Genomic DNA, 144,179 nt, shown 5'->3' with positions numbered 1-144,179 from the left:
CAGCACTTGGTAGTTCTGAATCCAGAATCGCTTTCATTACATTGTAGGAATTGGGATATTTTTGGCTATGTAGACGCTTTGAAGCTGGACTGTAGTCTATTGGAGGACTGGTTTACTGCAGTGCGCCTTAGCCTAGGGTCCAGTCTCTCAGGAGTCCCACCCGAAGAGCAGGGGGTTTATCAGTCCCTAACCCTTGGCAAGCTCTAGACTTCAATATGCGTTTTCTGTGCCCCCGGAGTCTGTCCAAAGCCTACAGAAGCCACAAAGCGAGCTACTCCTTCTATGATCAAAAAGCTGCTGGTTCCATTACCATACCACGACTGCCACAACTAGGAAGCCACCAAGATAAGGATAAGAAACTACTGTGACCAGGAGGTCACCACAATCAGAGGCCACAGCTGCTGCGTCTGTCTCCAGAACCACACCGTGCCTGCGACCATCCACACAAGTGGGTGCCACGGGCCCTGCTCTCCGCTCCTTAGAGCCACTGATCAGGGCCCAGGACCTCTGCTGATGCTCCTACCGACAAACCACACGTCTCCACAGCCAGGCTGGCCCGCAGGAACAGAAGCCTGGCCTCTGCTCCAACTCGGCCACATTTGACTGACAGAATCTAAATCACATCTGGGACTCTGGTCGTGAAGGACTCTGGGAAGTAGAGCTTTTGGGTTGTATGTCTCCGTGACATAGGCAGGCACACTAGGAAGAAGACGGACTGGGTGTTAGGCACTTCTTCCCCCCGTCGACCCCAGGTACGTGCAGTTATCATGTTATTTACTTATTTTTTGGTGTTGCTTAATGAGTTGAATGAGTTGTTATAAGGCAAACACCCATGTATCCACCAACCGAGTTAAGAAGCAGAATTTTGGGATGCCTGGGTGGCTCAGTTGGTTAAGTGAGTGCCTTCAGCTCAGGTCATGATCCCAGGGTCCTGGGATTGAGTCCTGCATCGGGCTCCCTGCTCAGCTGGGAGCCTGCTTCTCCCTCTGCCTTCTGATCCCCCTGCTTGTGCTCTCTCTCTGACAAAGAAATAAAATCTTAAAAAAAAAATAAAACAAAAAAAAATAAACACTTTTAAAAAAAGCAGAATTTTGCCAGCCACCCCAGCAGCTCCCCCAGTACCCCATCCTGACTTAAACTCCTCCCTTCCCCCAAAGTAATCACTTCCTTATGTTTGTGCCCAAGTGCAAACGTTCACAGGCATTATCGTTTAGAGTTGCCTATTCAAAAAAACCGTTTGTGTCCACTAAATCCTTTTCAAATCCATGAATTTCCACCTTCACCTGCTTCTCTCTTTTTTCATTCTAAAATATGATGCTGTCTGTTTAAAGTTTTAAAATATGCAAAATAATACTATGTCTTGCTTTCTGGTATATCATACATATATACGTATATGCATATCCACACATCTCTTATCTATATCGTTACATATCTACATCTATGCACACATTTCTATAAAGGCAACGAGATTAGTAGTGGTTTCAAGCATAGATTCTGGAATCAGGCTATCTAATTCAAAACCTGTGCTTGTGTGACTCCGAGCATGTAAGTTTCCTCCACCCCTCTTCCATAGCTTATTTTTCTCTTTTTGTAAAGTAGGTATAATGATAGTACCTACTTCAGGACGTTTGCTGTGGGGCTCAAATAAGACGATGTGTGTGAAAGACTTAGCATAGTGCCTGGCTCATGGTAAGTACTTAGGACATTTTAGCTCTTTTTATTATGTGGTAGCAGAGGATCTACATAATAAACCCACTCATTATATCACCTTGGCAAGTCATTTAATTTCTCTGGGTCCTGATTTTTTTTGTCTTTCGGATGAGGGAGTTGTCTTCCCTCCAAGTCCATTACCGGAGAGCGTGAGGCACCGGAAGAAGACATTTATCAGCATTTTATTAAGTAAGTGGGTGAGAGAGTCTGGCTTCTAGGCACTTTCTTTTCTTTTTCCCTTTCTTTCTTTCTTTCTTTCTTTCTTTCTTTCTTTCTTTCTTTCTTTCTTTCTTTCTTTCTTTTTCTTTCTTTCTTTCTTTCTTTCTTTCTTTCTTTCTTTCTTTCTTTCTTTCTTTCTTTCTCTCTTTCCTTTCTTTCTTTTTCTTTCTCCTTCCTTTCCTTCCTTCCTTCCTTTTTTCTTTTTCAAAGTCTTATACTTCTAATTTATCTCTAGATGCTGACTTAAGAGAAACAGTATAAAACCACCGCCATTAAGCACTTTGAAACAGGACACAGAAGCCAAAGATTTTAGTTGCTAAAATCAAGAATAACACCAGAGGGCACTTCTGTTAAAGGGTGAAGCGGAAGACAGTAAGGTTGAATGTAGCCAGTCTTCCTTTTTAGAGGGTGAGAAAAGAGTGTGAGCAGAGGCCTGGAGGTGAAAGTAGTCTTCCATGACAACCAAGTGAAAAAAATGCTCTTTAGTCCTCAGCTACCTGCATGTGCGTGGCTTGGGAAAGTGGTTGTGGATGGTTTTGTTACCCTCATCTGGACTGTTCTTACAAAGCTTAATGAGTCACATTAATAAAACAAAACAAACAAAAACGAAAAAACTTTATTTTTTTGCTGTAGATTCTCATGCAATGAGAAGTGCTTCCAGGATTCTTGTATTTGGTGAATGACAAAATGTCCTTATTTACAGTGTCTTGACAACACTATAGGCTTTCAAAATACTTAGGGGAGATGACCCCTGGAAATGAATTAACCTTGTGGCAGGATATGCACAGTGATTTCAGTCCTCAAGGAAAATTTAGTTTCAAAGAAATGCACATTTGACCATAATAAATACCAGACATGGGTAAAGATGGATGGGTGATAATTGAAATATAATTAATTAAAATTATATGATTTCATTGAATCGTTTTTAACTCTCACAGAGATGATACTTTAAAAAAATGGGAAATATAAGCAACTTCATAGAGACCAGGACCTCACGAATGTTAAATGCTCCGCAGGGCTTGCAGATTACCTTTCAATATCTGTTTCTGTGATAAGGGTTTATATACTGTCCTATACTCTTTTTCCAGTTAACATAATTTCAAGGGAACAAATAAATGTCTTTATGCAAATGACCTTTTATAATACACTAAACTGCCCTATAGTTCAGAAATAATGAAAATCTAGGCAAATGAAACATCTCATGGGTTAAAAAAAGGTTTCCATTAACTATCGCCCTCCATCTTAATCTCAGCGCTGCGAATTTAGAAAATTGGAAAGTTGGAATGTCTAAGCAACTATAACTGTAGCTTTAACATATGAAAATTGCCCAAACTGAGCAGATGCCTATCCATGCACTAGGGACTTCCATGAAAGGAATAGCTGAAGGACAATTTTAGAAATCCTTTTGGTTACTTAGAGCTATCAAAAGAAGCATGGATGCTCTTCATAAGAAGTTGACGATAGACTTGCTGGGTGCTTAGTAAGTGATGGAGTGGTGGTTTACATTTAGTCTGAAGTCCTAGTTGTTGCATGCTCTGCTGAAGATCAATGGGATACTCGTTCATTCGGCATGGGGCAGATGTGACTTTCAAGTAGAAAACTCTTTACCTGGTACCTGACTGATCCTCTCTCAGGAGATACTTGGGTCCTGGGCCAGGCTGGTGCGGGTACAAGTGGGAGGTCTGCTCATTTGGGAGCTCATATAAATCTAAAAATCATTACTTTTATTAACATATAATGTATTCTTTGTTTCAGGGGTACAGGTCTGATTCATCAGTCTTACACAGCGCTCACCATAGCACATACCCTCCCCAATGTCCATCACCTAGCCACCCCATCCCTCCCATCCCCTTCCACTCCAGCAATCCTCAGTTTTTTTCCCTGAGATTAAGAGTCTCTTATGGTTTGTCTCCCTCTCTGGTTTCATCTAGTTTCATTTTTCCCTCCCTTCCCCTATCTATGATCCTCTGTCTTGTTTCTCAAATTCCTCACATCAGTGAGATCGTATGATAATTGTCTTCCTCTGATTGACTTATTTCACTTAACATAATACACTCTAGTTCCATCCACGTCATTGCAAATGGCAAGATTTCATTTTTTGATGGCTGCATAAATTGTATATATATACATTGTATATATATACACCACATCTTCTTTATTCATCTGTTGATGGACATCTGGGCTCTTTCCATAGTTTGGCTATTGTGGACATTGCTGCTATGGACATTGGGGTGCACATGCCCCTTTGGATCACTCCATTTTTATCTTTGGGGTAAATCCCCAGTAGTGCAATTGCTGGGTCATAGGGTAGCTCTATTTTCAACTTTTTGAGGAACCTCCATACTGTTTTCCAGAGTGGCTGCACCAGCTTGCATTCCCACCAACAGTGTAGAAGGGTTCCCCTTTCTCTGCATCCTTGCCAGCATCTGTCGTTTCCTGACTTGTTAATTTTAGCCGTTCTGACTCTGGTGTGAGGTGATATCTCAGTGTGGTTTTGATTTGTATTTTCCTGATGCCAAGTGATGCTGAGCACTTTTTCATGGGTCTGTTGGCCATTTGGATGTCTTCTTTGAAGAAATGTCTGTTCATGTCTTCTGCCCATTTCTTGATTGGATTATTTGTTCTTTGGGTGTTGAGTTTAATAAGTCCTTTATAGATTTTGGATACTAGCCCTTTATCTGATATGTCATTTGCAAATATCTTCTCCCATTCTGTCGGTTGCCTTTTGGTTTTGTTGACTGTTTCCTTTGCTGTGCAAAGGCTTCTTATCTTGATGAAGTACCAATAGTTCATTTTTGCCCTTGCTTCCCTTGCCTTTGGCAATGTTTCTAGGAAGAAGTTGCTGCGGCTGAGGTCAAAGAGGTTGCCGCCTGTGTTCTCCTCAAGGATTTTGATGGATTCCTGTCTCACATTTAGGTCTTTCATCTATTTTGAGTCTATTTTTGTGTGTGGTGTAAGGAAACGGTCCAGTTTCATTCTTCTGCATATGGCTGTCCAATCTTCCCAACACCATTTGTTGAAGAGACTGTCTTTTTTCCACTGGACATTCTTTCCTGCTTTGTCAAAGATTAGTTGACCATAGAGTTGAGGGTCCATTTCTGGGCTCTCTATTCTGTTCCATTGATCTATGTGTCTGTTTTTGCGCCAGTACCATACTGTCTTGATGATGACAGCTTTGTAATAGAGCTTGAAGTCTGGAATTGTGATGCCACCAGCTTTGCTTTTCTTTTTCAACATTCCTCTGGCTATTCGGGGTCTTTTCTGGTTCCATACAAATTTTAAGATTATTTGTTCCATTTCTTTGGAAAAAGTTGATGGTATTTTGATAGGGATTGCATAAATGTGTAGATTGCTCTAGGTAGCATAGACATTTTCACAATATTTGTTCTTCCAATCCATGAGCATGGAACATTTTTCCATTTCTTTGTGTCTTCCTAGTTTCTTTCATGAGTATTTTATAGTTTTCTGAGTACAGATTCTTTGCCTCTTTGGTTAGATTTATTCCTAGGTATCTTATGGTTTTGGTTGCAATTGTAAATTGGATCGACTCCTTAATTTCTTTTTCTTCTGTCTTGTTGTTGGTGTATAGAAATGACACTGATTTCTGTGCATTGATTTTATTTTTATTTTTTGAAAGATTTTATTTATTTATTTGACAGAGAGAGACACAGCGAGAGAGGAAACACGAGCAGGGGGAGTGGAAGTGGGAGAAGCAGGCTTCCTGCTGAGCAGGACCCTGGGATCATGACCTGAGCTGAAGGCAGATGCTTAACGACTGAGCCACCCAGGCGCCCATGTGCATTGATTTTATATCCTGCCACTTTACTGAATTCTTGTATGAGTTCTAGCAGTTTTGGGGTGGAGTCTTTTGGGTTTTCCACATAAAGTATCATATCATCTGTAAAGAGTGAGAGTTTGACTTCTTCTCTGCTGATTCAGATGCCTTTTATTTCTTTTTGTTGTCTGACTGCTGAGGCTAGGACTTCTAGTACTATGTTGAATAGCAGTGGTGATAGTGGACATCCCTGCCGTGTTCCTGACCTTAGGGGAAAAGCTCTCAGTTTTTCCCCATTGAGAATGATATTTGCTGTGGGCTTTTTGTATATGGCTTTTATGATATTGAGGTATAGTCCCTCTATCCCTATGCTATGAAGAGTTTTAATCAAGAAAGGATGCTGTACTTTTTCAGATGCGTTTTCTGCATATATTGAGAGGATCATATGGTTCTTGTTCTTTCTTTTATTAATATATTGTATCACATTGATTGATTTGAGGATGTTGAACCAACCTTGCTGTCCAGGCGTAACTCTCACTTGGTTGTGGTGAATAATCCTTTTACTGTACTGTTGGATCCTATTGGCCAGTATTTTGGTGAGAATTTTTGCACCCATGTTCATCAGGGATATTGGTCTGTAATTCTTCTTTTTGATGGGGTCTTTGTCTGGTTTTGGGATCAAGGTAAAGCTGGCCTCATAAAATGAGTTTGGAAGTTTTCCTTCCATTTCTTTTTTTGGAACAGTTTCAAAAGAATAGGTATTAATTCTTCTTTAAATGTTTGGTAGAATTCCCCTGGGAAGCCATCTGGCCCTGGGCTCTTGTTTGTTGGGAGATTTTTGATGACTGCTTCAATGTCCTTACTGGTTATGGGTTTGTTCAGGTTTTCTATTTCTTCCTGGTTCAGTTTTGGTAGTTTATACATTCTAGGAATGCATCCATTTCTTCCAGATTGTCTAATTTGCTGGCATATAGTTGCTCATAATATGTTCTTATAATTGTTTGTATTTCTTTGGTGTTGGTTGTGATCCCTCCTCTTTCATTCATGATTTTATTTATTTGGGTCCTTTCTCTTTTCTTTCTGATAAGTCTAACCAGGGGTTTATCAACCTTATTAATTCTTTCAAAGAACCAGCTCCTAGTTTCATTGATCTGTTCTACTATTCTTTTGGTTTCTATTTCATTGATTTCTGCTCTAATTTTTATTATTTCTCTTCTCCTGCTGGGTTTAGGCTTTATTTGCTCTTCTTTCTCCAGCTCCTTCAGGCGTAGGGTTAGTTTGTATATTTGAGAACTTTCTTGTTTCTTGAGAAAGGCTTGTATTGCTATATACTTTCCTCTTAGGACCACCTTTGCTGCATCCCAAAGATTTTGAACAATTGTGTTTTCATTTTGATTTGTTTCCATGAATTTTTAAAATTCTTCTTTAATTTCCTGGTTGACCCATTCATTCTTTAGTAGGATGCTCTTTAGCCTCCATGTATTTGAGTTCTTTCCAACTTTCCTCTTGTGATTGAGTTCTAGTTTCAAAGCACTGTGGTCTGAAAATATGCAGGGAATGATACCAATCTTTTGGTACCAGATGAGACCTAATTTGTGACCGAGGATGTGATCTATTTTGGAGAATGTTCCATGTGCACTGGAGAAGAATGTGTATTCTGTTGCTTTGGGATGGAATGTTCTGAATATATCTGTGAAGTCCATCTGGTCCAGTGTGTCATTTAAAGCCTTTATTTCCTTGTTGATCTTTTGCTTAGATGATCTGTCCATTTCAGTGAGGGAGGTGTTAAAGTCCCCTACTATTATTGTATTATTGTCACTGTGTTTCTTTGTAAAAATCATTACTTTTATTTGTTCAGTCCTCAGTACTCATTATCAAACTTGAGTGTGATTTCACACTTTTTATTTGAAGCCCAAGGGTAGGATGATAAAATGTGGGGATGGAGATTTATAATTGCTTGCATCTCACACTGGGGTGTGTGCACCTGTTAGTACACTGCTGAGTGACAAGGAATACCAAAAGCAACAACAACAACAACAACAACAACAACAACAACAACAAAAACCACAACACAGGAAAAGGCCATGTATCATCCTGGAGAATCTATTTTAGCCAGAAATTTGTATGGGATAAGCTTCCTAATATTAAAAACAAATCCACGTATATTATGGAGCAAAATGCAGACCTGCACATGATTTTTTTTTTCAGTGAAAACACGGAATTTCAAAGAAGCTTCTATCTTGCAGAGGCCTGCTTTGGGCTGGGTTTCTTGGTCCTTAGATATAAAGCAAATGCTTGTTCATGTTTTTCTGCCATTAGTGATACTTTAGGGGAAACATTTGGAATTCTTGCTTAACAATCTCATTTGACATCCAAGGAAACTAAAGCACAAAGAGAAAACTTCTTTTTTTTTTTTTTTAAAGATTTATTTATTTATTTATTTATTTGAGAGAGAGAGAATGAGAGAGAGCAAGCACATGAGAGGGGGGAGGGTCAGAGGGAGAAGCAGACTCCCTGCCGAGCAGGGAGCCCAATGTGGGACTCGATCCAGGGACTCCAGGATCATGACCTGAGCCGAAGGCAGTCGCTTAACCAACTGAGCCACCCAGGCGCCCACAAAGAGAAAACTTCTAATTTATGAATGTGGTTTGGGCTTTATATGCCTTCCTTCTTGATTTAACCTCCCACTCCCAACCCCAGCAATAGCCAATTAAAAAGTTCAGAAAAACTGATATAGTGGGAATGAAGAACATTGTGCTGTTGGTAATTTTAGTCCCTGCTCTGCCACTAACCAACTGTGTGACTTGGACAAGGGATTTAATTTCTCAGTCCCTCAGCAATAAAGACATGCACTTAAAAATAAAGAAATCAGAATACCCATTGTATTTGCCTGGCATGATTGTTAGATCAAACCGGGTAACAGATGTGATGTTTAAAGTGCTGTAAAAAGAGACACAATCTGCTTTTCAACAAAGGGTGCTGAGAAAACTGGGTATCCATATGCAAAAGAATGAAGCTGGACCCTTACCTCACACCATACACAAAAATTAACCCAATGTCAGACCTAAAACAACAGAACTCTGGGAAGAAAACATAGGACAAATACTTCTTGACATTGGATTTGCAATGATTTTTTCGATATGACACCAAAGGCATAGGTAATGAAAGAAAAAATAGACAAATTGGACTTCATAAAAATTAAAAAATTTTGTGCACCAAAAGACAGTATCAAAAGAGTAAAAAGGCAACCCACAGAATGGGAGAAAATATTTGCATATTATATAAATGATAATTAAAATCCAGAATACATAGAAAACTCCTAAAATTCAACAATAGAAGGACAAACAACCCAATTTAAAAATGGGCAAAGGATTTTAATAGACATTTCTCCAAACAAGATACACAAATGGCCAGGAAGCACGTGAAAAGATGTTCAACATCACAAGTCAAAACTATGATGAGCTCCTACCTCACACCCATTAGAATGGTTATTATCAAAAGAACAGAAAAGGGGTGCCTGGCTGGCTTAGTTGGAAGAGCATGAGATTCTTTTTTTTTTTTTTAATTTTTAATTGTTATGTTAATCACCATACATCATATCATTAGTTTTTGATGTAGTGTTCCATGATTCATCGTTTGTGTAAGAGCATGAGATTCTTGATCTCAGGGTGAGAGTTTGAGCCCCATGCTGGGTGTAGAGATTACTTAAAAAGAAAATATTAAAAGAAGAAAACAAAAGAACCGAAATCAAGTGTTGGCGAGAGTGTGGAGAAATTCAACCCTTGTGCACTGTTGGTATGAATGTAAAAATGGTATATCTGCTGCAGAAACCAGTATGGTAGTTCCTCAAAAACTTAAAAATAGAGTTATCATATGATCTGTCAACTCCACTTCTGAATATATACCCACAAGAACTGAAAGCAGCGTCTCAAAGAGATATATATATACCATGTTCATAGCAGCATTATTCACAATAACTCAACCATGGAAGCAACTTACGTCCATCGATGGATGAAAAGATAAGCAAAATGTATGCACACACACACTGGAATATTATTCAGCCTTACAAAAGAAGGAAATGCATGAATCTTGAGGACATTATGCTAAGTGAAATAAACCAGTCACACACAATCACACACACACACAGACACAGAGAATATTATATAATTCCACTTCCGTGAGGAAGCTTAGAGTAGTCAGAATCATAAAGACAGAAAGTATAATCGCAGTTGCCAGGAGCTGGAGGGGAAGAGAATGGGGAGCTATTATTCAATAAGTATAGAATTTCAGTTTTAGGAGACAAAGAGGATGGATGGTGGTGATGATTGCACAGTAACATGAAGGTATTTAATACCACTGAACTGTATACTTAAAAATTAAGATGGCAAATTTTATGTGTACTTTACCATAATTAAACAAACAGAGACAGGTGGAGGCCAAACACTAGAATCCAGCACTTGAAGGCACTCTGTTAAGGGATGGATGTGGGCTTACCACGAACAATTCTAATTTCAAGACTGCTGCTTTGTGGGGCACCTGGATGGCTCAGCATCTGCCTTCAGCTCAGGTCATGATCTCAGGGTCCTGGGATCGAGCTCTGCGTCGGGCTCCCTGCTCAGCAGGGAGTCTGCTTCTCCCTCTGCCCCTCCCCCTGCTCGTGTTCTCTCTCTCTCTCAAATAAATAAATAAATAAAATCTTTAAAAACAAAAAAAGACTGCTGCTTTGTCTGCATGGTATATGACTTGTGATTCATCAGTTTGCTTCCACTGCTAAGCTTTGTTTTATTCCTTGGCTGCTGGCTAATGCTGAGCCACGAATGCTAGAAACACACACCCAGGCCACCAACAGGAATGGGGAAGAGCAAAGAGGAATCTCCATCAATCCACCCTGCACTGTTGGGAAGCAGGATCCTGTGGAGTGGGAGCCCTGGGAGTGCTGTGTGATTGTCAGGCATTGTGCTCTTGGATCCCCTCACGGGTGCCATTAGGTTAGGGGTGTGCCTTCCCTCACTTGATACCTAAAGACATTGAAGATTACAGAAGTTATGTGTTCTACTCATGGGTCCTTCTAGCGGCCTGCCTCCCCCCATTCTTGGCGGGCGAACGCCTGTCCCCCATTTCCCACCCAGCTCCGTGTCACCTCTCCGAGCAACCTCTCATCCGTGCTCCTGCCAGGTGGCACACACGGTTTCCTCATTTTTCTCCCCAGTGTTTGTGCCTCTGTCTCCTGAGATGGATTGAGAGCTGTGCGTGTATGATCCCGTGTCGCTGTCACTTCGCACAGTTGGGCATGGGGACTGTTGTAAAATCCATGAATAAGTGAGTAAATGGCTGCATGAGCAATAAATAAACATTTTTAAAGAGTAGGTCCCTAAACGAGAAATTCATTCTGGTTTATGATTCTCTAGAACTTCTTATCAGGTCTCCCTCTTTTCAGCTCTCAACAGTTTTGGTGCCATCCCAGCTGGTAGGAGTTCAAACATCACTGAGACAATATCTAGAAAAGGGAATTTGTCCAGATCCTGCTGGCTCCAGCCCAGTCAATCTGTTCGAAGTCGTTGCTGAGCCTGATGCTGGAAAGTTCCTTGATGGAGCAGTGTCTCGTGAAGAACACACAGTTTGAGGACGAACAAGCCAGTGCAAAGAAGCTCATCTGTTGGCAATTGTTTTCAGCCCTCCATAAGTAATTTTGTACTAATTAATTCTGTGTGCTCTTTAGAAAGACAGCAAATTCTCTGGAGATGGTGCTGGTCTCAGAGAAGATTTTGATGGCCCCCAAGAGTCCTCTCCTTGTGTGGATAAAATAACTGGGATGGGAAGGTGACTGCTTCTAGAAAGGCCAAGAAACACCCTTAGTTTGCAAGGTCACTTAGGGCAGTAACTTGACTTCTCAGCCCCTACAGTCACGCCGGGGAGAGAACAACACAGCTCTGCATCTGAGACCTTAGCTGCTGGCAATGAGTGGGAGAGGGACATGCTGGGCTTTTTAATGTTTTTGAGGTGTGGGTTCCTTCTAATCTCAAAGGTGGACCATTCAAATTGAAGGCACTGTCATATGGCTGTGTCTCTGTCAGGACCAGAGACTGATGACCTAACAGCTAAGTAACTGGGATGCGATTTCCCCTTGGCCTGCTGGAAGGTCACACAGAGCCATTTCTAAGTGTCCCCCCAAAAGCTCCCCCATGACATCTCTTTGATGTGGTTGGGATATGATGTGCTGATGTTTATCTTTCCCCGGTGACCATTGTCTACTTGTGACGCAGGGTAGGGGCCAGGGCTGGGTCACTCATTTCACATATTGGGCCCTGCCATGTGCCAGGCTCCATGGTTAGCATGTTATTGATACGTGGCCCTATCTTTGACGCACAGTTCGATTGGGTCCTTAGTCCCCAAACTCTGTGATTACTGCTATAATAGGCAAGCGCAATACAGAGAGAGTAGAAAACACTGTTTCCTCAAAGAAGCCCACTCTGATTTCCTACAAGGTTGAATCTCACTGTTATAAGCCTCTATGTCACGTTGTACTAGATATGAAATCCACAAAGTAAGAACCAAGTCCATCCTGCTCAGCACTGTATTTCCAGCACTAAGCAGTGATTAGCATATCACAGGTGCTTAGTGAATGTTTGTTGAATGAATGAGGAGTCATGGAAAGGCTTACAGAGGTGGTGACATCTGAGGTAAGTTTTGACAAATCAGAGGGGTTTGCCAGGAGAAGTGAATGGGTAATTTTATAAAAACAATCACACATGATTCAGTGAATGACCCTCCTAGTTAGCAGAGGGAAAATCCCCCATGCTTACAAGTGCTTTTGATGACAGGATGAAGAATAGGCAGATGAAGTGTTTTCAAGGTACTCCTAGGCGCAGAAAGTATTTGTGATGGTTCCTTTCAACATACTCGGGAAACCAATCTGTAATGAGAATAGGGCTTGGTGAGCAGGGGGTCCCAGTCAGGGTGGGATAGCAGAGCTTGCCTTTCCTTCATTCTTGCTCCATCCTCCTATGAAAGAGAGCTGACACTCCTTTTCTTCACCCCGTGAGACCATGAAGAATTAAGACTTGAAAGAAATCTTTGAAAAATGTCTAGTACTTTGGTGAATACTATTTATTTATTTATTTATTTATTTAAGATTTTATTTATTTGAGAGAGAGAGAGCACGCACGAGTGGGGGGAAGGGGCAGAGGCAGAGGGAGAAGCAGACTCCCCGATGAGCAGGAAGCCTGATGCAGGGCTCAATCCCAGGGCCCTGGGATCATGACCTGGGCTGAAGGCAGTCACTTAACTGACTGAGCCACCCAGGCACCCCTGGTGAGTACTTTTTAAAAGGTCTTCCTCTACTTTCTAATTGGAATGAACATACTGGTGAAGGGCATTTACTAGTTGCAGTGTAAATTAGGAGTCTTTAATTCATGATTCAATTCAATTCAACAGCTATTTAGCGAACACCCATGACATTAAAGACCATGTGCGAGCCACTACGGAAAGAACAAGGTATGTGAGCCATAGCCTCTGTCTTCAAGGAACTGATATTTAGTAAAAAAAAAAAAAAATAATAATAACATGAATAACATAAACAACTAGAATGCAATCGGAACATGAGAGCCTGGAGAAATCAGATAAGGATTAGGGGAAGGTAGAGTTGGAGTGGGAACTGGACGACAAGTCAACATGATGGGGTGGGGATTCCTGCCAAAGTAAAGAAATGATACCAGAAACGGAGCATGTTTGGGGAAGAGCTTGTAACAGCTCCTGTAGCAAAGTGATGGAAGGTGAATTTCGAAGGGAGATTGGCACCAAACCGTAGGAAACACCAAATGGCAGCCCTGTGTGCTTCCAAGTGTTCAATATCGTCCATACCTAGCACATTAGACAGTGGTAGGGCAGGGAGTTAAGCTCACGTTTGGCCTGACTCTGAAGCCTGCATATGCTGGTTTATACCGGCATACACTGCAGCGAATATAAGCTATGTAACTAAATATCCTGGAGTGAGGAGAAAAGTGGTGGAATTTTCAGGAACCTTCTTTGTCTGCTAGATTTGTAATACAAAATTTTCCTCAATTTCTAATGCACAAGGTCCACTGCCCATTCGTCTGAGCAGAAGGAGAGTTTGGGGGAGGTTCTCACCCAGCAGCAGGAGGAATCCAAATGAAAAAAATTGGTGCATGATCATTGTAGAACTGGCTCTTGCTTTGATTAGACAGTTGGAATTTCATATCTGTTTTCTGTCTTTTTTTAATTAAAAAAAATTTTTTTAGGGCGCCTGGGTGGCTCAGATGGTTAAGCGTCTGCCTTCGGCTCAGGTCATGATCCCAGGGTCCTGGGATCAGGTCCCACATCGGGCTCCCTGCTCCTTGGGAGCCTGCTTCTCCCTCTGCCTCTCTCTCTCTCTCTGTCTCTCATGAATAAATAAATAAAAAATCTTAAAAAAAAAATTTTTTTTTAAAGATTTTATTTATTTATTTGACAGAGAAGAGACAGAGCGAGAGAGGGAACACAAGCAGGGGGAGTGGGAGAGGGAGAAGCAGGCTTCCCGCTGAGCAGGGAGCCCGATGTGGGGCTCGATCCCAGGACCCCGGGATCATGACCTGAGCCGAAGGCAGACACTTAACGACCGAGACACCCAGGATCCCTAAAAAAATTTTTTTTAAGTGAGGGCTGACAGAGGGAAAGGAAGGGAATAGTATTGTTCTCCACAGGAATGAAGGCGTGGGAAAGAGAGGGCGTCCTATTCCAGGGCCCTATGTGCTCAGTGAGCTGGTGGGGCAGCTTTAGTGCAGCTGGGACTCCAGTTCCAACTTGTAGAATGGTTTCTGATACAAGGCAAGTTCCGGGTTCTAAAAATGGCGGGCTGAGGCTCCTACTAGCTCAGTCGGTAGACCATGTGACTCTTGATCTCAGGTTTGTGAGTTCAAGCCCCACGTTGGGTGCAGAGATTACTTAAAAATAAAAATCTTAAAAAAATAAAAATAAAAATGGTGGGCAAATGAACTGAATGCAACCTGTTTGTAAGTTGAGGTTATAATAATATTAACAATTTTAGGTTCAAAACAAGTTTAAGATCTTGATTGTTGAAATACTTATAAACACAAATTAGGGTTGGCCAGAACATTCAATAAATGGGTACATCTGACAATGAAAAGCTAGTGGTCTGACAGAGTTGAGAGAGAAGATGAATGCATGCATCTTTCTTGCTCCACTACAAATTAGACTAAAATCTGGCACCACCAGAAATGACTCTGTCCCAGCCAAATGTTTTCTGACCTGTCTCTCCTTATTAGGTAAGCTTCATCTGGCCTGGTACGGTGCCTTTGATGTGTCTCCCCATCCATGTAGCAAGTTGGGTGGTAATAAATTAATTCTTGCTGTATACAGGTGGGACAGTGGAAGGACACCAGTGTCAGTGGTGGGTGGGTCCCTTTTCTCCCTGGGTCACTATTGCTAGGGGACTCGTGTGACAGCAGTCTGGCTGGTCTGAAGGGTGAACTTGCTTCAAGGTAACACACTCCTTGCTTGCTGACTGAAGGCTCTTGATGGGTAACAGAACTAATTTACTTTCTTTGAGATTTGCAGACCATTGGCCTTGGGGAATAAAGGACCAGAATGTCCCCAGGCCAGAGGCCCCAAGTGTGTTTGAAGCCCCCTTAGCTTTCTGATTAGCCCAGCAATCTGTTTGCAAAATGTTTTTCTTTTTTAAGTTGACACAAATGACTTTACTGAGCCTCCTTTGCATATCTGTAGACCTTGCCCTCCTTTGCAGAAAGAACAAAGGACTCTTGCACAACCCCTGGGTACCAAGGAACCAGACCTTCTTGCATAACGCTATCCCCCCACCCCTCTTCCGGTACCAAGGCTCTAGAACTTCCTCCGAGCACGGAGGTAACTCTGTAGCTGACGTCATCATTTGCATGTAATCAAGAAATGTCAGAGACCACTGCACTCCCTTAACTGATTAAGCCCCTTTAAGTCTCTGGGCCAGAGGGAAACCTTGGAGTTGGTCTTTGGAAAAAGTCTGCCTTCTCCCCAGGTGCTGGCCTCCTCTAAAAAGCTCATATTCCTTCCCAATCAGAACTCATCTCTTGAGTGTTGGCCTTTCGAGCCACAGGGAGCCAAACATGGGTTTCGGTAACACTGGGACAAGTCGTTTGGCTGCTATAAGTCAATTTGCTCATCTGGATGTGAGGTGAGGCTTCATTCGGCTCTCAAAGTCTCTGATACTATGTATAAAGCAAAGGTTTTTGTTTGTTTGTTTGTTTGTTTTTGTTTTTTCTGGAGGACAGCAAGCAAAGTTTATTGAGCGATAGTAAAGTGATAGTACAAAGCTCCCGAAGAGGGAGGGGACCCCAGAGGGTTGCCCTAAGGCAAAATTTTATAGCAGAGCTTCTCTGAAGATGATTTATAAAATTATTGTCCAGTGAGTGATTTTTTTCCGCATGTCTCTACATATCGTCTTGTCAGAGAAAGGTCATTGTTTATTCTTAAAGTCTGGGTTTTGAAACGATCCATATTGTTGAAAATTGTGTTTTTAAAAACGCACTTGAGTGGCAATGGACACCCAGTAAACATTGCGGATCCTTTGTTTTCTATTTCCTTTCTGACATGCAGCTGCCAAGTTATTTGATTCCAGTAGACAACACAGGACAAAGTGCAAATATGAACGTTGCATCTTGGGATTCAGAATGTGGATGGGCATACAAATTATGATTATTTTTTAATTTAAAAGTTGGGCTTCTGAGAGAAAAGGTGGCCCGAGGTATCTTAAAAGGGGAAGAATATTATTTTACTCCAGTGCAATACATGCTTAGGAATAACTAAGCTGTTTCTCCATTTCAAATTTGAGCTGCCATTCATTTTTATCAAACTACTTTCCAGCTTCAGAAAGATGCAAACCTTGGTGCTGTGAGTTTTTCTTCTGTAAACATGGTTAATTCATTCCAGGATGGGGTGGGGGGCAGAAGCTCATTCTTCTTTCAAGGTGATCCCTCTATTTATCTGAGAATGGGTGAGAATATGTAAGTGGTCATTTGCGATTAAGTGCAATCTCTCTTATAGCGTGTTTGCCACATTAACTATTACACAGTGAGGCCCAGTATGATATATCCAGAGTGAAAGGAAAAGAAATAACAAAAGGATACTTTTTTTTTTTTTTAAAGCTTATGCATCAGGACCAGCCCTTGGAAGCTCTGTGGAGAGAGTGAGCCTCGTTGTAAGGAGGCAGGATTCCGCGCAGCACTGTTATGGGGAGGGAGGGGCCTGTGCATGTAGGCATGCCGGGGCACGTGCCTGCGGAATCCAATATCAGATCTGCCTTTGGCCTGAGCAGAGAAGCTTCGGTGCCTTCCACCTCTCTGCCCTTCCCTTACACAATCCTATTTCCGCCCTTGCAAAGCCAAACTCCTGTTTGGGCAGCTCCTTCCGTGGCACCCACTTGGCCCTTGTCTTGTAAGTCGGTCCGGAAAATTATTTACTCCATGTCTCCATTCACTCCACCGAAAGGTGAACTGAAAAGTCAAAGAATACGCTAGATAGTCAGAGATGGTGGGTTTGAACTCGCATTGCTCGATGTCAAATGTAATGTTCTGTCTGCATTCCTGGTTACTTCTGAAAGAAATTCTCAGGAGGCTTCCTGCACTGATTTGCTCCCTCTCTGTTATTAAACTTTTGGCAGAATGCTAATAACATCCTTTGTGACCAGTGGTTTAAAACTGTTCAGGGACCATGCGGATCTTGCATCCTGCGGCCACTCTAGCAAAGAGGGGGTGTGTGTCAAGAGGGGCTGGCTCTCTGTCGACCAGCCTGTTCTTCCCAGAGGCTGGCCGGTGGCTGGGCTGTTTGCAGGGGTCTGGTAGGGCCCGGGAGAGGAGAGGTGGGAAGGGAGTTAACGTTTATGGGACACCGGCGACCTATCCAGCTCCATAGTGGGAAGAGTGGAGACAGTGAGGACAGTATTCTCTCTTCCTGTTCTCTGGCAGCGAGGAGGCAGGCTTGTGGCCGGAGTCAGCTGACTAATGCTTCTGCCTGGGATTCTGACTTGGAAGGAGAGGCCCCTGAGTGCAAGGAGAGTCAGGGATTACTCACAGCAGCAGCGTGGGGTGAATGCCCAGTGGGGAAAGTGTGGCTTCCTAAGCAGAATATTCTGTGGGGGATCCTGGCTGGGCCTTGCCCGGTCTGGTCTCTGCGGTTGGCAGGCCTGGATTTCCAGCCCTCCCATCAGTCCCGAGGGACTCCCTTTCAACAGGCTCTTTCTGCGAGAGATGGTTTTTCTTGTTTGTGGTTGGAAACTCTACTGATGTAGCCAGGAGGAGGTAGCGCCGGAATTCAGACGGGTCTCTCAGGTACTGTAAACCATTATGTACTCTTCTATACCCAAGAAAGTGATTGGAATCTGAGTGACTGCCAAACCCTGTCTAGTTTGTACCTTTGTGAGAAAAAGGATTTCCAAGTACATCAGTGATCAGAGAGATCAATAGTGATTACACACACACACATGCACACACACATATTCATACACACACACGCACACACACACACACACGTTCAAATTGATTGGCAAGTTTTCATGAGGGAAATTGATTAAGCTTTCCCTTGCTGGCATTTCCAAGGGGAGAGAGCAGACATAACGTTTACTGAGTGGTTGTAAGTGCAAGAGGCTCTGGGTAGGCCGCGGAAGTGGGGGTATTGGTTAAGAACAGATTGGAGAGTCAGATCTGATTTCATATCTAGGTCTGTTACTTAATACGCCTTTCTGACCTTGGACAAATGATTGATCTTCTTTGAACCTCTGTTTCCTTATTTGTAGAATGGGGATAATAGCTATTTCATGGAGGTTCCCTTGCCACACATAAAGCAGCTCACACAGTGCTTGGCACATGGCAAGAGCTTTGTACATGGGAGTTATTCTTTTTATCTAAATCTATTGCCTCGTTTAGTTCTTACAGCGTTGCTGGTAGGTGGGGGGCGGTTATCCTTTCTTGAATAAGTCTAGGAATCTTACTTGCCGGCACATCCTTTCACCACCTTCTAGAAGGGGAATGTGGGTGTGGTTGAAAAGCAGGTGAGATGAGGAGGAAGACAAACAGATCTTTATAAAAGTTCTGTTTGAACTTAAAAGGTAAGCTGGGTTATCTTTTTCCAGGTTCATTATTGCGCTGTTTGTTCACAGCTACTTTGACCTCTTCATTACACCTGCCGAGACAAATTTAGATCTCAAAGAGGCCATCAGAAGCCAAGGGCCCCCTGCATGTTATGAGAAACCATGATACAATTCCCCTGAATTGAGTTACCCACATTATCCCTGGCCTCCCAACATTCGGGTGCCTGATACACCCGGGCGAGGCCCCCAGCTCCTAGCACCCCCACTGTCAGATGCGGCTTATGCCATGTAATGGGAGCCACGGGCAGGTTTTGAGCAGTCCAGTCGAGGAGCTGAGGCCGCTTCACCAGCAAAGGGATGATGAATCTGGGGGAAAGAACTGAATCCACTCAGAAAATAAGTCAATCAAGACATTCTTACTAATGAATACGTAGTAGTCATTCACGTTGTGTTCTACTACACAACGTAACCTACACGAAACGTCTTTGTCAGTAAGCTTGGCAAATAACAGACATTAAGGGAATGTTAGTTCCCTTTCTCCCTTTCGTCCACAAACTTTTTTGGTGGCTTGTCAAAAAATTTCATCTGAATTAGCCTATGTAATTCTCGTAATGATTTTTAAGAGATGTGTGTTGCTTTTCGTTTCTGTGTTAGAGAGGTGAAAATTTGGAATTTGGAAGGATTTTTCTAGGATTGCGCTGCCTGGAAAAGGTAGAGCAGGGGCTCAAACCCAAATCTTTTGCACACCCATCTTGTTTTCATTCATTCCCCATTTGTGGATCATCTTCCATGTGCCTGGAGCGGGGTCGGGCACCAGCCATGGTCCCTGCCTGCAAGGAACTCCTGCTGGTTAGGGAAAGTCTTTCCTTTTTGCCATCCTGTCTGAGACAGTGCCATTTTTTTTTTCTGGCCCTAATTAATGATCCATTCATATCCCAAGGCCCACGGATGAATAGCTATATTCAGGTATCCAATTTATGGTAATTTTCTTTGGAAGTCAACCAGTTTTGGGGCTCCATTTCAATCTGCCCACACATTTCATAGTTAAACTGTCGAAAATGATGTGGAATGTGGAAATATTTTCTACAAGGCCCCAAAGAGGGGCGTTTCAGGAGGTCATGACACCCCGACTCTCTTCAGTCGGGGAAACAGGGATGCCCTAGAATTAATGCACACCCAACTGTTGTGTTTGTGTGTGTGTGTGTGTTAAGCCTGTTTTATTTTTCTTATAAGACAAAGCTGGGTTTATTGCTTACCCTGGAAGGGAGACAGCTACTCCAACCAGGGCTTGCTAGCATCTCGGAGGGGTAAGTGTAAAGTTAGGTTATTTATTGAGACTCTGAGGTCTAGTCTCATGCAAGGCTTTTTAACGTGGTGCTTGTTTACAATTGTGTTATTTTTTTTAAAACTTGAGAATTAGCGCCTTGAGAAGAAAAGGCTGAGAAAATTCTTTAAAGATTTGGGGCTATTGTCCAGGTCAGGTCTTCCTCTCATCGCACGGTGACATAATTAGTCCCACGAAGTCCAGCCGTGGAATGTGGGGACTGAGATGCCAGGGGCCTCTATATGAGCATGTAGGGCCACTTTGATTTTTTTTCTTAAAAATATGTATTTATTGGGGCACCTGGGTGGCTCAGTAGGTTAAGTGTCTGCCTTTGGCTCAGGTCATGATCCAGGGGTCCTGGGATCGAGCCCTGCCTGGGGCCCGACCTCCAAGGACTCAGGCTTGCATCCCACCCACCCCCACCAGCCTCAGCCTTTTAGCCTACCTCGCCTGGCCTCCACCCTGCCTCTGTCAGGTGCTCAAGGGGGAGCCTGCTCTTCCTCTCCCTCTGCCCCCCCCCCTCGTGCTCTCTCTCTCTCTCTCAAATAAATAAAATCTTTAAAAAAATTATTTATTTGAGAGAGAGCAAGCGAGCGAGAGAGCTCATGGGTGTGTGTGCAAGTGCAGGGGAGGGGCAGAAGGAGAGGGGGAGAGAACCTTCAGCAGACTCTGGGCTAAATGTAGAGGCTGCTGCGGGGTTGGGTCCCAGGATCCTAAGATCCTAAGATCAAGACCTGAGCTGCAACCAAGAATTGGATGCTTAACCGACACCACCACCCGGGCACCCCTGATTTCTCTTAGTTCACTGCTACTTCCCAGCTTAGTCCAAGGACAAAACCTCCTTTTCTTTCCACCCCCCAAAGGCTGAAACTTCCAGGGAACCTCATATACGTGACAAAATCATAACCATAGCAATCACGACAATACTAACAGCCAACAGTTGTGTAGCCTGGGCTTTGTGCAGGCAACTGGGCTAAGCATTTTACATGGATTCCTGGCCTTAAAACCTCATGACAATGCTGTCAGGTGGGAGCTGTTTTATTCTTACTTATGAACTGGGATAATGAAGCTTCCTGAGGTTTCATACAGGGACGAGGTGCCAAGTAAGGCTGGAACTGGATTCAAGCCAAGGCTCTATGAACTCTTAACTGTGGTGCGCTACAGAAGCTCTCTCCCCTTTGCAAATTTCTCATTCCTACCGCGGATTTCTCTAAAGCCGTGTCCACATGTTTGCTCACAAGGGAGAAGACTGATTCTCTGGGTACAGAGCTCCTCTGTTCTTGCAGCCTGGTGGGTAGTGGAACCTTGAGTCCACGTTTGAGTGATGAGGTAGACCCTCCCCTTCCTGGGGGCAGAGTCTCCCCTCTTTTGCGCCGTTCTGCCTGATTCCCCGGGAAGCCATCCAGGCAGGAACGGCTTCCTCAGTGACTGCCAGCCCACCCCCTGGCCCCTTTGCCAGGGTGAATCCATCACTGTGTGGCTCTTGGTTTCCTGAAGGTGTTTCTGTTGGGATAGTCCCAACTGCTTTGACGTGTGTTATGACAAGTCAGCGATGGAGAAGACACCGTGTTGGGCTGGCTGGAATGGATATTCAAAGAAATAGGAGAAAACTGTCAACATAAAAGGTGCTGCTGAGAAGTAGGAGGACAGCACAACTGGTTCATTTACTTCCCTGGCTTTGGGCAGACATCTCTAATGGTTCCAGGGACATGAAATTCTACCAGGTTAAAAGGCTTCCTGGTGGGGTGCTGGTTAAGCGTCTGACTCTTGATTTCCGCTCCGGTCATGATCTCAGGGTCATGAGATGGAGCCCCTCAGCGGGCTCTGCCCTGGGTGTACAGCCTGCTTAAGATTCTCTCTCTCCCTCTGCCCCTCCCCTGCATTCCCACTCTTCCCTGTAACCGGTGTGTAACAGCTGAGTGATTATTTCTAGTAGCAACTCGAATTCCACCAGCGCCCCCATTCAAGCTCAACTGTGAATTCATTTCTAATTATTTTTCCTTAAGTAGAAATGGACAAAGGATTGCCCACTTGGTGGAGGGGGTGATGGCTGTTCCACTTTATTGTCTTTTTTTTTTTTTTTAATCCCACTTTATTGTCTTAGGAATAGGGGCTGTGGGGGAGGCAAGGGCGTGTGGGCCCTCATGGGAGAGAGGAGGGTGAGGGGAGAGGTGAGCCCTAAGCTCAAGCTCAGAAGTCGAAGGCCATGTCCCAGAGATCAGGAACCATGGCAGTAAGAACTGTTGGAATCTCTGCGGATGTTCTGTGTTTGCTTAGTTTTCTCACTGTAAAAATACTTTATAAAGAAAGGCTGTCTATCTATGCTTGCTTCCTGGGCAGCAAAAAGGATGAGGAAGAGGAGGTGGCAGGGTGATGGCTGAATCTAAGGATCCTGGGGGAAAGTAGCCCTGAGGGTAGGTGAGGAGGCTGCTCTGTCACGGGAGGAGGCAGCCTGAGTCTCGGCCACCTGAACTAATGACGAGATAGCAGCGTGCAGCGTGATTTGGGGTCTCAGAAAGGGCCCTGACATTTAGGGGTGGAAAGACCAGGGGAGAGTTGATATGAATCGCAGCGTGGTCTCCAACACACTTGTCAACTCTTAGTAAAGTTCACGGCATCTTGACATACCCTTACTAACATCCCACCTCCTCCTGAACTGTGGCTTTTTCATTCCTTCTATTTTTATCTGTTTTTGTCAAAGATTGTTGTTTTATATGGAACTAAGGTGGAGAGAAGAAGGAAACAGACTTCTTGGAACAGGTGGACTTTAAAGGCAGAGCTTTGGGAACAGAGGCTATTTTAGTTTAGAAGGAAGACAACCACAAATAAAGAAACAGAACAAATGAAGAAGGGAAGAAACAGTAAAGAGAGAACATGGATACATTATTCCAGTGTCATGTGTCTTATTAGATGCAATGAATTTGCAGTCTTCTACTTATTCAATAAGTACTTATTAAATACTCCACCATGCCTAGGAACTGCACTATTTGCTCTGGAGGAGGCCTATAGGAATTGGAGCCGAATTACCTAACAGAGGAAGGGGGTGACAAGTGAGAGATGGAGGTCAAGAGCCGGTGCCATGGGGGCTCAGAGAAGGCAGGATCCATCTCGGCTGGGATAGTAGGGGAAAGGCTTGGGGGGAAGGAAGCCTGAGAACTAGGCCTTGAAGCATGGCAGGTGGGTTTGGTCATGTCAACCTGGTGGGATGTCCTTGGTGGGGAGAACAGCAAGGACTAAGGCACAGCATGAGCCAGTGCAGGGCTCAGTGAGAGGAGAAAGCCTGGCCCAAAGGAGGCCTGATGTGGACTGGGAGAAAATTATGTTGGAATGAAGTTCTGAGCCAAGATCTGGAGGTTCTGGAATTCCTTTTTGGTCAATGAAGAGACACTGGGAGCCCTGGGCCTGTCCATAGGTGGCTGGAAGAAGTGGTGGCCAGGCTGTGGGTAACGCTCTGGGGTCAGGGTGCCTGCAGAAGCCCACCTCCCCCTGCTCATGGCAAATGATGACATTATCCAGGTAATCATCAGTGTGACCAGGTGCCACTGGGCTTCTTCGGGCTGCAGTGGCCACTGCCGATAAAAGGAGTAAGAAAGTTACAAAAGTCAGGGCCCTTGTGAGGCAACTCGGTGTGATGCTGCTCGATGGATTCTTCTGACCCCATCACCGCTTCTCAGTGGTGGTTTGCTCTGAATCCTGCTCTGGTTAGGACTTCACTTGCTTAATGTTTGGAAGCTGAACAACCCCCTTTTGTGAAGAGTCTACACGGTAAGTGTGAAGGAATTGCCGGGTGGTAGGGCATACGTGTTAAACCCACCCATCGTCACTGTCCTTGGGATGGCAGCTCCACCTACGCGCCTCCCCCCCGCCATGCCACTGACCTTCCACACTGGAATTCTGAACAACTACATGAAGTGATTCTGAGCAAATCTGTGGAAAAGTACAATCCCAGATAACCATGACCAAATCATTTGTGTTCCTAAGTGTTGGGTTTTTTCCCACAGGGTGAGCAATTCTGTAGTACCATGAAGTGTTATCTAGACGCTGAATATTTGTGTAGTCACAGGGCAGGGCAGCATGCCATCATCCATACCCATTTTGAGGAGGGGTGGATAACACATGTATTTAAAACTGTGGTCAGTCAGACTGGGTCCTGGGTTGATGGCACCAGCTGAGCTCCCATTGGGCAACCGGCTCCAACTAGTCATGTGATAAGGTATGGTTTTAAAAAGTGTTGTTATTTAGAATTTTTCATAGAAATTCCCAGAAGTCTGGTGGCATCCAGCCAGCATCTATGCATCATAAAGAAAAGATACAGTTCATCATCTTTTGATAACTCTTCAGCTATTTAGAACTGATCTTTTATGAGCCCACCCAATGTAAGGGAGCCCCTCTCTCATTATCCCCTAATCTCATTTTCCTTTCATTATCTACATTAACCTGTTTATTTGTTTGCTTCTTGATTATCTGACCCTTCATGAGAATGTAAGCCTCCAGTGAGCAGAAATTTTCCACCTGGCTCACTGCTGTGTTCACACCTGGAACAGTGGGGGACCTACATTTTGCCCATTTGTTGGGTTAGGCTTTCTGCATGACCCTCCTTGGGGTCTGACCTCCAGATGTGAACCCTCTTCATCATTCCCCTCTGTCCTTTATCTTATGTGGAGCTTTACATAACATAGAAGCTGGAAGGAGAACCTGCTTCAATAGGTCCTCATTAAGGTTTTTGTTCATAGGTAAAAGCACTCACTGGTTCATTGACACCCTTTGACATTGATTTATAATGTACTTATAGAGAAGTCTCAATCTTTAAAGAAGGATTAATCAACTTATACTGAAATATAATTTCATCTTGTTTTCTAAATTTATTATTCTTTGCAATGGCGGAAAAGGGAAGGCAGGTAGGTGATGACATTGCTCTTTAGCCAAAGACCACCAGGAACCCACCTGTGGTTGAACAGGTTGGGTTTGTTACTCATTGTGGTGGGGAGGACACACACCATGGGAATCTTGAGGTGTTTCAGTAAGAGGGCATAAGAAAGAATTATAGCATTTGGTCTTGCATTCATTGCTTTTTTGGGAGGGTTTGATGAAGGGTAGCTTTGCTTTGCATTGGATGCTGTCACTAAGTGGGAACAATTCTGTGGTTGGGTACCTTAATAATTCTCATGGAGAAGGCAAAAAGAACAGAGGAGGCTGGAGCTTTGACTGGTAAGGAAGCAACAGTCACTGACATTACCCGGGACAGGAAGATGGTGGTCATTTTTGTTTAAGCAATGTTATTATTTTTGTCTGTGTTCAGACATGATTATGAGGTGGTCCTGGTTTTGTCTTGCTCCATCCTGGTCACACAGTGGCTTTGTCTGGTATCCGTGTTCTGTGAAATTGTTTATGTCCAACAGAAGAACATCGGGGCCCAGCTGTGCATGTCAGGCCAGCTCCTGAAGGTCCAGAGCTTCTCTCTTTCCCACTAACAAATCACAGAGGGGAGGCTTCTGCCATGATTTGGACGACCTACAGGAGCCAGGTGGATGTTATTTGAGCAGCACATGGAAAAGTCTCACCTCAAAACTCTCAGTACTAAAGTGTAGGCTCCATTTTTAACACATAAATATTCTTTTATGAAGGTGAGATTTGCATTTAACATTTTAGCAGTACTGCCTGTATGGGAACACGGAATAATTTTTCCCTAATTGTGTACAAATAAACAGGTTTACTTAAATGCTGACAAGAGCGTTGCCTTCTCAAGGTCTCTGTTGCTTTCAACCCCATCAAGATCTTTGTGGTGCATCAAGAGGGATTTCTTTTCTTGGGGTCCAAACACCAGAGATCTACTAGGTGACAGTTTGTCCACAGGCTGAAGACCTGGAGCTCAACAAACAGGCTTGAGATGGGACACAGTTGTGTGCATTTAAGTAAAATTCCTTCCTGTTAAAACTTGGTAGAGGAACCAGGAGTGTCCTAATAGAGGCAGGAGCATTACTGTTTAAACTCAGACTTTGGGGGCGCCTGGGTGGCTCAGTCAGTTAAGCATCTGCCTTCGGCTCAGGTCATGATCCCAGGGTCCTGGGATCAAGCCCTGTGTCAGGCTCCCTGCTTAGTGGGGAGTTTGCTTCTCTCTCTGCACTCCCTGCCCACGCCCCACCCTTGTGTTCTCGCTCTTAAATAAATAAATAAATAAATAAATAAAATCTTAAACAAAAACAAAAAACTTCTTTATCCCGTGGGGAAAACGATTTGTTAAAAAAAAAAAAATCAAACAAACCAAAACCAAAACAAAAAACAAACAAAAAAAAACCTCCCCCCAAAAACAAAACTCAGATTTTGAAGTCAAGCAGACCTGGATTTGAATCATCCCAGGCCTCCCATTTACCTGCTGTATGACCTTGGGCAAGTTACTCAGTCTCTGTAGATCTCAGTTACTTCCATTATAAAGTGGTGATAAATATACCCATAAGTTTGTTGAGAGGAGTAAACCAGCCATGACAATGGGAAACATATTATTTGCATGGAATATGTGTGTGACCCGTGGTAGCTTTATTTACAGTGTCAACCTTAAAAATAAAATAGCCAGTTAATTTGGCAGAAAAATGCATTTATTCACGAAAAGCAGAGCAGTTTGCAAATCACCCGGGCAAAGTATGGTAACCCATAGGCAAGTCCAGAGAACAAAAGAGAGGGACTTGCTTTATAGAGGAAAGGAGATAGGTGGGAGGGGCTGTTTGGGAGGAAAGTCCATTGGAGGAGAGCAAGAGTTTGGGGTTGTGGTGACTTCTCATTGGCTGAGTTATGGCAGTTCTCATTGGCTGGGTTGTTGCTGGGTCAGCAGAAACTCTTCTTTCTTCCTGCTGAGAAATGCGAGCTAAGCTTCTTCCTGCTGGGTTCTGGGCAAGTGGTAGTGCATGAAAGCTCCCCCCTCAGGGCTTGCAGGCTCCACTTTAAATGAGGTTTCCTTTACTCATTTTCAGAGTAGTTACCAGATAATTGCCTCCCAGCAATCATTACTCACTTTAAGTAAGAGTCCAGGGAGAATCAGAGGGAGATGACAGTGAGGGTCTTCCTAGGGTCTTCCTTGCATTCTTGGGTGAAGGAGAGGTGGCTGATAGTTGTGGAAGGATTGTTTGATTTGGAGTCAGGTGACAGATGTAGTTCTGGTCGGTCATGAGGAGTCTTGTCATTTTGAACAAGCCTTTTCATCTTTCTGAGCCTGATTTTGTTTATTTATATAATCGGAATGAGAATGCCTGACTCTCTGCACCATGCAGAGTTAAGGTGAGGATGGAATGAGCCAGTAACAAGCCACGCATACTTACAGGAGGGGACCACAGACAAAGCGTGCTGCAAAGGCACGTAGCGTTATGAAGCACGAGATGCTGTTCAGGAAACTTAGGAACTGATCATATACTCGCTCCTAAAAAGTTGCCTTTAAAGTGCATTTAGAGCATATTCCTTGTGTTTTTTAATTTTTGGGGGGGTATAATATACAAAAGTACACAGTTTTATATATGTTTATCTCCATGGAACTGCTACCCAGATTAAAATCAATGTTTCCAGCACTTGGAAGGTTTCATCATGCCGCTTCAGAGCCCATACCCCTCCCCCCCACCAGAGGTTGCCACTCTGTCACCACCGATTTATTTTTGCCCATTCTGTAACTTCATGTAAATAGAATCATACAGTGGGTTCTCATTCATGTCTAGCTTGCTTTGTTTTCACAATGATTATGAGAGTCATCCTGGCTGTGGGTGCCAGTAGTTTTGTTTGTTTTTGAAATGGGTGAGGAGCATTCCTTGGTTAATCACAATTCTTCTATCTGTACCAGCCATTCTAATGTTGATGGACATTTGGGCTATTTCAGTTTTCGGCTATCATACGTAACGCTGATATGAACTTTCTTATCTTTTAATATTGGCTTCTGTTATATAATTTCAGATGAGTCTCCTGGAAGACATTTTGACCTTGACAAGTAATAGGAAACATCAAACATTTAAATGAAGGCTTCCACACTTCAAGGACAATGACCATTTCAAACGCCATCATTCTTGTAAGTAAATTGCAACTTCGTAAAGTGAGTCCCTGCATTATTTTTCCCTTTGGCACACAAGCAGAATAGTTCCCAGCAGCGTTTTGCCTACTGCAGATTGGGAACCACTAGTGTGTTGTAAAGGAAGAAAAACATTTTTTTTTTTTTAGGAAATAGAAAATAGGAAAATTCAAACTCTTTTAGCTTGGTAAGGGCAAGAATCATTATCTTCAGACTTCTGTTTCAATGATACGCAAACGTTTTCTGGGTTGTAACTAACAATAAAGAAACACTTGTCCTGGATCCCAAAGTGATGGAATCTACAACTTCTTTTTGGGAAGAAACTAGCATCCCTGATAAAACACTGACGATTTTCTGAATTTAATGGGATTAAGACTTGCTCAAGGATACTGGTCACCTATCCACTGAACTGTCAGTGAGTATCAGGAATCTAGTGACCTTTATCCAAACATTCCTTTTCTTTTACTTGTTAGTCTAAGAATAACCATTTTCTTTTTCCATAAAATGTCCCTGCCACAAATAAATCTTTGAATGGGTCACTAGAGGCCTTTACAGCAAGACTGTAAAAATACACTCTGAAATGTGTTCATAATTAGATTGATAAAAAGTTTCCTAAACACTATGTAAAATATTTTTCTTTCTGTGGGTCAGGATAAAAAAAAAAGTCTGGAAGTCACTGAATCCAGGGGACAGGATGGTCGCAGACTGGTGGAACAGAACACATGGGAGTTGGCGGTTTCACAGATAGGGACCCCAGATCTCTGCAGTGGGTTACAGAGGCTCTTGTCCCCGGACAGTACCTTCTAGAGAGGAGACCAGGTGTGGGCTCATCAAGGGATCCCCGAAAACAGGATCTGTGCCAGGACATCATTCGGGGCCAAGACCTGCTTCTGTGTGAGAGGGCTGAGTAGAAGGCAGGGGAAGAATGGGGCTGACTGCAGAAGGCAGAGGAGGAATGGAAGGCTTATTGAGGATTTTACTGGGGAGTGTGATTCCCAGGAAAGAAGGAAGGCTGTGTTACTGAGTTGCCTGCAGCAGGGGTCACTGGTCCCTGGATCATTGGGACCCCCTGAGGAGCCATATGAAATGCATCTCAAGACTGCCCATCAGGGGAAGAAAGGGGAAGGACTTTCCACCAACTTCTGTGGGTTTGCTTGTAAGATGTTAACTCTCCCATCTTCCAGTTGGAGATTTGTGGGCACCAAGTGGGTTCCTGAGGCATCCCACTTTGCATCTACAGAGAGGTGCTGGCTTGGGCGGTAAGAGACTTGAGGTGTAGGTGGAAGTGACTGGAGCTGTCAGTGGGTGCCCCAGTGGAGGCTGAAACAAAAGACAGGTGAGGTTGAGGGCGTCCAAAGTGGTAAATAAGAAATGTCCCATACAGATGGTGAAGCAGTAACACCACACAAGGTTATTCCTTGAGACAATGTTTTGGTCAGCAAGGTAGAGACTGAAAATATTTAGACATTGGCTTTAGCCTTGGGTTTTATTTCTTCCTAGTAGTAATCTTAGTACAGTAAAGTCTTCTTAATATATCTGCTCAGAGCTAGAAAAAACAACACAACGTTCCAGTTGAAGATTTACCAACAAACCTCACTTCTGAATGCCATCGCATGGCATGCAAAGTTGCAACGAAGTAAATGCCTCTGAGGGCCACAGAATGAATGAATGAGTTTGAACAAGGAAATAATAGGAATTGCAACGAAGTTGCAATTTACTTACAAGAATGATGGAATAATAGGAATTGCAACGAAGTTGCAATTTACTTACAAGAATGATGGCGTTTGAAATGGTCATTGTCCTCACAAGGCACATATTGTGCCCGAGATCCTATCCATAGCCTGGATGTCTGTATGATTCCCATCTCGAAATTTCCATCTCAGCCTGTCTTCTGAGTGGAGGGTCCATTTACTTTATTATCTTTAAGAATCTTCCCATAGGAAGGACAGCTGGGTGGCTCAGTTGGTTAGTCATCTGCCTCTTGGTTTTAGCTCAGGTCATTATCTCAGTGTCGTGGGATTGAGCCCTACATTGGGCTCAATGCTCAGTGTGGAGTCGGCTTGGGATTCTCTCACTCGCTCTCCCTCTGCCCCACCCCCCACATGCTCACTCACTCTCTCTCTTTCTCAAATAAATAAATAAATCTTAAAAAAAAAAAAAGAATCTTACTATTGGAACTTACCATATAACCTCTTGGAGACAGAAATCAACACCAACATCTTGCCCTCTTGCCTTGTCAGTCATATGATTGGAACACACAAGTCCAGAACCCCTTCGCACGGTCAACCAGCTGTGAAGTCCCAAGTCCACCGCTTCCCATCTGTAAGTCTGTCCTCTCTATTCTCTTCACTGAGGTGGCTTAGTTCATCACCTCTGCCCTGGGTTGTAGCCATAAATGGCCTCCTGACTGTTGCTCTGCTTTTAGTCTCTTCTGCCAGTCGTCTGGGAGGACGTCACTGACTACCCAGAGATCTGGGGGCAGGGGTGGTGGGGTGGAACAGGAGAAGTCACATGGTCTGGTGATCCTCATCCAACAGAAAAGAAGTTGCCTAGGTGGGACCCGAGGTTTTTTATAACAATTACCAAAATTGGCTCTTGCTCGTTCACCAAGTCTACCATAGTTGTGATGTGATTCCCACTCCTTCCTTCCCTGGCTTACCCATTTGTAACCTTCTGGGAGGTGGGTTCTTGGACACTCAGTACTGCTTTTGGTCCCCCATAAGCAAGTGTTTATGACATACTGCAATGTGACTGTGTGTATGCATTTAATGGTGGCTGGAGGTCTGGCGGTGATATTGGACCTACGACACAAAACATTCTTCACAAATACCATGGGAAGGCAACCCAAAGAAGACAGTCACTGTCCAGCAGGGCCTTCTTGGCTCTTAGCTTGGCCTTGAAATTTCCTGTTTCACTTGCTGAGTAGGGGGGAAAAAGAGATGATTTTGGTCACACTCGGCGGGGTGGGGATTTAACTGAGCGACGTTGGAAAGCATTTAACATGTAAACGATTGCCTAATGTTGCAGTAATACGGATTTCCCATGGGCCAGCTATGTTCAGACTTAAGTGGAGGCATTGAGAGATGTAAAATGTGGAAGATATATTCCCCTCAAAGCGCAGGGGTCAACCTATGTACATGGACCAAGTACAAGGTCAAAGAACCCAGGGCTGAAATATAGGGGCAGAAATAGAGGCTGTTGGAGGAGAATTTGCAGCATCCTTAAGAGCCAGTCATGGAAAAAGATCTACAAAGGAACCACCCTGGCCTTATAGTGTATTTTAGAATTATAGCTCACAACATATCCAGTGTATTTGCCTGGTTTTCCTAAAGTAGGATATTTTACTTGACCGGAGTTTCACTGAAGGTTCATGAGGCACCTTTTCTTGTAATTCTAGTTACCAGTTATTTTTCTCTGATGGCAAAACATGTGAAGGAAGGGAAAGAAATTCAGTCATCTGTCCGTTTTTTTGCTTACTTTGCATAATTGAATTTTTTAATTTTTTAATTTTTTAATTTTTATTTTTTTGGAGAATAGTTGACATAGGATATCATATTAGTTTCAGTTGTGACAATGTATTGGTTAGACAATTCTATACATTACTCATGATTGAATTTTAAACTGTTCTTTCAAGTGTGGGCAGCCTGTAGACTGAGACACGGCAAATCTCTGGTAGAGATTCCAGCCATGGGTTAACGAAAGCCGTAAGGAAATAAGCATGGACGTGTTGCCTTCTGTCAGTGTTTACTGTATGACATGGAGATTAATTTTATTTTAATTAGAATAATCATTGTGGCTTCAATTTCTTTAATGAGTGCCAGGTTAAATCCATTACTTATTTCCCAGCTGTGAATGAGTTCCATTCTTCGCTAACATGTTTATATTCCAGAGGTCAGGTTTTTCTTTCTTTATATAACAGGAATTTTTCCTTTTGTTGCATGGTTAGGATATTTAACTTGTTTGTTCTGCCAAAAACTGAACATTTATTATCACTGCTTCTTAGATTGAATGGACTCATTTGATTTAGGGCAAAACTTCCCAACATCTAACAAAAATGATTTATTCTTAAGGCAAACGGGAGATGATTGCTTCAGTAGGTCAAACTCAGCACATCTGTTATGGGCTGAATTGTGGCCCCCACCTGGATTCATTCATATGTTGCAGCCCTAACCCCTCATTTCTCAGACTATGACTATATTTGGAGATAGAACCTTTAAAGAGATGATCAAGGTACAGTGAGCCTTTAATCCAACCTGACTCCTGACTGGTGTTCCTATAGGAAGAAGAAATTTGGATGCACACAGAGACACCAGGGATAGACACAGAAGAAAGACCAAGTGAGGACACAGCAAGAAGGAGACCATCTGTAAGCCAAGGAGAGAGGTCTCAGGGGAAAACAAAGCTACTGGCACCTTGACCTTGAGCTTTGGGCCTCCACAACTGTGAGAAAATAAATTTCCATTGTTTAAACCATCCAATCTTTGGCATTTTCTTACGGCAGCCCTAGCAGACTAACACAACATCCCAAACCAAGTTTATTATTTCCTTGTTCAAACTCATTCATTCATTCTGTGGCCCTCAGAGGCATTTACTGCTCACTGAATATCCATATAATTCCCCCTGAAAGCCCTGCGGACCTGCAGTTAGGTGGGGCCATGCAGTCATTCTGGTCTGTGAGTGACACCAATCTTATCCCCTGTCACAGTGACCAGGGAGGCTACTACTATTCCAGGGGTGGAGCTCCAAGATGGTGGACGTTCAGTCTCCTTGGGAGACTGAGTGGAGCAAAATCTCCCACCAACCAGTGTAGGGGGTGTCTCCCAGGTGAGAAGTAATTCATTACTGTATTAAGCCTAGGATTTGGAAGCTTAATTTGTTTCTTCAGCTTAACTGTGTTCATCATGCATGACCAGTACGATCTTTATCCTCTTAGTTCATCTGGGAATGGAAATTTAGCCATGCATTTGGACTCCTCTCACTTCATAATTCCACATCTGATAGGTCATTCGTCCTTTCCATGCTACTCTTCCAACATTCCACGGATCTGTCCCTACTTTGCATTCACAGAACGAACGATAGTGATGATGATGATGGCTCATTGTTCCAGGCCCGGCTGTGGTGCATTACATATATGAAGTCATTGGATTGCATGACCTGTAAGGTAGGTACTATTTTCATCCCCTTCTTCAGGTGAAGAAATTGAGGTACAGAGAATTTAAGTAACTTGTTCAAGTTCACACAACTGGTAAGTGACAGAGCTGGGATTTGAATCTTGTCAATTTGGTTTCCATGGCCTTCACATAATTTCATGGCATTAATGTCCCTTCAAGTTCTAGTCCCAGTGCACACTCTCACTCTCTCATCAAGGACCACCCTCTACCCTGACTACTTCCAATCTCTTACTCTACTGACAGTCTACATTGTTTCTCCAAACCACTCCTGCATTTGCCAACCTCAGTTTCATTGTTCAAGCTCTTCCACCAGAATCACTCTATTTCCCATTCCCTCTCCCCTGTGGTCCCCCCTGTCTACATCCTGTGCATCCTGCAATGCCTCCCTCATTTGCTACCTCTTCTGGGAAGCCTTCCTTGGGTCATCTTCATTCAACACTCCCCAAATCCCTTGCCTATACTTTCCTTTGGGCACTCATGGTTTGCTTATTTGTATATGTGTTTATCTCTCTCCCTGAAGTATAACCCCCCTGAGCACTGGGACCATGTTTTCTTTTTCTCTAGATCTCCTCTATAGATAATGAGCACCAGTGCATTGCACATAATTGTTGAGTTATAGATGTCAGTTGCAATTAATTGAAACTTTCCTTGAATGCATTGCTACTTGACAGAATATAATAATTGTTACCCCTTCTCACTTTGGCCACCGTGGCTTAGAATTCCCAATCACACTGAGTGAAAGTGACTTTGTTAACATCAGAACATTTTTTCATCATTCCTCTATCTGCTTTCATTTCTCTGAGTTTGGTGCTATCGCTTCTCATCTGTGTTATGTTATCAAATTGCTTCTTTGGTTTTTATATTAGAACTGAGTTTCAATGGATTTCAATTATTCCTTACCTTTGATTTATTGATTAAGAGCAGTCTTTTATCCTGGTGGTACTTTTCAAGCATGTGGTGATATATGTTCCAGCAAATTGAAAGAAAAGAGAAGGATGGTGTTCCTGTCTTTTCCCCTGCAATCACCTTTGAGTATTTTATGAAGCCTCAGCCCTCTTGTCTCATGGGTGGGCAGGAAGCTGAAAGGAATGTAGAGTTTGGTCACTCCTGCCTCAGGTGTTTCTGGTTCAAATGCAGGATGGAATTGAAACTTGAACAAATTTTCTGAAGATTTCAGGTGATCATTTTCCCTGAAGAATGTGTTTATGTTAATTGAATTCTTACCTAGGCATGCATTTCCCATGGTATGGCAGCCATCCTCAAAGATGGCCTCCAACAGTCTTTGCGTCCTGGTATTTATGTTTCTTCTCTCACACTGAATAAGGGAGCAATCCCATGTTAAATGATAGGATATTGCAGGTGTGATGGGGTATAACTTCCAAGGCTAGATTATAAAAGACATTCTGGTTTCCACCTTGCTCTATTAGATCACTTGCTCTGGGAGAAGCCAGCCTCCAGGTTGTGAGGACCTGGAGTAATCCTTTGGAGAAGTCCATGTGGCAATGAATTGACGCCTGCTGCTAACACCCAGCACCAACTTGACAGCGACGTGAGTGAACCCTCTTGGAAGTAGATTCTCCATTCCTAGCCATGCCTTCAGATGACTGCAGCCTCAACGGACATCTTATCTTTAATTCAGGAAAGACGGGAGCTAGGTCGGCTCAGCCAAGTTGCTCCGAAATCCTGACCTACACAATCTGTGTGAGATGATAAATGCTTATATTTGTTTTCAACCACTAAATTTTGAGGTAATTTGCTGTGCAGCAATAAATAATGAATACACATGGCATGTGCAGTTTGATTTTACTGGTTCTTTGTGGATCCGTGGTCTTGTGTTTTCAGTTCTAACAATTTTTAGCAATACCTAGAGTTTGACTATTCATATGGTAGAAGTAAAAATCAATGGTATAAAGGAAAAATCACCATGCTTTGGTCAAATGCTCAGCATAGAGAGATTGCCTCAGTTTCCTGCTTCACTTGTGCCTGGACCCCCAGAACGGCCTCATGGCGTGCTCACACTACGTGCTTCACCCCAAGACTCCTTTTGCTCCCTCCCCTGAGCCACCCTCACCCCTCCCTCAGGTGCATTATTGCTGCCATCAGGACTCAGAGGCACCCACCAGCCCCAGGTCAACCTGGACCTCCATGCCTCTTATGTCTACTATCATGCCTGATTGCTCTGCTGGGGATGTCATGACTTCGAGGATCCTTGCGGAAGACATTCTTCATCGATCCCAGAAGGAGAGAAAACATGCTGAGAAACCCATACAAGGGCAAAACCACCAAAAGCAGTAAAGTCTGTGCTTCACTGAGGTGGGGGTAGGAAGTGGCGAGAACATGAGTCGTTCACAACCTCAACAGACCTAATAGCCCCAGACACACCGACCAAGAGACCAAACTAGCTCCAGACACACCTGACCCCACACCATTACGTGAATGAGCAAGTGAAACCGCCAAAGTTAACTTGCACAAGATAGCCCTTACATGCTGGAAGTGGGGAGGAGGGGGGTAGGAAGTGGGGGGAAGATGAGTCATTCACCACGTCAATAGACCGAACTAGATTCAGACACACAGACCAACAGACCAAACTAATCCTAAACACACACGACCTCATGTGTCTAGCCCCACACACACGACCCCACGTGGGGGACCTCTTTGACACCACTACTTGAATGAGCAGGTGAAACCTCCAAAGCTAACCTGCACAAGGCAGGCAGTACATGCTGACATGGCAGACTACCTCCTCGACAAGTACGCCTGGAGACGAACACAGCTAGAATGAGGTCGTGGGCTACTTCCTTCTGGCCTTGAAAGAGGTGGCCTGGCCCGCTGCCATCGGCTTCCGAAGGGGCCCCTGGCTGATGGGGGGGGGACGTCTGCATCACCTGCCTGAGACACTGAATCTTCCCCCCTCCTCTTGTTTTTCTTTTCTCTACCTTCTTCCTTCTCTACGCTCTCCCACCGCGGCACAATTATAAAATGGGTCTTTGCAATCCTAAATGGTGCATTTGAGGCACTTAGTTAATTAGTGGAGATTCTGCATTGCTTTAGAGGCAAGGAGTATGGAAAACGTTGCACACAATTCTGTAAGGATTAGTTCTACTACTTTTGAAAGATAAAAATCGAAACAAATACTTTAAGGGTATGAGCGTTTCCTTTAAAATGTTTGCTAACACAAACCATCTCTAATTCAAACATTTGCCACGGAGCTATACAATTTAGAGAGAAATGAGAGTTAAAATCTGTATGGTTAATGTAGTCAGTGTTCAAACCATACTGGATAATTTAGGCAAGAAAATATACCTCATTTACTTTGAGTGAATCTGCAAAATGCCATAGTTGCCAACTTTTCACTTGGCTCTGTATTGCTCGGATAGATTTTTGGGAAAGATATCAATAATTCCAGTATAAGGGTACATACAACACCTGTCGCTGCCCACCTCAAATCACTTAGGGCTCGATCCCAGGACGCTGGGATCATGACCTGAGCCGAAGGCAGACGCTTAACGACTGAGCCACCCAGGGGCCCCATCACTTAGGGTTTCAATCTGCTGATGCTCACTTAGAATGAGCAGGTCAAACTTGGCTATGTGTCTATTGACAGTGGCCTTAGGCAGTCTGATGACTTATCTGAGCCCTAGGGTCTAAAGGCCCTCAGAGGGTTCTAGTCCTTTCAACGCTCCTAGGAAGCTCAGATCTTCCCTGTGGCTCATGCTCAACTCCAGGCCTGCCTGGTCATGGCTCTAACATCTCTGTCCGAATGTCCTAGGCCCCACGGTCTGGGTTAGAAAGCTGCCAGCCTGAGCCTGTGGGGCAGGGTCAGCTGTTTGGCCCTCTAGCTCTTGCCCCGTCTTCCCCGGTCCCCCAGGGCTGACCTGCCCAGACTGGTTCTCAGTGACAAGCATGCTTCCAGGACAGAATGGTGCCAACTGCCTTTTCCTATTCCTGGTGTCCCTCAGGTGCCTTACAAAGTTGTCAGCCCCCAATCCACTCCACCCACACCTCCACAAGAGCTATTGTGTTGTTGAAACTGCCATGGGCACTTCCTTGGAACGTGGAATTAATCAAACAGAAACCCACAGTGAGAGTATGAGCACATTCTAAAGTGTTTGCTCCTCCTGGGGCTGCCAGGGCAGGAGAATGCTCTGTGCCTCTGACCCTGGGTAAGACACGGGGGGCCTCCAGCTCGCAGCTAGCGACGGGAGCTCACAATCAGCAGTCACGTTCTCGCTCCTGGGTAAGGGAAGTCTGCAAGGGAACACTGTTCTCCAGGCACACAATCCATCTATGGGGGGCCAAAAGCCTCTTACTGTCACCAGTTCTCTGACGTGGCCTGGACACCTGAGGACGGCCTGGGGTGAAACCCTGAAGTGGGTGGGCTTGTCCTGTTGCTCTCTCTCCCTGCCAGCACACCTGTTCCGGGTTTTCTCATCCTCTCTCTCATGCTCTTGTTCCAGGCGCCACCCCTTCTCAGCACTGGCCCCCCACTACCCAGGCCAGCAGGCTTCATCTGAGGCCAGCTTCCCCCGGGTCTGTTAGGACATCGCGGGCTTCACCTTCTCACCTTCTCCTCCAGGCTCCCCTGACTCGTGGGCTGAGCAAAGAGACCAGAGCACCCCACGGTCCCCTCTGCTTCCGAGGAAGCACCGGACATCCTAAGATGCTCCGTATGCACGGGTAACATCTGCACTTTGTGCAGCCCAGTGTGGCCGCGGGGGAAGCAAGTGCCGCCTGAAGGAGGGGTATGGGTGTGGGTAGGTGACAGGAAGCGTCTCCAAGGTGGTGCGCGTCCCCAGACGAGACGAAGTCGGCGAGTCGTAGTTTCGGGCTCACAGACATATTCTGTTCTACTTGCGGTTTTCCTAAACGTTTATGTAGTTATCAACATTTTAGAATTAGGAGATTTCACATTAAAAAAATCTGTACTTCTGGATTCTCCTGAAAACCTGAAGACGTGACCATGTGGGGCCCAAACAGATCTTGGTAGATGTGAAGAACATGCTCTGCGTTTAATGTGCAAATGTGTGGGCTGCACTCCCATCCTCGGGCCCTGAGGGCTGGGGGCTGGGGAAGGCCTTGCTGCTAGGGGTGAGGAGCCACCTGGACCCTGAGTAGCTGGTGCCTGGTGCCACTTGGGGGGAAGTCACAGTCAGGATTCTCGGCTCAGAACCTGCATGCTTGGAATCAAAAGAAAGCGACAGAAGTAAGGGATGAACTTGTACCTGACAAAACGCGGTTTCACAATGAAGCTGATGTCAACACTTGTAACCAACTCAGAAGCTGTATTGCTCGGGAAGTTCCTTAGAAGCCATAGAAAATCAGTTCTGCGGAGGTGGGGGCTGGAGCTCAGGGCAGGCCTCCAGCGCGTAGGACCCAAGCAGTCGCTCAGCACCTGTGCTTGGAAGGGCCTCATGCGGGGTTTAATGCTCTGCTGGTGTGGTCCTGAAATTATTACTAATCTTTGAACAAGGGCCCCACACCATACACCCTCCCCAAATGATAGAGCCGGTCCTGGCCGAGCTTAACCAAAGCGGGACCCCTACCTCATCAAGAGGGTATTTTTGAGACTGGATGCTTTAAAGAGATGTGAAGTGTTGATGGATGCCCTGCAGCTCTGGTGTTCTGAGCAGAGAGTGATTTTGTGTAATACTGTGTAATACTGTGCTAATCAGAGAAATTAGAGAATCCGGTCAGTTGGTGGTAGATTCCCTAGGAGAATGTGGGAACAACCATGCCAGGCCCCACGTTAATCACTCCGTAATACAGAATCTAACCCCATGCTCTCGTTTCATCCTTGTAAGAGCTCTGTGTGATACTACTGTTCTTGTACCTATTTTACCGAGGCTAAGAAAATGTAGTATCTTGCCCAGATCAACCAGCTACTAAGTGACAAAGTCCAGATTCTAAACCAATTTGCTCTGACTCCAGGGCCTAATATGGATTACTGCCATAGTTAAGATTTTTGTCAGTTTCTATTTGTCCAGAAAAGGCCAAAAAACAGAACTTTAAAGTAGTAACCAAAACTCTTCTTATAGCCTACGATGTTCAGAATGGAACATCTTTATTGCAAGTGGGAAATAAAGTTCAGGGTTTACCCATAATCTCACAGCTCTATGTGGCAAAGACCATTAGGGGCCCGTCAAAACCTGTGTACCCCTTTCTTTCCTGGAGACTTCATGGCTGAACTCTATTTCCCAGGTGTCTTTGCCTTTTGGGTTCCTGGACCCAATTCCTCTCTGTGTGTGTGTGTTTCCCACAGAACACCAAGCAATTCTCTCTCACCAGCAGGGTGTCTGAGAATTCAACTCAAGTCAATTCTTTTTTTTTTTTTAACATTTATTTATTTGAGAGACAGAGCATGAGAGAGCACACAAGCAGGGGGCAGGGGTAGAGGGAGAAGCAGACTCCTTGGGAGCAGGGAGCCTGATGTAGGACTCGATCCCAGGACCCTGGGATCATGACCTGAGCTGAAGGCAGATGCTTAACCGGCTGAGCCACCCAGGCGCCCCCAACTCAACTCAATTCTGACACTACCCAGATACGGTGTCAGACCTCACAGATCTCACAGGCTAAGGGTTCAGTCGGATACAATTGTCCCTCCTCCCTCCCCCACCCCACCTTCAGAGTGTGGGTTGTCACCTGCACTTCTGACAGACCTGCTTTAAATCAGAGGTTCCCACACCTCCTTGGGTTTGATTTATTTGCTAGACTGGCTCACAGAACTCAGAGAAATATTTTACTTACTAGATCACCGGTTTATTGGAAAAGGATGTGCCTCAGACAGTGAGAGAGAGAGAGGCATAGGGCAAGGTGTGGGGAAAGGGTATGGAGCTTCTATGCCCTCCCTGGGGCTCCACTCTCCCCAAATCTTCAAGTGTTTATCAACCTGGAAGTTCTCCGAACCCTGCTCTTTGGAGTTTTTATGGAGGCTTCATTAGCTAGGCATGGTTGGTTAAATCACTGGCCATTGGCAGTTGGTTCAACCTCCAGCCCCCCGCCTCTCCCCAGAGGTCAGGGAGTGAGACCAGAAGTTCCATCCTTGAATCACAGGGCTGACTCCACTGGCAACCAGTCCCCCATCCCCAGGTGAGCTTCCAAAGCCATCTTATTTACGTGACAAAAGATACCTTTATCAATCTCAACACTTAGGACATTGCAAGGGTTTTGGGAGCTGTGAGACAGGAACTGTAGATGAAACCCAAATATATACGAGAAATATATTTTGGCCATCTAAATGACCAAATATATATTTCTTACAAATAAAAATTTTCATACCTCGCAATTAGGAGTGGCACACGTGACTGAGTCCTACCCAATAGAACGTGGTGTGTGCCATTTCCTGGCCTGGTTTATGGAAACCTACCCCATGCTGTCTTCCAGGCTTTCCTTTTCTGAAGGCTTGATTTCCACACCTGGGACTACCTTGAAAGTAAGCTGACAGAGTTTTCATAGCCTGAGTGACTATGAAATGACTCCATGAAGAGGGGCTGCTATGGAGGAGGGCTGTTCATCCACCCAGAATTAATATGGGAGCACAGCACAGACTTCTATAGGGGTGGAACCATTACGTATTTTGGATCTTGGCCATAGCAGTTCGTTATTCTAATGAACACACACTGCAATCTGATATATAAGCAGGTGCATAAGCAGAGCGTGTGACTCAGCCAGAGGGGGACAAGTGCCACATAAAATACATGCATGGTGTTCATTTCCCAGAAAATAAATGTATTGATTACAGTATTTCTGAATAGTTTTAAGATATCATTTAATGCCAGTGAAGGCTCAGCCAACTAGCTCTAGCCTAGGAGGTGTCCTAGGGGGGCGGTTCAAGGAGTCCATAAATAAACATGATCCACATATTATCATGGCCACATCAGGTAAAACATCCCCATTAGCAAATCTCCTCAATCCCATTCTAATTTCTCATTTGCATTAAAAAAAATTTACTAGAACTTCCAGGAGATTTGGCAAAAGGAAGTCATCACTTGATCCTGCAAATAGAATCATCACTGCTGTGCCCTTGTCTGTCTGTTTAAAATTTAATTTCAATCTGGCCATTCTAACCATGTCCAGGGGAAATGTGACATCTGGGAAGATAGCTATTTAAGCAAACGAACAGTTCAGCTTTTTAAATAAATGAGATTAATTTATTTGCCAACACTAGCTTTCCCCCTGTAGGAAGACAAGTCACATCTCCAGGTCCTTCCCAATTACACCATGCTTCGCACCCTGTACATGGCGTGTTACAATGGAAAGGCTCCTCTGTACTTGCCTGACTCCATGGGGAGAGAGAATTGAGGAAGCGAAAGCTTGCTGAGTTTGAACATCAGCTTTATGAAGGGCGCTGTGGAGTGTCAGAATCTCAGTTGGCAGGAACGTGAGTGTGTTGTGACCAGGAAGAATGTTCCCTGCAGGGACTCAGTACTGTCTCAGTATGATGGCCAGACTTGCATGGAGCGGGTACTTCGCAAACATTTGCTGGAGGAATGACTCTGATCCGAGGCTGCATAGCATCCGGGGCTACACTGGCTGGCTGGCTCTTACCAGCTGTGTGATTTGGGCAAGTTACTTGACCTTTCTGTGTTTCCGTTGCCTCATCTACAAAATGATGAGTTGTAAGGATTGAATAGTTAGTAGATGTAAAAGAAGCAATCATGAGATGAGCTGGCATTTAGGAGCCTATATGAGTATTGCTGTTGTTATTACAGTGATGGTATTAATATTCTCCTTGAATCTTGACTTTCAGAATGTTGACGTGATTCTCAATGTTCCTCGCTTAATAAGCTTGAGTGGAAGAGTATAGCGAGTTACAGCTTATTAAGATGGTATTTTGATGTCCAAATAGCATTTGGTATTTAAATATATGGTTTTTTTAAAATTAACATACATAGTCATGTATTCATTATTAAATCTACTACTTGCCAAATACCACGCTAGTAGGTAGTAGGGGTACAAGTTAATACAGTAAGCCAGATCATTCTTTGTTTTTCTTCTGAGATTTTATCATCTTAACCCTCTTGGTTAGAAACCATGTTTTTCCAGCCTCACAAATTTTATGGAACCACTCTGACTTTGTATCTTATCTATTTAAACTTTTACAAGCTGGTCCTTTCTTGCCAGACTTTTCTGCAACATTCTTTAGTCTACTAAGGAGGTATTGGGTCTGGTTTCTATTAATTAAGAAATTAGCTGGCATTCAGTGCATTTGTACAAGAATGAATACTTCCACCTTTTTTTAAAGATTAGATTTGAAAAAGTTAACTTCTAATTCTTTTTTTTTTTTTAAGATTTTATTTATTTATTTGACAGAGAGAGAGACAGCGAGAGAGGGAACACAAGCAGGGGGAGTGAGAGAGGGAGAAGCAGGCTTCCCGCTGAGCAGGGAGCCTGATGCGGGGCTCGATCCCAGGACCCTGGGATCATGACCTGAGCCGAAGGCAGACGCTTAACAACTGAGCCACCCAGGCACCCCAAAAAAGTTAACTTCTAATTCTAAGTGTGTTATTTTGTACTTATTTCCGTTTTTTCCCCCTGCAAACTGAAAAACAGAAAACTTTGCAACATGGTAGGATGGTGGATGATGGTGGGAGTCACCGACCAGAAAACGTGGGCTATGAGCCGGGGAAGTGCCACCAGCAGGATGGGCGTCAGCTGTCACTCTTTCTTTGGGGACCATGGCAGACGATGCTAGTTGCCTGATGTCATTCTTCCTTGCAGAGCCTGGACATGGCCTCACAGCCCAGCTCCAAGCCTCATGCTAAGCAGCCCTGAGAAGCAACATGAGCTGCCATTTGAGAAGAAACTTATTTTCCACCTCAAGTCTGCAGGAGGCTCTAGCTCACCACCAGATACACACTTGCTTTTAAAGGCTCTGTATTAGCTCCTAGGGCTAGACTAACAAAGTACCACAAGTTGGGGCGCTTGGGTGGCTCAGTCGTTAAATGTCTGCCTTCTGCTCAGGTCGTGATGCTGGGGTCCTGGGATCGAGCCCCGCGTCAGGTTCCCTGCTCAGCACCGGGCTCCCTGCTTCTCCCTCTCTCACTCCCCTTGCTTGTGTTCCTTCTCTCGCTGTGTCTCCCTCTGTCAAATAAATAAATAAAATATTAAAAAAACAAAACAAAGTACTACAAATTGGGTGGCTTAAAACCACAGAAATGTATTATTTTCCAGTTCTGGAAGCTCAAGGTTAAAAAATCAAGTTGTTGGCAGGGCGATGATCTCTCCGAAGGCTCTGGGCAAAGATCCTTCCTTGGCTCTTCTAGCTTCTGGTGGTTCCTGGCAATCCTTGGTGTTCCTTGGCTCGGAGATGCATCTCTCCGATCTTTGCCTCTGTCATCCACGGTCTTCTCTGTGTCGCTCCAGTCTTCCTCTGTGGGGGTCTGTGTCCCTGGGTCTCTTTTCCTCTTATAAGGACACCAGGCATGTTGGATCAAGGGCCTACCCTACTTTGGTACTTCCTCCTAACTAATTACACCTGCATTTGTAGACAATGATCTATTGTCCAATAAAGTCACATTCTGAGGTTCTAGGGAAGGCATGAATTTGGGGGAGTTGGGACACTATTCAACCCAGCACAGGCTTCTTGCCTGTGTCATTATCATACGGCTGGTTTATCCCGGTCAGTAGTTACCACCTTGGTGCTGAAGGATGAGAGAGAGGGCTGGTGGAGGATGAGGGGTGGGAGATGGGCAAATGGGGGACGGGGGGCGGGGGCTGGGAAGTTGCCGGGCGGGGAAGAGGTGAGAAGTGGAAGGCATGTGGCAGGGGAGAGCCTTGTGAGAAGCTCTGCCTGTGAAGGGTTGTGGTGGCGGGACAGGGGGCTTGGAATATGCACCCGGGGGAGGTAGGGGACCCAGAAATCAGGAAGAAGGACACACATCACCCACTCACAGCTTGGCTCATGGCCTGGAAGCCAACCACTGCATGCCAGGATGAGCAACGGCAGATGGCCCAGCTGAGCTCCCCACGTGTGGGGTCTGCCCTGTGGCCCAGCCTGACTGATAGTATAGGACGGCATAGGGGATACGGCACAACAGGTGAATTAGATTCTCACCCTCTTTCCCAGGAAGACTCCACATTTCTTGGTTCACCAGAAGCATGAATTTACCAGCATTTTTATTTTCTGAAACGATGGCTGTGATTATAACCGCAGTTCTACGATATACACAGTGACAGTTTTGGAAGTACCTTGAGGCTTATCTTCATTCATTATGCTCTACAGCATTTCTGGGCTTTTCTATATAGAATCTTCAGAAGGGTTCAGACAGCCAAAGGGCATTTGTGGAATTTTTAATAATTTTCTCTCTCTGTGGGTTGGGCAGTTGGGGCAGAGGAGGTTAATGCCATTTATTACTTATTCTGCAGCTTATTGCTTTGCTGTCTACACTGAGGGCATTATGCACTCTTATTGCTTGGCTTATTTTCTGGGCTATAGCCTTATTGCTGTACCATGACATATAACATTATAATTTGGTCTGTTTTTAAACATTATATATGCAACATAGTGCGGTAGATTCTTCTGTTATCTTAAATAAGAAAGCTAGATAGAAACGCCGTTCTCCAATTTTTCAACATGTTATGATTCCTAGGATCTGCACAAGGTTCTGACAGACCATATACTGGAAGGTTTCTTTTTTTTTTTTCTAGTTAGGTAATTAGATTTTTTGGTGGTATGAGAGATTTACTTATTTATACAATCATATAACTATATCTAATCCCTTTATTATTCTATAATCAAGGTGTTTTGTCTATCAATAAATATCTACCCTTTATATTTCAAAACAGTTGCCAAATTGCTTCACCAGTTTCAGATTGTACAGTGAAATTCACACTGTGACTGAATAGTGCATTTGTTAAAGAAATTGGCATACTTGATTAAGCACTTTTGGAGGGTTGATGATGATGATTCTGAGGTTTTTGTGGAGCACAACTCCAGAGGAGAGTTAAGAGTGGGAAAGAATGGAAGAAGGCTGAGAAAGTTGTCACACATAAGACTGTCCCCAAATGGTCTGTGGCGGTGGTCCTCAACCCTAGCTGCACAGGGGAATCACCTGGAAATTTCGAGCAGCACCAGCACCCAGGCCTGGCCTCCATAGGCTTTGGCTTAATTGGTGTGCTATGTGCCCAGCTTCGGATTTGCCTCCCACGTGGCAGGGACCATGGAACTGAACAGCCAGCAGGTGCTATATATAATTGCTGATCTATTTCAGATGTCATCAGTTTTCAAAGCAGAGAAGGGGAAAGGAAAAGTGACTTCATCAATAAAAACAAAATTTGGCTCCTCTGGACTTGGAAGTAGACAAGCAATCTTGAGACGGGTGGGTTCATGCTCCTCTGAGGCTGACTGTCCCCTGAGGGTCTCTCACGATGACTCCAGGCTACACTGAGCCAAGCCAGAATGGAAGGAAAGGGGATGCTGAGTGCCCATAACCCTATGGCCTTGCCCTAAACACAGCCCTGTCCTAACACCCGTGCATAGAACTGAGGGCAGACTGGGGACATTCAAGTCAGATTTTACTATCAGCTAGGCCAGCCGAAGCAAAATAAGATCCCAGCTCCACTTCCTATAAAACCTTAGGTTGGAGGTAGGGGTTACTTAACTTCCTGTAGCTTGATTTCCTTATCTTTCATATGAACATAATGATCAATATTGTAGGTAGATAATCATGTGGCATTGTGGGAAGTTTAATGAGATAACATTTATAATAAAATGCCTGACGCCTAACAGATGTCAGTGATGAGTAGCTTTTGGTATTGTTAGACTCAAAATATTATCACCTTGAGTCGTCTGCTCCAGATAAGATTAGTTCAGGACCTGCCGACCCTGTTGTGGGTCCGCTTCCCCATGGAGGACACCATAAGCAGAGTAGAATCAGCTCTAGATCATCATCTCCAGTGTAATCACAAGGCCAAGGAAAAACCTTTTCTCCCATCTCCCTCTGCAGCAGCTAAAGAGTTCAGTTTCCAGAAGAAGGACCTTCCAGATCTTGAGACAATTGACACTGGGAATGTCAAGCCCTTCATGAATAACCAGCCCTCTGTCCCCTGGGATGGGGCCCACTGTAACACAATGCAACATGCAATATAACACAATCAACACAGCATAATAACCCCCACAGTCTTGAGAGACACACATGGGAACAGGGATGTTGATTCCTAAAGCAAAGATTCTCACGCCATCCTCTACAGCAATGGTGTGCAAATAGATCTATCTCACACTTTCTTTACCATTTATCCATCAATGGCCACTTAGATTGTTTACATATCTTGGTTATTATAAATAATGCTGTAATAAACATGAAGGTGCAGGTATTTTTTAGTTAGTGTTTTTGTTTTCTTTGGATAAATACCCAGAAGTAAAATTGCTGGATCTTATGGTAGCTCCATTTTTAATTTTTTGAGGCACCTCCATACTGTTTTCCACACTGGCTGCACCAGTTTGCATTCACACCAACAGTGCATGAGGGTTCTTATTTCTCCACGTCCTCATCAACACTTACTATTTCTTGTCTTTCTGATACTGTCATTTTAACAGGTGGGAGGTGATATGTCATGGTTTTGATTTGCATTTCCCTGGATTAATGATGTTGAGCATCTTTTTAAATACCAGTTGGCTATCTGCTTATAGCTTTGGACTCAGCTCGGTTTTTATCAAAGTTTTCCGAGGAGGAAATAAAAACTAGTGTCTCATTCTAGTGTCTAGAGGACAATGCCCAATTATTATTGTTATTATTATAGATATTAAAGTTTATAAGCTGTTTGTAATTACAAAATGGCTCAGGGCTTTGTGGGGCGTGGTTCCCGACCTGGTGTCAGAGGGCGAACGGTTTGTTTCTGGTCCATGCTGAGGTAAGTGCAAAACTCAAGAATTGGTGTCTCGAAAGTTTTAGGGACATTTGACATTGTCATAGGACCAGTGGGATAGCCTGGGGTCAGAGGGCAGGGATCAGACTCGCTGGGTGTGTTGAAGGCGGCTCAAGCTACAGATGAGCTGTGTGCCTCAGGACCACACCTCTTCCCACAATGCCCTGGGAGAAAACAAAACTGGTGCTGCCCCACAGATGGCCTAAGCTGGTGGTGGCCTTCTGACCAATCCTAATTTTACAGCTTGAAAACAACAGCTGGGGGAGACTGTGATCAGCTGATGGTGGAGTCTTGATAGGAGTAGAGTTGGAATGACAATTTGATTTTACACCTGATGCCTCAGCCGTATCTCATAACAGCCTCCAACCAACCAGGTGCTCAAAAGCCCAGACAATGCTGGAGGAAGAGGTGACTCAAGATCCAGCTCAAGTGTAGGGTCTTGGGAGGTCTGGGTGACAACCGTTTCCTTTGCTTACTATGGAAACCTAGTAAGAATCCTCGGAGTGTCTCTGTAGAGGGGAGAAGTGTGACTTCCTATGATTTATAGGAACAGCCAGCATCAGACAGGGCCTGTACTGAGGAGTGACGAGATCTGCATTTTTGTGTATTTATATTGGACGATCAAGAAAAAAATGTGTTGAGCCAGAAGTGGAGATGGTTTCACTCATGTATCGCTTTGGGGTGCCCACCATGTTGTAAGCACTGTTGTTGGTCCTGAGAATACAGACTCCACTCGGTCACATATTTGTCTTCAGGGGTTTATTGTCTGGTGGGAGGGACAGATGACCTAAAAGACTCCTTCCATCATCATATAATATATACTGCTATGTAAAACATACGTAATATATAAAATATAACATCTTATATAATTATATATATAATTTTTCAAGTGGTTGTAAGAGTGAGGAAGGGAAAGAAAGAGCAAAGGGACAGAGGTTCAGAGAGAAGGCCTGTCTGAGGAGGTGACACTTGAGCAGAGACTTGATCACAGAAAGACTTGATGGGCGATGTGATAGATAGATGGTGGCCAAGGGGCAGACATGAGAGTGAGACCTTGCTAGGAAATTGGCAAGAGCTTAGTTAGGGAGGTGACTAACCCCAGCTGGGAGTGTGAAGGGTTAGGCTGGCGCCATGCGGAACTGGGAGGTGAGGTTGTAGGCACAGACAAAAGTAGACAGGAGTGTTCCGTATTTGGGAATCCCAGGCTATGTAAGGTGATGGGCAGAGTGAGGTGTGTGTGCCTGGGGGTGCAGTGGGGAGTATTTGAACACATGCTGGAAAAGAAAGCAAGCCTTAGGGGCAATGTGAAGTTGTTTGGACTGTAGCCTGAAGAGAACGGGAAATATGGAGGGAATTTTAAGTATATGATATGATATGATCACATTTGCTTTTAGAAAGCTCTCTGTGGGAGCAATAGAAAGAATGGGTGGAAGGCAGGGTGTGGAGGCAAGCGAGGAGACCACAGAAGAAACCCAGATGAGAGTGTGTGGACAGAGAGGAGAGGAGAGGGCAGATAGGACCCAGACAAGCATGGGATCATTAGGGTTTGCTTATTGATGGATTGGACACAGTGGATAAGACCAAGAATTTCTAAGTGTAACAAGAAGTGAATGGTGTTACACAGTCCTGCCAGAAGGCAAACTGGAAGTGAAGCAGGTTCAGCTTGGAAGATGGTGTTTTGGTTTGAATTTGTTAATTTGGGGATGACTACAAGACATCCAGGTGCAGGTCCCAACTGAGTAAGCAGTTGGAGATACATGCTTACCTTCCTTTATTTGGCTTTGCCAATGGGGACAATAACTGAATCACGCTCTAAGGTTGGTGGCAACAGGATGCCTATGGAGATGATTTCCCACTGCTTGCTTCACATCCCTGAAGTGAAGATGTGCCTGTGGCCATAATTTCCTGGGGACATTGTTGGAACAACAGTGAGTCAGTCCCCTCCGCCATGTTTATGGCATGTTATGTTCACACACAACAGCGGGCACTATTTTACTGTTTTAGGTGCTTTATTTCCAATGACTCATTTTCCCTCAGAACAACCTGTTAGACAAGCACTGCTGATTGTTCTCTAGATGGAGACATGAGAAGGCACAGAGAGGTGAAGAGACTTGCCAAGGTCACACAGCGCCTATGTCGCAGAGGCCAGATTCAACCCAGGCAGCTGGGCTGCAGGGCTTAGGCTGGTAACCACCACAACATACTTGTCGGCAAACTGGACACTCTACCAACCCCTGGTGTCCTCTCTGATCTTTACCCTCGAGGCCCTTCACCATTCCCTGAGGGAGGAGCATGGGGGTCCAGCAAAAGGTATATCTTTATGTCAAGAATATTTTTCCTCTTTAGTTCTTTCGTGGCATCTTCAGGAGGATCACACACATGCCCGAGGTCTGCCATTTTGGGCCAAAGTTGTTTACCGGAACACTTGATAACCTAATAATGACAGAAAGAGAGTGCCAGGGGAATAAATAACCAGCCCCGAGTGTGCCATGAAGGCTAAGGAGAGCCAGGATCTGTTCTCGTAGGGACAGCTTTGGCTGACAGCAGTGCTTTCCCAGCTCTGGGCTGCAACCCTTCAGTGGGTTGGGAAATCTGTTTCGTCGATTGTAACCAGCATTCCTTCCAAATAATGCAACGGAAGAGAATAGGACGTGTAGGGGGTGTATTACATGTAATATGCGCAAGTTATGTGTGTGGATATATGTTTGGGTCATGACATAAATGTACTTCTTATTGAATGTTTGGAAAATGCTGAGCTAGAGCACTTTTTACTGTGCGGTCCACGGCCAAAACCATACTCACTGTACGACTATAGCCCCCGCTTACCTGTGGTTTCAGTTACCCATGGTCAACTGCGCTCCAGAAGTGGACGAGCCTCCTTCTGACATGTCAGAAGGTCAGTAGCCGCCGAATGAATGCTACATCATTCCCCTCGTGTCATCTCATCATGCAGGCATTTTATCATCTTGAATCATCACGAGAAGGCTGCGTGCAGGACAAATAAGGTGTTTTGAGACCGAGATGCCACATTCACACAACTTTTTTTATAGTATATTGTTATGATTGTCCTATTTCATTATTAGTTATTGTCGCTAATCTCTTACTATGCCCAATTTATAAATTAAACTTAACCATAAGTATGTGTGTATAGAAAAAAACATAGTAAATATAGGGGTTGGTACGATCTACGGTTTCAGGTGAGAATGTATCCCCTGTGGAGAAGGGGGGGCTGCTGTATCTTCTTCTCTAATGAACTGATATAGGCGTTCGTCTGTGTACTTTAACTCTACACATATGTGCACAGTGCATCGGCACTAAATGTGGTATTCCTGCAGACCTGAAGCTTGGCCCAGAAACCTGCTCTAGCTCATGATTTGGGGAGTTGGTGGCAGGTAGATGGCAAGCTGTCAAAATGGAAGCTTTAGCAGGAGACAAAATCCCCCAGAAAGAGTGTGAATGAGCAAAGAGAAGAGGGTAAAATCTGGGGAATCATTTACCTTTAAGGCAAGGATACTGGAAAAGGAGCTCAGAAGACCTGGACAAAGAGGTGGGAGGGAAACCAGGAGGGTGTTGGCATGGGAGCCAAGAGAGGAGAGAGTCCGAAAAGCAAGGAGAGGTTCAAGATTGTCAAATGTGGCAGGAGGTCAAGTGAGGTAAGACCTGGAAGGCTCACACTGAATTGAGCAACAAGGAGTTCCCTGGTGACGTTGGTTGGTGCCTTCAGTCCAGTGGTGGCCGCTCTACTGTGGGGGGAACTGAATGGTGACCAGGGAAGACAGACATGGGGCGGGGGGGGGGGGGGGGGGGGGATGGGCAGCTCTTCCAAAATGTTTGGCAATGAAATGGGGAGGGCAAGAAGCTGTTGGCCAGACGGGGGATAACGGGTTCCTCCAGAGACAAATTTGGCCCTAGTGTTACAGAAAGACAAAATCTTCACAAGCTAGGCTTATAGGAAGGTGCGGGACATTTAGCCTCTGTTAGAAGGGATGAGGTGAAACTATGGATTCCCACCGCCTACCCCCATCCTCTCTGAACAGACGAGTAAGAATTTCTGGCAATTGTGGAGACAAAATTTTACAACGGTGACAATGACCGCTGATGTTCTGGTTATTTATATGAGTAACGGCTAAGTTTATTTTGGGATTATGATTCCAAATTGTAATGCACAATGCAATCAAAATCCCAGTTAGGAGGAGGAAAAGAAAAAGAGGATGAAACGGTAGCCAAAAGAAAAATGACATTGATAGGTTATCAACATTAGTGCTATCACTGCATAAGGAATAATGAACTAATGGACTGTATTCTGAAACAGAAAATGCCGTGGGTAACTGATAGAATCCAATGGGACAGATTAAATTTCTTCTACTTTTATGATGAAAACCAGACTTGAAATTACTTTTGATTTGTCTTTGGCTTTACCACATGTTTGAGGGAATTCGGATGTAGGCACCTTATCACTGACATTTACTAGTCAAGATAAGAATTTTCTGTTCAGGTTTGTGGGCCGTGGGGACTGCCATTATCACAGCCTCCAGGTGGATTACCAGGTGTTGCATAATTATTGCGACATCTAGTCTGTAAGGAGTAAGGAAATTTGCATTTGAGTATAAATATTTGTATTTAATCTTTGTTTCCCTGGGGGGGTGAAGAAAGCTGGGACCCCTGATAAAGTCACCTTATTTAACAAACGTTGGGCATAGAGATAGTTTTCAGAGATGAAGGAACTATATATAATTCCTAAAATAAACTTTCTCCAGACCAGAGAGCAATTTAAGAAAATGCAAAGCTATGAAGAAAGGATATTGGCGAATCTTCCTTAGGTTGCTTTCACAGCAGTGAGTAATTGCCTTAAGGTAAAAGCTCATCTCTTGTGTTCTAGAAAATTCTCAGACCATTCAAGTCACTAAAAACCATTCATTGTTTTTGATTAACCAGCATGTGAAGAATCTTGTCTAAATGGGTTAGAAATGAAAGTGTTTGCCTTGAACAAAAACGTATAGTCTTGAAGATGAGAAATATTGCTGGTTTTGCTCAATTTAGTCATCTATGTAAAGGGTCTCTGGCCTGAGAATAAACCCCTTATTCCCAAATATTTTGAAACATGGAATTAAGTGTGTGTGTGTGTGTGTGTATGTATATGTGTCTGGCCTGAGAATAATCCCCTTATTCCCAAATATTTTGAAACATGGAATTAAAGTGTGTGTGTGTCTGTGTGTGTCTGTGTGGTGGGGAGTTCCCTTCAAGTGTACATCATGTCCTGGGTGGAGCAAATGGATTTACAGGAAGAGGAACTTTCATGTTAGTTCAACTCCTAATTTGTAAGTCAAGGTGACTCATTTGGGCAACGAAGGTCAAGGTATGTGAGGAAAGAGACGGACTCCTCACTGGCTATTTTTTCATAAGTGAAGATGCTTAAAACCCTAAGTTTCTTCTTAAATGTCTCTTATTACCTGTCATTTTTGAAGTTGTAAGTGAAAGCTGAGTTTTAAGCACAAAGGAAAAAAGGATCCTACACAGTGAAAAAAAAATTGACACAAGAATTTCTCAGAAAGAACTTAGTGAATTTTTATGAACTCTTTGAAGTTGTTCTTGAATGACTGAATTCATTGTCCAAAGACTCAAAGGAGTTGGAATTGGTTGGAATTTTCCGCTCTTTGCCATACTCCTGGATCACAGGCACAATTTTTCAAAATATTGGTAGAGCCAGGTCCTAGTGCCAGAATGAGGGAGACATTTTATGTAGTTTCTCCTTCATTAACTATAATTTTAGCTGTTTTTGTTTTGACTGAAATTCTCCTGGTTGGTTCAGTTGGTTAAAGCTGGGGCTAGCTAACTTGGACCAGTGCCAGATATCTGGAGACAGACAAGCTTATTCTGTCATTGATCACCACCTCCTTCCATCCTCTTCCTCCTGGCCAACAGAGGTACTCACCTTCTTGGCTACGTGTTCAGGGTTTAGAACAACCTCTGATGCCCCAGGCAGTTTGAGGGTGGAGGTGATGTGGAAAACAGTCATCAATCTCTAGGGGCCAATCATGGTAGTTCTATGTCCTTTGTCTGTGAAAAGTTGGGTGGGGAACCTACCTTGAGGACAGTTGGCCTCTTCCATGGGGTAGAGAGGTTTCAGCCTTGACCCCCTCTAATTGTGATAGGACTCCAGCCATCCCATTTCACACAATCCCCCACTAGATCCTTTACTTTCACTCTTCAGGGCCTGCCCTGATGATGAGCTTCAGATATGGAACTCCTTGGGAAAATCCCTTCTCAGGCTCTTGGTGAAAACCTCAAAGGGACGGAACAAAGCTGATCATAAATCTGGGTAGAGCAGACCTGCACACTGGTTGATTGCAGAGCTGGAAAAGCCAGGGAGAAAGTTGTTGGTTACTTCTTTAATTTCCCTTTACAGCTGTTGGTCTAGAACCCCACACAGGGATACCCTAGAAAATGTTCAGAAGAAATCAACTTTATCTACTTTCCTTCTGAGAAACTTTTTTGAGTAGCTGCTGGTAAACCTCACCAGCTTTTTCAAGAAGTTCACAAAAGCCACTTAATGTGTTGGAGCATCTTTGTGGTTTCTTTCGGTTGCCTGAACAGAAATGTAATGTTAGGTACAAAGACGTATAGTAGTGTCTCCCTATAATTTTACACACATCCACATGCAGTTCTCTGTTTATAATTTCCCTCCCCATCTCTTTGCCCTAAACCTTTATAATAAGTTCATTCATTTGTAACTCTACTTGGCTGCCTGATGTTTGTAGAGTAGAATTAGTGCAATTGCTTTCCCCAGTAAAAAGAGGTAGCTTGGCAGTGGTATTGAGAGAGAGGAAAGCTGACTAGCCAGGGAATGCAATACTAGAAATATAAGCCCAGTAAACAGCACTGACTCCTTTAGAGAAATGTTTGCTGTCTGGGTGTCCCCAGCCTCTTAGCCAAGCGGTGGATCAAGCCTGCAGCCCTTTAGATACAAAGATATATGAATGCTCTGCCTGCGAATAAACAGACACTTTGTAAGGAGAGAAAAACTGGTCTGAAGAGAATTTCTCAGGCGCTTTGATTGTCTGATTGCACAAACATCGCCTCGTCAATTTTTCTCACAATCTAAGAGAGGAAGTGGCATGAATAGGAATGTGTTTGGAGCTGGAGGGTGGGGACAGGAGGGAGAGAGACTCTTCCCCGCCATCCGAAGAGGCGGGAGGGCAAAGAAAACCTTCAAGAGGAACATGCGACGCGGTCCCAACCCGCGTCCCTCTCCGGGCGGTCCCCTGCCCCCCGGGGCAGCGCCGGGGAGGGGGGGGGGCCCAGGCCGCTGGAGGCGGCGGGTTTCGTGCGCTCCGGCACTGCTGGGGGCGAAAGGCGCAATTCCGCGTCTCCGGGAGGAGAGGCCACGGTCACCCGCGCGGAGGACCATCTCTGGCACCAGACCCAAGCCGGTCCTCTCCGGTGTCTACGCACAGGCGGCCGCGCGTGCCCACGCGCACACATTCCCGCCTCCGCGCGCAACTCCCACGCCCCGGGCCCTGTGCCCGCGAGGCGCCAGACCCGCCTCCCCCGGCGGGACCTAGAGGGTCCTCGGCGGCGTCTTTAAGGCCGCCGTCCCCGCCCCTCCCTCTTCCCCGCCCTCCCCCGCCCGTCCTCCTCTGTGTCGCCGAGGCTCCTCCCGACCTCCCCACGAGCCGGGCTGCCGGGCGTGCGCGGCGCGCGGAGCAGGTGCGGCCGAGCCCCTCGCATGCCGCTGCCGGGCCGGAGGTGCTAGCGGCGCCGGGCGCGCTCCGCCCGCCCCTCCTCCGGGCCGCACTCGGGCTCTGGCGCGCGCGGGGACATGTCGGTGGCGACGGGCAGCAGCGAGGCGGCCGGTGGGGCCGGCGGCGGCGGCGCGCGGGTTTTCTTCCAGAGTCCCCGGGGCGGCGCCGGCGGCAGCCCGGGCTCGAGCAGTGGCTCAGGCTCCTCCCGGGAGGACTCGGCGCCCGTGGCCGCGGCGGCCGCGGCGGGGCAGGTTCAGCAGCAGCAGCAGCAGCGGCGCCACCAGCAGGGAAAAGTGACAGTGAAATACGATCGCAAGGAGCTTCGGAAGCGGCTGGTGCTGGAGGAGTGGATCGTGGAGCAGCTGGGTCAGCTGTACGGCTGCGAGGTACCTGAGCGCGGGGCCGGGAGGGTCGGGGGCCTCCCTCGCCCCACTGTGCCCACACCGGAATTCTCCAGGGCTCCAGCTCTCGGGTGCGCACCGCCCTGTCTCCTGGGGACCCAGCGCTGGGAGCGAGGCGCAGGGCGTTCTCTCTCCGGGGTGCCCTCTGGCGCCGGGGCGCCACAGTTGGGACGCCCCTGCCTGGGTCCAGATGCCGGGTGCCCGCAGAGCTGCGGGCCCCCTTGTTGGCAGTGGGGAGCGTTGGGTTTTGCTAAGCACCTTGCTTTTCTCGGAGCCCGGGGCGCCTCTAGGCTCCAGCTGCAGCTACCCTCAGAAGGGCTCACCCCAGCTGCGCCTAACCCAACAAGAACAGTACTCACTGCTGAGATCCTGGCAATCCCGATTTCTGTGGAGGGGGAGCAGGGAAGGTACCTGAAAGCTGCTTAACGGAGAGGAGAGGTTCTGGGGATCCCAGAGGACCCCTCGGTTCCTGAAATTCTACATCAAAATCATGAGATGAACGCTTTCCCTTTTGCAGCGAGCCCCGACGCGCGTCCCCATAATTCATCCTTGCATTTACCCAAGCTGCACACGTTGGGCTTTGTTGAAGCAGCTTTTTTCCCCCCCTGGTGGAGCTCGGTTACTCCCATTGATGGGCGCAGGGTGAGAGCCTTTGGCAACCTGGAAGGGTGCCTGGGTGAAAGGAAGGTAGCTCTGCGGGTGGTGTGCGGGATGCCCGGAATCCACCAGCTTCCCCTCCGCGGCGACCCCTGTGACTTCCCACGGTTCAGGGGCTAAGGTTCATACACAAGTCCGACGGACGCGTAGATGCTTGATGTTAGGAGAAATATTTAGAATAAACTGTAACAGACGTCTGCTAGAAAAATGACTGAAGCCAAAATGATTCCCCATGAGAGTCTTTAATAACAGCGATTCTGAATGAAGTATTGTACTTCTCCTAAGGGCGTGGAGTTTGGGAAGGGTGGGAGAATGGAGGGGATTAATAATTAAGGATTCGGCTTCTAAGTTAAAGCAGGTTTGTGTCCATACAGCTGTTAGCGCTGTTCAGCAAAAATGAAAGCCAGATGAACTCACTGGCTTTTCTCCTGGTTTGGGGTATTCTGTTTTTCACACATTTTATGGCCTATTGTGAACACATCCTTTCCTTAACATTCTCATGGTAGGAGGCAACAGCATCCTCATTAGGGACTACTGATGAATGATTAGGATATAATGAAGCTTGACTATATGACTAATAGGCTTGTAAAAATATATTGTTTCCCCAGCCTGGCTCTTACAAAAAGCCATTTTAATTGCATAAATAAAAACCGGCCAACATAGGAAGTGTTTCTGGGATTTCTTTCTTTCTTTCTTTCTTTCTTTCTTTCTTTCTTTCTTTCTTTCTTTCTTTCTTTTTTTTTGTAGGAAGTTGGCAAAACTCTTTCAAGAAACACTGTATTTGATTTAGATGGGATTACTGTTGGGTGGATGGATGTGCTCAGTCTTGCCTCTGTAGAATCCAATTAATTTTCATTTATTTCATACTGACCTTTATACTCCATTTTGGATTTGGAGAAGATTTAATAGAAAAACTACTGTTGAAATTAAGAGTGCTTTAGCAGTGCTCCTTTTATGGGAGGCTAATTAGGTGTAGTTGGGGAAACTAGAGAGTTCTGGCCCCTTAGCAGGTTGGCAAATCAAAAAATTTAAAAATTCTTCAGAATAATTGGGGGAAAATGGTGGATTGGATGTTCACTGTATTGAACATGTAGGTTAGATACATATTTTAAAGGGTAAACATCACCTTGAATCTTTTCCTGGTACATCTCTTCTCCTATTTTAGACCTTCTGGCATACAGCAAACTGGAGATTTGAGAGAGGGCTTCATGCTGCCTGCATGTCATTACAATGTGGCAAGTGTTTCTCTTTAAGTTGTTTGCTCTGTCATTTTAGGTTTAAGGAATATTGGTCATTGAGAAGGTTGTTGGCAGTTTGTAATTACCAAGCTGATGACCATCTTCCTTTAATGACAAAAAGCATGTGGATTCATAAATAGGCATATAAAGAATTGTTGTCTTCCATCTATTTCTCCACCGGTGGGGCTCTATTTTTAGCTTAGCTTCTCTGGTCTGTAGCCTTTCCTTGCTGATGTCTTCAAGTATGTCAGTCCCTGCTTTCTTAACCGAGAAGGACTAATCGCTCTGAATCTCATGAATATAGAGGGTGGGGAATGTTCCTTTTACACTTAAAATTGGTAATGTTGTCAAATTTTTACTGCATGCAATTGACACAGAAAGCGAATTTGCCAGACTTCAAACTGGCCGGGGGCCTGAGCTTTCTGCCAAATTGGGGGAGATGATGAACACATATTTAATTTCAGAAGAACTTATATCAGGCCAGTCAGCAGTTGGATGACTTGTCCTTTTCGGAATAGAAAATAGTGATCTTTTGGAGAGGCATAGAGCATGATATTTAAAATTAGGAGTGGGAAAGAAGAAATACACAGAATAACTTCCTGGCTGTGGTCTTGTCTTGAAGTTTGCAGTGGCCAGTCAATTTTGTATGGAGAATAATCTGAAGACAGCATCTGTGGAATGCTTATTAGGTGCTGTTCTCGGCACTTTGTATGGACTAATTGATTTAGTCTTTACAACAGCCCTATGAAGAGGGTGCTGTTGTCTGTTTTACAGATGAAGAAACTGAGACCCAGAGTAAGAGGCTTTCCCAAGCTCGAAGAGCTGGTGAAGGGCAGGGCATGGGGATGGGAGTATGAACCGCGGCCATGTGGCTCTGAGCCCACATGCTAATCACCGGGCCCTGCCTCTTAAGTTTGCAGGGGCCCATGCAAGAGAACAGATGGAGGCCCTCATAGCATAGGTCTAAATATTTAAAAATAATGCATTTGTAATGAGCATGATATAAAATTTATTCTGTCTACCTCCCTTTACAATGATATCTCCATAGTGGCCTGGAAGGCTAGGTTTGATTTTTGAATTCTCAGACTTCCCAGAGCTCACAGCTGGAATGCAGCTGGAGAATCCCCTGGCCTTGCGCCTGCTTTCTTTTCTTCCCACCCACAGTACAGTCTCACCTGCTGAAGAGCATTGTGTCCGCTCGCATACCCAATCTCTGTCTACTCTGTCTACCCTTCATCATACCTTTGGCTCAGACCAGTGGCAAAGGCCCCCTTGGGAGGACAGATCCGGGAGGAGCCTGTTCATGCACTGGAAATGGCTTGGTATTGGATCAGGAAACTCTGGGGATCTGCAGCAGAGCTTAAAACCAGACAGAGGGACAGCGGTTCCAGGTAGGTGGGTCCAGTTGGTCCTAGGAGCTCTGCAGGAAGATGGGTGTGGGAGGATTAGGGCCCAGGACCATGGCCCTTCTTACCCAGTCTAAGGGCAGTATTGCTGCACACCACATCAAACAGCCTTTTGGATATAGAGATAAGTGTTTTTTATAAATTCTAAAATGCTTAGTTATGTTTATAGTTATTTTCCATTTCATCTTCTTGTACAGATAGTTAAATTTTCAGCTAAGGATTTGGTTATAATGGAACTGTTAGGATGGATCTGTATCCTCATTTAAGAATTTCTGTTTTGAGACATTTTCATATCTCATCCAGACCCAGACAGTTTCTAAGAGCGTTTGAAATCTGGCATCGAGTCTCCTTTGACAAGTGTTGCAGGATGGCTTACTGGATAAGTCATATCATTTTTTCTCATCTTGCCCAGTATCAAGATAACATCTGTACTTCCAGTTTTGCAGTTTGATTTGTTTTGATGGTGACCCTAGAAAGAAATACCCTTTAGATTGCTGCCTGACACACGGACACATGGATGTATGAAAGACACATGGATTCACAAAGCACCGCTTAATATTACCATGTATGCTAGAGAAAAAAATGACAAGGGTAGTGTAAAATATGACTTTATTAATGTTTAAATACAATGTTCTATTTCCTTTTCCAGAATTGCTGGTTGTGACCCTCTAAATTGATTTCAGGGGGCCCTGGGTGGCTCAGTCAGTTAAGTGTCCGACTCTTGATTTTGGCTCAGGTCATGATCTCAGGGTTGTGAGAGGGAGCCCCACATCTGGCCCAGTGCAGACAGGGCGTGGAGCCTGCTTAAGATTCTCTCTCTCCCTCTCCCTCTGCCCCTCTTTTTCTCTCTTAAAAAATTAATTAATTAATTAAAAAATAAATAGATTCCATAACATTTTTGGACAGTGGCATGCAGTTTTAAAAATACTCCTCCAGGGGCACCTCAGTGGCTCAGTCAGTTAAGCGTTTGACTCTTGATTTCAGTTCAGGTCATGATCTCAGGGTTGCGAGATCAAGCCCCGAGTTGGGCTCCGCGCTCAGCAGGGAGTCTGTTTGAGATTCTCTCTCTCCCTCTGCCCTTCCCCCCTCTCTGTCTCTCTAGAATAAATAAATAAATCTTAAAAAAAAAAATACTCCTCCAGAAAGGGAAAAGCCTAAACATATGTGATAGAATTACCTGGTGTTTATTAAATGATCTCTGTGCATCAGGTATGATTCGTGTAGTCCTAGTAACAATTTCTGATATTCTCATTTTGTCAGTATAGAAAGTGAGTCATGGAGATGCCAGAAAGTTGCCCCAGGGCCCACAGCTGAAATGTGGCAGTGCAGGGCCATGTCCAGGAATTGTGATGCACCCCCTTGCACCGACTGCTTCTCGAGGCAGGACAGCTCCAGGCATCTTCCGTGAACTTGTGTGTGTTGTGTACTCCCCAGAAATGGCTGTTGGAGCCTCTGAGTTGGCTGATCATGCCCGTAGGGGGAACACCACCGGGGAGTAGTTCTTATAACTGGATCAAGCTTCTAGCTTTAAGTTCAGGTCCTTGTTTTGTATATAGATTCCCACTCTAACAACATCACATTTCCCTGTTTTGCTGCTTTCTTAGTACCTGAGCCAGAAGGTAGAAGCTATTGCTTAGAACTTGGTTTGTGGATCATTTGGTGAATCTCCATGTATTTGGGTATTGGAGAATGAATAGGCTTTTTAAAAGAACTGCTTTTTTTTTTTTTTTTAAACCTCCATAAACTCAATCTGTAAAATATTAAGGAATAAATTAAACGTGTTAGAAGTCTACGAATAGAAGAATTCTCAACTGCCAAGGGAAGAAAAGTGCTTCACACGTTTCCCTTTGGAACAGTAGTTAGGGAAATTCGGGGTGGAGGTGGTGGTTAAGAGAGTAAGTGTTCCGTGGCTAGAAGAACCTGAAGTCACCTCGTGGCCCCAGCATTCAGTAGTCGTGAGAGCGTAGGCAATTTCCGTAACCTCTCTGAGCCTCACCTTCCGCTATATTTAAGGGGATCACCCTGGCCTCTTTGCAGGGTTGTCGTGAGGACCGGATGGGAAAGACGTGGAACATAGCATCTGGAACGCGGTAGGTGCCGTCACTGTTGTACCTTGAACCACAACCAGCCACTAACTACTGCTGATTCTCTGTGATGTGGGCAGAGGACAGGAAGGAAGAGAAAACAAGGCATTCACATCTATTTGGTGGTAGAATTTGGAGAAGATGAGTGGATACTTTGAGGTCAGGGATATCGGTATGTGTTTGAACTTGAACGTGGGCAAATCGTCTCTATATCATTCCCCTTTCTTCTAGAATCTTCCTTATTCTGGAAGTTCCTGTGGGTTTTCATGTATGTATGGAGAAATTAGACTTCAATCTGTGTGAATTTTCTTTGTGTATGTCCTAGTGTGGGAGAGCGCAGTTCTTCAACCATTAGGCATTTATTTGAATGAATGAAAAAGAGTCAGTCATCAGAAGCCATATTTTAGCATTGAGTGAGTTGGTGGCATTTCTTTATTAGAGTCACAGCTAGGAAAAAAAAAACAGACTTATGGTTTTGTTAAAGTAATCCATATCCCACTCTTGCATTATTACTGTTTTATTTCAGTGTTGTTGAAAAGTATACTTACCTTCATTGGCTTATCTGCTCCAAATAGGTGTTTACAAATCGTGGTTGCAGTGCATTGATTTTTCAGCTTAGATCGAGAGAATTCTTTTGAGAATCTGATGTTCCTGGTGTCTCCCGCCCACCCTCTTTTCCTCTGCTTCTGCTGTGCCCCTGACATACTAGTTCTGCCTGCATTCTTGCCTCGGACTCATGCTTTTGCTTCCAGGGTCTTGTGCTTTTCTCCCAGCTCTGAAACGACCTGGCTGCACCTGGCTGCACCTGGCTGCACCTTGCCTCATTGACAGCTCTCCTCGGAGGAGTCTCTCTTTCCAGATGAGGGAAGAGCAAAGTCTGCATTGTTTCTTCCCATGTGGTGCGTGCACCTTGCGCACGATCTCATTTTGCGGTTTACTACCTAGTCTTCCCAGGCCGTACTTGGCTATTTCATGGCTTGAATTTCAAACTGTCCCCTGTCTTTTCAAGGCAAATCTTCCATGCTCTTTCCTTCCCTGCAGCCCAGTCCTCGGCCTCCTCCTGTGCCAGCCAGTGCGGCCGCCCGTCCGGGGGCCTCTTCCCTTCATCGTCCTCCTGCCTTGGATGGGTTGGCAGCCGGGCTCCCTGCTAGAAACAGCAACCATCACTGGCCACGAAAAACGCTTCCCTTCCCCAGTCCTGGATCCCCTCTGGTTGCCACTCTTACTATCTACTTTTCTGGATCTTTCTCCAGACACTGTTTATCCACCACAGCTGCCCTGAGGACCTTGCTGTTTCTCAATCCAGGGGGACTGTGTGAGGCTTTATTTGCCTTGGCCCTCCTGCCGCATTAGACGCCCTTGGCCACTCCCCGGGGAAGCCTTTGGCTTCTGAGGCAGCCCCTCCAGGTCTCCCACGCTTCTCTAGCTACTCTTCCAGCCGCCTTCTGGGTTTTCTTTCTCTGCCCATCTCTTTGATCTGATGTTGCACAGGGTCTGTCTTTGGGCCCCTGCTCTGCCTCTTGTGTTGTTGTTTTTTTTCCCCCCCGCTCTCTCACGCTCTTTCTGGGTGATACGAATATTCCCGTGGCTTCAGTTGCTGGCCATATGCTGACAACTCTTCAATCTGTATTTTTAGCCCAGATCTGTTTTCTGAGGACCAGACATATTCAGAGAGTTTTGAAATGGATAACTCCACTTAGATGCTCCATGGGAGCCTCGTGGGTAACTGGCCTGCAAATGGAGTTTACCTTCCTCTGCAGACCTCCTCCTCTTCCTCCCTTCCCTCGTGAGTGAATGGCAGGTGCTGCGATCCACGGATGTCCCAGCCAGAGATACTGCTGGCATCCTCTCTCTTGCCTCTGCCCTCCACGTCACACCCGGCAGCCTCGGAGTCTTGTCGACACTCGCTCCTTACGGCTCTGCAACCCGGTGCCTTGACTTCTTGCTGCCACCGCATTCGTGCGACACCTTAACATTTCTCACCGATTGATGCTTCCATCTCAGTTCTCTGCAGTTACTACCGCCCCGAGTCCTGGTATGGCCGCCAGCAGCAGCCCCCTGCTTGTCCACTAATACAGCTCCCCGCGGAGGGCCAGGGGACTTGTACGTTTTGTCTCCCACAGTCAAACTTTACAATAACTTTAGGAGGGGGGTGGTGGTGATGTTCTCTTCATTTCTTAATTTTGTAGCGGAAGAAACCGAGCCCAGAGAAGCCGTGACCTGTCCCCGTCTCAGGTCATGCTGACCCCAGAGGCACATGGCCGCAATGCTGCCCCGCAGCTCGATTTACTGAGTTCCTACTGCATACCCCAACCTTGCAGTAACTCTGCAAAAAACTGAGGTGCGGGGAGCTTGAGCAACAGGCCCCGGTCAGAGGCCACGTCCCTCTCAATGGCAGAGTCAGGAGCAGACACCTGTCTCAGGTTCCTGGGCTGGGACCTCCCCCTCTGAGCCCTCCCCTCCAACTGCCCCTCACTGTGGTGATTCCAAGTGTTTTCTGAAATCCAGGCTGGATCCTGTTATTTCCCATGGCCTTCCTGACAAAGCATGAGACCTTAGGCTGCAGCCAGGGCTCAGGGGCTCACCCTGCCCGCCTCTGTAGCCTCATCTCTTGCCCCTGTCCCCCACCCCTGAATGCAGGGCAGACAGGACCCCTTCAAGCTTGCTTCTCTCTCTGCCAGACCATCTCTCCTTACCTCTCCTACCTTACTTGTCCACCTGTTTCCTGTTCTTCAGGCTCACCCTTGGGGTATCTCCTCTAGGAAGCTTCTCTGACACGTCCTCCCTGGCGGGCTGGCTGACAGGCCTCCGCTGGCTTGTGCTTACTCACCCCTTTCTTGGAACACTTCGTGTAATCCTGTCTCGCAGCTTCGTGAGGGCAGGGTCTTGTGGCCCCTGCAGCCCCAGTGTCTCTCACACACCTGGGTGCCCTGAGGTGTCCAGCGCCTGGCCGCCAAGTGAGTGTGACCGAAACTGGCCCTCCAGACCATCTTCTGGAACTGTGCGTTTCAGAAAGACAAACCCCAAATTAACTGCACTAATGTAATTCGGCTCTGCCTGGGTTATAAGTCTATTTTTTCATTGTTGACTCAAAGTTTCGGTTCTCTCCCCTGCTTGTGAATTATATCTGTGCTATCCTTTGAACCTGTGAGCGGAAAGGAAGTGGCAATGGAATAAAACACAGAGGTAGGGGGATGAGAGTCTTTCACGGAAGTAATCACAGGTTACTGCCATTCTTCTGTCTAATTTTAATTTTTCAGTATGTACAAGAATCCTATTTTATTTGCACAGTCATTGTTCATTTCTCTGAGAGTAGCTGTGCTTGCTGGGCAAAGAAGGGGTGAGTGCTTTTCCATCAGCAGATAAGATTCAGAGCAACGGGCTCACACAAGTCTTAATAGAACAGGGAATGTGAGCCAAGATTCCTGCCTCTGCTTCAAAGTTTGGGCCAGTAAAGTCCAACCAGGTTTTTCTGAGTCAGGACTGGTGCTCGGGAAATCTGTTTCACGGTATAAAACCTTAGAAAAAAGAAGAGACCAGAGTGCGGATTCGTCTCTAACACATGACTTTATGGTTGAAGAAAAAATGATCAAAGAAGGGCTTTTCCTTTTTTGAAGAATCCTTAGGGCAGGAAGTAACTTGGGAGTATTGATTGATTGATTCATTCGTTCGTTCCAACAGATACTTGCAAAGATGCGGAAAGGGGAATAGGAAGCCTTCATCCTTGAAAATTGGGTAAGAGGAAAAGAACAAGAAAGGAACCCTTTCTGTTACAAGAGAATGGAGGTGTCCATATGACTGAAAGCCCTTTGCGGGCAGAGACATGTCCTGTTCCCAGTTGTCTTAGTGTATCCAGTACGTTTATTTACTGCATAGTGGCTCTGTGCTTCTCCCTTTACTCAAAGCCTGTTTTCAGGGAAGGATATGATAAATTTGTTCACTTTATAGTGTAAATGACTAAACACACTTTAATTATCTTTCATTTTAATAGGAAGTAAGGTTTTAAGTAAGAGAAAGTAATCTCTTACTAGCCAGCCGAACTTCAGGAATCAATGAACCAGGACAGGATATCTTATTTGTGGGCTCCGGGTCCTTGTTGGCATCTGTGAAATCTATGGAATCAAAACATGTCCATTGTTCCCAGGATGTTATGGGAAGGACCTTGGGCTGCTGCTTAATTAGCTCAATGACCTTGGCAAGTCATATTCATGATAGACTTCTGTTTTCAGGTTTTCTTTCCTTACCTGAAAAAATGGGGCTGGTCTAGGGTTTTTAAGCTCTACCCTTTAGAGCTTCTATGATAAAGGTGCCCTACACTGCAGAAAATGGGATTCATTAAAGAGAGGGTGATATTTAAAGCGGTTATCGAAGCGTCTTTCTCTCTTAAGGCAAACCTGAGACAAGCATTAGGCTAGTTCACCAAAGGATCATCTAATTGCAGAGCTAATTCCAGTAGCTAAAGTGAGAGTGTATCCGTCCTTCCCTTGGCATGATCTCTTGCGTGACGTGGCTTGGATAGGAAGAATCAGATTGAGAAGCCTTTTAAAAACACCCTCTCTCCCTCCTCCAGCACTTCCTACTATTGACTTCTAAGTGAAATTTGAAATCTTGATGCTGCAGACATCATAGGTACCCTACTGCCTTTTAAAGAAAAATTTAATTGGGTTAACCTTTAAGAAGAGCTGGTGTATTTGACTTAGAAATTTTTAATGTGTAACATAATATTGTCTGTTGGGGGGCTTTTCCTGTTCCTATTATTTGTCCTTTACCTTGGCAACTCATAATTGACTAATAGTGGTATTTATTTTTAACTTGTGTTGAGATATAAAATGAGCATCTGAGAGGGAGAAGAGTAGCAGCTTTAGGAAATAAAATTTTTAAAAGGTGAAGGGTACAAAGTAGCCTAAATAAGAGACTGAATAAATCTGTATAAACAAATTAATTTTCACTGGGGAATTTCTTCCTAGAATGTCATTTTATAGTTCGTTTTAGAATGAGCATGACATGATAGAAAAAATAAATTAAGATTTTTCATGGACACTTCTGGTCAGAAGTGGAAAGCAGTATTTTTTGCTCTTAATAATATTTGTTTATTTTGTATGATGATAGAATCCATAAAGCACCAACAGATAATCCCATTCAATTCACACAAAGACTCTGTGATAGAAGTAGTTACCTCATTTTAAAGAAAGATTTATTTATTTGAAAGAGAGAGAGAGAGAGCATGCATACGGAGGGGAGGGGCAGAGGGAGAGAGAACCTCAAGCAAACTCCCCTCCGAGTGCAGGCTCAATTCTACAATCCTGAGATTATGACCTGAGCCAAAATCAAGAGTCAGATGCTTAACCGACTGAGCCACCCACGTGCCCCAGTAGCTACCTCATTTTTAAAACAACAGAACTGAGGCTTAAGGGCACCTGGGTGGGCTCAGGTCATGATCTCAAGGTCCTGGGATCGAGCCCCACCTCCACCCCCTTGCTCGGAGGGGAGTCTGTTTGTCCCTCTGCCCCTCCTCCCCCTTGTGCTCTCTCTCTCTTTCAAATAAATAAATTAAATCTTAAAAAAAAAATTAAAACAACAGAACTGAGGCTGAGAGAGGCTTAGTTCCATGCCTGAGTTTAAATTGCCAGCAGGAAAAAGAGGAAGACTCACACTTGGAAACAGTGACCATGTGGGTCACCTCCCTCACCCTGGTCATTTCCAACTATTCTAGAATGTTTGCCCCATACACCGGGCAAAGCTCTTCTGCTTAGTTATTTGATAGATTTTCAAATATGCTTCATCTTAGTTGAACAGTTTACAGGTTTCCATTCTATGTTTGCCATTTATTAGATGCACCATCAACAGGATTCAACGATTTCTTTAGAAAAATTCAAATCCATCAGTACTCAAGTATATATCCTAGGAAGTGTACTACTTATTTCTTGGATTGTCAGTCTGCATGAACAGTTAATATTGGAGCCCTTACACTCTCTAGCTGTCCACATAGATGGAGTTTTGAGGTGAAAAGTTAGAAACTCACTTTAAATAAAACATTGGTTGCAGAGTGGGTATTTTATCCTGCCTGTTTGAAAGCATCAGCTATTACCTGTCACATGATAGAAGTAAAGAAATGATGCTTCTAAATAAAATGTACAAATGCCTTAACAACTTCTTTTGCTTCTGCTAAAGGATATTTTTGTCCTGAGCTGCTTGTTGAATCATCTGTTAATATCTTTTATATTTTATATGTCAGTAGTACAACAGATGTAGATGCTCCGTTCATTTCTGCAAATGTTAAAAGAATCAAATCTGTTTCAAGCCAAATAGGTAAGGTGTTGAGATTTCAGATTGGTAAAGATGATTTTTCTGTTTAGTTCTTATGAGCCAGTACTCAACATAACAATTCTAATTAGTCAACTGGTTTTTCTTCTGTTGGTGATGGGGTGTGGCAGCTCTCTGACAAGTCAAGAGAAAATGAGTCATTGATTTGGTGCTAAAACATGATTATGCTTGCCATAATGAAAAGAGCCTACAAATATTACAACTAAAAAAAAATAACATGTACTATCCCTGGTAGACAAGTGCCTTTTGTTAAGCTAGAATATTCCATTTCTTCATCAAACCCCAGATGGTTCAGCATTCAGTAATCTTCTGCCAGAAGCAGTTTATATGGATGGATGTTTAAATAAAAACGTGTGTATTTAGGTAAATAGGACATCATCTAAACTAGCCTGAGACTTTAAAAGTGTTTAGCTGCCAGTCATTTCTCAAACCTCTAGGATATTCGCATGTTAAACTTCAGAGAGGGAGAGTGGGCTGCATTTTATATGTGAAATATCCCAAGTTTGAGTTAACTCATTGCTCTAAAGAAGAAGAAAACGAGGAACTGGTCTGTTTATCATTGACACCTTACTGTAAATTGCCTCGCATAAAGCAGTCTAAGACAGTGAAGGAGGGCGAAGAATGAGATAGAGAATGTATAAAACATTTAGTGAAGTGTAGATTCTCAAGTCAGCCATTAGGATGAAGCCACCGGCCCACCCCACCTCTGCAGGTGTGAGGCGGGGGCTCTGAGCAGGTCTGGTGGGCGTGGCGTGGACCAGCCTTCTCAAGGAATTCAGGCTGTCTTTTTCCCTCTGGCCCCACTTTACAAAATCACAACAAATGGAAAAGTTCCTAGATATGGCTTCCTGCTGGTGGTAGGAAATAAGTTGTCTCATTTCAGAGATCCCTTATTGGTTTAGACCTTGGGTTCCTTTTAAATGCTTAATGCCTGGCCTGGGTGGTTCAGTCGGTTACACGTCTGCCTTAGGCTCGGGTCATGATCCCAGAGTCCTGGGATCGAGCCCCGCATCGGTCTCCCTACTCAGCAAGGAGCCTGCTTCTCCCTCTCCCACTCCCCCTGCTTGTATTCCCTCTTCCGTTGTCTCTCTCTCTCTGTCAAATAAATAAATAAAATCCTAAAAAAAAAATAAACAAATGCTTAATGCCTGGCCTGGTGCGGGGCGTCGCATTATAAGGAGTAGGCTTGGTCTGCCCAGAAGGATGAGGCAGGATCCCTGCACCTGCCTTTACTCACAGTGTGGTTATAAGTCGTCATCCTTGGCTTCCTTTAATTTCCCCTTTTAAATGATATAGCCCTCTCAGGGATCTTTTGAGGATTAATAATGTTAAAAAATCATCCCAGGAAAAGCCCATGATATTTATTAAAGTACCACCAGCAACGTCTATGCTTTTTTTGCCATGATCGATTCATCCTTGTTGCTACAAATATTCAAGGTAAAGGTACATTCTTTGGTCAAAAAGAGAACAGAGGCTTTTGGAGTTTTTATTTAGAATTTTTTTTTTTTTGAGGGTTTGAAAATTTTGGTCACACCCCTGGTTTTATGAATATGGAATAACCTTGCCAGTGTCTCAGAATGAAAGATTTTGTTGGGCTGCTTCAAGAGAATTACCTTTTCGGTTCAAGAGAATTATTGCTTGTGAGTTAAGTGATAATATATCTGTTATCATATAACATTCATTCTGGATAAAAATATTTTTCCTAGGGTATCTCATATGTGCCTAGGAAAAGGGCTGCAAAGATGTGTAATAAATATTGATAGTGTTTTTAGTGTCATTATGGGTGATTTCTATTTTGCTTACATTTTGTCCAATGAATGCATTCCCTTATGTGAGAAATCTAAGGTTATTTTAAAAAAGAGGTGGGCGTGGATATGCCTATTGTCACTGGTAAGGAAAGGGCTCCCTGCCTTCAAGGACACCAGCTCTCCTATCACAGGGCTTTATGATGTTAAGAGCAGCTTTCCTGGGGCTTTGCCTTCTCCTCGTTTGAGGCAGCCGGGAGGTTTTTATTTTTAATTGCAAATAATTAAGGAAAAAATAAGCTAGCAATTTTGTTCATATTTTCGATTCTTTACCTTTGCCGACTAAGTGCTGATAACACTTTGGGAAATCAGGGTGTCCTTATCTTTTTGGGTACAGAAACAGCATGATCAAGGAGAGTGCAGGTCCCCGTGCATTTTGTTGCACTTGGTCTTATAGACTCCACTCATTTCCAGTTACTTCCCCCGCCTTCAGTGAGGTTGCTTCCTACATTTGTAATGTAGTTAGATTGCTTTGTCACATTCTACATCCCTTCTGGGATCCCCCAATCTCCTAAATGATTTTTTTTTTAATGTGCATACAAAAGTCTTACTCTTTGTGCTGTAAAGTTCTGTGGGTTTTGACAAATGCAGACTGTCATGTATACTCTCACAATATCACATAGAATAATATCATCACCTTAAAAAAATCTCCTGTGAGTCATCCATTCAACTCTTTCCGTTTCTTTCCAGGCCCCTGAGAACCACTAATCTTTTTAGCATTGCCATAGTTTTGCCTTTTCTGGAACGGCATAGAATTGGAACCAGATTGTATGTAGCCTTTTCAGACTGGCTTCTTTCGCTTAGCCATAGGCATTTAATATTCATCTATGTCTTTTTGTGACTTGGTAGCTCAGCTCTTTTTATAACTCAATAATATCCCATTGTATAAATGTACCACAGTTTATTTGTTCATCTGGCTGTTGGAGGACATCTTGGTTGCTTCAGGTTTTGGGCAATTATAAATAAACCTGATATAAACGTTTGCAGGCAGGCTCTTATGTGGATATAAGCTTCAAATCAGTTGAGTAAATATGCCAGACGTAGTTTTAGACGCTGAGGGTCCAGGTGCCAGGGATCCTGCAGTGAACCAAAGAGGCCAAGTCCCTGTGCTCTAAACACAAGTACAATGAGCAAACCAAAGTGGGTTCAGCTCGGGAGAGGTGCTGTGAAAGAAAGAGAACAGGCCACTGGGATAAAGGGTGAATGACTGTGGCCTGTTTGGTGGGACCACGGAAGGGCCTCTCCGGGCAAGTTGTCACACGTGAACCTGGACCTACATAATGAGAGAAGACGTCAGCAGTGCAAAGGCCCTGGAAGCACGTGCCACTCAGGTTTGCTCATTTTAGTTGCCATCCAATATTCCACGTGTGAGTACATCCCACTTCTTTTTCATCTGTTCTAGAAGCCTTTGATGGGCATTTGAGAGGTTTCCAGTTTGGGACTATTCTGAATCGAGGTGCTGTGAACATTATTGCACGTCTTTTGGTGAACATATGTCTGCATTTCTGCCGGGTTGTATGCATCGTGGTGAGATTCCTGGCTTAGTGGGTGTGCATATGTTCGGCTTTGCTGCATATTTCCAGATGATTGTATATGGCAGCCAAGAGTAATTATACTGACTTACATTCCCACCGCAGTATAGGAGAAAGCCAGTTGTTTCACATCCTTGTCAACACTTGGTGTTTTCTCTTTTTCATTTTCACTCTTAGGTATACCATCACCTTGTGGTTTTAGTTTGCATTTACCCGAGGACTTAGAAAGTTCAGCCCCTTTTCATATGCTTATCGATACTTTGGGGATCCTCTTTGTGAAGTGCCTGTTCAAATCTTTTGCCACTAAAAAGTAAAACGTTGAGTCAGGTGGTCTGTCTTACTGATTTTTATGTATCCTGGCTACTAATCTTTATACATCCTAGATATCAGTCCTTGGTCAGAAATACGTGTTGTTTGAGTATTTTCTCCCACCTTGTGAGCTGCCTTTTTCACTCTTGTAATGTTAAGTGTCTTTTGATGAATAGAAGTTCTTAATATTAATATTGTTCATTTTACCAGTTTTTTGCTTTATAGTCAGGGCACTTTGTATCCTGTTTGAGAAATCTTTGCTCCAAGGTCATGAAGATGTTATTTTTTGGATGCTTCACTGTTTTACTTTTTATATTTAGATCTGTAATCTATCTGAAATTGATTTTTTGGTGTAAGGTAGGGATCAAGATTCATTTTTTCCTCCTCCAGTTGACCCTGTACCATTCATTGGAGATCATTCTCTCCCCAGTGCACTATAGTCACAAGTCAGGGGACCTCGTCTGTGTGGGTCTATTATAGATTCTGGTGAGTGTGTTTTCATGTTGGGTTGGGCCTTCCCGTCTTGCTCACAATACTCCCATTTTCATTTCCTGGCACAATGGCCCATGCACTCAATTGGTAAATGGTTAGTAAATATCAACTGTTCAAGGGGCAGGTCTGAACTTGCCTTTAGACAAGAGTGTTTAAAATCCCTAGTCTCAGGCTCTAAGAAAAGATACTCAGATTTCATTTTAGAAAAGACTTTACTTGACTAGTTAATTATATTTCTTCAACATGCCCCAATATGGTTTTGGATGCATCCTGCTGATGAAAGTCCTAGGGAAGGTCGGTTGACTTCAGACTATCTAGTCTGTGGTGCTGTATCTATTCAACCATCCAGCCAGCCACCCAATAAATATTTGTTATGGGCCTACTATGTGCCAGGCATAAAGGAAAGCTATTAAATAATGGGATTCTTTCCAGAGTTTCTGTTTTTAATTTTAGGATATTTGTTGTTTCTTTCTTTACAAGTTGAATACTCAGTACAAGAAGGGCAATTTTTGGAATTTTCTTCTATTTCTAGGATAGCTTATTCTATTATAGTTATTTAAAAATTTTTTTTGTGTGACAGTCTGGGTAAAGAGATGATAGGCCTATGTAGTAGAACTTCTGTGTTGCTCTCAGAATATTTTAAAACAAATAGAACCCTACAAAAGAAAAGAGATTAATTTTTTTAAAAGTGCATTATTTATTTTAAAAAATCACCTTATTAGTGAATTCAATGAGCAGTTAAATACTTTTCTTATTTTCAGAATTTAGTGCCAGCCCAAAGACCACATCCAGTGAAATGGAGACATGTGTTTTCAGGAGGATGGCATTGTGCCCAGAAGGGGCCAGTCAGTGTCCTTACATCAGATTGCACTACGAATGGGTGGCACGCTGAGGGCTGTTTTCGCTCTGCTACCTGTCCATCAGGGGACCTGTCTGTTGATGGCTTCTCCGCAGCCGCCATCTTGCTCAGTTATGGTAGGGCCCTGGTTCATGTCATAGGACCTCTGTGCTCCTAGCCTCCCCCCAGGGATGTGCATGAGGAGTGGTAGGGTGGGCAGATGGTCGAAGCTGGGCCCAGCCCTTGGCATTAGCTGCTGGCAGGTGGGGCTGCCTGTGCCAGCTTGTTCTCGCCCACTGTTGCCTGTATCTGATGGTTTCCAGTTCTACCCGTTCAGAGCCCTTTGGGGATGCTGGAAGAGACAGCCGGGGAGCCAGGCCACGGCTGGCTCAGCCCTCTGCCTCAGGCAAAGCAAAGAGACTGGCAAGAGAACAGGGTGTCTGGGCTATCGACTGTCACTTACGTGACGGAACTTTTATTCGCTTTCGGATTAGTTAATGTCAGCTCTGTTTAGTTTTTCGTTTGTCTCCTTGAATGTCTTATATATTTAGTGAAACCTCAGCTATCCAGAGGTCACTAATTCTGTAACCTCAACCATTTGGAACACAGTGAAGAACCTGGGAGAAAGCAGATGGGGGACTTTGAGAACCTGAGGAGCTGCCCTGGAGTTTATGTTCTTTATTTATTAGAGAGAGAGTCTTGGGCTGGGGAGAGCACATTGACTCTTACTTGAGCCACAGTTCTAACAAGCTTGGCCTCCTGACTTCTTAGTTCACCGTGATGTAGAAGCAGCACACAAGGCTGCTTGCTCTAAGAACTGGGAGAAAGTCTACAAGTGACAGCTGACAGCCTGACAGTAAGGGGGTTGACAGAGAATCTATAAAAAGCTCAGAAGATTGGAGCCGTCTCACGGAAGACAGAAAGAGCTCTGTGCATGCCAATGGCCTGGAGGGTCATGCAGCACAATAGAACGGCTGCTCACAGGGCTGACCTGAGTCATTAAGAAAATATTAATTCTGTTGCTAACATTAGAGAGGTTTTCAGAAGAAGAGTCCCAGTGTTGGTTATCTGAAATAATTTGCTTATAGAGAACCATTGTTTCCCTTAGGGTAGTAAATATTTTTTTCTTTCTCTCTCTGTCTTCCTTCTCTCTTCCTCTCTCTCCCCCTTCCTTTCTCCCTCTTCTTGCTTTCTTTCCTGCTGTTCTCTCTCCCCATCCTCTCCCCACTCTCCCTTACCCACCCCCAATTCCCCCACCCCTCCCTCCCCGCCTCCCCCCCGACTGCTTTCCCTCCCCTCCCCCACCCCTGCCCAATACAGTGCAGTTTCCCATTTGTCTCTGAAGGACACAGATATCCAGTGGGTTGCTGGTAAATGTTCAACAACTGGTTCTCAGGAAACAAACCAACCAACCCTGATTTATATAGCATTTGTACTCCTCCATGGTTGATCTCAGGCGATCATTGGGAAGTCACTGAGTGTGGAGCAGGAACGAGTATTTCCTCCACCCAGATCCAGTAGATGTAAGTACCCTCCAGAGTGTAGACAGGAGTGAAATGTAATGATATCATTAAAAAGTGATAAATTTTGAGCATTTATTAACTTTATTTTACTTGTAACTAACTTACTGGTATGTTTATATAATTTAATTTTTAATGACTGTGCTTAAGAGCTGGCTCATAAAATTCCTGCAAGGTTAACAGTTGTCTCTTGTGAGCTGTGAGCCTCTCCAGCACGTACCCAGCCCCTTGTAGCTGAGGGAGACTATGCGGGCTTACACGAGCATAACAACAATCTAACTGCCTCTCGAAGAGAATCCCAGAAGCTTGTAGTTAAGAGAGACCCCTCATCTATTCTGACCTCTCCACCTGCCACTTTAATTCTATCTGCAGCCTGATGAAAGGAAAGTCCCAGGCTCCTGCTGCTCGGATTTCTCATGTCCCAGGACAGAATCCACCGCTGACCTGCACGTTTGAAGGTGGAGGGACACGGGTTCCTCCGGCCCCAAACCAGGACTGGAATTTGGTCTCTTTCTCCTGTTGCTCTCCAACTTCCTTCTCATGAAAACAACCCGAGTCCTGATTTCATAATTTAGCACAAGACATGTTTTATTTGTGGGGATTAACTTAATGACCACCATGTCATTGAGTAAAATCAGCAAATGTTCATTCATGCTTGTTATGTGGTAGTTGTTCAGTAGCTCTGATTTTTTGATGAAGAATTTATTTTACTGATCCATCATGCATCTATAAAGGATATTTATTATACAGAGTTTATTATATATTTATTCATAGGTGTGTATATATATATATAAAACCTATATGCATATATATATATATATATATGTATACACACACACACACTCATTATATGGTATTTTTGACATTCAGAACTAATAATTCAAATTACTATAGATAGGAAGTGTTTGATTCTCTTGGGCCAGGGAGACCAGACAGCTTTCTAGAAGATCTTTCTAACCCTGGGGCATTGGTGCCTTTATGACACGGTGGAGCTCTTTTGTAAAGCTGGATTTTAGTGTGTGTTTGTTAATGCGGCAGACCACACTAGGCTTACTGTAGGAGGTCCTGTGGTGTGGTGGGAAGGACACGGCCTGCCGAGCAAGGCAGACCTGAATCTAAAGCCCAGCTCTGCTGCTCACCAGCTGGTGATTCTTCTTCCTTTGGACTATTGAGAGTTGGTGTTATGGATATTTCTTCTTTCCTTAAGAAGCCTTGGTTTATTATGGGCCTCAAAATAGAAGCTCCTTAGTCTGAAGATAAAATTCTTTGGAAATTCTATCTGACATCTCTCCTGGTGGGCACAGTTCTGTAACAGGAAGCAGTGGGTGTGTGGGTGCCGCATGTAATAGGTGGGGAGATGGGCTCCTGGCAAGGAATGTGAGCGTGGTAATTTGAGAGGACAGTCAGGCCACTCCATGTCCCTAAGAGGCCAGATTCATCCAGATTCATCACATGGCCAGACGTGGGCACAAGGTTATGTTCTCACATCCCACGCTTGGGTATCTCTTTGTTCTAGCGTCAGCCATATTGCTGTCTGTGTCACTCAATCAAATCATCTCAAGGCCAAACTGGCACTTGCTATGGCTTCCTTCTTTTTATTGATAGTGTGGTGAATAACCCCAAAAGATCTGGGTTTTGTTTGTTTTTGAAGTAATTTTAGATTTACAGAAGAGTTGCAGAGGTACTGATGAGTTTTCCCATTTCCCTGTCACCTGTCTACTTCCAATGTTAACATCTTATCATGTACATTTATCAAAACCAAGAAGTCAACACTGGTATAATACTATTAGCTGAACTATAGTCTTTATTCAGATCGCCCTGTTTTTTTTTTTTTTGTTTTTTTTTTCGCTAATGTCCTTTTTCTCTAGCAGGACCTAATGAAGGATATCACATCTCATCTAGTGGAGTTTGTCTTTGGCTCCCCTCATGTCCCACCCACTCTGAGCCACGTAATCCAATCTCTTATACCCACATTTTTTTCTATTCTTGTGGAAGTGCCTGGACTTAGCCCCAGCCCTTTACTACTCACATGTGGACCCTGGCCTATTACTTTTGGATTCCTATCCCCAGATTCTCTGACCTTCTTGGGAGCTGCCCAGAACTGCCAGGGGAACCATCAGAAAATGGACTCCTATGAGGTAGCTCAGATCTCTTCCTGACTGAAAGCTGAGCTTCCACAGCCTCTTTTCTAACCCTTCCAACATGATTTTGTACCACCTTCCAGATTCAGCTTCAGCCCTCTTATGCAGATGGGGAGGTTTCTTGGCAACCTCCCAAACATTGCTCCCTATCTCACAATTGCCAAGCCTCAAGTCCTGCTGTGTGAAGGAACTGTGTTCTCCTTTCCTGCTTTATCTTACTCAGTCTTTAGGACAGTACCTATGAGGGAGACCAATTAGAAACTGAGGCACAGGAAGAGTAACTGGCCATGGTCACACAGCCAGTATGTAGTTGAACAAGGATTTGGACTGAGACAGTCTGACTATAGACCTTAGGTTCTTAAGCACTCCAGTCCCTCATCTCAAATTCAAGATGGCCCCATGAGTTTTGCTCATGCCATTCCACATTCCTTCACCAAACCCTTCCGTATTTTCAGTGAGGATCCTACTCATCCTCCAAAGCCAATTGAAATCTCATTTCCATGATTTATTTTTTTCATTTTAGGCTGAAATCAATCTGCTTACCCAGCACTTCTTAATATTTATAAATCAATTAGAATAAATGCTTTATCTCTCAGCTGGCACTTTCCATATGCTTCCTGTGGGTGTGATTTCTTATGGGTGGGCATCTAATCTTCCCAATTTGACTGTAAGCTCCTAGAAGGTAGGAACTTTGGTTTATTTATTTTTATTTTATTATTACTATTTTTTTAACCTTTATTTTTTTAAATCAACATATGTACTGTTGGTTTCAGAGGTACAGGTCTGTGATTCATCAGTCTTACATAATACCTAGTGCTCATTACATCACACGTCCTCCTTAATGCCCATCACCTGGTTACCCCATCCCCCCACCCCCACCCCCTCTAGCAACCCTGTTTGTTTCCTATGATTAAGAGTCTTGCTCTCTGATTTCATCTTGTTTTATCTTTCCCTCCCTTCCCCTATGATCCTCTGTTTTGTTTCTTACATTCTACATATCAGTGAGATCATATGATAATTGTCTTTCTCTGACTGACTTATTTCGCTTAGAATAATACCCTCTAGTTCCATCCATGTCATTGCAAATGGCAAGATTTCATTTTTTGATGGCTGAGTAGTATTCCATTGTATATATATACCACATCTTCTTTATCCGTTCATCTGTTGATGGACATCTGGGCTCTTTCCATAGTTTGGCTATTGTGGACATTGCTGCTATAAACATTGGGGTGCAGGTGCCCCTTCGGATCACTACATGTGTATCTTTGGGGTAAATACCCCCTAGTGCAATTGCTAGGTCGTAGGGTAGCTCTATTTTCAACTCTTTGAGGAACCTCCCTACTGTTTTCCAAGGAACTTTGGTTTATAATATATTGTGTCCTCCAAAGAGTCCAGCATATAGTCTCTGTTGAATAAATGTGTTTTAAGTAAGTGTGATTTCCCGGAATATCATTTGATAAGAAATAGTGAAGAGAGTCTCATTCTATTTGAAACATATTATTAATGGCTTGAACTTTGCTTATAGAGCTGCTATGGCACTGAATCACTCTCGACCAAATAAAACCCAAACCAACAATAATAATGGGCACGAAGTGTTTATTAGGTTCTGGGCTCAATTCTAAAGGCTTCCCCACATTAACTCTTCATCATCTTAACAACCATCTGAGGCGGGTATTTTCACCAGTCCCATTTTAAAAGGGTAGAAACCAGGCAAGGAGAGATCCAGTAACTCACTGAGAGGCACAGAGGAGCTGGTGGGGCAGGAAGGATTGTCCCCAGTGGGCTGGGTCCCCTGGATCTACTTCAGTGGGGTCACAGTGCATACAGAACTCACCTCTTCTTTTTGTGAGGTCAGAGGCTCATTTACTAAGACTAGAACTTTGATATGCTGAGTGTCTTTTTTGAAAAAAGTGAGTTCATTACCAGTGTGAGCCTTTATAAATCTTTAACTCCTTGATCTTTACGACTGCTTAGTAATTTCCTTTGTAAAATATTACTTTACCAATTAAAAGCCCAAATAAAGGCAAGCTCCCAAGTGTGGAGCATTTCTAAATGCAAGAAAGTTGTTCTGACATTTTCTGGGTGGTGATTTGGTCCCCCCAGGACAGGGGGGTAGGGCATTATCAGAACTCCTACTTTATGTGCTTTCTCCGTTGTAATGCTTAATCATTTTACAGCATTTAACCGTGTGTTATTGGGTAACCATAACACATGGCTTTTCACTCTGCTAAGTTTAAAGCTGGTGTTTTTCTTAGAATCAGTTAAAATAAAACCTGGATGTCGTACCCCTGGCTTGTTTTGGGAAATGCAGTTTAACCACAAGCCAACCTATGGTATTTTTAACTGATGTTCGGTTTGCTGGTCGTAATTGCTCCAGTGGGTCCCGAACATTCCAAGGTTCTCTCGCTGGCAACAGGATCCCCAAACCTGCCACACCGAAGTCATAAGTTACTCTACTAAAAAAGAATTCAAAACTCTACTGTGGGTATTTAGAATGCTGGCCTGACATGGCCTGTGCTTTTGTGGTTGTTGTTGTTGTTTTTCCTTTCTTGTAGGTTTATCCTTTGACTGATTACCTGTTTTTTTGGGGAAAGGAGTTCTCGTGATAGCAGTGAACAGGAGGGACCCTGTCAGGCTCTGGTAGGTGAGGGAGTGGGGGAGGGTTGGGGATGGAGCCCATGCAATGCTTGCAGCCGCCCTATTGCCTAATCTGGGCAGGACAGACTGGAGCGATGCCAGCTTGGCAGGGCAGAGTTACCAAGCCAGGGATTGCTCCTAAAAACTAAGCTTGAGGCAGGATACCCTTGGTACAATTTGTGTCTGGCTCCTTCCTCTTGTCTTGTTTCCTGCTTCCTGGCTTATCATTCAGTTTAAATTGACCTTTCCCCTTGATTGTAGGTCTTGGTGCCAAAGGGATGACAGAAAAGCAACATCCTATTTCTATCTGTGCAGTCTTTTTTTTTTTTTTGAAGATTTTATTTATTTGAGAGAGAGAGAGAGAGCACGACAGGGAGGGGGTAGAGGGAGAGGGAGAAACAGACTCCCCACTGAGGAGGGAACCCGATGCGGGCCTTGATCCCAGGACCCTGGGATCATGACCTGAGCCGAAGGCAGACGTTTAACTGACTGAGCCACCCAGGCGCCCCTATCCGTGCAGTCTTATTTAAAATACCAAACAAGTAATTGGGCTCAGTAATTGTGACAACTTCCTTAGTTTGTTTGAAAGAATTGTTCTTGGTCTAATTCATAATCTGTTTCTTTCTATGCTGTTTTGGTGGATCAGTGGATTCATGTCTTGGAGCCAGCAGAGTTTTATGATCATCTTCAACTAGTTCCCATTCAGACACACTCTTTTATTTCATAGAAATGAGATTTTCTCTTAAGCTGTTACTGGGAGTGAAGCCCATGGAAGGGCAGGCCCCTGTGATTGCCACAGAGGTGTGTCTAGCAGAGGACCGGAAGGAGGGGCTGAATCGGGAGAGCCTTGTGCTGTGGAGGACCCTGTGGGCCAGGAGGTGGGCTTCATACTGACGGATGAGGCCACCCAGGGAAGTGGGAAGCCAGATCGCTAGGAACAGCCAGTTATTTAAGGCAGTCCCACCAGGCAAGTAACCCACCTTTGTCCTGTGTGTCCGCTAGCCTTTGCCTTCTGGCTTCCTGTGATCCTGACTCCATGTCCTGTTTGCTGCCTTCTCTGTACTCAAAATTCTAATGTCCGTGTTACCCAGCCTGCAAACTTGGACCTACTTCCCAACAGATCTCTCGCTGGGTGGTTTTGTGCTAGAAGTTTCCAACACCACATTGCCCTCCAGACACCAGTAAGCCAGTCTTAACACTCAGCGGAAAGAATGCAGGCCTTTCCCCGATGCTATGTGCCGACCAGAATGGGAATGAGCTTCTGCTTCAAGAGATGCATCTTGACAGTTCTGGAAAAACTAAGATGCACCGCTTCTCTCTCTACCTGTTGTTGTTGTTTCTGTGAAGCGATCTGGGGAGAAGAGATGGAAAATGAAATGCTAAATTGGGCCTATATATGGGTCTTACTTAATGGTGCCTTCAGGCCAGGTTTATATTGGGAAGGGAACTATCTTGGTAGATAAGAAGCGAGAATTCTTGCCAGTGTGACCGAGGACTGGCCTCTGTCTGTTGACAGCAAAGAGTGTAAACACAGGGTCATGTGTGGAGTGTCCCGGGGCGATGGAGCTTTTGTGAAGATGGAATCGTTTCATACCTAGGCTTGCTTTCTCTTCTCCTTTTTGTGGGCTCCTGTCCCTCTCTTCCCGGGAGGGGGAGCTAGAGAGTGGGTGGGGGGAGCTACCTTAATGGGGCCGATCGGACCTGCATCAGAACTCCAGAGGCCCGCCTGTCCAGTGACTCTCCCAGTGAGGAGATGGGGACAGACCTCACCACCAAGGCCCCATCTCCAGCCATGAAGATGGGCTTCTCTTTGTGGCCTACGTTTTCCCTCTTTTCTGTGTAGTTGTCCAGTTGCTCATCAGTCTAATGTTTTACCTTGCTCGTGAACATGCTTTCCCCCACAACTGAGTGCTGTGATCATCATCTCCTGGAGGGCTTTGTGTGTGTGTCTCCTGGCCCCCGGGATGGCCCCTCACCACACCAGCAGGACTATGGGGCTTTTGTGCAGAGGCCTTGTGCCCTCCTTGTCTATCTGCATCCTGTGATCAGGGGCAGATGCCACATTGGAAAGGCTTACAGCGACCCGTCTCGGGCCCACCTGGGAGCCTTGTGGGGAGACCAGGATGGTCTGCCTGATAACCCAGCTCATGTAGGAGGCTGGAGGAAATGCCACGTGTGGCCAGGGGAGTGTGTTGGGGCCACAGGGTCAACGGGAACCCTATGTGGGATGACGGAGAGGGGCAGGACCAGCTCAAGGATCTCTGGAGACTCTGGGCTATTACTGGAGGAGAAAGGAGTTACAGCCGGTGGAGATTTGTTACTCTCCTGATATGCATGAGCAGCCCTTTTAGTTCGCTCCTTCAACTTAAGTCAGTATGATTGATTTATAGGCCTACTGGAAGCATCTCAGCCAAAGAGATGACTGCATGTTTAACCTGAGCATAGTAATAGAGGCATCACCTTGATTGCTTTGTTTCCTCTTTTGTTTTTTGGAATCATTAAAGACAGAATTATACCTGGCTTTCAAAATTATCATGGTGATACAAAATACTGTGTCCAGAAATACTGCAGAGGATCTTTATGCCATTGGTTATCGTGGGATTACATGGAAGTGATCATCTAAGAGGAGGACGTAGCTACTAGTGGTTTGTCTCAGACCCTGACCCATACTCTCTGATATGTGGATTTTCAAATTTCACAGGTGACTCATTTATTCATTCATGGAGAAGGAGAAAAATGAGATCCTCTTGGAGGTACCTCTTGGATGACTGGCTCCAAATGTGGATGCTGCAAGCAAAGCGAGCTCTCCAGGGAAAGTCAGCAGCTGTACTTGTTAGCTTTCTAGAGTCTTCCTGTTACTATGAGTGCAGTCCTTTTCAAAGCTCTGTTCTGTTTCCTAAAATATCCTCCCAATCCACTTCCTCTTGAGAGGAAGAGAGGCCTGTGGTGTCTGCCTGTCCTGAGAGTAGAGCCAGCGAGGGGAGGCATGAGGAGAGACCCAGGGAGGAGGGACTGCCCGCCCAGAGGCCTTCATCCTCACAGTGAGGAGGATGGACTGCCCAGGTGCGGAGAGTCCCAGTAAGTGTCTAGACCTGGTGGCCTGGCCACAGGGGTCTGTCTTTTTAAATGGAAACGAACTCTGCAGATTTACCCTTTGTTAGACTCTGAATCTGAAATATTTGTCTCATGTTAAATCTTGTTGCTTTTCAGAGTGATACAAATAATTGGCACTATCCATGATGGCTCTTACATCCGTGAGATGAAACAACCTTATTATTATTTTTAGAACAGGCGTGATGAAACCTAAGAATAAGGCCAGGCATAGTGTGTGAGGAAGACGAGGGTTTGAGTCACATACTGATTGTGTGATCTTGGGGAAATTACTTGGCCTCTCTGTTCTTTGGTTTCTCCGTCTGTCAAATTGGGGGTAATGAGATGTTGTGAGAATGAACCGAGGTGTTCTATGTAATAAAGCATTTATCACAGTGTCTTGTAGATAGTAAGCACTCAGGAAATGTTAGCTGTTATTAGAGTTGAGGCAAAGGAGTACAGACTGAGGCAGACCTGGGCTGCCCCTCTAGCTGCATTACTGTGGGCTTATAGTGGAACCTGTCCAAGTCTCAGTTTCTTCATCTGTAAAATGGGCATTTTAGTTCTGCCTCCATGAAAGGGTAGTCACGAGAGCTACACCTGGTCGTGTCTGGGGAAAGCGCTTTAATGAAACGCAAGCCCTTTGGGGCGTAAGGCGTAGTGTAGTTTTATATCTTATCCAGTGCTGTATACGGTACTCTACACTTGCAGATAAATCTCACGAGCTCCTGAGTTTGCCTTTGGTTGTTTTCTCTGCTCTAAATGTTGTCCCAGCCACACAAGCCCTTCTTGGAATAGTTGTTTTGAGTGTGTGTCTTGAGGACCTCCCTGGGGTCCCTTCGGTGGGTGACATAGGCAGAGCAGTCTGTGTAAGCTCCTCGAGATGAGTGACACCAGGACGATTTTGCGGAGGTTTAGGACCGTCACCACCAGTGTGGCTGGGCTAGGGGTGCGCGGAGTGGGCAAACCGCAGGTCTGAATTTGAAGGAAGCCTGGGTGCAGAGCCGTTTGGAGCGATGCGTTTCTACTGCTGAACAGTGATCCTGGACCACATCCGCAGGTGTAAGAGGGGCTCTTTGTGAAACAGGAGGGGACAGGGCCAGTCTGCATCGTCACTAGGAAAATTCATCAGTGTCCACATTCTTGTCACCGTGCATCTGAAATAAGGACAGAATGTCAAAGCTGAGGTTGATCTGGGTGAAAGGGAGGTAGAAAAACTATAGCTTCTCCCTTAGGAGCTAATGGTCAGATTTAAATTTAGTAGTAAGTGATATATATATGTGTGTGTGTGTGTGTGTGTATTAGGTGAAATCAAGTGGCTGTGTCTTCAGAATTGCAATTTTTTTAATTAAATTTTTTTTTTAGAGAGAGAGAGAGTGTATGTGGGGTGGGGAGGGCAGAGGGAGAGAGAGAATCTGAAGCAGGCTCCATGACCAGGGCGGCCCCGATGCAGGACTCGATCTCACGACCCCAAGATCACGACCTGAGCTGAAATCAAGAGTCAGACGCTTAACCGACTGAGCCACCCAGGCGCCCCAGAATTGCAATCTTTATTCCCTCTATCTTCATCTGTTTGCCAGGAAGTGGCTGGCTGCTTCTGGCAAGGCTGGCGTTTTAGGAGAGATTCTGGATGTGCATTGCCCAGCCTGCCATGCACCCGAGCTCCTCCTTGGTAGCAATTATTCGGTGCTTTTTCAGGGAGGGGGAGTTGCTGGGGGACCTTTTTCTTCCTTTCTGCTCTGAGATTCAGGTTGTCCTGAGAGGAGACCCTTTACTAGTATGGCAGAACATTTTACAAATCTCGTCGTGAATATTTAACTGTGAATGAACATTGTTCTTTTCTGTCACCCTAGCTCTTTCCTTCTCCTCCGTTTCCTGTTTCCCCAGGTAGCCCACTTCCCAAGTTACAGAATGGTTTCTTGCACATAATGATTTTCTTGCTTATCCCTTAATTAGGAAAAATGTCACATATGAGCCTAGTTGTCTTGCTTCTAGATATAATAAGATGCTTTGTCCTTCGCCTTAATGGTAGCATGCCGGGGAGCTGAGCCACTGAGGTTTGCTTGGAGTCTGTGTGAACCATCTTTCTGACAAACAGAGCACACTTTGAGTGTATCTTTGTTAAGATCTTTCATTAATGTGACTTGATTTATTTTTGATTTGGAGCTATGACAGGTTTTCTTTTTCATTGCTTCTCTAATTTGAGACTTGAAATAAAATTACTTTATGCAGTAAATGGTTGGCAATATGTTTATCCCTCTCTTCTTCTTCTCCCATAGCAGTTGCTAGATAAAGTGGGAAATAGGATGCCAGGGTAGAATATGAATTAGTTTTTTGGAAGTGCTAAGTCTGATATGGGTTGTACAGCTAACTAGCCCAGGTGCAAATGATATTAAAGAACAAGAAAACTTAGTGTTGTTATTTGACTGATTTCAGCCACTGTTACCAAATTGGTTGGCGTGTATAGGTGTTTAGGTTATGGTCGGCAACGGAAGAATCTTAATATAATGGCCAAGGGTGCACACTCTCTGTCCAGACCTGCTGGGTTTGAATCTGGCTCTATCAATTCCAAGCTGTGTACCTTGCTCCAACTATAAAGTGGAAATAACACGCCTACCTTATAGGGTCATGGTGATGAGTAAATGAGATGATACGGTATGTGTCAAGTGCAGAGTATAATACCTGTCACCAAGTAAGCACAATATAATTGTAGAAATCCATAAATACCCACTTAAAGCATAAATATTCTGCTGGTTTGTGGATTATAGCTTTCACGATTACTGTGGTAACTTAGACTTTTCACTTTTGAAAGGGAGTGATTTTTTTTTTTTTTTTTAATATGAGTTGTCTTGAACTATTAGCAAGCCGCTGTGGCTAATGTTAGTTATAAATTTCAGTTGAGTTTTCTACAGTACAGTCAGCCCTAAAATTATAAAAAGGAAAATGAGTTGGTGAAAATGGGTTTATAAATTCAACTTTATCTCTCTACCTTGACAGAAAAGAAATAGAATGGAAAATAAAATTTTGTATTTTGTCTTAGGAATTCAGGCAAGTTCAGTGTTCAGAAAAGTGCTTTCCAATGGCATGGTATGGGGTCATTCCAAACCTGCTGGCTGACATTTGAGTGTGGGCTTATACCTGAGTCGTCAAACTGGGGAATTTCTTGAAATGAGTAAGTAAAACACAGAAAAGTTTCATTGGTTTATGCAAAATTCATATTGATGCAAACATTTATAAGCCTTTTAATTTAACTTTATTTATTTATTTATTTATTTATTTTTGTAAAGATTTTATTTATTTGAGAGAGAGAATGAGAGAGAGAGAGAGAGCACATGAGAGGGGAGAGGGTCAGAGGGAGAAGCAGACTCCCTGCTGAGCAGGGAGCCTGATGCGGGACTCGATCCCGGGACTCCAGGATCATGACCTGAGCCGAAGGCAGTCGCTTAACCAACTGAGCCACCCAGGCACCCTTAACTTTATTTTTTAAGCCTATTTATCTTAAACATCTTAGAAAAGGTGAAGAGAGATGTGCTATGGTGTAATGCACACTTTTTGACTCTACGTATTTCTCTTGTTTTGAGTGGTCCCTTTTGATGTCAGGTGAGAGATTCTTCAGGCCTTTGAAGAAGATTAGTGGTCAAAATTTGATGAGCTAAATCGGGCAGGTTAAATATAATTTTCTTCTCTGATCTAGATGGACTCAGAAGTTAATATCTGGGCTCTCCAGGAACTAATTTGCAGGTGTGGTCACACGTCGGAGTGTAGTAAATGCTGGACCTGGTGAACAGGTGTCCCACTAGCATGTGGCATGCGATGCTCAGCGTTTGGCCTGTTGTGCTGTTGAGCTGAGGTGGCTCTTCCACGGAGCTGACTCCCTCACTGATGCCGCCTCTTGCTCACGGGCAAGTCTGACTTCTGTCCCATGAGCACCTTCTGTCACCTTCTGCTGAATATGGACGTCTGGCCCTTTGTCCCCGGCCCGCGCCTCGTTCCCTTTGCGACCACGGGGTGTGATTCCTAGCTTGCGTTTGGGCGACATCACCTTTACCCCTGTGTTGAGCTTCTTTCTGCCGAAGATGTGGATAAGAGACCCCGTTCTGTGTGGGAGCCCTCGCTCCCAGTGTAGGTCTATTTTCTCCAGGAGGAAGAAGGGCCTCTGAGGAGCAGCTGCGGCCCTGGTTTCCTCACTGTTGTGTCTCGGGGCACACACAGTGACTGGCACGGGGCAGGCACCCAGAGGGTTTGTGGGTGAGTTAATGGACGGGTGAATTTGTGTCTTTGAGCAGACCAAAGCTGGGCACGCGTGGCCCACCGGAGAGACGCCTGAGCAGGAGGTCACGCTCCTGACTCCCCCACCAGGGGTGGGCATGGCCGGTGCCCCTTTCATACGCTGGATTCCTTGGCTGGGCTCTCCGCTACCGTGCCGCCTGCGGTTGGGTCTCGGCTGTCACCCTGTGCTGCAGGCCTTTCCCCCTTTCCATTCCAGCTTATTATCACCCCCTCCTAATTGCTAATGTGTGTGTTCTTAACTCCCCTGCCTCTCGGTTTAGCTGGGGTGTTACTTAACTTCTGTCTTTTTTTTTTTTTAAGATTTTATTTATTTATTTGACAGAGAGAGACACAGTGAGAGAGGGAACACAAGCAGGGGGAGTGGGAGAGGGAGAAGCAGGCTTCCCGCTGAGCAGGGAGCCCGATACGGGGCTCGATCCCAGGACCCTGTGATCATGACCTGAGCCGAAGGCAGACGCTTAACGACTGAGCCACCCAGGCGCCCCTTTCTTTCTTTTTTTAAAATTTAACTTCTTTCTGTGTCTCTGCCTAGGAAATGACAGCAGTGGTGCCGCCTGTCGCATAGGGCTCTGGGGGTGCAGGGAGTGACTGCATGGAAAGCACGTGGCAAGGGCCTGCGGTAGTCCGTTCTGATCCCCAGTCACCCACGCTGTCCCGCGCACACGCACAGCCGCCCCTTCTGAGGCCCAGGCCGTCTCTCCTGTGCTCTCGGCCCTGCCAGCCACCTCATGCTTTCCTGACTTTGTTCAGCTTGCCAGGGAGACCCTCCTCACAGCATCCATCGGAATCTTCTAGCAACAGTCCACCGTCTCCCTAGCACCCCGCTCAGTGTCGGTCAAAGAACGCACACCGACAACCACTTGTTGGTTGGCAGACGTTGAGGTTCTGGCCTCGCCCCCGACCGGGGCCTCCAGGCTCCACCGTCTGAGGCCGCTGCTGCACGGTGGTTCGGCAGCCTCCTGCGGGGATAGGAACCGAATGAGCATTTATAATTCCGGCAGCCGGTGACAAGGCAGCTCGCTGTGTCAGTCAGGATAGCCTAAGTTGCGCTGCAGAGCAACCCCAAATTTCACCGGCTAAAATAATGACATCTTATTTCCCACTCAAGCTGTGTAGCCAATGTTGACCTGATGTGGGGGTTCCGCTCCTCACCGTCACTCAGGGACCCAGGCCCATGAGGCTGCCTCTAGAAACATGCTTCTGTAATTACCGAGCCAGGGCAAGGGCCCTGAGAGGCACCCACGGCTCCTAAAGCTTCCACCAGGAAGGGCACCCATCGCTCCCACCTGCTCTTCACTGGCCAAAGCAAGTCTCACTCCACGTCTAACCTTAGAGGCAGAGCACAGACCTACCCTGTGCCTGAAGGAGCCACTAGAGGACTTGTGACCAGAGAGAGATTTTGTTGATAAAGGGAGTGTTGCCTAATTATTACTGTCACTCTTCAAAAGGATTGCCATGCCTCATCTCCAGCCTCATTCAAAATAATTACTTAGTCAGAGAGAAAAGGCATGAGTCCCAGGAAGCTTCACAGATGGAGTTTTCCTTCAGGATGGTCTTCCAAAGCTCTCAGGAACAATGAACTCATCCACGTTGAAGGAAATAACTATGTGTCTGAAGAGAAAATGTCCTAAGTAATCTAGAGCTGGGCCTCCAAGGAGAGTGATTTACATGAAAAGCCCCTCAGTTCACTCAGTTATTTTATTGGGATTTTGCTGAGACCCTTTGTGTGATCAGGGTTTATATGGCCTTTAGTCCTGACTCATATGTGCGCTGCCATTGTGTGGATAAGCTCCTGTTAGATAATCATCGGCGGAAGCATAAATAAGCCTCTGGGTAACTGGCCCCTCTGTGCTCAGCACTGAGCTGGGAGCTGGGGTTCTGTGGTTCTGTGGTAGAGTGGCTAATAGACAAAACGATGGCAGCTTGAGAGAAGGAGAAGCAAAGGGAAGTGTGCCAGAGGATAAGGGAAGGAGATAGCAGGTAGGGGAGGGCCTCCCCCAGAAGATTCTAGAAGGCTGAGAAATCCGCTCGCCTGAGGTAAAGAGGAGGGGCGTGGTCAGGAGATGGTTCTAGGCCATAGGGCAGCAGAAGCTGGAGACCTGGAGGGGTCATACCGTGAGAACTTTGTGGGCCAAGTCGGGGAGTCAGAATTTTAAGTTTGGTTAGAAGCCATTGAAGCAGAGAAATGAGGTGGTCAGATTTGAATTTATTTTATTTTTTTACTATTACAAAGGTGTATCGAACAAAAAAGTTCAATATGAAAATGTACACAACCTGATTTTTATAGAAAAAACAGGATGGGGGGGACACGCAGAAACAGTGGATTTCACTGGTGAACACGGCCATCATCTGCGCTCCATCCAAGGCTATTTCCTCCCATCTCTATCATTCCCACATTGTTCGGTTGCCTCATCCCCACACGTTCATCCGTCAAAAGATCCATAAAGGGACCAAATCCCCTCAATATTCCTTGGCCACACCTGCCACCATTTAATTGTGACCATAACTTCTTGCCCATACATTTTTTTCATCTCAGGAGAGGAGTTTTGCTTATCGTGTCTGCTTGGCGAGCTCAAAGATGCCTCCAAACAAAATGCCTTGAATTTTTAAATTTAACTTATGCTTGATTTGTTCATTATTTTTTACATGTGTTACTTCTTGGTATGATTTACATTTCCACAACTAATTACTCTCGGCAGTATTTCTGTTTTAAACCTCAAGTTCTGTTTTACACTGAATACCCACATTTAAATCTGATCATTTCCAGTATTTTTTTTTTCACTTACACAGAAAATTTAGCAACATGAGAAAACTGAAGTAGAATATTATACTCGAATGTAGATTCAGTTACAGCAGAGAGAGAGATCTGTTTATTCTCGGGGCTTGTTTGTTTCATTAGGTGATTGCTACAATTCGTTGTCTTGTCAAAATTTAACTTTATACGTATGGATTTAAAGCATTAAGGGTTTCTAATTTAGAACAGATTAATCTACTTCTGGTTTTGTTGGTTTTATGGCGAGATAATCTATTTATTCAAATCTGTCTTCCTTTGGTAATAGCTTAATCAGATGGCCACACAAATGTTTATACACACATTCTGAAACTGTAAGTTTTGTTCCTAAATGACTGAAGGCAGATTAGAATTTTGAAAAGCCTCCATGTGTGCTGCAAGTGCCAAAGGTCAAGAGAGAGTGAAGAGGTGGGGGGGACCAAGGTGTTAGTGGTGGGGATGGGGTGGGGTGCGCCGACGCGGTGCTCTTTGGAGGTAGGATGGACAGGACTTGCCAGTGAATGGGTGTGATGTCCAGCAGGAAGGCAACGGTGGTCATTTGCTCAGGGCGTGCTGTCTTGGGGGGCAGTGCACCTGGGAGATGGGTGATTGGTGATGAACAGAACAAAGGGAGCTACCTTCTTATGGGATATTTAAATTACCCTTTGTTTGCTCACGAAATTCCCACTCCTTTTGAGTTCATTTTTCTGGATATAACTGAAATCAATCCTTGAGGGTCTGTGCAATCCCTTTTCCCCAAAAGTGCCAGATGAAGAGCGATACATTTAAAGGGCTTTGTGTTTACTCCCCATCCTCCTATATCTCTTTCTGTTGACACAGTGCCCACTCAGGCAGTGGTCATAATGCAATAGAGAAGATTTGCAGTGTTCTTTGATGACTTAATTGACATCCTCATCCCATTTTTCATGGTCACAGTTATTGGATTTGAGGGGGACTCTGGTCTCTTGATTGGATAAGGAAGACACCTGGGTGTCCCTGATTGAATTTGGCAGCAGTTCTAGTCTCCTTGTGGAGGCTTAGGAAAATCCCCAAGTCTCATCTGCAATATATTACCAAACCATCTTGTATGTTGGAGGGATTTCTGGTGATGGCCAAGCTCATCATGTTGATATTGATTGTTTTAGCTTCTCTTGCAGTGAGAACATTTTCTGACTTCACGTTCTAGGCTACTCGCATTTGGAACCTTTAAAACCTTCCTTCAGACTAATATTGAATGTTTTATTTTCCCCACATACCTCTGGATAGAGTTTGAAAGCCACAGACACCTTAACATCGACAACCACAGCTTGGAATCTTAATTCTGGCTGGTTCTCTACTGACTCTTTGAGCTACCACCCCCCTAGTGGGCTTGAATTGAATCACACAGATCTGTTCTGGGTTGTAGTCCCCCACTCTCCTGGACAAGAACACGTCCGTCCAGGAAGCTACAGGAAGGTGAAGGCCAAGAGAGTCACTGTTCAGCAAGGCTCTTAGCCGGACCTTAGTTTCCCATTTCACTTGCAGGTTAAAGAGGGAAGAAAGATGGTTTTGGTTCAAACCACCGTTAGATCAAGCTGTGTGACCCAGGACAAATCCTATAACCTCTCAAAGTCCTCATGTCCTCATCCGTAATAATAGCACCTGCTACAAGGGTTGAGATGAACAGTAATTAAACTCTTGATTATAAAAGTTATTGGCACAGCACCTGGTTCAGTGGTACTAATAAATATGAGCTATTATTATTTTGAAAAAAAAAAAGAGGACTGTCTTACCCAATTTGGTACTTCTTGATCAGACCTAGGACCTTACTTTGTGATAATTTGTGTTTCACACAGGTTTCTTAAAGACAATGTACACGTTGGCTCTAAGTCACTCATTCATAGCTGATTTATGGTTCAAGACTTTGTCTTTTTATTATTAATCAATGGACATAATAGTCTCTGTTCTGGGGCTGATTTACTAATTCTTAGAGGGTGTAGGTCAGGTGGTTACTAAGCAATCGTCGGGACAGAGTCCAGTAACCCTGGACAACTGCATAATAAAACTTATATTTTGAGCTCTGCAAACAAAGGCATTGCTCAGGTATGATAAGGAATTTGGATCAAGACTAATCTTTTCTCTGGCCTGGGTCTGCTGTTGACTTCCTCAGACTCATCATAGCTCTCGTTGGTGAAGGACTTACTAGAAGGCAGGTACTGTGTTAAGCACAGGACATACTATTTAAACCTTAGGACAGCCCAGTGAGGAAAGTTCTAGTCTTACTTATTCCCATTTTATGGATGAGGAAATAGAGGTGTATAGAGGTTTAGGTCACACAGTGAGTGATTGGCAGAGCTGGGACCAAACCCCTGGTCTGCTTGGCTTCAAGTCTGTTCTTGAAGTACTGTTCCCGCTCGAAGGCAAAAGTGATGTTGGATTTGCATATTCCCTCAAGAGCAAATATTTAATGGGGTGACAGCCATGTGAAAGGAGGTGCCTGAGGCCCACTGAAAAGGACCCATTTACATATTGTCCCCAGTGCTGCTGGGACTTCATCTTGGAGGAAAAAAGAGAGCTGGCCAGACTTTCTTTTGTGCAGATTCTGGCTTGTGCCTCTCTCCTGAAAGATGTATTCACTCACTCACTCACTCTACCCCTCTGCCCGGACACACCGTAAAGTCACGACGACCAGCTAGAGGCAGGCCCCGCACATGCACCGTGTTTGCCCAGGCTGGCCGCTCTCCAGTTCTCCCAGACGGCAGCTGCCTTCCTCGGCACCTCGTTCGCAGGCCTCACCTCGGCTTTCTGGTTTCCCACTGAGAAAACGGGGACAGTCGGAGGGCGCTCCCAGTGCCCCGCCGGCTCGCGTGCCCACACACATTGCTCACTTCCTAGCGCGGCCGATGAGCTGTCTGAGGCCCCAGAAAGGGACCCTCCCTTCTGCAGTGGACTCCACCCTTCTGGCCTACTCAGGGATATTGTTCCGGTAATTTCCCCTCACTTTCCTGCTTCGTTCGTTCCCCGCAGAGTATAAGCATGCTATTCTTTCTTCATCCTTAAAAAAAAAAAAAATCTAAAATCCTTTCTTGACCCCACTTCCTCCTTTTAGTTAGCAACCTTGTCCTTTTCTTCAAAACAACTCGAGAAAGTTTTCTGCACAGTGCACCCCCCCCAACCTTTTGCAGGGGATACATTCCCAGACCTCTCGTGGATGTCTGCAGTGGTTCCCAGCACCAAGCCCTCTACACACTGTGTTTTTGCCCCATACGTACCTACCTGTGATAAAGTTTAATTCATAAATTAGACATTGTATCAGGTTAGCAACAATAACTAATAATGAAATGGAATGGTTACAACAATATACTGTAATAAAACTTCTGTGAAGGTGGTCTCTCTCTCTCTCTCTCTCTCTCTCTCTCTCTCACGATATCTTCATTGCACGGTACTCACCCTGCTTCTTGTGATGAGTGAGCCGATTTGATGCCTGCATGATGAGATGAGGGGAGGGGAATGACGTAAGCGTTGTGACGTAGCGCTAGGCTGCTCTTGACCTTCTGCTTGGTCAGAAGGAGGGTCATCTGCTTCCAGACCGCCGTTGACCACAGGTATTTGAAACTGCAGATGGTGGGTGGGATGACTGCATTCTTGAACACCAAACCCTGTCCCAGTCTCCCATTGTGTCTTGAATTGACTCTGGGTTTCCGCCCCAGCCCTGCTCCGAAGCTGCTTTGTTAGGTAACCGTGACTTCTGTGTTGCTCAACCCAATGGCCCAGGCTTGGTCCTTGTCTTACTTTCAGAGTTTGACACAGTTGATCTCATTCCCTCCTCCTTAAGGCACGTTCCTCTTCTGGCTTCCCAGGCATCAAACTCTTTCCTGTTCCGTTGCTGGCTCTCACACTTCTAATTTTACCCACCGGAGGCCTCAGGGATTAGCCCTCGGACCCCTGTGTACACTGCAGCCTTATTACAATAGCCAAGATATGGAAGCAGTGCGTGTCCATCAAAAAATAAGTGGATAAAGAAGATGTGGTATTTATATACAATGGAATATTACTTGGCCACAAAAAAGAATGAAATCTTGCCATTTGCCATGGACCCAGAGGGTATTATGCTAAGTGAAGTAAGTCAGAGAAAGACAAATACCCTGGGATTTCATTTATATGTGCAATCTAAAAAACAAGACAAATGAACAATAATGTAAAACAAAAGAGACTCATAGATACAGAGAACAATCCAGTGGTTGCTGGAACAGCATGAGGCTGGGGAGGGGGCAGATGAACAAAATAGGAGAAGGAGCAAAAGGTACAAACTTCCAGTTATAAAATAAATAAATAAGGTACAGGGATACAATGTCGAGTATATAGAAATATAGTTGGTAATATGTAACAACTTTGTATGGTGAGGAATGGTCGCTACATTTACCATGGAGATCACTTTGTAATGTATATACATGTTGAGTCGCTGTGTTCTACACCTGAAACTAATACAATATTGTACATCAACTACACTTCAGTAAAAAAAAAAAATAAAAAATAAAAAATTTTTGGGGGGGCGCCTGGGTGGCTCAGTTGTTAAGCGTCTGCCTTCGGCTCAGGTCATGATCCCAGGGTCCTGGGATCGAGCCCCACATCGGGCTCCCTCCTCGGCAGGAAGCCTGCTTCTCCCTCTCCCGCTCCCCCTGCTTATGTTCCCTCTCTCGCTGTCTCTCTCTCTGTCAAATAAATAAATAAAATCTTTAAAAAAAAATTGCTTGGTAGTAGATATTTGCTATTCTTTGGCATCTCAGTGAGTAAAGGGGGAAGACTACTCGTTTAAGTACTTATGCATGTTGAATACAGTTATTGACAAATTTAAAGGTGAGGTGGGGCCAGTTCATAAATATAATAACTGATCCAAGAGGCTGTCTGTGTCATTGTCTCTCGATCAATGAAGGCAAGAGTTATGAAAAGAATATTTGTCTACTTTCCCTCACATTTTCTTTACTTACACAGCTAAAGCCGTTGCTATTTATAGCCAGCCTTTCTTACATAAACCTGCACCACCATTTTATCTCCAATTCTGGGCCAGTTTCAAGAGGAAATTAAGTATTCATGCAGTTATAGGAATTCCTCTTTTTCTTAACCTCAATATTCTAGAAAATGTGTCTAAAGGTAGTTCTAGGCCTAAGTATTTTATTTTGGTGAGAGCTTCCATTTATTCACTCAATAAAAATTCACTGTGCATATATGTGGGCCAGATAGGTATGAGTGTTACAAAATAAACAAAATATAGTCCCTGCCCTCGAGGAGCTCTTAATGTGCTATTGGAGACAACAGATATACATCTTGATGGGTTTTAGGGTTTTAATGTGCTAGGGATCATGATGAAATTTAATGTGCCAGTGACTACAGAGCTGTGGGAGGCCAGAGGACGGGAGGTCCAGGTCCTAATACAGTGTCAGGTCATGGACAGTGGTCAGCCCGAATGACCTTCACCCCATCTCCTGATGTGCACTGGATACCGAGGATAGAAGGCCTGAGATCCTTCAGCCTGGTCCCTGTCTGGGCTGACGAAACCATCTCCGTGAGTAGAGGGATGGGATTCTCCTGGTCTGTGTTATAAAGGCGGACTGAGAACAGTAGTCCTGGTAGACCTTCACTTTCTAAAGAAGAGTGCCGCCAAGGCTTTCCAAAGGGCATCACCACAATATACTGCCATTATGCCTGCCGAACTCCTAGCTGCGCTGCTTGGAACAGCCTAGAGGTTGGCAAGGATTTATGGTCATTCCGGGTAACTGGACAATCATAAATCTTCCACCGTGCTTGCCTTTATAACAACTGAATTAGCTTGCTAGTGCAAAGAGCCATTGGGACTCAGAATAAATCATGCAGTCGGTCACCCAATAGACAATTATGGAGTGCCCACTAGGTGTGAGGCATTCTGTTTCCTCTCTCATTGATGTCAAAAGTTAGCAGAGTAGCAGGGCATCGGATTCTTGAATCTAATTTCTGTTCCAAGGACTTTTTTGGTTTGTTTTTTTGTTTTTTGTTTTTAATTTGCAAGGTTGTTTTGAGGATGTCATCTTCAATCCTAATTATTCTCTCCCAGAAGAAATTAAATGAGGATTTGGGGAAAGATTTGTCCATGTCACACCTCTTTCTGGGAATAAAAACATAGATCAGCATAGGCATTTACACCTTTGTTATTTGCCACTGCTTTTTTCCTTTGAAAAATAGATCTGTAGTTCAATCAGTCCGTTTGTGGAAATCAAAAATAAAGCATGGCATCCCTTTCTTTCTGTGCATCTGCCATTAAATGAGTGTCTATTCCAGTAGCAAAAGTGCCAGATGCAGATGAGGTAACAGCTTGCTGTCTTCTTAGTTGAGGCTTACTTTGCGATGGATCAGAGTAACTGAATTGGCGTTTTTAGAATGACTGGAATTGTATTTTGTGCTACTTGCCTGGGATCAAAGGTGAACCTCTCTCACAATCAGGGCTGACAGCATTTTGGAAGACAGATGAGAGTTTCTAGGTATAAGGAAGGTCTGGATGCTCTTTCTTTCCCTCCCCGCCCCTTCACATAAATATAACCTCTCACCTGACACAGACCAAGGCTCAAACTTCAGCCTTAAGGGGCCACTCAAATCTCAATCCAGTGTTTACAAGGATTATCTCCTGAACTCGCTTTCCTCAGGCCTCAGAGAGGTGAAGGATGCGGGAGTATTTTCTTGGGGAGGAAAAAGTCAGGAGAGCCCAGTGTAAGAGGCTCAGCTCTGGCCCGTTGAATTCAGGTGAAGACGGACCTTCCAGTTGCTGGTGTTGGTCTAGGAAGTCACGCCGTGTGCCTCCTTCCATCAGTAGTCACTCCCAGAAGGGCCATACCAGTGGATCTCTGGCTCCAGGGGGCACTCGGCTCGTGTGGGGAAGGCACTAAGTGTTTGAACGGAATTGAATGTTCACTGCTTGCCTGGGATCTGGCCGATTAGGGAGATGGGTGCAGTTGGCCCCAGAGTTTAAAGGGTTGTTTTATAGGATTGGCGAATTGCTGATTTCAGACTGTTATGGGATGTCCGCTGGTGGGTATCCAAGTGGTTGAAGCGTTGCTTTCCAGTGTGGAAACAATCTGGTTCTGATGTCTGTCCCCCTGTTACCACAGGCTGCGAGGAGGAGGGCTGGCTTCGGGCTTTTGTGCGTGCCCTGGCTACCCGGGGTCAGGAAACGTCCCTCCGCGGGGCCAGGGGGCTGCTCCTTGCTGAGAGCTGTGTGGGGGGGCGCGGTTCCCCTGCCCGAGCTTTGTTTCCCTCGGCATTCTCCCCCATCTCGCCTCATCCTGTGGTTAAGACCTGCACAATGACAAACGCCGCGGAAGATGGGTTTTGGGGACTCGTTTTCAAAATGGAGCCGCCAGCAGGAGCTGAGGGACTCTCGGGAGGGCCCAGCAGTGCTGTCCGTTCACAGAGGGTCTAGGAGAAGCAGCCATGAGCAGTGGCCGAGCAGCAGTGGCCTTGGGCAGGGCTCGGTCCTTGTGTGGCCCCTGATTTAGTCAGGATGGAGCAGCCGCTTCGCGCTTGTGTGCCTGAGCTTTGCTTCCACAGCCAAACGACATTCCACGGTGTTCTTTTGTGTAGCTGCCATTTGCCTTTGTCTTGCCCTGCAAACGGCAGGTGGGGGTCTCCTGTCTTGTTGACGGTGGAATCCTCAGCACCCAGCCTGTAATGGTAGAATGAAGGTTCTAGACGGGGAGTGGAGATCAGCGACCGTATGTGAGGAGTGGCTCTTCCTTTTTGTTGTCACTCTCTGTCGTGGGGTGTCTTCCCTTTCTGCAAAGATGCTCAGCGCCTTCTGAAGCAGTGGTTTGCAGACAAATTGGTTTGTGAATCCTCTGTGGCCCCTGTCAACCTGTGTAGACTCTGAGCTCCTCCTTACGTGCTGGGGTCCAGTGGCTCTGAGGGAGGATGGTGCCCAGGGATCTGCATTTTCATCGGGGCTTCTGAGGCAGGTGTTCTGTGAGTTAGGACTTGAGAAAGAGCACTTCCTGCTTCTAGCCGCCGAGTGCTCTGGAAGTAGGCTCTTCAGGTGGGGAGTCAACAATCGAGGAAGGAACTCTGACTCATTCCCACTGCTTTGATCACACACCTGGAATTTTCCACACCTTTGATTTCTTTTGTACCACCCCATCGAGTCCCGTGGGGACACTTTACCATTCTCTTCAAGTACCCTCTAAATATTCAGTGGCATGGCTGAAACCAGTTGACATTTAAAAAACTGAGTACTTTTATAGGAGAGCAGTAACAACAACAACAAAATTACTAGATGTACAATTAAAAATCAGTTAAGTTTCCCAAGTACCAGATCTTAAATAAACTCTATTGTAGCCCCCGGAGACTGGACTATATCACAGCCACTTCTCAAGGAGTCGGGGTCCTAATTACTTGCTTCTGTAGAACAATTGGCCTTTTTTCCCCCTCCCTTATAGTCTTGACTCCTTCCCTGTCCAAGACAGGTTTATCCTTGGCACCCTGGGGTCGATCTGTCCAGCTCTCATTCCCAGTCTGGGGAACATTCCTTTCGCACTGTTGACTGACAGGTAGTGTAGACTAGTACAGACACTGGGTCCCTTGCCCAGACCCGGCTGCCTGTCCCTTTGGATCATATCCTCTGGTGTGGATGTGGGCTTTTCTGTGACAGGCCCAGGGAATAGCAGTACTTACATCAACCATCTCCACCATGTTTGTAATGCGTGAGGCTCAGGTCTCCAGCTAGGGGGTTAGCATGTTCTCTGGAAATGGTTAGTCATATCCCAAACTTGCCCTAGAACCCCGAGTCCATTCGTGTGTATTTCACAAAGGGTGTGTTCCATGGAAACTTGGAATCACCTGCTGGGTTCCAGATTGGTGAGTGCCTTGGCTATTTCTGATGTGTTGGAGTACCCGAAGCCAGCCGTGACAGGGAGGCCATCCCCAGAGGGCCCTCTGGCTGCTGTCCAGCCCTCCGGAAAGGGCTCTGCCATTCTCGTGCTGCTCCCAAAGTCACTGAAATCAGCAGGGACAAATCTTTTGCTCAGCATGGCTGCATCCTGAAAGGCATAGAACACGTGTTGGCATAAAGCCATGCAGATTGGGGTCAGGATGTCTGAGTTTCAAACTAAGCCCTCAGTCCCTGAGTCAAGATACTCAAACATTTCTGTGAAATCGCAGTGAAGATCGTACCTAACTCAGTGAACTGTTCAATCTTTAATTCAAAAAATCAAGGGCTTCCTATGTGCCCGGCACTGTGCAAGACACTGCTCTAGGGACGTACAGTTCAGAGAGGGATAACACCAAATGTAAAATTTTACCTGTGTGGTACATGCAACAAAGAAGTCTGTGGCCTTAGGAATACAGTTTCAGGGGTTAGGAGGTTGATCTTGTCCCAAGTGAGACCAGGGAAGTTTCCCCTTAGGAAGTGACTATTGACTTCAGATAATGAGAAGAGCATACCACACATGCATGTGCAAAGGCCCTGTGGAGGCCTAGGTGGGGAGCATGTTGAGGGATCAGGGATGGGGCGGAGCAGGGGGTGGGGCCTGGCACCCAGCACGTCTTGTAGGCTGTGCTAGGAATTTTGGTTTTAAGTTTGACGGGAAGCCACCGAAAGGTCCTCAGCAGGGCAGTGACAGATTTGTGTTCTGAAAGTTGCTACCCTGGCTATAGAGAGGTGACTTTGAGCAAAGTCAGTTGTGCCCAGTGTGCCCAGGGACCTGCCCTCTGATCCCAGTGTGGCTCTTGGAGCAAGACTCCATGTGAGGAAGGTAATGAAAGGAACTTCTGGCAAATTTTCCTCCTCAGGCAGAATGTCCTGAGGGGTGGCCCTGAGCTCTCACCTGTACCCTAGAAGGTACCTGAGCTTCTGGAAAGTACCCCCATACACCCCCTCGGCGTCCCCTCCCCTCCCCCTGCTTCCACTGTTGTTAAATCTAGTATTAGTCTGGTGTATTTATTACAACAGATGAGCCAGTATTGAGATATATATATATATATATATATATTTTTTTTTTTGGTGGGCAGCAAAGCAAGGTTTATTGAGCGATAGCAAAGGGATAGTACAAAGCTCCCAAGGAGGGAGGGGACCCAAGGGGATTGCTGCCGGAGTTTCTAAGTCTAGGGGTTTTTATGGGTTCATTGGCAGGCTGTTTGAATCTGATTAACCCTCCCTGCACCTGTCACCCAATCAGGTTTTTGTCACCTATCTATCATATGGGAAAGGGTGGAGGGCTCCTTCCAGGGCGGGTGCAAAATCTTTTTAAGGGTGGTTTCCTCTTAGGGTGTGTGTGTGTGTGGGGGGGGAACCTCTTGTCCCTGCCTGCCTTCCACTTAAAAAGGATTTTGATACATTTTTATCACGCCAAACTCCAGAGTTTTCATTAGGGTTCACTCTATGTGTTGTACTTTCTATGGACTTGACACTAACGACATTTTTCCACCATTACAATGTCATACAATCTCACTGCCCTTAATTGCCCTGTGCCCCACCTGGTCACCCCTCCTTTCCCCCAAGCCTTTGGCAACCACTGATCTTTCCACTGTCTCCATAGTTTTGCCTTTTTCCAGAACGTCATATGGTTGGAGTCCTATGGTATGTAGCCTTTTCCAGTTGGCTTCTTTCACTTAGCAATAGGTATAATAAAGTTCCTCCATGTCTTTTTGTGGCTTGAGAGCTCATTTCACCCATAGTCTTCCGCAAGTGGGCCTTGCCTGCTGGTCTGTGCCTGGAGGTCTCCAGATGGGAATAGCAATTTCTTTTCGGTGCCTGGCATCGCTTCCAAATGGCAGCTCCACATCATCTTCTCAGTCTTCCTCTTCTGTGTACCTGTCAACCCCAAACACAGGTAGCCATAGCAGATTTAGGAGCTTTCCCAAGATAGGAGATGGGAAAATGTTCAGATTCAGTATTCTGTGTTCCTGAAATCCAACACCCTGGCCCCCCCGGATTCCCATTGGAATGATTCAGTCACGTGCAGTGTGGTGACAGGTTTGATAGTGTGGGAGGACTGCCATCTAAGAACTGAGCTGGAACAGGCATGTGCCTTTGTGACACCCTGGGTCTGAGTGTTTCCAGCCTGAAGAGCTCTGTTTGGCCTTTAAGTAGTTTTTCTAAAAACGTAGGAATGGATCACCTTCTATCCAAAGACAGTCTCGGCCGTATTACTAAATGGAGGAGAAGCAGGACATAGCCAAGTGTGACTTCTTAAGAGACAGGCTGCACGCCCATTGCCTCTTGCTCTCCGTGGGTGACACCAGCCCTCTCTTCTGGAACAGCCCTTTATTCTCTCCCCGTGTCCTTAGCGGCAGCTTGCAGCCCCATAGCAACTTGAGCTCATTGCCCAGCTGTCTTGTCCACATTCTTGACCTGCCTGATCCCTCCTATCTTCTGCTTGATGTGCCTCTGAATGTGTGTGCCCAGCAGCTCCCTCAGCACTGACCTGAGGGCTTGCACGCGGTGCTCCTGGTGATGCAGGTGCTGCTATGGGGGGCTGGGGACCTAGAGGGGTCCCACTGCTGTGAATCAGTGCAGGGAGCATGAGGATGGTGGCCGTCTACTCAATGCAACCAGAACCTTTGGGACATCCGTTGTGCTGTGGCTAAGAAGGCTGTCCTCGCCATCTCTGAGAACTGCCTTAGCTCTCCCTTATTGTCAAGTACCTTCTTAGGATACCAACCTCTGCTTTTTCTCTTGTCACTTTGGCATTGTTCATGACCAGCTGTGCATGTTTAGCGTTCATCCGCAGAAACGCAGAGCAAAGTGTTATTGTTTCCAGAAAGCTCTGCCTCTGGGGATTTTTGCTTACATTTCTCCCCCCACCCTTTTAATCCTTGTGGTTTTGAATAAGTTGGTGATGTGTTAGGTTTACATGCAATTTTCAGGCATAAGGAGTGAAAGATGCCCCGGAAGAGACATTTACATTAAATTTTTTTCAAAGAGGGATCAGCTGATCAGATGTGCTCAGAAACCTTAGCCACGTCTGAGGTTGTGTTACGGATCCTTGAGTTGATGTGATAAGCCCTGGCACCATCGCGCTGGCTTTTTCTGTTCAGCCCCATTTTACAGGTGTGGGGAAGAAGGGTCAGGAGGGTGAGTTACCTCGCTCCAGCTCACACAGGTTTTAAGTGGCAGGAATGCAATTGAACCTGGGTCTGTCTCTCTCCAGCCTCCCTTGCCAGAGATGATCACTTATGAAAATGAATCGCTACATGTCAGGTTTTAGGAGGGGCAGAGGTTTGGGGGTGGCGGAGGCCTGCCCTGCATAGCCCTTCAGCGGAGGAACAATTGACACGGGGTGGGGGGCAGGGCGGGGAACGGGGTTCAGATCTGGGAAGGCACCTCCCTGGCTGGGCTCGGTGCTGTCCTGCTGCTTTCCCACACAGCTCCTTTCGTTAGCATCTCAGTGGCCACCCCTGACCTCTCAGCCCGGGCACCCCCTCACCTAAATGCTGGCCCTCAACACCCGAGTCTGCGTCCCAGCGGCTCCCACCCACGATTGTGCCCACCTGCTGCTGCTTGATAGGCGTGCCCTTGACACCTGCACCTGGTGGAATGCTCTAGCTCCTCAGCCTCGGGAACGGCGGGAGCTGCATGTATGCAGTCTGCTCTTTGAGGTCTGGAGTAGCCACGACCCAAGTAAGAAGAGAATTATATTGCCCTACTGTCGCCTGGTCTAAGGCACGTTGTCTCTTACCAGGTGATTTCTGCCACCTTCTACATGACTCTGTTCACCCCCATTCCTCGCACAGCCCAGGGTGATCCTTTCTAAGAGGTGAATCAGATCACGCCACCACTCTGCTCAAACTCGGCTTTTCTCTCACTCAGGGGACAAGTCAGTCTTTACAGGGTCCCCACCCCAAGCCCACTACAGTGACCCCCGACTCCTTGCAGCTTCTCAGATACACCTGGGCACTTGCTTGTCCCCCTTGAAGTCTTCCTCCAGACATCCGACCTGGTTTCCCTCACTCTCTCACCCTAGGTAAAATTCTAGCCTTGCTATTCCCTGTCCCTCTCCTCTGCCTATTTTTTCTCTAAAGTATTTATCACCATTTGCTATGTGGTATGTGGTCCTTACGTGCTTATTGTCTGTCTTTCCCTACCAGGGTTTGATCTCCACAAGGACAGGTATTTTTGTCAGTTGTCTGTTCTTTCTCTCTGGCATCTAGAAAGTGCTTGGCAGGTAGTAGGTATGCAGTCAGTAGATGTCACATGGATCTGCCTGGTGCTCTTAGCGTTTGCTGTAGATGTGCCTAGTTCTAGAATAATCTCACGAGACCAGTAACGTGAATCTTCCTATCTATGAGTTGGTATTCATTTTCTATTGTTGATGGTTAGGACAGCAGCTGTGCCCTGGGCTGCTCTGACATGAGACGGTGTGGCAAGTAATTTGCTCAGTGATAATAGCAAGATAATGCCAAATCAAGCAAGTGAACTATCGACAAATTAAAACATAGTTTATGGTGTTTATAAAATAATGTCAGTGTTGCTCACCCTTATCACATCATGTTTTCTTGCCCGAGAGGAATGGGATGGCGCTCTGTGTGGGGTGCTAGGTGGATGTGGGTGGTGACAGTGCTTGGGTGCTCTGGGTGCTGCAGAGATGAACTTCAGCTGTGGGGTGTGTGGGATAAAGGGAGGTACAGACTTGCTCTTCTGGGCGGCAAGAATAGCATCCTCTGTGGACATTATCTTAACCATCCCTTTACCATAGGATAAAGTTTGGTTAGGCGGTTTCATTTTTTTTTTTAAAGATTTTTTATTTATTTATTTGAGAGAGAGAGAATGAGAGAGAGCAAGCACATGAGAGGGGGGAGGGTCAGAGGGAGAAGCAGACTCCCTGCCTAGCAGGGAGCCCGATGCGGGACTCGATCCAGGGACTCCAGGATCATGACCTGAGCCGAAGGCAGTCGCTTAACCAACTGAGCCACCCAGGCGCCCTTCTTTTTTTTTTTTTTAAGAGAAGAGTTTGGGAGATATTACTGTTTGGCTCGGAGCCAGCTTCAACCCTTGAAGCTTATTTAAATTTTAAAATAAGTGGGTATTAGGGAAAGACTGGTAACATGGGATCACACCATTTACCAAGGGTGTTGGAGCTGGGATGACCTACACGTGTTTCCCCCATTTTGGTTCCACGGGAGGCCATCCTCTTCCAGCCCCTCTGAATGCCTGGCCACCCAGGCAGGTGTGAGGTGGTCCCCAAGCCCGTGTTACCCGTTAGGCTCGGCTCCATTCTTCCTGCTCAGCTTCCCAGCTTTTGAGGCCCCATGTGCTTTGTTCTTCACTTCCTGGCCTCCCAGGTTCCCTCCTCGGGCTTGATTTGAGAGTATGCCCTCCAGCCTGCACCATCTACCACCACAGATGCCTTTCCTAGTTTATTTCATTGTTTTGCTGGAACACTTCTTCCCCAGATGGGAGGCCAATCTATTAAGATGTAAAACCTGATGTGTCTTGAAATGTCTGTGGTGTTTCTCTGACTCTTCATTGGCAGTTTGTGGGCAGGGAGGCATCCAGTTTAGAAATCATTTCCCCACGGGATTTTGGAATTACTGCTCCCTTGCCTGATGACGCAGATTCTCTCCCTGCCCCTGTGTGACCTGTTTCCTTTCTGAAAGCTTCCAGGATCTCCTCTTTGTCCCCAATGTCTTGAAATTCCACAGCGATGTGCCGAAGGGCAGACTAGGCTCCTTTTTTAAGTGGAAAAGATTTCTTGCAGTTTCCAGGGCTGATTTAAACATGTAATATTATAATATTTAAATTTGTGCCACTTAAAACCAAGCATAACTCTTGATGCTTATGGTTTTTCCAGTTATAAAATCAAATCGAAATTGCAAATTAGCCAGAAAGCACCCAGCCAATGGAATTCAAGCACACAACATGAATTTAGTGTGATGGCTAAGTCACTCCTTTCGAGGTTAGGAAGGAGGCCCAGCCCTGCCCCTGCACGTCCTGTAAGAGACGTCTTCTGGCTTCACCTGGTGGGCATAAGTCACCAAGGTATGAATCTAACAGGTACTATATCTATTCGGTATTACTCATTAGCCCATGACAGTTAAAGGAATTCTGCCTGATGCCCACGTGTAGACACAGAGTCGAGTTAAAGGTTAAAGGATGCCCATCCAGACGATTCTTAGAATAAATATGCTTGCTTACGGAAATTTTTGGGATTGTCATTCAAATGAAAACATGGAATGTAAATATTTTCATAGGGAACCCACAGAATCCCTCGACTTCAGCTCCCCTCTGTTCTTCCTAAGCCAGTGTCCCCTGCATACTTACAGCAGGGGGAGTGCTCAGAAGTGCTGGCTGTGGGAATGGGCCCTTGCCCACCCCTGCCCCTGCCGCCCGCGTGTCCTGCCCCACGTGTGTCCGTCCGTGGCTGCCAGGGTCACAGGGTCTGATCGTGTCCCGCCCCGCGTGTGTCCGTCCGTGGCTGCCAGGGTCACAGGGTCTGATCGTGTCTCGCCCCGCGTGTGTCCGTCCGTGGCTGCCAGGGTCACAGGGTCTGATCGTGTCCCGCCCCGCGTGTGTCCGTCCGTGGCTGCCAGGGTCACAGGCTCTGATCGTGTCCCGCCCCGCGTGTGTCCGTCCGTGGCTGCCAGGGTCACAGGCTCTGATCACAGCCCTATTGGAGCTGTGGACTTGCTGAGAACCATGAGCCTCTGGCACATTCAGGGAGCCATTAGACTGTGGGTCACAGAGCTGGAAAACAACAATCCATGTTCAAGCTGTTTTATCTCGAGCATTCCTGCCCCCATCACTGCTGTGGAGAGAAGTGAGCATTTGTATTTTTTTTTTTTTTAATACAAACACACTTGACAGGGTTCATGGTGTAAATTTTCTGGCAGGTTAGAAGTGTGTGTGCATATGGTATGTGAGTGTGTGTGCACATGAGAGTGCGTGAGCATGTGAGTGCATGCATGTGAGAGTGTGTGAGCATGTGAGTGTGTGCATGTGAGTGTGTGCACATGTGAGAGAGTGTGTGAGCTTGTGAGACTATGGGTGTGGGTGTATGTGAGTGTGTGCATGTGAGTGTGTGCATATGTGAGTGAGTGCATGAGTGTAGGTGCACGAGTGTGCGCGTGAGTGTGTGTATGCACATGGGACGCATATATGTATGTGTGCGAGTGTGTGCACACGTGAGAGTGTGTGTGTTTCCACAGGCTGGCCGTGCTTTGGGAGCCCGTGTGGGTGGCCCGAGTGCATCCTCATCCCCGGGCCTGTTGTGTGCTCCCAGCTGAGGCGGCCGCCTCCAGGCTACAGCTTCTGCCTGCACAGGGCTGGGCCTGCAGTGTGTCCCTTTATGGTGGCGCCGTGGGGGTCCTGCGGCTCCCACATCTGCTCACGGGCTGGGAGCTGGGGCTTATCTCTGATAAGCAAATGGCTTATCTCTGAACTGCTTGTTGGTTGTGAACTGCCCTCCAGGTCCCAGATGTGCTCCTTATTACTGCATTTTCCTCCAACACCTCTCGGGCTCGAAACCTGGATTTTCTCTTACCTTTTCCTTCTCCCTCATCTGCCACCCAGCTCAGCTCCAAATGCCATCTGTTTTCCCTCCCTGTTAATCGTGGTTTAAGATCTTTTTGTTCTTGCCACAACTCATTCAAGCCCGGTTAGCTCACGCTGGGCTGAGTGTGTGTTTCTCAGCAGCCTCCTCATCTCCCCACCTCCTCCCCTTTGCCCTCAGCCCTGCAGCCGGGTGGGCTCCCCTTCAGGCATTTCCCACCCTTGCTCTGGAGCCCTCCATGGACTAGTCTCTGCAGGATGAGGAAAAAACTGCAGCCTGCAGGGTGATGGATTTTGTTTGTCCTTTACAGGATTTTAAGGAATTGTTAACCAACTTTTAAAATATTGTGATAGTTTTATATTAAAAATCTGTATTTTCAACTTCTCCTGAAAAGTTAGAAAATCTGGCGGCACGAAGCACGCATTCCTAAAAGGAAGGTCACAATTGGCAGGAGTGGAGTGTTCTTTGCTGTCTTTCTTCAGGGCATGTTTTCTCCAGTTTGCCATGCTCCCCACTACTCCTTATAGCGCCCCTAGGCTACCTTAGTGCTCATTTCTGTTACCTGTCTGCTTGCCATCAGGCATTAAAACTGGCAGCACAGAGCTGGGTGACTTCCAGGCCAAGGACCTCTTTACAAGCCGTGTTTACAACTCACATTGTATTTTTGTCTCCTGTGTACCATTTTGCCTTTTGTGGGTGATCTCCCTCCCCCTCTAATCCTGTCCAAATCCTGCCACTCCTCAAAGCTAGCTTATGCATTCCTTGGTGAAACCCTCCCAGGCAGCCCTCGGTGGAAGGTTTCCCTCTCCTTAATTTCTCAAGCACTTGGGGTTTGTCTTTCTCTTTTGGTGCCATGTTATTTTGTTTTGAGCTTAGACTGACAGTCCCACCTGGGCAGAGTCTCACAATGCCTGACCCACAATGCCTTGCATATAGTGGATTCTCAACAGATGTATGACCAGGAAGATGCATGGTCATGATCAAGGGGCTTGTTCTGTGGGTACCAACAGGAAGGCCTCTGACTAAAAGGGAGATATGTTAGCTGGTGACTTAGCCCAGGGACCCTCAAGAGATGATTTCACTTACTGTCACCAGAACCACTATTTCACTTGGACAAGGGACCCTGAAGATATTGTTTCACTTAGTGTCACCATAACCACTGATCTATTTTTAATGTGGGGAAATCCTCAAACGCAACTAAACTCTGGGACATCAGAGTGAGCTGTAGCTGTGGTTACTCCTTTGTCAACGATGTGATCTATCACTAAAGTTATTTATTCAGTGACACTGCTCCATACATTTAAAAGCGCTAAACAGTACTTCAATCGAATGTAGAATATTTCTGCACTCCTCATTAGATATTTTAAATACCAAATATACATAGGATTCTCTACTTGATACTAGATCAGTCTTTGCTCCCCAGGACTCTCCCATGTGTACCTCCATGACCCATGTCTCTATGTCGTTGTGCCCCATGGTTTGGTTTTGGCATCACCGACCTTCAGAACACACCCTTACTCCACCCTCCTGGCATGCATGCTGAGCTCGGACTCCTCCTAGCTATTGACAGGTCAGGGTGGGGGTAATGAGAAGCATCATAGGTTGGTAGAAAGTGTGCATGCCCAATGATTGTTATAATTACTCAGTTGGTGAAGACAGTTCGCACCAGGAAAGCCAAGCCTAGGTTCTCCCTGCCACGTACCCTTGGTAATGGTAGTGACCTTGTGATGCGGGGCATTTTCTTTACTCCTGTCAAGCTCCTTTGAGAGGGAAGGAGGCTTTGCTTCCCAATGTCTGGGCCAGGGGGTAAGTGGACTCTAGGGCAGTCCTGTCCAATGGAATGAAAGGGTCTACATCTGTGCAGGAGCCACAGGCCACATGTGGCCCCTGGGCACTAAAATGTGGCTGATGTGACTGAGGAACTGAATTTTTAATTGTATTTCATTTAGTGAATTTTAATGAAAATACCACATGTGGTTGCCATATTGGACAGCCCAGATCTCGAGGGTTGGAGAAAATGGGTCAAATGTAGCATCTGAGGAAAAGCTGAGTGCATTCCTAATGAGAGTATTGCAGACGCCTCCCGCGTGGGTGGGACTCTGCGTTGCTGCACAAGTAAGGGCCCATTTGACCGAATTTGGCAGGGCATCAAAGCTGAATAATGTTTGCAGGGAAACGCATTGCTGTACTGTTCTGAGGAGAGCATTATTTACTTATTCTTTCATTTCCTTTAAGAATAGCAGACATTGAGCTTCCCTTAGCTGTGACTCCTTGAGCAGGTTCTATATCCTGCTTCCTGTGCTCGAGGACATTGAACCTTAACTTAAATATAGACTTTGTGTTCACACCTAATATTAATGCCAAACCCAAACGACTGTTTTGGGGAAGGAGTGGAGAAACTGAGGAGGATTCTGTGTAGATCGTTAGATAGGAACCTGTGGGCTTATTTCTTTCACTTAGCTTTTCTTGGGTAGAATCAGCTGAAACTGGCTGTGGGTATTTTGGCCTTATATGGTAGTTTTTAAAGCTACACTGTGCTGTGGATGTAACCGAAATAATCTCTAACCACATTTACCAGAACATAACCCAGTGTGCGCTGGGCTCTGCTCCGAGGGGCCGATGGCCATTGGTTCAGCGTTCATTGGCCTGGGGAGGTTCCCTGTGGGCTCCGTCCACATTGGGGTTCCCCGGCTGTGGTCTGTGTTTGTGGGCTGCTGGCTGTTTCAGAATCTAGTGAGATTCTCTGTTGGTGTTTCAGTCCCCACCTGTCCTGTCACTGTGTAAAGTCTAGTAGACCCTTGAGAGCTGTACTACCATCTGTTTGTGGCTTCCTAAATGACTCCTTTCAGCCGGGATTTCACATACACACAAAAATAGGAAGTGGGGCACGGGCAGCTCAGAGTGACAGAGTGCCAGCATGGTGGGGGCGGGGGGGAAAGTGGTGGCGGCCAGGGAGGCTGATAGCCATGGATGGAGGGAAGCAGCATGCACATCCAGCGTGGTCTTTCCCAGCGTCCTGACCACAGAGTGCAGCCTTGGGATCCTCCCAGCATCCTCAGCCTGGATAGAGGCCACATCTTTACCTACCTCCGTTTCCAGCCCCCTCCCCTTCCAGGAGGATGGGTGAGGGGTATGGTGGAAAGTTCCAAACTTCTAATCATGGTTTGGTCTTTCTTGTGACCAGCCCCCATCCAGGAGCCCACCAAGAGTCACCTCATTAGGACTCAAGATGTTCCTACCAGCCAGGAAATTCTAAGGGATTTAGGAGCTCTATGTCAGGAACTGAGATCAGACACTAAATGTTAGAACAAATGTTGGCACCCCCATTCATAAGGGTTTTAGGAGCGCTGTGCCAGGAACCAGGGGTCGAGACCAGTATATACATTTATCATTTCACAGCAGTGGATCATATTCCTTAGTTTCCTCCAAACGCTTGGGTCATCTTTTGTATTGGAATAGAAAAAAAAAGAATGGTTGAGCACTATTAGTAAATGCATTTTACTAGAAAGGAGATACTCAGGAAGTGAGCCTTGCTCTTGAAGACCAGGTGATGCAGCCAGCACCAGGTGGCTAAGCCCAGATGTCCTTCCTAAAGGTCTCTCTCTAGCTTCTGTGGACATATCCCTGTGACAGGGAGGAGCTGGGGAGGAGGTGACTCCTACTGGGAAGGTGACACGCAAAATTGCAGCACTTTCCTAAATGCGATTATATTTCAGTGTTCTCAGAATGGCGCAGATCAGACAACAGAAATACGAGGTAGCAAAGACCTACTCTGGGGTGGAAGTACAGATTCCAAATTGGGGACGTCTTTCACCACATTCCAGCTGGACTTTCTTGCCCTCTGTTCTGGATTGGATGTCTTTGGTTGCAGGAATATTACACTTCACTCACGTTGGCTGAAATAGGAATAGGGATTTATTTAAAGGTAGGCGGGCTTCAGAGGTGGTTTGACTCAGTGACTCAGTGACTTGTCCAGGACGCTGGGTTCTTCTTTCTCCTCGCTCTGCCCACCATGAATCAGGATCACTCCCTTTGTAGTTGCAGGATGGCTGCCAGTAATTTATGGCTAAGAGCTTCCCCTTTCCACTTTCAGTTTAGAAGGAGCGAGCAGGGATGCTTCTTGTGGAAAGAGCATCTTTTCCCAGCACCCCCTCGGGTCTCCGTTGGATTTCTTGGGCTCTCTGCAGTCAGTAGTTGGGGCTGGGTGATCCTGACCCAAGCACCATGCCTCAGAAATCTGCGGAATCAGGTTCCCCCAGACCCAGAGCTGTGAAGGGAGATGCAGACCTGGAATAACGATCAGGTAGCCACCAAGCAAAGGGTAGATGTTGGGTAAGAAACTGCAACTCTCACTGCTCTTTCTGTAATCTGCTGAGTCCCATGCTAGCCTCATAATTGTAGTTTTCTACCAGAACGTAGGAAGTTGTCATCTTTGAAATCTTACTTTCTACTGCTTCGTGACTCTTAAATCTTCTTTGCTCCCTCTCCCCTCTCCCTTCCTTTTCCCCTCCTTCTTTCCACTTACCCCCTCCCTCCTTTTCTTCCGTTTTCTTCTGGCTTCTCCTTTCTCCCCTCTTTCTCTCTTTCTCCTACTTCCTCCCCTTCTCCTCCTTTCCCTCCTCTACCTTTTGGTCTCTCCTCCCCCCCAGTTGTTGACCTCCACCCTTCATGAATGATCTAGTCATTTATTTAAGCTAACTGAATTGGTTTGGTGCAGTGTAGTTGCTCACTAAATAGAATGCCTTTCTGTTTGCTCCGCCAGGAAGAAGAAATGCCGGAAGTAGAAATTGACATTGATGATCTTCTTGATGCAGACAGTGAAGAGGAGAGGGCTTCAAAATTACGGGTGAGCAGCTTTCAAAGTCTAGAACTTGCCAGTCTTGGGTGCTTGGATTGGCTTGAGTCTCCAGAACCTGGCATACGCTGATCCTGCCCTAGGGCGGTGTCAGCTCCAGGACTTGAGCCACGGCAGTTTGCTGAGAGGCAAGCAGTGGGGTGCTAGGTGTCCGTCCCCCTGCACTGCGTCTCTGATGGTAAAGCAGGTTTTGAATCTACCAGGTCAGTTCTCAAACCGCCTACCAGGTATGCGCTTCCGTAGCTACATCTTCTTGGAGGAAGAGCCGGTTCTGCTTCCAGAAATTCATTTGCCAGGAAAGGAAGCGATGCTCCACAGTTATGTGAGAGGAAGAGATGCTGAGCCAGACCCAGAGTACCCAAACCCAGGACTCTGGTCTCACGGTTGTGGATTATTGTCACCCATGGAATCAGTTTCTAGAGAAGATCGTTTACAACCTAATAAAAGACATATTATTAGAGTGTGCTCACCTGGTAGCCTTCTAGTACACCAGTGGATGTTGAGCTGTCTCCTGTTTCCTCAGTCCAGAGCAATACGACATTTATTTCCTTTCTCACAGGAGGTCCAATCTATCATTTTAAAATTTGCGTTTGGGAGTTTCTAAAACCAATTAGCTTCTGACCTGTCATTGTTCTTAATGTTCACTGATAATTACTGTTAATGGCTGTTGGTCATCACCAATGGCAAGTCATCTCTAAGGGCAATTAAAGGGCACATTTTAATGTATTAATGTGTTCAATGTGTTAATGATTACTTGTGTCCCTCATGTGGTGAACAGTCTCAGCTTAATGATTATTTCTTGTTTGTAAATTTAGTTGGGACATGATAGCATCTAGTTACAAAAGTTAAAAAACAATAAAGCAGGCGCCCGATCTGTACAAAATGTAATGACATATAAAAGGTTTTTTAAAATTGAGAACTTCAAAGGGGCTTTAGCTACTTAGGCCATCCGCTTTGGTTTCCAGGTGGGGACACCGAGGCCTGCAGAGGTGTGACAAGGTGGTTTGTGGTTGAATTGCAGCCAGGCCCCTGGCTTTCCATGTCAGGGGTGATTATTACCGTTTCCCACAGGCTGTCTCAACTTAAGCATATGCAGTTTATTATTAACCAGTTGATAGGCCAAAGGGAAGGCGCACGTGTGTTCTGAATTCATGCCTAGGAAGGTACAACTTTTGATATCTTCAAGATGACCCAATGGGTGCTGAAATAAAGTGCGATTCTAGATTGTTGATATGAAATCTGGATTTACCATGTGTAGAATAACACCATGAAGATAAAATGATTTTTAATTGATACTGAATTTTCAAATAATCAAACTTACCTTTTGTGTATTTCATTCTAGGAAGCTCTTGTAGACTGCTACAAACCAACAGAGGTAAAGAAATCGCTTTTCCTAAATGCCGTGTTTGAATTCATTTTTATTAAACCAATTTGTGTATTTTTAAAGCCAAACAACAATACATGGTTTGGTTATGTATATACTAAGTAGTGATTATTATCCATAAGTGAAATGCATGCTTGACTACTATTAACTTCCTTAAATGAATGCCTAAGCATACCTGGTTCAGGAAGACTTAAAACTAATGGAATTGGGTGTGTTGCTTGTCTTTTTTTTTTTTTTAATTCTTTATTTAAATTCAATTTAGTTAACATATACTGTATTACTAGTGTCAGGGGTAGAATTTGGTGATTCATCAGTTGCATATGACACCCATTACATCAAGTGCCCTCCTTAATGACCATCACCCAATTATCCCTAAAAGCCAAATTCAAAGGTAATTGTGAGAGGGTTTGGAATCATTTTAGTAAAAGTGTTAGATTTATAACTGGAGAATACATTCTTTTAGTATATAGATATGCATTTTTTAAGAAGCTTAAAGTGAAATCTGTCATTCAGAAGAATTGTCTTTATTGGAAGAAGAAATTTTATGCTTTGTGTATTTATCATCAAGTGGATAAATATTAGTATAAAAAACAGTGGGTATTAGTTTGATTAGACCAAAGCATTTAAGGTATATTCCAAAGAGTGAAAGCATGGTGTAGAAATTAAGGATTTGATCAGTCATGAAAAGATTGGTAAAGGAAGTTCTTTTCATTTGTTCCTGTGATAAGTCAGAGAAATTAGAAGATCCATCAGATGTTTTTTGCAACATCAAAGCAATGGTGGTAGGACTTCTGATTTTTTGAAGTGATATAATTACAAAGTGAGAGGAAAGCATACTTCCACAAGAGTGTGTAAGATTAAAATGAGTAGGGTGTTTTGTGATCATTTGGCTTGAGACCAATTACTTATTTGAGCCTTATTCTTATAGTCTCCAGTGTTCCTTTATGCTGATTGTGTCTTGCAGTCATAGAGATTTTTAATTCTAATTTTAAAATTATAAAGTTATTAAATATATTATTAAATTAATGTAGTATATACTCATAGTTTTGAAAGCCAAAAATACAACTAGGCTTATAAAGGAAAAGTAACATTGCCTTTCCTATTCTTCAGTCCCTCTTCCTAAAGGTATATATTTTATATTTATATTTTATATTCAAATAGTTTTATACATCAATACTTTTGGCTGTTTTCCTACTATTTACTCTTGTATTCCTAAATATGCAATTGCTATTTATTTATTTTTTTCATTTATTGGCTTAAAGGGAAATATGATAGCTCTCTCACTCTCCACATAATTCATTTCCCTCCATCCCCTTAATAAAGTTATTGACCAGAATTTTGTTGAATCAATGGTCAGGGTTTATAGTATTATTATTTAAACAGATATTTTTCACTGCTAAGCCAAACAGTGAAATATGACCATGTCTCCTTTTCTGTATAGCTCTTTGTTTTTCCTGGAATTGATAGTTTCTTGTCTTTTATTTTTGTCTATACCTATTGCTATTTTTTGTTGAACTCTCCAATATCTTTGTTAAACATGTAATATCTTTTCTGTATATTCAAACCTGTCATTACTATGCCCCCACCCCAGACTTTCCTCCTGGTGCCCCAATGCAACAATCTGGAGAAGTTATTCTCTGGGTCTATTGAGTAGCTACTGTAATAAGATTTTTGTTCACTGTTGTCCTGTTAGATACTTTGTTTCTTAAGTCCCAATCTTCCTCATTTTTGTGGGAGTACATCCTCCAGTAGCTTTTTGGGAAAAGATGCCTAGAAGGTAAATGTTTTGAATCTTTTTATGAATGAAAATGTATCTTGATTAATAGTTTTGATGATATAGAATTCTGGGATAAAATTTATTATTAAAACTCAATTTTAAGGCATTATCCTATTTTGTCATTTCTCATATTAAAGAGTCTGATGCCACTTCCATTCTCAGAGCTTTGTATGTGACCTATTTTTCCCCCTCAATTAACTTTAGGATTATTGCCACACTTTGAAATTTTACAGTGATATGCCTCAGTGTGGGTCCTTTTTTTATCATGTGCTGGGTACTTTGCAAACTCTTTTAGTCTGAAGATATATGTCTTTCAATTCTTAAAAAAATATTTGTTTATTATGATTTTTTATCAGTTTCTTCCTCAGTATTCTATAATACTGGCTCTCCTGTTACTTAGATGTTACATCTTTTAGATGGAGCCTCTGATTTCTTATCTTTTTCCTTTTGTTGTCCCTCTCCTGAAAGAATTCTGACTTTATTTTCTAGCCCTTTTATTGATATTTTAAATTTCATCTGTTTTTTTTTTTAATAGTTAAGAGCACCTTCTTGTTCTCTGTTCACTATTTTGCTTTACTATTTCTTCTTGTTTCATGGACACATTTTATAATTTTTTTTCTCTTTGAGGATATTAATCAAATGTTTAATTTCTTTGTTTTGTTTTTAAGATTTTTCTGCTCTCTGCATTGTCTCTGTTTTCTCTGAATCTCACTTTTTTTCTTTCTGTTTTCATCTGTCTTCGCTGATTTTTTTGCAGTGTGTCCATGAGTGTTAGGAGCCAGTAAACTGATTGAATCTGTGTAACGTGAGCACATCTTGTCTATTGGTGGGGCTCACCATGGATGACCAGGTTGCAAACTAAATTTTTTTTTTAGTGGGGTGTGTGTGTGTGTGTGTGTGTGTGTGTGTGTAGGAAGTGGTCCCCACTCAAAATGTTGCTATTTGGACATCTTTTTATGAAAAGATTTGGGTTTTGTTTTTGTTTTCTTAAGAGTTTGACTATCTAAACTCCTTGAGGAGTTAATAGTTTGATTAGAGGCTTTCTGGAAACAAGGACAGGATGGAGGCAAGAGACCTCACCATTAGGTTTTTTGGGAAAAGAACTTATTTATAGTTATCTGGGGGAATTAATATAAGAGTTAAATTAATTAGGGGTGCCTGGGTGGCTCAGTTGGTTAAACAAATGCCTTTAGCTCAGGTCATGATCTCAGGGTCCAGGGATCGAGCCCTGTGTTGGGCTCTCTGCTAGGCGGGGAGTCTGCTTCTCCCTCTCCCTCTGTGCTCTCCCCCTCTCTCTCCAATAAATATATAAAATATTTTCAAAAAAGAGTTAAATTAGTTAGATATTTGGAGAGTTATATTGTTGTGAAAGGTTAAACAAGAATAGTAAAATAGTCAAGAAAGGTGATAGATTGTATCACTGAATTCACATGTGATGTGGGGGTAGGAGGCTTGCTGCTGAGAGTAGATCCAGACGGGTAGGTGTAGACATGCCATTTACTCACTTAATCATTCCCTTCTTCTTCGCTTCTCCTTCTAGTGGGACAGTTCATGTTCTGGTATTTAGGTAAGAAAGGTTCGACTTTCATGAGCCCTATTCTCTTCCAGTTGTTTCAGTATCTAGGAAGCAAAACATTCATACTTGTTAACAGCCATGCAGTTGAATGAAAATGGTGAGTCTTGCTTCCCCCAGAACAAAAGTATTCCTCATCTGGTTTTTATAAGGAGTTTTAAAAGATGAAAGATGTAATATTTGAATACTCTTTGGAGTTCCAAAGGAAGAAAGAAGGGAAGGTGTTTACATGTGAACATCTCTGTGTTCTGTAGCTCATGGTTTCTAGAAATGGAAATGGTGAAAAATGCTAAGGAATTTCAGTAGGTTCATTCATCCATTAAAGGGGTCATTTCAGAAAAGGTTGGCAGTGGGTTATGATGATAAAAATCATAGCTTATTATTTTCCCAAAGCTCTAGAGTTCACATCACTGTAACAAGCACTATCTTATTTAATCCTCACAATCATGACTTGAAGAAGAAAGTTAGGTTATCTTGTCTATGATCTCACAGCAGTAAGCAAAGGGAGGACTCAACCGCAAGTTTCAGACATCTCATCTTGTGCTCATTCTTTCCCCCCTGCCTGGCTTCCTAAGCTACTTGACTTAGAAAGACATTTAGGACATTAAAGGACTTTGTCCTATCTCAAATAAGTGCCTATCAATTAACGATGTTCTTTTTAGAGTAGTCCTCTCTGAAGGTGCTATTTTTTGATCAAAGGATTTTGCATACAATTTTATGTCACTTTGAAGTTACAAATGTAAAGAAGACATCTTTGCTGAATCAGGGACATTTATTTATAGTCTTGCTGAGGTGGGGGTGGGTGATGGGAAGAGTGGACTTTAAGACAAGAGTCTTTTTTAAAAAAAATTTATTTATTTATTTGAGAGAGAGAAAGAGAGAGTGTACATGTGAGTGGGGAAGGGGGAGAGGGAGAAAAATCCTCAAGCAGACTCCCTGATGAGCATGGAACCCCACCCAGGGCTTGATCCCAGGACCTTGAGATCATGACATGAGTCAAAATCAAGAGTCAGATGCTCAACTGACTGAGCCACCCAGGCACCATCTAAGACAAGAATTTTATGTGAGCACCAGCACTACGTATGTGTGACTTTCAGCGATTTTCTCAACCTCTCTGAGCCTCCATTTCCTCCTCTATAAAATGGAGGTAATAACCACCTCTCTGGGTTTTAGTAACAATTGTTTGCACTGATAATTTTAGAGATAGTAATAATAATAATAATAGCTAAATAATTACTAAGCACATGTCAGGGACCGATCTAAGTATATCACATACATTTACTTACTTCTTCTTCACAAAAAAACTGTGAGGTTGACACTATTGTTATCAGGAATTTGAGACATAGAAGGGCTATGTCATTTGTCTAAGGTGATATAATTAATAATTGGACAAGTCAGGATATGCACAAAAGCACATAGCATAAAGCTTGACACATGCTAGTCGAATCTGGTTCTGTATAAGGTAGTACTTCTCCATTCCATATTAAATATGCAAAATGCCCCAGTTTGCCAATGATGATATTCTTGAATTAGTCAATTTGAAGAGTGCACTTTAAAGAATTTGCTCATTTCACAGAAGTGAATGTTTTTTTGTGTTGTCAGATGATTTGGGTCCATGGTTTCATTTTATGTGGGACCCTGGCTAATCAGAAAAGAACTTGTATTTTCTCATTTTGACTCAGATTCCTAGCTGTGGACTCCTGATGCGCAAATCTTTTCTGACTTGGACCTTTCAAAACATAGCAATATAATTGTGGTCACCACACTAATGTATTTGTGGTTGATTAGTAAGAATGGTGTTTTAATTTTTTCCCCTGGAGTAAATGACATTTCTGATGTAGCTGATATTAAAATAGAGCTGATTTAAATGTAGAAAAATAATGTTTCTATATAATGCAAGAAGAAAAGGAGTAATTTAATTTTGGCTGATATTTGGATTTGAATGATCAGGAGTGGCAGCCTGGTGGACATTATAGAAATCTGAGGTGAGGTGTTGGAGCCAGCTAGCCAGGCTAGGGAGAAGCTTCTTTTCCTATTTCTCATTACTTTGCATGGTTTTCAAATCTTAGGGTCACATAGGAGCACTCCCATTGTACTGATGTGGTGGACAGAAAATGCATTTAATATGGGCTTGAGGGCATCTGTCTTACCATCTGTTAGGGGAGTTGTCAGTCTGGTCAATGGACTCATAGAAATCACTTTTTATAGTTGATGATGGCTGTGCCATTGTTCTCTGATAAACATCATATTTTTTTCCTGTGCATTTAGCAATCAGAGCCTGTAGGTTGATATGCATCAGGGTTTTATGCAGGATGACTAAATCTGTGAGTAGGTGGTGAGAGGCATTTCTGGATCCCAGTAATCTGTCGGGTCACAGAAATGTCACAGACACACGATGGTGCAGGAAATGGATGTCGGATCGTGGTTTGCAATAGAAATTGACCAGTGGTTTTGAAAAGGCAGGATTGCTCTGTTCTCCCCGTGATGATGGTAGGAAGGCAGGATCTCCTTCTTTCGCCATGCTGTCATGGTGACTGCATCTCACTTTTCTGACCGACTTTTGTGGGGGCCATTGTTAACTCATCCTGCTCACATCAGTCTCGCTCCATTTAGCATTTTAACCTGTCCTGCAAAATATTGTTCAGCTATGTATACATGGAAGTAATGGTAGTGCTCAGAGCTCCTGTTCTGAGCTGATTGCAGTGGAGAGAAAAGATACACTGGGTATTTATAACACGGAAAGCCTGCGTGTGTGACTAGAGGAGACATGGCTTGGCATTTTGCTATCTTCTCTCTATTCATTTGCTCAACAAATGTTTATTGAACATCTTTGTGCCTATAATGAATCTAGGGACTTAGATAAAGCAGTGAACCCGGGCGTCCATTGAAAAAACAGTCTTTCCTAAGTTCACAATTAACTATGGTGAGAATTTAGTGCTCAAAGGTTATTAAAATAGGAATAAAAGGACAGAAATGCCAGGATGTCTGCTTATCCCATGGTTTTCCAAGTTAGTTACCAAATTGCCTAATTGGAATGTGATTTGAGTGGATCCATAGTTGCTAGGGAAAGACAAGGAAGTAGCCATTTCACTCCGTTTAAATGGCTCAGAGTGACTCCATGCAGAGGAACCTTTTTTCTTCTCAGCTCTCATGGGGTTTCCTCAAAAAAGACTGCAATGTGGGGCTGGGATGAGAAAGAGAGCTTGAATGCTGGATTAACGAGTTGAAATACACCCGTTGGAAGCTGTCACCTTCAGAACAAGGTTTTGGAAGGGTGAGAGCATTGGGAGCTTCCAAAGAAAGCCTGCAATCAATGAAAATGACATTCTAGTGGCTCTAGCCGCTGGCTAGGAAAGCCTTATTATGTTTTAGCATAATTAGGCAGGTAAGTAATGAAGGACTGGGATTTATTAACCAGAAACAAGAGTAACTTTACCAAGTAGCAAAAGGATTTTGGTCCCCGTACGCCAGTTGCTCACACACTTTCCTTAGGGCTCTTTATGCACCAGGCCTCCTCTGCCCAGGGAGAAGGAGCCAGGAGGGGCTTGAGCTAGCATTTGGACCCATATTGGAGTCCGCATCTGTGCTCTGTCTACCTCTCACTGCCTTTCTCTGAATTCTTACTAGGTCAGCACGAGCACCCGTTTGGAATATTTATAAATCTGGTTAAGATTGTCTTCCTTGAGGAAATCAACCCAGAAGGGTTAGGTAAGCTTGCCAAAGACATGCAGTCCTAGAGCAGAACTCTGCATTTCTCTTTTGGTCTTTATTCAGCACACTTTGCAGAGTTAGGGAACAGTCCACAGGCCCATCCTCATTTCCAACACCAGTTGTAAGCTTAGGGGTCACCAAGACCATACTCATATTTGATAATTTGCTAGAAGGACCCACGGCACTCACTGAGCATTCCTATATCCATAATTTCATTTTATTACAGTCAAAGGCTACAGATGAAAATCAGCCAAGGGAAGGATACATGGGACAGAGTCCAGGAAAGTTCCAAACACAGAGCCTCCAGCTGTCCTGTCTTGGTGGAGTCCTGGACGTGTTGATTCTCTCAGCTATGATGGGCGATGCTGTATACAGAGTCTTGCCAGCCAGGGAAGCTCACCTGAGCCTCGATGCCCAGAGTTTTTACCGGGACTAGGTCACATGGACATGGCTGACTGCCCATGTGGCTGACTTCAGTTGCCAGTCCCTCGGTATATTGAGCTGATATCACATGACCCAAAGCCCCCCAACTAAATCACACCATTAGACTCTCTAGGGTGGCCCAAGGCCCCCCGGGTAAACAAAGATACTTTAATCAGGCAAGACATTCCAAGGGCTTAGAGCTCGCCTCCCAGGAACTGAGGGCAAAGACTAGACCTCTTTTGGGGCAAGGTGAAATTCTTTACTACACACTCTTAGAAGCAGGATCACCACGAGAAGAGTGATAACGATGACAACAATAACCGTGATATAAGGAAAGAAGAGGTAGATGCCATTATGGGAAGAGCCACACAGGTCTGGCTTTGGATACATCCCCCCCCCCCCCCAGTAATTAATGATGGTTATTTTTTAAAAACACATGATAGAGGAGGTACAGGCTTTAAAGGACAGTGGACCTTTAAGTGGCTGGCATTTTTGAATGATTGATTGTGATTTTATGGCCTTTTCTTCTTTCATTAAATTCAGAATGAATGATCATGTTTTAAAAGCTGATCAACCCTAATTATAAACAGTTCCACATTCTCTTCTTGGGTTTCGACTTAATCCAGACAGAAGAAAGAACGCGATTTAAAGGCAATTTGACACATGACTTTTGGATTTCTAGATCTTTAGCAAAGGGAGCCATAATCAAAAACAAATCTCACAGCTTGTAAATTCAGTAAGATTTCATTTCAACAAGATTTAGGTATTTGTAGCAAATAATATTCTCCCTCATTGATAATGGGGCCCTTGATAAAATTATTTTAGTTTTTCGTAGTGATTATAAAGTTAGAGATCATAATTTTGCTGGATTTATTCCACTGATCATTTATTGTGGTGGGTTTGTTTATGTGGGTTTTATTTTACATTGTCCGAATAGCAAGTGTATGGGTTCTGAGAAGCCAGTTATTAGTAAGTGAAGGAAGAATTGAATGCTGGTGAGGTTGAATATGGGGAGGGCAGGTGAACAGTTCTGCTGCATACAAATAAAGGTTAGAATCTGGGTACAAAATAATTAGTCTAAGAGCAGTGGTCTCTAAAGTAGATTAATGGGACTGCTTTCACCAGCACAACAAATTAATCTCTAAAGGCAAATAGTCAAGAAAATAAATGGACAAAACAGTGTCAAGTGGCTTTAAGTTAAAGGAAGGAAAGAAGAAAACAACCAGGGTGCAGTTAAGAAGACCTTCCAGAATTTCTGTTGGCAGCAGGGATTATAATGACGGCAGGCACAAACCCTTACCTGTAACAGATTCATAAACCTCTTTTCAGATAATGAAAAATAGGATCCGTTCTGGCGTGCACTGTAAGCAAATGAACCTCCCTAAAGATAAACAACACTCCCCCCACCCTCCAAAAAAGAGGGGGAAAATTAAATATTCATTGGTGAGTGATATTGGCATTTGTGGTGCTGAGATGCCGAGGATGGCAGGGAGCAAATTCTGGCTGGGGGGCACCGGGCCGGAGACACCCCAGAGCTGTTTGTCAGTGCTGACTCACTGCCTGCCTACTTGGCCTTCCGTGTGACCTGGATATGCAAGCTGAACAAAATTTACAGTGTGATTTTTAAATGCTTAGCTGGTTTTTGGGGTGAGCATATTTTGCCATTTGGAATGGTTCTCAGCTGTTACCATGCTTTTAAAAGAGGCAAGTACTACCCTTCCATCACCCTTGCCTATTTAACTTCAGCGGATTTGGAAATTCTTCTTTCCCTCCCCCTGATCACGCTTTGCCTGATCCCCACGTCTTCTGATGCATGTCAGGCTTTTGGGAAGCTCTGTAAAAGTTGTGTCGGTTGACTTGGTTTTGCTGTCATTGGGCAGTGAGACTCAGCACCTGGAGCAGATGGCCCCTGTGAATATGCATTTTAAGGAGGTGACTGGTACATTGACTGGGGTGACAAAGAGGGGACAGTACATGGGGGAGTCACTGAGCCACGTGGATCCCAGCCTTCAGAATCTTCACCTGCTGTCTCTCTCTTCACCTCACCCTGGACTCTGCGTCAGGGGTGGATGATACTTTTTGGAAAAGCAGGTTGGGCATTCAGAGTTCCGCTGGACACCCTTTATGGGAGCTCGCATGATCTACACAATTATTGTGATTGGCGACACCACGCATTGAGCAACAGTTTTAAGCATACCCTTCAAAAAGTCCTTTTGTGGGGAACTACTTCTAATTAAAGGGCTACCACATAATATCCATTTGTCTTTTTAAATGACTCTAAATGCTTGAAAGAATGATATAAGTGTGGTTTAATTATGCACAAAGCAGTGATTTGCAAGATACTGTGGTTTCTCCTTTTCCTGCTTTCCGGTGGAGCCATCTTTGTTAAAGCATCACGGTACATCAATGAATGTAACAGATGAATCACTTTGAGTGACAAGGGAAAGGTCCCAGACGCCTGGCCGTGGTGATAATTACAGAATGAGTGTCCATCTGCTGCCTCTGGCCCCGGCCGGGGCAGGCAGAAGGGGGTGGAAGCTGAAAGCCACAGGGCCCAGGAGGGATGGGCCGATGAGAGCTCAGAGCAGAACGTGCCGCTGGGACGCCATGCCCCATGACAGTGCCACACGGCAGAAACTCCAGAGCGAGGATGGACCTTCTGTTTTCACGGCTGCTGCCAGATCCCTTCAGAAACATGGTTTGGCTTTTCTCAGAAGTCTCATAAATCAGGTGACTGTGTGTTATATAGAGTCAGGTTTACGAGGTCACTGGAACTGTTTCTTTTCTTTCTGTTGTTTCTTTGAGCTCTCGGTACATGTGTGCATGTGTGTGTGTGTGTGAACCCGTGTGTGCACACAAGCATCCTAGGCTCCACTCTTCCCCAAATGCTTCTCATCTTGCGTAACTCCCCCAGGTTGGCTAGTTTTCCAGTGCTTAAACGAGAACCAACGAGAACCTTTAGAACCTTTCTCCATAGTAGCTGGGGCCAATAGATACTTTGTACAATCCCCCCAACACACACACACACACACACACACACACACACACAGAATTAGTACACAGAGCTTCTAGAGTCTCCTCTCTCTGCTCCTTCACTTAACTGCCACAGTTGTGTGATTTAATTAGTCCACGCATGTATTCCTTTACTTTGTAAACCTTTGCTGAGCATCTCTTGTATATTACACACCATGCTAGGAAAAGAGGAATGGGGCTCTTCCAGCTAAGCTGGAGTGACAGTTATGCACATGGATTATCTTACATGCTTTATAGCTATATAAGTAATGTTTTGCAGATTTTCTTCAGCTTGCTTATATTGCCCAATATTCGATTTCTGAGATTTGCTCATGCTGATATAGGAGGTTCTAGTTAATTCGCTTTCATTGCTGTATAGCATTCCGATACATTAATGTACTTATCCATTCTTCTGCTGACACTCATTTAGGCTGTGTCCATTTTTTTGTTATTATGAATAATGATGTGATAAAAACTCCTGATCTGCTGACTCATGTACAAAGTCTCTCCAAGGAATATACCGAGAAATGAAATTGCTCTTAAATGTTGGCATGAGTTTGCATGCCCACCAGCAGGATTTGAGAATTCTCTTTTAACCTCATCATTCTCATACATGGTATTTCCAAACGGTAAATTTTTTGCCAATCTGATGAGATCTCGCTGTTTTAACATACCTTTTCCTGACTGCTTGCTAGTAAGATTGAACACGTTTTTTTCTCCATGTGCTTATTGGTTGTTCATGTTTCCTTCTTTGGGGATTTCCATTTCAAATCCTTTGTCTACTTTCAACTTGTTTGTGTTTTTCTTATTGATTTTTAAGAGTTGTTTATATATTGTGGATGACAATCCTTTGACCTTTATGTAGGTTGCAAATATATTTCACAAACCGTGGAGCTTATTTTGCTTGTGTTCTCTTTTGTGTACAGAAGTTTTACATTTTAATTGAAATCAGTTTTATCCGTGACATCCTTTATGGCTTATGCTTTTAAAAGATGTGTGCCTAAGAAAGATTGAACTACTCCAGTGTCTTAAAGACAGTCTACTTGGGGTGCCTGGGTGGCTCAGTTGGTTGAATGTCTGACTCTTGATTTTGGCTCCGGTCATGATCTCAGGGTCGGGCTCTGTGCTGGGCATGGAGCCTGCTTAAGATTCTCTCTCTCCCTCTCCTTCTGCTCCTCCCCCCACAGCTTGAACTCTCTCTTAAAAAAAAGATAATCTTCTTATATATTGTTCTAAACTTTTCACTTTTATTTTTTATGCTCAGATATTTAAACCATCTTGAACTTATTTTTGTGTATGGTGTGAAATAAAGATCTAATTTTACATTTGCTGTATTGTTCCAGTACCATTTATTATGCAATCAGTCCATCCTTAGCTGCACTGATAAGTAATCATCTTGTGTTATATATCCAATTTTCCTAATATGCAGAACTGGCTGTTTGTCTATCACTGCACACTGTCACAGGGATTTGATTTATTTTATTTTATTTTAAATATTTTATTTATTTATTTGAGAGAGAGAGAGAAAGAGTATGAGCAGGGGTGGAGGGTAGAGGGACAGAGGGAGAAGCAGGCTCCCCACTGAGCAGGGAGCCTGACGCAGGGCTCCATCCCAGGACCCCGGGATCACGACCTGAGCTGATGCTTAACCAACTGAGCCACCCAGGTGCCCCTAGCCAGGGCTTTATAATCGGTTCTTAGCCAGGGCCAGGTGAACCCACGATTTTCTTATTCGAAGTATCTTCACTATTCTTCAATATTTATATTTTGATTGGAACTGCATTAAACTTATAGATTAATTTGGAGATAAATGACATCTATATGATGGTTTGTTCAGGACACAGTAATAAAAACTGTGAATTCCTCAGGGTGAGGGACAGGTTTGAAGAAGGGATTGGTAACAGTGAGTTTGGTTTTGGTCATTTTGAGACTGATGTGCCCATGGAACATCCCTGTGGAGACCTCTGGGAGCCACAGGAAATGCAAGCCTGGATCTCAAGGGGGAAGACAGAGAGGAGGCCTGAGAGTATGAGGAAAATGGCTGACTGAGAGACAGTGCCTTGAGGAGGCTGGAAACCAAACTTTGGAGAATGCCCACATTCCATCAGCAGGTCAGGGGGCAGAAGTAAGTGGCCAAGAAAGGGGAGTGAGTGGAGAAAGTCAGAAACTTACAAAGAGAATGTAGAGGAGAGTGGGCAAGCTCTGAAAAGAAAGAAAGGAAGGAAGGAAGAAGGAAGAAAGAAAGGAAGAAAGAGAAAGAAAAGGAAGAAGGAAGGAAGGAAGGGGGGAGGGGAGGAGAAGGAAGGAGAAGGAAGGAAAAGAAAAGAAAAGAAGAAAGTAGTATCTTATCACTATACACACCCACTAGAATGGCTAAAACTAAAAAGACTGACACCACCAAGTGTTAGCAAGGATGTGGACGAGCTAGAACTCTCATATCCTGCTGGTAGGAATGCAAAATGGTACAACCACTTTAGAAAACTGTTTGGGGCTTTCATAAAAAATTAAACATACATTATACAACTCTGCCATGGCCCTGCTGGATATTTACCCAAAGGAAAGAAAAAATATGACCACACAAATACTTGCACATGTATCTTCATAGTAGCTTTAGTCACCATGGTCAAACACTTGAAACAACCTAAATGCCCATCGGCAGGTGAATGGATAAACATGTTGTGATACATCCTTACAATGGAATACTAGTCAGCAATATAAAAGACCAAACAACTGATACAACAATATTGGTGAATCTCAGAAACATTAAGCGGAGTGAAATAAGCCAGGCAAAAAGAGTACATGATGAATAATTCCAGTTACATAAAATGCAACCTGTAGTGACAGAAAACTAGGCTCAGACAGAGGGAGAATGAGCTATAAAGGGAGATGAGAATTTTGGGGAGCAATGGAAATGATCTGACCTTTAAATAGAAGCGATTTTGTGTTACTGCAATTTATAAGAAATATATATATTTGGTCATTCAGATGACCAAAATATATTTCTCTGATGCATTTACTTCTCATTCACAGTTCCTGACTCACAGTTCCCCAAACCCACAGTATTTCCTGAGCCATAAGAGCAACGGGAACATCTTTTGTTATAATATTTGGGCTCTTGTCCTCAGTTCCTGAAAAGCTTCGGAGCCATAAAGGTGAAATGGGTGACTTGTTATTTGTAACAAGCCCCTTTCTACCACAACCGGGTTTATGTTAATGAAGTGATTTTTGCAAAGCACCTAAGGATGGAGGCTGGTGGCCAGGGGAGCCAACCATAACTATAAGGCTCAAACTTTCAGTTTCACCCCCTGATTTCCAGAGATGGAAGAGGGGCTAGAGCTCAAACCGATGGCCAGTGAGTTCATCAATCATGCCTAGTAATGAAGCCTCTGTGAAAACTTTAAAAGGATGGTTAAGAGAGCTTCCATGTTGGGGAACCAGAATGCATCCAGGTACTACTGTGCTGGGCTCCAAGCTCCATGAGAACAGAAGTTCTTTTGCTCAGGACCTTACCCTATGTGTTTCTTTATCTGGCTATTGATTCATATCCTTTAATATCCTTTGTAATATATTGGTAATCTAGTGAGTAAATGGGTTTTCCTGAGTTCTGTGAGCAGTTCTAGCAAATTAAATCCAAGGAGGGGGTCGTGGGAACCTCCAAGTTCTAGGCAGTCTGTCCGAAGCACAGGTAACAACCTAGACTTGGGATTGGCGTCTGAGGTGGAGGGCTGTCTAGTGGGACTGAAACCTTTACCTGTGGACTCTGATGCTCTCACCAGGTAGATAGTGTCGGAAGTGAGTTGAATTCTTGGACACCCTGCTGGTGTCAGAATTGCTTGTGGATGTGGGAAAGCCTTCACACACACACACACACACACACACACACACACACACACACACACACACTGGAATTGGGTCCAGGAACTCTCTCACATTTATTGTTCATAAATGATTCCTCAATAAAGTTGGTAACTGAAAGCAAGCAAGTAAGCAGGAAAGAAAACAAAGGAAGGAAGGGAGGAAGGAAGAGGGGGAGAGAGAAAGTTGTCCTTAGCAGTGTCAGATGACGAGAGCTTAGCAGGGGCAGGAGCTGTGGGGGGCCCTGAGGAGTCAGAGCTGACTGGGCAGAATCCGGGTCTCAGTGGGCAGAAAGTCAACACTCCGGCTTCCCTGTCTTCTTCCTTTTCTCCTTCTCTCTTTCTCTCCTTTTTGCTCCATCCTCTTCCTCTTTCTTCTTTTCTAATTTATAAGTTAGCTAGAGTAGAAGGCAGCAACTTAGGGCTTCTGAGGTATTTATTCATTGGGAAGAGGCTTTGAGCAGAATGGAGGGAAGGTTTGTGCTCTGGAGAAAGATTTCCAGAGCTTACCTGTAAAACACAGTCCTTTACATATCTGGTCAGCCCTTCCCCATAGGTGAACATTAAAGGATTGCTGTGTTTATCATACATATTTCAAGTCATTTCAGTTTGGTTTGGAATTAGACCAAAATTACCCATCTTGGGTGCTTAATAAAAAAGATGTCCTCCCCTGGGCATCATGGCACAGAGAGAGGGAATTGTACCATCTGTTCCCAGGCGATGAGTCCAGGTTTCTTATGGCTTTGTAGAAATGTAGGCAGTGAATCTTGGTCTGACCATTCAGTAGCTGTGTGACCATGGGCAAACCTCTAAACTTCTCTGAGCCTACATTACAAGACAGTTACAATGATTAAATGACACAGTACATGAAAATGCCCAGAGTGCTTGTCACATGGAGGGTGCCCAATAAGTATGAGTTGTGTCTGAACCCCAGACAGGAATTCAGCGCCCATGAGAGCATGGCACTATGCCAGACAAAATAGAAAGGTACACACTGTGGGAAAGAGTCATCCCCAGGTGAGTTAATGGATGAAAAGGTGAATGCAGAGCATTCTCCGATACAGAAATAGTGCCCAGGACTGAGGTCAGGGGTAGGGGCCCAGGGTCATTTAGAAAGGTGTTTATTAATTTTTTAAAAAGGTTTTATTTATTTATTTGAGAGAGCAAGAGAGTGCACGAGCAGGGGGAGGACAGGCAGAGGGAGAAGCAGGCTCCCCACTGAGCAGGGAACCCGACACGGGGCTCGATCCCAGGACCCCGGGATCATGACCTGAGCCGAAGGCAGACGCTTCACCGACTGAGCCATCCAGGCGCCCTGCAAGATGTTTATTAAGAAGCAAGGTTTTCCGTTGTTTTAAGGGAGAATAGTAGGTGGAGGGAAGGGTAAGGATTTCGCCTGCAGTGTGATAGAGGCCCTGGTCAAAGACTCAGAGGGTCAGAAGGAGAAGGAGGAGCTAAAGGAGGTGGGACGTGGCTGCACGTGGCATGTTTACTGCTGCACGTGTGTGAGCACGTGTCTGAGTGTGTGTGAGTGTGCCTCTCTGAGTGCGCGTGTGTGTGCGTGTATGCGTGGAAGAGGGAGCTAGGTGGTTGGGAAATGCCACTGAAGGCATGTTTTCAAGTCCATTTTGAACACTTCGTGATGTGAAGAGCGAATGCTCCTTTACAGCCTTTGGAGAGGGGGTCGAGCGGTGGCGGTGGCTCAGCAGGGGCGGGAGCGGCCGCGGCCTTGACCTCAGGGAGGACAGTCAAAGGCAGGAATCTTGGAGGAAGGTGCTATGGGAACCAAGACCCCAGCCCAGGCAGGATGCGAGAGGCTAGTGTGGCTTTTCTCAGCGATGACAGCCTTGTTGCCTGAAGCTGGGGACCCGACAGCCACAGAGGGAGAAACATGCGCGTGGCTGGGGTCACCGACGCTTCTTCCAGGAAACACAGGTGTTGTTCACAGCCTGACGTCACCCCCTGACCTGAGCACCTCTGTCTTGCTGGATGCCACTTCTCATCTGCCTCAATTGTCCAACTGTTTCTACAGGGCTGTGTGTGGTGGTGTGTGTGTGTGTTGGGGGGGCGAGGGGAGATGGCCACATTTCCCTTAGTGCTCTTGATTAGAATTTGTCCAGACTGGAGCGATTCTTATCAGCATCGTCTTGACGACGATGAGGAAGAGGGCAGCAAGCACTTAACACGGCGCTCCCTGTGGTACAAGCACCTTCCCAAGCCTCTCACAGCTATTCATTCATTAAATTGTTAAATACACCAACCTTGAGGGCTCTCAGGTTATGGTGAGGAAAACTAAGGCATAGAGAAAATAATTAGCCCTTAAGCGGTGCGCAGGGATTCGAACCCAGTCCCCTGGTTCCCGAGTCCGTCTCTTAGCCCCGTGGCTACACTGCTTCCTGCTCTATGTGCAGAGGGCGACTCCCTCCACATAGGAATGAACCCATCTGAGATCTTTCTAGGCATTTGTTTCAAAGGGCGTGCTTAGGTTTGTAACCTGAGGTCTTTATCTTCTGTCTCTTTGCCTCTTGCGTCACCATAGAGTTCACGGTCCTGGGGACATGGGGCCCCCATCTTATTAGAGGCCACTGTGTGAGGTGATCTGTCCAGCTGCAGTTTGGGGCCCTGCCCGGCTGAGCACAGCCTGGCCCTCGGCAGCCCACAGGGGGGCTCTCTCAGAGTTGCAGACCTGGGATCTCGGGGAGCACGAGGAAGAGCATCTGGACAAGAGCCGCTGAGGTGGCCTAGCAAAATAGATGAGGGGTCAGGGCAATGTCTGTTTGCCGTTTTAAAATTCGGGCAGTTCGTTGAAATACTGTTTCAAACGTTAGGGAACAAGAATGGTTAGATCTTACAGACTAGTAGAGGGATGTTCAGCTAATAAAAGGGGTACCTTTAAGGAGTGAGGGGGAGGGAGAGGAGGAGGAGGGAGAGGAAGCTGGGCCGTCACTCCAGAGCAGTGGTTCTGGATTCTAGATTCCTTGTATTGACACAGAGCTTCTCATCTTTCAAAGTCTCTTGGAATTATGACCTTCTTTTAGCCTGTCATCCACTGGGAGAGGCAGAGTGGGAGAGGCAGGGACAGTCCCAGGCCTGGGCTGGGCAAGGGCGGTGCGCACTGTCCAACTGCCCACGGGGCACTCATGTACACACTTAGCACTGTGGCTCGTGTCTTAACGTCAACAGAGCCTATCTCTCTGTCTTCCTTCCCTGCTGGCCTGGGAGCCCCTGTTAGGCAGGGCCTCTCCCTTCCTCTGCATCCCAGAAAGTAGGGTAGAGTCTGGTGGGGGTGTGGTACCTAGTTATTGAGCTCAACTTGCTTCAAGAGACCTAGATTCAAATATTCACTTTGTGACCTTGGACAATGACTTAGAATGAACTAGAACACCCATTTTTCTCATCTGTAAAATGGAGATGATAAAACCACATTAGATTAAATATGGTAATAGGTATGAGTAGGCGACACAGAGAAGGCCTTCAGTAAATGCTAATTCCCTTTGTTTTCTTTAGATTGAGCACGACCAGAGCCAGCTCCCAATACAGAACCCACATCCACCAGGGAGTTTGCATCCATCCTCACCCATCCTTTTAGCTGGGGACTAAGGTCAAAAGAGACATGAATGCCCTTTTTTGAGTATCACAAAAGTTCATGTCCTTTGTGGTTAGGGAATCATTTTCTTGTGGAAATATTACATCTGGGGAACCACTTTGTTCATTCCTTCTTTTGGCATGTTCTGTATGTGTATAAGTCACATGGCAGGAGGCCATATAAATGCAGTGGTAAAAGGTCTGCTTGAAGTTAGCCTGTTTCTTTATAAATGCACACAGAACATTTATCAAGATAGACATATTCTGGGCCACAAAGCAAATCTCAAATTTTAAAAGATTCAAGTCATACAAAGTACGTTCTTTGAATAATGGAATTAAGTTAGAAATCAGTAACAAAAAGATGTCTAGAAAATCCCCAAATATTTGGAAACTAAATGACACATTCCTAAATAATTCCTGGGCCAAAGAAGGAATCAAATGTGAAATTAGGAACTATTTTGAAATGAATGAAGTGAAAACCCATTATATCAAAATTTGTGAGATGCAGCTAAAGCGGTGCTTAGAGGTGAATATATATAACACGAAATATCTATATTGGGAAATAGGTTTCAAATAAATGGCTTTAGAATCCACCTTAGGAACTAGGAAAAGAAGAACAAATTAAAATCAGAGTAAGATGAAGAAAGGAAATAATGAAGATGAAAGCAGAAATCAGTGAAATATAAAACAGAAAATCAATAAAGAAAATCAGTGAAACAAAAGCTCATTCTCTGAAAAGAACCATATAATTGATAAACCTCCAGTCCAAGTGGAAATAAAGACAGGAGACAAATTACCAATGTCAGGAATGAGAGAGGTGACATCACTACAGTTTCTACAGATGTTATGAACCTCATGCCAATAAATTCAACAACGTGAAATAGACAAATGCCTTGAAAGACACAACCTGCCAGTACAAACAAAGCAAAACAAAACAAAAAAACTCCAGACCCAGATGGCTTCACAGGGGAATTTTTACCAGACATTTAAGGAAGAAATTATACCAACCCTGTACAAACTCTTCCAGAAACTCGAAAAGGAGGGAATACTTCCCAACTCATTCTATGAGGCCAGCACTACTCTGATACTAAAACCAGACGAAGACATCATAAAATAAGAAATGTAGACAACTATTCCACATGAGCATAGCTGCAAAATTTCTAAAGAAAATTTTGTCAAATTGAATGTAACAGTACACACACACACACACACACACACACACACACACACACATATACACGGAAGGATCAAAATATCAAAAATCAATCAGTGTAAGTCACTGAGGAGGAAAAAGCCCTTTCTATAATTATGTCAGTTGATGCAGAAAAAGCATTTGGCAAAATCCAATCTCTCTATTCCTGGTTAAAAATTCTCGCCAACTAGGAATAGAAGGGAAATTTCTAAACTCTAGAAAGAACATCTGCAAAAGGTAAATGTCTTCAAAAAGCTGATAGAACTAACAAGTCAGTTCAACAAGCTTGCAGGATATGAGGTAAATATATGAAAGTCTATGGCTGGCAACAATTGGAAATTGGAATAAAAATGTGCCGCTTACAATAACAGCAACAATATTAAACACTTAGGAATAAATCTGACAAAAGATGTGCAATATCTTACACTGAGATCTATAAAATGTTGCTGAGAACATTCATTGTTTTTTCCACAAATTGATTTACAGATTGCAGTCTCAACCAAAACCCCAGCAGGTTTTGTTGTTGTTGTTGTTGTTTTGTAGAAATTTACAAGTTGATTCTAAAATTCTTAAGGAGACTTAAAGGACCTAGAATAGCCAAAACAATATATTTTTTTAAAAGATCAACAAAGGTGGCAAACTAACATTACCTGATTTTAGGACTTGTAAACCTATACTTAGAAGACAGTCTGGTATTGCCAGAAAGCCAAACAAATAGATCAGGAATTCAGCCATTCCAATCTTAGGTGTTTGCCCAAAAGAAATGGAAGCATGTTCCATACAAAGAGTTTTATATGAGTATTTTAAGCAGCTTTGTTTATAATAGCCCCATACTGAAAACAACTCAAATTTCCACCAACAGGTGAATGGATAAACAAACTGTGGTACTCCGATACAACAAAATGCTACTCAGCAATAAAAAAAAGAAATGAGCTATTAATAAATCTCAAAATAGTTATGTTGAATGAAAGAAACTAAAAAAGTAGACGACTTCTTAACAGCACACTCTCTTGGGTTTTCCCCCCTTCTCATTGGTTTCTCTGTTTCAGTTTCCTTTGTTGGCCCCAGACCTTGCTTGCTAGGGGCCCTCTGGCCTTGGTCTTCAGCCTTTTTTTCCTCTCTATTTGCACTTTCCTCCAAGCTTATCCCATCAAGCCCTGTGATTCAAAGCATTGCCCCCTGCACAGTCCAATAAAATTTTCTGAAATGAGGCAAGTATCCTATGGCCCCAGTGTCTACTGTGGTGGCCACTAGCCGCGTGTGGCTACTGACTATTTGAAATGTGACTAGTATGAGTAAGGAGCTGAATTTTAAATTGTATTTATTTTAATTAATTTACATTTAAATAGTCACACTATATCATTTATATTATAGAATATAAAAATATATATTACATATATGTGGTTGGGGGCTACTGCATCTCTTAGCCTTGGTCTAGATCACTGTACTTACAAACTGTGGGTGGTAACCCATGAGCTGGCCTTGACCTTTAGTTTTTTTCAAAGTGAAATATCAAGGGATATCAGATATAGTAAGAGTTATATTTTTTTCAAGAAACTTTTTTTTCCATCTTGTCTCTCTGTGGAGTAGGTTGCTGTAACTATGTATAGATCACATGTAGTTTTTTAGGCGTTTTGTTTTTTAGTGGAAAGCCGCTGATTTAGGCGCTAGTGAGGCCTAGGTTTATGACCTCAGCCATGAGCTAAGGCGCCAAGTCATGTTCAATTGTCTACCCGAGATCTCCCAAGTCTGTAAATCTGTTTTGTTTCCCCCTCTGGTTTTTCCTCATCTCAGCATAATGGTGACCTTAATCCCCCTTCTCCCTGTCCCCTCTTCCCGTTTCACTGAAGGCCTCCGTTCAGTCTAGCAACACAGTCTAGTGGCTCTGCCCCTGAAATAGATCCCACTTAATTTCCATTTTGATTTCCTTCACCTTTAAGGCCGGGCATCCCTTGCCTGGATCCCTGCCACAGCCCCAAACTGGCCGCTCTTTCATTCTTGTCTTTACACAACCCATTCTCCACACGGCAGTCAAAGGGGGCTTTGGAAAAGCCGAAATCAGATGATGTTGCTTCCCTCCTTGAAACCCTCCGGTGGCTTTCCATTGCCTAAAGAATACTCTCTCCGCGGCCATATTTCTGTGGCCAGCAAGGCCCTGGGAGCTGACCCCGGCACCCCCAGCATGGCTCCCCCCCACTCATATTGGCCTTTCTGTGCCAGGAACACCCACTTCCTTGCTTGTTTCTCTGCAGGGCCTTTGCACATGTGCCGTGACCGAGACCCCCAGACTTTCTCCGAGCTGGCCTCTCTTTGTTAATGCAGGTCTTACATCAGATGTCATTTCCTCAAAGGGGCAGCCTTTCTCTGACTCAATTAGTGTCCACAACCCAAGGCTGAGTGATCTGTTTTGGAAGTAAATGAGCTATATTGTTATTTACATAGAGAATTTTTGAGTAATAGGAAAAAGAGCCATCAAAGTATTTTTGATTAGAGATTCTTGAATCTTCTTTGAGAATCATCTGTAATTATTAAAATCCTTCTGTGCAAGTTTCTATATGGGGAATAAGTATTGGTCTTGCTATTTTTTTAACTTAGCGGAGTACCTCATTATGCAAATTTAATGAACACTTTAAAATATGTGTAATGCAGTATATTAACTTATAGACATAAATTAGTTAATGTAAAATTTTAAGAGTTTCATTGATGTTAATTTATTATAAGTACAAGTTATTTATTGAACTTTTTAGTCACTGAGATTAATGCACATCATGATTGATTTTTTGAGATAATTTGAATTTAAATTACCAAATTACTTTTGTCTTGAAGAAGAAAGGTCTGTAGTTTAGAGTATATTATTCCTTATGATGTTTAATCTTTATTTTTATAATGGTCTTTATGAAAAATATAGAAATAGTGCAGAAGGATTACTAGTTATTAACTAAGTGATAGGATTTGTGATTCTTACCTTTGCTTAAAAAAAAAAAAAGGAGATCTACACTCAAATGCTGGAACTTTCTACAGGAGTCATTTGAGTAGTAGGTTCCAAAACAATGAAACTGAAACTGTATGTTTCACATTATATTGTCAAAACCACATAGCAAGAGGTATAGAAAAAGGAAATGCATTTAACTTTATAAAATGAAAACTGAATATAAGTGAAAATTTGGCATTATTTTATCCTAGAAAATTCTTTCAATTAGATAAAATAGTGTTCAGAAAGTTAAAACAGGGCCTCATTTTATTTCATATGTGTTCCATTCTGCCCAAGGTCAGAAATGGTGGTGATGAAAACGTTTTTGTCCTCTGAAGCCTTTCTGGATATGCTTTCCAAAGAGAATAATCGAAACTGCAGATTTATGCACAGAGATGTTAATTGTGGCATCGTTTCTAATTTTGAAAAGTCTGGAACCAACCACATATCCAATAATGGAGGAGTTAAGCAGATTGTAGAATATCTGTATAATGAAGGATCGTATAACCATTGAAGTTAATTTTTAGGAAGGCTATTTAGTGTTGTGGGAGAAAGCTTCTGACATAATGCTAAGTTAAAGAAAAGGACATATTTATTCAGTGTGATCTTAGTTAGGTAAAAAACCATTTTCATAGGAGAAAATACATTAGTGGTTCATTCTGAGGGGTAATTGTTGTTGGCATTTTCTAAGTTGTCTAGAAAAAGCGTATATTACTTTGTAATAGCAAAAACATTACAAAAAAATTGGGGTGGCTAACAAAACACTAAATGTTTAAGCTTATTGCGTTTTGGAGCTGGAGAGTAGTTGTGGGGATCACTTGGCCTGGGAGCTCGTGACCAAGGGCTGTGATGGGCAGGGGAGATTGAGAGTGGTTTCTCAGAAGGCCAAATGGAGAGGAAGATTTCTTAGTGTTTTTGCTCTCGGTAAATTCCTGACATACCCACCGTCTGCCACTTGCTGATCAGAGTCTGGCTGTCCACTTTGTGACAAATATAAAAGAGGAAGGCAAAGTAATTATTATCTAATAAATGTGACTGTTTAGGTAGCAAATATTTTAAAACAGAAGGCAACAATGAAAGATTCCTAATGGTATAATGTGGGGACTATTCTAGATTGTTCTTTAGTCTTTGGGTGTTCATCTATGACTAGGACGTGAAATCATTTTAGTGGATCTCCCTCTGCATTACCCTTTAAATGAAATTAGAATAGAAAATAGAGGGTGTATTCTATATATTAAGTATTCATTCTTTAGATTTTTATTTCAGGTATGTGTTTGAATGTACTGAATGGTAAGTGTAAAATGTGGTTGGCTTTTTTAAAAAACTGATTTGCCGTCAAAAAAAGTCAAAAGACTTTTGAGGTCTAGATCAGTGGTTCTCAGAATGATCCTGGAGCCAGCAGCAGGTATCACCTGGGAACTGGTCAGAGGGGCACATTCTTCGGCCCCACCCCAGAACTTCTGAATCAGAAATTCCTGGGCCCAGCACTCTGTGGTTTCCTAAGTCCCCCTGGTGATTCTGATGAGGACTTATATTTGAGAACCACTGGCCAGGCCTTGCTGTTCCAGGCATGGTCCAGAGACTAACATGGGCATCACCTCGTGGCCAGTTAGAAATGCAGAATTTCTGGCCCCAACCTGGGCCTACTAAATCAGAATCCCCAAGCTCCCTGGGTGACGTGTATGCTCATATAAAAGGTTATTAAAGGTTGAGAAGGCTGATCTCAACCGCATGTGCCTTCAGAGGCCATATAGATAATGTCACTGAGTGAAGGCAGCCTATGTTTCTCCCCCAAAGAGAGCAGCAGCGAGAAGGATTGATTGTGATGTGGGGTTTAAGCACCCTTCATTTGTTTAAAAATGTCCTCTATTGAAGCCACTGGGGTTGACACCTCCAACCAAACTCATCAACTCAAGATAACTGTAATTGACCTTAATAACTTCAAGCAGATTTTAATCCCCAACTTTAGTAGAGTGAGCCTGTCATATTAACTTCTTCTGATCTCTTCTAGGAATTTATCCAGGAGCTGCTCTCTCGGATAAGAGGCATGAGGAAACTGAGCCCTCCACAGAAGAAGACTGTATAATTCTGGCACAGGATGGGACTCTCCCAGAGACGAAGAAGGGTCCTGGGATTTGGGCTTCATGAAGACATTTATTAAAGCATAGTTGCCCTTATGAGAAACTTTTTTTGGGGGGGGGTGTCTATTAGACATTTATTCAAGAGTGTTCCTTTTTTGTTTTGGGAGGTTTTGTTAGTGTAATGTTTTAATAGCAAGAACATCACGACTCTGGTTTCAGCCCAACCAGGGGTTATCAAACCAGGCAGACATGCAGGAATGGGCTGATCTGGGCAGCATTTTCTTTGAGAAATTGCAGGTTTAGGACCTAACTATACAGGGATGATGGTTTTCTTACAACTAGTTTGGTAATACTTTTTCTTAAGTTGTACGATTGTCTCAGATGTCGAATTTCTCGTACATGTATATATCTACACACAACTAAGTTACAATGTAGATGTGAGTTTTATTTCACATTGATGGAATAAACTTGTGGTTGTCCTTTAATTGGAGGTCACAGCACATGGGTTTTCAAGAGGCCACTAGATATTCTTCGTGTCGTGTGACTGCTGCGGACCTTCAGTGTTCACTTTATGCACCAAAGTGAAAGAATTCAGTGTATCCGTTATTTTAATGAGCTACGCCACAAAAAGTTGAGTTGGTCAAGGGCTTAATTCATGGACTTTATATTATTTCATTAATTGGGATGCTTTGCCAGGTCATGTACTTCTTGCCTTGTTCGTGGTATTTTAAAGTTTTATGAACCCTTCATTTGAAGAACTATTTAGATTTCTAGAGAAATGCCCATGCCGAGTGGTGTTTTGCAATGGAAAAAGGAAGCACTGTGTAGCAATTAACTCTCTGCTTTCAACCAAATACTGTGTATTCTTCTCTCTCCATGAAAGCAGGTCAGAAGGAAGTTAGCAAATCACGTATCTTCCTCCTTAGATGTAGATCTGGTCACTTCCGTGCCTGGGCAGCATTAGACCAGAGCAGGTGAACTGAGGGTTGAAGACTGTAGAGGTGAGAAAGCCTCACCTGCTTTCAAGAAAGTCGATACAGGAGCATTGGCCACTTTGGAAGGGTGGCGGAGATTGCATTTCTGGCTCCTCTCTATGGCATGCGCTGAGGATTCTGGCTCTTGGCCCCAATTACGCACCCCGATGTCCTTGCTTGGAGCTAGGCGTGGGGCGCCTGCCCCGCGCCTCCCGGTGATATATCAGCTCCTTGGAGAAGGATCAAAATTCAGACGGATGTGGGCTGGGTAAAAGGTCAGAGTAGAAACTCGTCCTTTCCCCAAGGAGGCCTCCACCGCCTCCGCAAAGAAACCCCACCTACTGTAAGGCATCTCTAGGCGGCCCTGTCAGAGGACAGGAGTCAGACATTTTATATCAAGGGTGCTCTGAACATATTTTATTTTTTAAAAGAACTATGTTTGTGAATTTTATGTATACTGGCAAGCTTTTGAAAATGTATTTAATTTTGTAATGTTTACCAATGATTTATTTACAAGCTATTTACTCAAATAAATGGAGCTGCTTACAACTCTGCTCACACCTTTGCATTGCAAGACATGTTCAAAGGATAATTTTACTTTGTGAGATGTTCCCCAGACAGGGGTACCAAGCCCTTATATCTAGCTTTTCATTTCCCAGGTATTTTCAGGTGTTTGATCCTGGTTCTCTCCTGATGAGAGCAGAGTTGCAGGGACACATTCCTGGGCTGGGAAGGAAACCAAGAATGAGCTCTGTGTATTTGGTCCTGCCTGGCCATGTGCTCTTGGGCCTCTCTCCGGCCATGTGCTTTGCATTTAATTAAAACTCCCTTTTACCCATCTGATAGAAATTCTCAAGAAAATTTCAAATTAAACAGATATTCCAATTATGCAAGAATGCCATTCACCCTATAAACACACAAAAATACTGAATTTGCAGGATTTCCATTAGGCCTGACCAGCTCAGGTTATGGGCTGATGAAGCAAGAGGCCCTTTGATCTGGCCACATAACACACTCTCTTCCTTCCCTCACCAAGGGCCTGGCATCACCTGACTCCCCTGAGTGGGACCTCCTCCTTGATTCCCCATCTCTGCCCTCAACACACCCTCAATCACCAGGCTCTTTTTCCTCTGCTAATACCTCTCATATCTATCCCTTGTTAAATCTTGCCTTGATTTTGCAGCCATCTTGGGATTGGCTTCCCCATGTCCAGTCTTGCCTACCTCTTATCTGTTCTCTACCCAGTAGCTGGAATAATCTCTCTGAAAGACAGCTGAGATCACTCCATCCCCTACTTAAAACCCAAACCCCTTAAAAGGAATTAGTCCCTGCTTTTTCCGCCTCATCTTTTGGCCTTCCCCTAACATCCAGTCCTACTGAATAACTAGGGTTTCTGGAACATAGATATTTTCTCCTCTGAGGCTTTGCAAAAACTGTTGCCTCAGCCTGGAATACCCTCACCATGCACAGGCTCTATCTGGAAAGCTGGTCTACAGCCCTTCCTAAGTATGTCCAGAGCTTCTAGCATTTACCCCATCACAGCATATACCCACCATATTATTACTGTCTATTCACCTGTTTGTCTCTTCTTTTAGACTCTAGGATACTCCAAGATTGGGACAGAGTTCTATAAATCAAGCACCTACTCCTGAGCCTGGCCCATCAAAGGGATTAATACATGTTTGCCAACTGAATAAACATGATAAAGATTCTTCAAGAAAACTCAACTGTTTCCTTTCTGGCGGGGACAGTGGTTCTTAGGCCTGAAGGTGCATTTGTATCACCTAGGAAGTTTTAACACAAGTCCTGGCCAATTTAATCAGAATTTGGAGAAGCAGACCTTAGGCATTTTTTTCACGCTCCCAGACTCAGCACCAGCTGGGCCGTTGGCTCATTCTCGTGGAGCCTGGCACACAAGTCTGACCTCACTGACCTCAGCTCACCGTGTGGATGCTGTTACGGCAGGTGGAAGCTGTGGCATTAACACATTGACTATTTGTCATTTTCTCTTCTGCTGGAGAGGAGTTACGGTCCAGCACTAGGGGAATGACTCCAAAGTACCTAACTTCTAGTTCGGTGCTCCACTTGAGCATTGAGACATCTAAGTTTAAACTTGATCCATTTATAACAACTGTAATAATAGTCCCCACTTAGGTATCACTGTGCTGAGTGCTTACCTGCCTGATCTCCTTTAATCCTGACATGAATCTTAAGAGGTAGATTGCATTATCCTCATTTTATAGAAGAGAAAATAAACTCAGATGCGGTCCCAGAGCTGATATTCAAACCCAGTGCTGTTGTCTGACTCTAAGCCCCTTGACCATTAGGCTTTCCTGCCCCTCAGAAGGGGTTGCTCTCAGTTCCCCCCACAGGAATGAAAGCCAGGAGCTGCTTTGAAAGTGAGCTGAGCCCCTGAGCTGAGAGGTGGGGCGTGGGAGGCTCTGTGGTTGGAGCGGGTCCTCGGCTCCCTATGGGTTCTCCCTCATTCCTGATAACAGGGGATCCCAGGCTTTGTGCTCCTGCCCGCCCCCCGCCCCCTGCATTTCCAGGCTCTTCTTGCCTTCTGCCCTGACGAAAAGCTCCTGGACTTGGCCTCGGAGCCTCAGCATGGAGTACCTCCTATCAGTTTCCAGAGGAGGCAAAATTGGGAGGAAGAACAGCTTGAGGAAGGTGTTTCTCAATTCCTGTAACACAGAAGATACCTAATTTTCATTTACTACCTAAAATCCCCATAAAAGATGGTGCGCCATGCAGAATCAGTTATCAACAATAGATGCGTACATGATTATGTTGGCTCTTTCCAAGAAGACACAGTGGTTTGGGAACATGAGCTGTTTGGGAGCCCTGGCCACCATGTCCCCAAGGGACACTGACCGAAGGGGCCACCACCGAGAGCAGCCCGTCTGGCCCAGGCGCTTGGCCCACCACTCGGAGAAGCAGGTGGGATAACATCTGGGAGATGTCCCCTTCCTGCTTCATGGCGCAGGCGAGGCTGCCAGAGGGGGCCAGAAATGTGCTCCATGGCTTAGTTATATGGTGGGCCCTGCTGCCGCCCAACCTGCTGGGATCTGCCACTTTCAGCTAGTCTTCCAGTATTGCTCAGCCGGACTCCCGGGCCCTGAGCCAGCCTTTCATGTGACTAACAGCTTGGGGAAAGGCAGGCCCCACGGCTGATGGACACATCTCTATCCTCACATCATTTTTGCTTCTGAGTCAAAGATCCTGGGGATTCCCTCCACTTCTCAGGAACCTTCTCTGCGAGAGGGAGAGCCTCCTCCCAACCCCATTGTCTCCTCCTTTTCCCCTGTCTTTGGTCACTAGACTCAGGGCCCTCTAATGGCACAAAGGGCCTAAAGAGGCCTGGTGGGAAGTACTTTGGGGTGGGGGGACCCCTGGTCTGCGGTCTAAAAAACCAAAAGAATTCAATGTATTCAGTAACTGGAGCTTTGTGAAAAGCCAGTTTCAAGTTGGACACAGACAGGAATACCAGTAGTCTCCCCCATTGCTTTCCTCTTCTGGAATTTACTTTGAGCCTGCAGAGTTTTTACTAAGAACTAGTGCTATTTCCTTTGGGATTCAGGATATCCCTTACTGTGTGTTTGTAATTTGCCTGTGAAAAATTGGGTGGCTTCTCCTAGTCCGCTCCGAGTGAGACCTATCCAGACTTCATGGAGTTTCCTTCCACCCTTTTCGGACACCCTGCCGCAAATGTTTCACTTTCTCAGTGTACTTATGCCATCATGGTGTATCTTGGCTGGGGGTGAATTGTTTTTATAAGACTGGATAGTTCACCCCTTCTCTTGGCTCCGTGGGTGTTCCCACTACAACAGGGCAGATGGGCATTTCAACAGAATACTGACATTAAAGCAACTACCAATCAGATCCTGGAAATCTGGTTTTCTAGTGCTTTCGTTGGATCCATTGGAGAAAGAAGACCAGATTTCTCTGGTACAGTTTTCCTTCATCTTCAGGATTTTCAAGTGACTCTGTGGGATGTCCTTCTTGGGGCTGACCTTGTTCTGGTAGATTCTAGAGGTAGATAGTCCTAGCAAGCATATGAGGGTAAAGAAAATTGCACTTTTAACGTCATGGCTATGTAGACTTGATCTCATTTATATACATATTTTTAATTCAGTGTGGTCATTGTTGGGAGACAATTCTACACAGGTCTCTCATGTTTCTGCTGGCTTTAATTAATGTCAGTATTGGAAGATAGAAATACATTTCTCCCTCTAGAGCAAGGAGCAGGCAGGGCCTGAATAATATGAGTAGCACATTATTGCTTGTTGTTTTGAAGTTCCCAAATTCAGCTCCAACAGCAGGTCTGTGACCATCATTTCTCTGTGTATCCCAGTCCGCCCAGTCATTTCTGAAACCAAAAATAGAAAATGAGTTCATGGAATATCTGGTGCTACCAGATTGGTTCCTGTCAGTTCGCAGGATGATTCATAGAAAGTGTAACCCAACACACCCTTCTGGGTCACACGTCACTTGAGCCTAAGTGATTTACTATTTGGTTTTTCTATTGTTAGTAGCAAGAAATGCTCCCTTGTGGCTGATTGTATTCATAAAAGGGGACATTACTGACAAACCACCTTTCTGGTCATTCATGGATAAGGAGATAAATAAGATAATTTATCTTTAAGAAATATTTTATAGCACTTAGCACAGAGCCTGACTCTTTTTAGCTATAATCCCAATGGGGCGGGGGCGGAGGGGGGGGGGCAAAATGTACAATCTATAATGTAGGCTTGCCTTACTTTAACAGAATGTCCCAAAGCCCTAGAGACTTCCCTCTTTCTGAAATTAGTGATGAGTGAGAAGTTGAACAAAACCTCCTAAACTGTTTGGGGAAAAAAAAATGCATAGTAGTTTTGTTTTGTTTCCTTCTGAATCTTATTTTCTGTTGCAAACAAGTGTGCTGAGAACTCCCTGCCAATATCTTTAAGCTAAGTGTTCCTATAGCTACAGCTCATGTAGACTTCGGGGGTCCTCAAAACTTCTGAAACTTTGCAGGAGAGAGAGAGAGAACAGACAGAGACAGAACCACACACAGAGCAGCAGAGAGAGCCCCAGAAAGGAGAAGGACACAAAGTGGCAGAGAGACACGAACAGTTTGGGGAGGAGAGGGTCTGTGCTATCACTGGGTTCTCAAAATATCCATACTGAGAACTGGTGAAGAACCAGGGCCTGGAACTTTGGAGGTCATAGCCATGCAGGAAGCCAGGGTTGCCAGGAGTCCCAGAAGAGCTGGTGGTAAGGCCAGCCTCCCCTCCTTGGCCTCAGACCTCCCTGAACACATTTCCCAAACTCCTTCCTTCCCACCTCATACTCAGATGTTCTACTTTGCCAAATTCCTTCCATGGATGATAGATTCTCCCGGACGCACTGCCTCAGGAGCAAGTGACGGCCTGCCTGGCAGAGAACACACTGGCTTGTTTAGGAGGTAGATTCCAGGTGCCTTTCCTCTTCTGCCTTCTGTGCTGAGTTCTGCCCAGGGGTTCCCATGATCACGAGCCTCTGGAGTAGATTCATCTCCAACACGCTCAGCTCCACAGTCTGCTTCAACTGCCAACACCGTTGCCCAACCAGCACGTGCTGGCTACAAAAGGGCACCTGCAGAAAGATCTCTCCTCACCCTAACCCCCACTCCCACTCCCAGCTGCCATCTTGTTCAGGTTATCGAACAAACACACTGAGACAGGCATGTGAATACTGGTGTAACAGGGCAGAGCAATGGGTGGGAGAAAAGTCCATACTTTGTCATCTTGTCCCTGGGGGAAAAAAAAGAGGAAAAGAAGGTAAGAACAAGAGCTTCTTCCTTGACAAACCACTTCTTTTGAGCATTCTTTTGTTGTTTCATAGGTGTTCAAAGAAAGAAGCTATTGTGTTATATTGGGGCTGGGAATTTAAATCCCATAAAATATTTTATACCTTCTAGGAGGAAGGAAGCTCTTAACTGTTTGTTTTGCTCGTGTCTTATCATGGGTCTCATTTAATCCAAAGCACTGGTCCGTGATTTATGATCTTTGTATGGCGGAAATACTAAAGATACTTCTTAATGCCATGACGCACATCAGTTGCATACGTCGTGTGAGCAGCAGAAATGGCCCCTGCCTGAGTACTTGCTCACCCTTCCACCACCTGAGATTCAGATCCACCCATATTGTGGACCAGACAAAGCCATATTTCTAATGAGCTCCAGAGCTTGAAGGCAGAAACCCTGAAAGAGATGGAATTCCCATTTTGTTGCCAACAATAAATATCAAACTTAATGTTCATTCGGTGATGACTGTCCAGAGAAAAACAAGCAGACATGAAGGGGCTTTAAAATCCTAACAAATAATCAATCCAATGTCTCCTGCAGATACTAATTTCATTACTAAAGGGCTCATAATTTTTGTGTTGTCAGTTTTAGTGAAAAGTCCTTGAAGGTTATTCATTGGTCATTGGGAAAGTCAACGTTAATGTCTGCCGTGGATTAGGAAAGGATGTTTTATGACTACCTTTTCAGATGCTTGTATTGAATTGCCTGAGATTGGAAGGTTCATTGGGTTCCACCCAAGGCGCCATAAAAGCTTTTAAATTACCTGCAGTTGTCAGAGCGAATTGTCTCCTCAAGAAGGTGGATGAAGCTGGCCCACTATACTGCATATCAGGTTTTTTAAATAATGCCATGGCTCCCTCTGTCCTCCTCCTAAATGGTGGCCCTGAGGCTAAGCTCTGTGCCCTGGATTTCAAAAGAAAGAATCTTCTGGGAAAAAGCTTAGGTTAGTAGAGTTGGTGGAGTCAGCAGGCACCAGTCGGTGAGCTTTCAGCAGCCACGGGAGGCCTCTTGCCCAACCCTCCTTTGTCTTGAATCCTGCAATCCCCCAACCATGTCAGTGCTGGAGACCCCACGATCAGACACCCATTCTCCCCCAAGTTAACCTGCGCATACCCCTGGTAGGAGCCTTAAACTGTAATCATGTTTGCTTTTGTCCAATTCCTTATTGGGGGGAGGGTCTGGGTGTGTGAGGTTGTTGAGGGCTAAAGGTGGGGAATGGGGACCCCACCAATGGCCATTTGAATGTCATTTGAACTTCAGTTATCTCCTACAGCAACCCTGTGATGTGAGCAGCATAATGTCCCATTTACACTTAGAAGCCAAGCGGAAAGAAGGTCAAACTCTTTGCCAAAAGACTGAGCAGGATAGGCATATAAACTGATACCATACCTTAGGAGGGCAACTTAGAAATATTTATTAAAATATAAAATGTTAATACTTTTTAATTCAATAGTTATACTTTTAAAAATGTACCTAATACTTGTATAGATATATGTGTAAAGTTTCTTTATTAGTGTTTTTTGGAATAGAGAAAAATGGAAACCAACTCACACCTACCGATAAACATTATGTAGGTTTTCGAAGAAAGATACACCAACATGGTGTTGGTTGCCAAGAGAGAAAAGGAAACAGGGTAGGATTTAATGTAATCCCACTTTTTAAAAACAGTGTATACAGGGGCGCCTGGGTGGCTCAGTCATTAAGCATCTGCCTTCGGCTCAGGTCATGATCCCAGGGTCCTGGGATCGAGCCCCGCATCGGGCTCCTTGCTTGGTGGGAAGCCTGCTTCTCCCTCTCCCACTCCCCCTGCTTGTGTTCCCTCTCTTGCTGTCTCCCTCTCTGTCAAATAAATAAATAAAATCTTTTAAAAATTTTAAAAATGAAAACTATATATACATATGATTATATACATTTTAAAAAGTGGAAGAATATTTTGTCATCAATTGTTACCTTGGGGTAAGAATATCTTGGGGTAGGTGTTGGGGAGACCACTTACCATCGATT

The 144,179-nt window shown here is 44.5% G+C and overlaps 1 protein-coding gene and 1 long non-coding RNA gene across 2 annotated transcripts; one reads left to right on the top strand and one right to left on the bottom strand.

The window, feature by feature from the left end:
* Positions 1-49,221: 49,221 nt before the first annotated feature.
* Positions 49,222-56,119, bottom strand: LOC118524723 (uncharacterized). Its single transcript, XR_013441053.1, has 4 exons — positions 55,751-56,119; positions 53,281-53,549; positions 50,023-50,181; positions 49,222-49,629 (listed from the first exon to the last, which is right to left on the bottom strand). It is a non-coding gene; the product is annotated as an uncharacterized LOC118524723 (long non-coding RNA).
* Positions 54,488-136,897, top strand: PPP1R14C (protein phosphatase 1 regulatory inhibitor subunit 14C). Its single transcript, XM_036075018.2, has 4 exons — positions 54,488-55,324; positions 109,719-109,802; positions 111,154-111,186; positions 135,305-136,897. Exons 1-4 carry the CDS (start codon positions 55,016-55,018, stop codon positions 135,377-135,379), a joined length of 501 nt encoding a protein of 166 aa, XP_035930911.1. The 5' UTR covers positions 54,488-55,015; the 3' UTR covers positions 135,380-136,897.
* Positions 136,898-144,179: the final 7,282 nt, after the last annotated feature.

This window comes from Halichoerus grypus, chromosome 9 (genome assembly GCF_964656455.1).
Source record: "Halichoerus grypus chromosome 9, mHalGry1.hap1.1, whole genome shotgun sequence".
NCBI lineage: Eukaryota > Metazoa > Chordata > Mammalia > Carnivora > Phocidae > Halichoerus > Halichoerus grypus.
The sequence above is the reverse complement of the archived record's forward strand: the minus strand, read 5'-3'. Positions and strand labels throughout refer to the sequence as shown.

Bases quoted from the DNA above. Each gene is read 5' to 3' on its own strand.
- PPP1R14C (XM_036075018.2), top strand. From the start codon at position 55,016: ATGTCGGTGGCGACGGGCAGCAGCGAGGCGGCCGGTGGGGCCGGCGGC. The intron at 55,325-109,718 runs GTACCTGAGCGC...TTGCTCCGCCAG, and splicing joins GTCAGCTGTACGGCTGCGAG to GAAGAAGAAATGCCGGAAGT. The intron at 111,187-135,304 runs GTAAAGAAATCG...GATCTCTTCTAG, and splicing joins ACTGCTACAAACCAACAGAG to GAATTTATCCAGGAGCTGCT.